The 119935-nt window shown below is 43.6% G+C and overlaps 3 protein-coding genes across 6 annotated transcripts; 2 read left to right on the forward strand and 1 right to left on the reverse strand.

The window, feature by feature from the left end:
* Nucleotides 1-293: 293 nt before the first annotated feature.
* Nucleotides 294-50179, forward strand: LOC108704618 (arf-GAP with GTPase, ANK repeat and PH domain-containing protein 3). 3 transcript variants are annotated; one of them, XM_041566803.1, is made up of 18 exons: nucleotides 294-1033; nucleotides 16411-16469; nucleotides 17494-17581; nucleotides 17711-17796; nucleotides 18875-19016; nucleotides 23941-24075; nucleotides 24226-24353; nucleotides 25205-25360; nucleotides 34814-34906; nucleotides 36529-36633; nucleotides 36984-37113; nucleotides 37988-38137; nucleotides 42284-42445; nucleotides 44432-44586; nucleotides 44707-44797; nucleotides 46988-47210; nucleotides 48207-48462; nucleotides 48603-50179. In XM_041566803.1, exons 1-18 carry the CDS (start codon nucleotides 745-747, stop codon nucleotides 48753-48755), a joined length of 2601 nt encoding a protein of 866 aa, XP_041422737.1. In that variant the 5' UTR covers nucleotides 294-744; the 3' UTR covers nucleotides 48756-50179. The 3 variants fall into 3 exon arrangements, with proteins under 3 accessions (XP_041422737.1, XP_041422736.1, XP_041422734.1); XM_041566800.1 differs by lacking the exon at nucleotides 294-1033 and adding an exon at nucleotides 12950-15021; XM_041566802.1 differs by lacking the exons at nucleotides 294-1033; nucleotides 42284-42445 and adding an exon at nucleotides 12949-15021.
* A 5211-nt stretch (nucleotides 50180-55390) lies between these two features.
* LOC108704651 (homeobox protein GBX-1) lies at nucleotides 55391-59609 on the reverse strand. The gene is made up of 2 exons (XM_018241305.2): nucleotides 58917-59609; nucleotides 55391-56091 (listed from the first exon to the last, which is right to left on the reverse strand). The coding sequence occupies exons 1-2, from the start codon at nucleotides 59347-59349 to the stop codon at nucleotides 55583-55585; spliced, it is 942 nt and encodes a 313-aa protein (XP_018096794.1). The 5' UTR covers nucleotides 59350-59609; the 3' UTR covers nucleotides 55391-55582.
* A 15993-nt stretch (nucleotides 59610-75602) lies between these two features.
* On the forward strand, nucleotides 75603-86999 carry LOC121394788 (nuclear factor 7, ovary-like). 2 transcript variants are annotated; one of them, XM_041566819.1, is made up of 2 exons: nucleotides 75603-75678; nucleotides 85920-86999. In XM_041566819.1, the coding sequence occupies exon 2, from the start codon at nucleotides 86013-86015 to the stop codon at nucleotides 86829-86831; it is 819 nt and encodes a 272-aa protein (XP_041422753.1). In that variant the 5' UTR covers nucleotides 75603-75678; nucleotides 85920-86012; the 3' UTR covers nucleotides 86832-86999. The 2 variants fall into 2 exon arrangements, with proteins under 2 accessions (XP_041422753.1, XP_041422752.1); XM_041566818.1 differs by lacking the exon at nucleotides 75603-75678 and adding an exon at nucleotides 75685-75841.
* Nucleotides 87000-119935: the final 32936 nt, after the last annotated feature.

Here is a 119935-nt window from a genome sequence, read left to right on the forward strand (position 1 = left end):
TTGGGGGATATATTGTACAACTGGGGGACAGACTGAGGATTGGGGGATATACTGTACAACTGGGGGACAGACTGAGGATTGGGGGATATATTGTACAACTGGGGGACAGACTGAGGATTGGGGGGATATATTGTACAACTGGGGGACAGACTGAGGATTGGGGGATATATTGTACAACTGGGGGACAGACTGGAGGATTGGGGGATATGATATATGAGGTATTTACAGGCAGTCGCCATATTGGTGTCCCCCTTGTCGTGTGTGACGTCGGACCGGAAGTAGACGGGTGATGTCGGAAGTGGGGGAGTGAATGACGCAGGAGTGCGTGTGCGCGCACTGAGTGAATGAGTGGGAGTGCGCGCTGCCGAGTCCCTGCTCCGTTATTATTCTGTGGCTCAGACTGACAGGGACCGGCGGAACCAGACTCTGGGCCCTCAGTACCGAACCCCCCGGCTCCTCCTCTGCCTCAGCCTGACTCCTCCCCCTCACTGTGTTTTCCCGCGCTTCGTTCATTCGCCTCATTGTATCGGTGTCTCCTCATTCCCCTCCCCCCACATCCATCTGGTGTGACCCTCAGTGCCCCCATGTGATCCCCCTCCCCCCACTCACATTCTCTTGTTCTCCCTGCCCCCCATTACTTGTCCTGTGACTCCCCATTTAGTGTCTCCCCAAGATTTTCATGACACCCCATTTGTGCCCCTGCACCCCCAGACTTGTCATTTCTACTGCTGAGCCCCCCCCACCATGAACTACCCCCCTCCTGGTCTCACGGGGAGCCCCCAGTCCTCCCTCAGCTCCCAGGTGTCTGTCTGTCCCTCCTCAGTCTCCTCCCAGTTTGGTTCCCCCTCAGGTCCGGCCCCCCCTGCAGCCTCCCCCTCCCCCTATGTCCTGCCCAACTCTGTGGCCATTCGGGGGGAGATCCAGCGCTTTGAGTCAGTGCACCCCAATATCTACGCCATCTATGATCTGATAGAGAGAGTCGATGACCTGGGGCTTCAGAACCAGATCCGAGAGCACGTCATTTCCATTGAGGGTGAGTATTAGTTCTGCCCCCCTGTACCCCCCAATCACATGCACCCAGGCAATGGAGTGTGGGGCCTACATCTGGGGTACATGTGGGCTACATCTGGGGTACATCTGGGCTACATGAGGGCTACATGAGGGGTACATCTGGGGTACATCTGGGCTACATGAGGGCTACATGAGGGCTACATGAGGGGTACATCTGGAGTACATCTGGGCTACATGAGGGGTACACCTGGGGTAGATGTGGGGTACATGTGCGGTACTAGAGGGGTACATGTGTCGGTAGTGAGGAGTCTTCAATAAGTGTTTGTACAGTAAGGATTATGAGAGAGTATATTGGGAGGTAGAGATGCTCTAGTCATTCCTTGTAGGGGGTTTGGAGTACAGTAAGGATGCGAGTAGAATACACTAGGAGGGCAGTAGTAAGGGATTCCTATTAGGGGGTTGCCAGTGAGAAGAGGATTGAGGCAGGATACTTTACTGAAGAGGGGTTTGTGTTGGTTGAGTATAAGGAGTGTGAGCCCCCATGCTAGGTAAGTAGTGGTTATGGGATCAGATAGGGATTGTACAAACAATAAGACACTCCAGCGTTAGTGTAAATTGTTTATTGTTACACAAAGAGGCTACAAACATGTTGTGAAGCAATGAATACTTTGATTCCTTATAGTTGTATATATTTGTACTCAAGTGACACAAGACTATTGCCAAAACATTGTTTCCTTCACTCATTCAAGAGAAAACATCCCATTTTGCTATTTTTAGGTATTGTACATGTAATGCGAGTGTTTATTTGGGACCGGCACAAGAATTGTATGTCCCACAAATTCTGCTGCCCCCAATCTCATCATTCTGCTTATTTAGTTCTCTTATAGGTTTGGCCTGGTGAGTGAGGCCTATGTGAGATGGGATTATGGGACAGCAGGTAGAGATAGACTGGATGTGTAGGGGGCGCAAGTGATGAGCAAGGGGCTTTTCTCCATAGTCCCATAATCCTTATAGTATTTCAAACCCCTCTCCTGTGGCTTAACTCTTGGGATGTAGAAGTACACTTGATGTTCCTTAGAACTAACAGAAATTCCATCATTTGTATCCCCATAACTTAATTCTCTATAAATAATTTAAACATTTATTAAATACAATAGGATTATATTGCCGCCGATATGGATTCATGCAGCTTTGTTAGGACCAATACATGGTACAGTTGTATTATTATTATTATTTTAATAATAGATATAATAGAAATCAATTGTAAAAAATAGAATTTTCTAGACTCAGGTAACAAGATATCTGGTGAACACACAAGTGCTCCATCCCATTCATTCCCCAGAGGTTACTGAGACTGATAGATGAACTGTTCCCCACAAACCATGAGGGGACAATGATTTGGCCCTGTATTTATCTGCTGTGTGTTCTGGGGTATTATACATGGAATTGGCCCTGTATTTATCTGCTGTGTGTTCTGGGGTATTATACATGGAATTGGCACTGTATTTATCTGCTGTGTGTTCTGGGGTATTATACATGGAATTGGCACTGTATTTATCTGCTGTGTGTTCTGGGTATTATACATGGAATTGGCACTGTATTTATCTGCTGTATGTTCTGGGGTATTATACATGGAATTGGCCCTGTATTTATCTGCTGTGTGTTCTGGGGTATTATACATGGAATTGGCACTGTATTTATCTGCTGTGTGTTCTGGGGTATTATACATGGAATTGGCACTGTATTTATCCTGCTGTGTGTTCTGGGGTATTATACATGGAATTGGCCCTGTATTTATCTGCTGTGTGTTCTGGGGTATTATACATGGAATTGACACTGTATTTATCTGCTGTGTGTTCTGGGGTATTATACATGGAATTGACACTATTTATCTGCTGTGTGTTCTGGGGTATTATACATGGAATTGGCACTGTATTTATCCTGCTGTGTGTTCTGGGGTATTATACATGGAATTGGTCCTGTATTTATCTGCTGTGTGTTCTGGGGTATTATACATGGAATTGACACTGTATTTATCTGCCGTGTGTTCTGGGGTATTATACAAGGAATTGGTACTGTATTTATCTGCTGTGAGTTCTGGGGTATTATACATGGAATTGGCACTGTATTTATCTGCTGTGTGTTCTGGGGTATTATACATGGAATTGGCCCTGTATTTATCTGCTGTGTTTTCTGGGGTATTATACATGGAATTGGCACTGTATTTATCTGCTGTGTGTTCTGGGGTATTATACATGGAATTGGCACTGTATTTATCTGCTTTGTGTTCTGGGGTATTATACATGGAATTGGTCCTGTATTTATCTGCTGTGGGTTCTGGGGTATTATACATGGAATTAGCCCTGTATTTATCTGCTGTGTGTTCTGGGGTATTATACATGGAATTGGCACTGTATTTATCCTGCTGTGGGTTCTGGGGTATTATACATGGAATTGGCACTGTATTTATCTGCTGTGGGTTCTGGGGTATTATACATGGAATTGGCACTGTATTTATCTGCTGTGTGTTCTGGGGTATTGTACATGGAATTGGTCCTGTATTTATCTGCTGTGTGTTCTGGGGTATTATACATGGAATTGGCCCTGTATTTATCTGCTGTGTGTTCTGGGGTATTATACATGGAATTGGCCCTGTATTTATCCTGCTGTGGGTTCTGGGGTATTATACATGGAATTGGCACTGTATTTATCTGCTGTGTGTTCTGGGGTATTATACATGGAATTGGCCCTGTATTTATCCTGCTGTGGGTTCTGGGGTATTATACATGGAATTGGCACTGTATTTATCTGCTGTGTGTTCTGGGGTATTACACATGGAATTGACCCTGTATTTATCTGCTGTGTGTTCTGGGGTGTTATACATGGAATTGGCCCTGTATTTATCTGCTGTGTGTTCTGGGTATTATACATGGAATTGGCCCTGTATTTATCCTGCTGTGGGTTCTGGGGTATTATACATGGAATTGGCCCTGTATTTATCCTGCTGTGGGTTCTGGGGTATTATACATGGAATTAGCCCTGTATTTATCTGCTGTGTGTTCTGGGGTATTATACATGGAATTGGCCCTGTATTTATCCTGCTGTGGGTTCTGGGGTATTATACATGGAATTGGCACTGTATTTATCTGCTGTGGGTTCTGGGGTATTATACATGGAATTGGCACTGTATTTATCTGCTGTGGGTTCTGGGGTATTATACATGGAATTGGCACTGTATTTATCTGCTGTGTGTTCTGGGGTATTATACATGGAATTGGCACTGTATTTATCCTGCTGTGTGTTCTGGGGTATTATACATGGAATTGGTCCTGTATTTATCTGCTGTGTGTTCTGGGGTATTATACATGGAATTGGCACTGTATTTATCTGCTGTGTGTTCTGGGTATTATACATGGAATTGGCACTGTATTTATCTGCTGTGTGTTCTGGGGTATTATACATGGAATTGGCACTGTATTTATCTGCTGTGTGTTCTGGGGTATTATACATGGAATTGGCACTGTATTTATCTGCTGTGTGTTCTGGGGTATTATACATGGAATTGGCACTGTATTTATCTGCTGTGTGTTCTGGGGTATTATACATGGAATTGGCACTGTATTTATCCTACTGTGTGTTCTGGGGTATTATACATGGAATTGGCACTGTATTTATCCTACTGTGTGTTCTGGGATATTATACATGGAATTGGCCCTGTATTTATCTGCTGTGTGTTCTGGGGTATTATACATGGAATTGGCACTGTATTTATCTGCTGTGGGTTCTGGGGTATTATACATGGAATTGGCACTGTATTTATCTGCTGTGTGTTCTGGGGTATTATACATGGAATTGGCCCTGTATTTATCTGCTGTGTGTTCTGGGGTATTATACATGGAATTGGCCCTGTATTTATCTGCTGTGTGTTCTGGGGTATTATACATGGAATTGGCCCTGTATTTATCTGCTGTGTGTTCTGGGGTATTACACATGGAATTGGCACTGTATTTATCTGCTGTGTGTTCTGGGTATTATACATGGAATTGGCACTGTATTTATCCTGCCATGTGTTCTAGGGTATTATACATGAAATTTTCCCTATATTTATCCTGCTGTTCTGGGGTATTATACATGGAACTGACTCTACATTTATGTAAGCATATATTGTAAGCACTTTTACTACAGTTATGAACCTGAGGTGTAACTTTCTCGTAGGCTGGTGAGAATAAAGGGTTTTAGTGGGAGCCGGGTTCGTGAATCCGTTCATGTGAATAACGATACTGGCTCTGCAGGGAGTTGCTGGCTGTGCAGGGAGTTGCTTTCTCAGATAAATGTTGGGCCATCAGCACATGTGACAGAGCTGCAGTGGCCTCGTTTCTACAGATCTCTAATGAGAAGATCCGCAGTGTTCCCCGAGGCAATGTTTTCTGCGCAATCCTGTAACGTTTGTAGGAACCTGCCGTGAACTTCCAGAGACCCGTGCTTTCCATGGGGAAATGAAATGATGTTGCGCAGCAGGAAAGGAAGCTGTGTATCCTGTGGGGAGGGTTATGCACGTCTGAAGCAGACTTAGGGGCCTAATTATCATGCTGTAACCAATCGGCAATTCGTTTTCTGCAGACACCTTCAAGTTAGAAAACAAAAGCAAAGAACTGATTGGTTGCTATGGGCTACATCACCGGTAACGGTTTTCTCCAATGTTTTACACAGCATAAGAAATAGGAACCTTAGTTGGGACGCAGCCCTCTCTCCTCCCTCGCTATCCAACTGCTGTAATAGGGAGATACCAGTTCCTTAATAAGGAAATAACCCTATTAAAGGACAAATAACCTGTGTACAATTTACATTGAAAAAGATTAAACTGAGTCAAAAGATTAAGACCTGAGTGTCACTGTCCCTTTAATGGTTTCATTTGACATGTGCAGCATAAAAGGCACTCTGTCACACTTAGCACTGGAGCAATGAGTAAGGTAGTACTTAGTACTAGAATACTGAGTAAGGTAGTACTAAGTACTAGAATAATGAGTAAGGTAGTACTAAGTACTAGAATAATGAGTAATGTTGTACTTAGTACTAGAATAATGAGTAAGGTAGTACTTAGTACTAGAATAATGAGTAAGGTAGTACTTGGTACTAGAATAATGAGTAAGGTAGTACTTGGTACTAGAATAATGAGTAAGGTAGTACTTAGTACTAGAATAATGAGTAAGGTAGTACTTAGTACTAGAATAATGAGTAAGGTAGTACTTGGTACTAGAATAATGAGTAAGGTAGTACTTAGTACTAGAATAATGAGTAAGGTAGTACTTAGTACTAGAATAATGAGTAAGGTAGTACTTAGTACTAGAATAATGAGTAAGGTAGTACTTAGCGCTGGAGCAATGAGTAAAGTAGTACTTAGTACTAGAATAATGAGTAAGGTAGTACTAAGTACTAGAATAATGAGTAAGGTAGTACTTAGTACTAGAATAATGAGTAAGGTAGTACTAAGTACTAGAATAATGAGTAAGGTAGTACTAAGTACTAGAATAATGAGTAAGGTAGTACTTAGTACTAGAATAATGAGTAAGGTAGTAATTAGTACTAGAATAATGAGTAATGTTGTACTTAGTACTAGAATAATGAGTAAGGTAGTACTTAGTACTAGAATAATGAGTAAGGTAGTACTTAGTACTAGAATAATGAGTAAGGTAGTACTTAGTGCTAGAATAATGAGTAATGTTGTACTTAGTGCTAGAATAATGAGTAAGGTAGTACTTGTACTAGAATAATGAGTAAGGTAGTACTTGGTACTAGAATAATGAGTAAAAGGTAGTATATGTGACTTAGAATAATGAGTAAGGTAGTACTTGGTACTAGAATAATGAGTAAGGTAGTACTTAGTACTAGAATAATGAGTAATGTTGTACTTAGTGCTAGAATAATGAGTAAGGTAGTACTTAGTACTAGAATAATGAGTAAGGTAGTACTTGGTACTAGAATAATGAGTAAGGAAAAAGTAGTAGACTTAGTACTAGAATAATGAGTAAGGTAGTACTTGGTACTAGAATAATGAGTAAGGTAGTACTTGGTACTAGAATAATGAGTAAGGTAGTACTTGGTACTAGAATAATGAGTAAGGTAGTACTTGTACTGAATAATGAGTAAGGTAGTACTTAGTACTAGAATAATGAGTAAGGTAGTACTTATAGTAACTAGAATATAATGAAGAGTAAGGTAGTACTTAGGTACTAGAATAATGAGTAAGGTAGTACTTAGTACTAGAATAATGAGTATTAGTACTTGAATATACTAAGATATGATGATAAGGTATTACTTAGTACTAGAATAATGTGTAAGGTAGTACTTAGTACTAGAATAATGAGTAAGGTAGTACTTAGCACTGGAGCAATGAGTAAGGTAGTACTTAGTACTAGAATAATGAGTTAGGTAGTACTTAGTACTAGAATAATGAGTAAGGTAGTACTTCTTGAGTAATGAGCTACAGAGTACTTGGGAGTTTCTAGGTTTTGCTGTAGGGTGCTGTGAGTGTTCGTCCTGTGAGTTATGAACTATTTTTGGGTTTATACCAGTAGTACTGCCATAGTAACAGATACTAACCTATTATTGCGGGGTTCCTTATTCTGCTCTGAACTCCCCCCTATGTGTGATGCTAATAATGGGGGCCCTTCCTCTGAAGGCTTCTGTACAGTACTGGGGTCTCACACTTATTGATATCATTGTGTACAGTACTGGGGGGTCTCACACTTATTGATATCATTGGGTACAGTACTGGGGGGTCTCACACTTATTGATATCATTGGGTACAGTACTGGGGGTCTCACACTTATTGATATCATTGGGTACAGTACTGGGGTCTCACACTTATTGATATCATTGGGTACAGTACTGGGGGGTCTCACACTTATTGATATCATTGGGTACAGTACTGGGGTCTCACACTTATTGATATCATTGGGTACAGTACTGGGGGTCTCACACTTATTGATATCATTGGGTACAGTACTGGGGGTCTCACACTTATTGATATCATTGGGTACAGTACTGGGGTCTCACACTTATTGATATCATTGGGTACAGTACTGGGTCTCACACTTATTGATATCATTGGGTACAGTACTGGGGGTCTCACACTTATTGATATCATTGGGTACAGTACTGGGGGGTCTCACACTTATTGATATCATTGGGTACAGTACTGGGGGGTCTCACACTTATTGATATCATTGGGTACAGTACTGGGGGTCTCACACTTATTGATATCATTGGGTACAGTACTGGGGGTCTCACACTTATTGATATCATTGGGTACAGTACTGGGGTCTCACACTTATTGATATCATTGGGTACAGTACTGGGGGGTCTCACACTTATTGATATCATTGGGTACAGTACTGGGGGGGTCTCACACTTATTGATATCATTGGGTACAGTACTGGGGGGTCTCACACTTATAGATATCATTGGGTACAGTACTGGGGTCTCACACTTACTGATATCATTGGGTACAGTACTGGGGTCTCACACTTATTGATATCATTGGGTACAGTACTGGGGTCTCACACTTATTGATATCATTGGGTACAGTACTGGGGGTCTCACACTTATTGATATCATTAGGTACAGTACTGGGGGGGGTCTCACACTTATTGGTATCATTGGGTACAGTACTGGGGTCTCACACTTATTGATATCATTGGGTACAGTACTGGGGGTCTCACACTTATTGATATCATTGGGTACAGTACTGGGGGTCTCACACTTATTGATATCATTGGGTACAGTACTGGGGGTCTCACATTTATTGATATCATTGGGTACAGTACGGGGGGTCTCACACTTATTGATATCATTGGGACAGTACTGGGGTCTAACACTTATTGATATCATTGGGTACAGGTACTGGGTCTCACACTTATTGATATCATTGGGTACAGTACTGGGGGTCTCACACTATTGATATCATTGGGTACAGTACTGGGGGGTCTCACACTTATTGATATCATTGGGTACAGTACTGGGGGTCTCACACTTATTGATATCATTGGGTACAGTACTGGTGTCTCACACTTATTGATATCATTGGGACAGTACTGGGGGTCTCACACTTATTGATATCATTGGGTACAGTACTGGGGGGTCTCACACTTATTGATATCATTGGGTACATACTGGGGGTCTCACACTTATGATATCATTGGGTACAGTACTGGGTCTCACACTTATTGATATCATTGGGTACAGTACTGGGGGTCTCACACTTATTGATATCATTGGTACAGTACTGGGGTCTCACACTTATTGATATCATTGGGTACAGTACTGGGGTCTCACACTTATTGATATCATTGGGTACAGTACTGGGGTCTCACACTTATTGATATCATTGGGTACAGTACTGGGGGTCTCACACTTTGATATCATTGGGTACAGTACTGGGTCTCACACTTATTGATATCATTGGGTACAGTACTGGGGGGGTCTCAACTTATTGATAATCATTGGGTACAGTACTGGGGTCTCACACTTTATTGATATCATTGGGTACAGTACTGGGTCTCCACTTATTGATATCATTGGGTACAGTACTGGGGGGTCTCACAACTTATTGATATCATTGGTACAGTACTGGGGGTCTCACACTTATTGATATCATTGGTACATACTGGGGTCTCACACTTATTGATATCATTGGGGTACAGTACTGGGGGGGGTCTCACACTTATTGATATCATTGGGTACAGTACTGGGGTCTCACACTTATTGATATCATTGGGTACAGTACTGGGGTCTCACACTTATTGATATCATTGGGTACAGTACTGGGGGGTCTCACACTTATTGATATCATTGGGTACAGTAGTGGGGGTCTCACACTTATTGATATCATTGGGTACAGTACTGGGGGTCTCACACTTATTGATATCATTGGGTTGGGTGGGCAGAAGAAAATGGGGGGGGGCTCAGGAGATGGATCCATGGTTCTTTCCAGTGCTGTGACCTCACTGCTCTCATATTCAGGGGCCACAGACAGTCCAATTTGGTTGCATGTATTTCTTGCAGCACCTCACATTTATTATAGGACTGGTGGGGGGGGATACTTACAAATTAAAGAATCACCTGCTTGGGATCCAAATATTTCACTTTCAACAGGTGCCAGTGATGTTGCCCAGTTGGAGGCAGTGATGCAGCAGGAACGGGCGGGTACAGTAGTGGTACACAGGGGCACATATTCCTAATCGTGTCGCTCGTGTCTTTGCTTTCTGGCACCAAACGCCTTCATCTCAACAGTCTGTCATATTGTTCCTTTTTCAGTTTCCATGGTAACGGCTCCTTTGTGCTGCAGTGAGGCTTGTGCTCTTATGTTGTTGACACAGTTACGTGGGGTCTTGCTCAGCTTTTAATTTTGAGGCTGTTGGTCAGGGGAAGGGGTCACTGATCACTGTACTCATTACTTGCCTACATTACTGATTTAACTTCTCTGTCTGCTCTCAATCCTCATTGGGGTCACATACAGATCCAATTTGATCCCCATTGTAAGCAGCAGTCCTGTCCTGCTTTATGGCAGCTGAGATTCTAGCTATCTGTATAACAGAACATTCTGTCCCAGTGACTGCACAGATCCTATCTGATCCCCATTGTAAGCAGCAGTCCTGTCCTGCTTTATGGCAGCTGAGATTCTAGCTATCTGTATAACAGAGCATTCTGTCCCAGTGGCTGCACAGATCCTATCTGATCCCCAGTGTAAGCAGCAGTCCTGTCCTGCTTTATGGCAGCTGAGATTCTAGCTATCTGTATAACAGAACATTCTGTCCCAGTGGCTGCACAGATCCTATCTGATCCCCATTGTAAGCAGCAGTCCTGTCCTGCTTTATGCAGCTGAGATTCTAGCTATCTGTATAACAGAACATTCGTCCCAGTGGCTGCACAGATCCTATTCTGATCCCCATTGTAAGCAGCAGTCCTGTCCTGCTTTATGGCAGCTGAGATTCTAGCTATCTGTTATAACAGAACATTCTGTCCCAGTGGCTGCACAGATCCTATCTGATCCCCATTGTAAAGCAGCAGTTCCTGTCCTGCTTTATGGCAGGCTGAGATTCTAGCTATCTTGTATAACAGAACATTCTGTCCCAGTGGCTGCACAGATCCTATCTGATCCCATTGTAAGCAGCAGTCCTGTCCTGCTTTATGGCAGCTGAGATTCTAGCTATCTGTATAACAGAACATTCTGTCCCAGTGGCTGCACAGATCCTATCTGATCCCCATTGTAAGCAGCAGTCCTGTCCTGCTTTATGGCAGCTGAGATTCTAGCTATCTGTATAACAGAACATTCTGTCCCAGTGGCTGCACAAAAGTGTTAATGAGGTTGGGCACTGATGTTGGGGATCAGGCTCAGAGTCGAGGGGCAAGTCCACATGGGTCGGTTAAAGTCAGGTTCTTCTCAGATCACATGAGATGGTGCTATTCAGGAGCCTCTCATACTCCCTGTATAATATGTATAGATTGGGCAACTCTACACACTGCAAATGGGTACAGCCCCCAGATGACCGCTATCTGCCCCCCCCCCAAAAACCCCCAAAACTAAAATAAAATGTGTGCTCTCCTCCCACTGACTGCAGAGACTTCTAATTAGTGGCTGTGACTCTGCTAATTACACCTCTGTCATTATGAGCCATTCCCCACTGCTGTGTCACATTAACCCTCAGAGAGCCAATCATCATTAACCTGTTCTCTGCCAGAACAAAACTGAAAGCCAAACTCAATCCCTGCAGAGGATCAGTCCTGCTATTAAAGGAGAAACTAAAGTGCAAGTAAAGAAGTTGGGCAGATCTGCTGTACATTATGTATTGGGTTTTTATACCAGCTCAGGGCCCCCATAGTCATTTAGCAGGAAACCCCCAAACACCCCCCATATCCCCTTCATCTTCTTCACTGCTCTGTGCTGCTGTCACTTACTGAGCTTAGGGAGCCACTCACAATATACAGTACACATAGAATAGAAATGTCACAATATAAGGCTGATTAGTCATTAATACACATAATTACTACATGGCAGCACAGAAACCAGTGCAATTAGCATCAGAATTGAATAATCAGCAAACCTGTAGCATCAGCTTATATTACAGCCAGGGAAGCTCATTTTGTGCTGCTGGATAATTAGTGACGAGCCCTAAGCTTAGCTTCTCAACAGCCAATCAGAGCCCACTGAGCATGTGAGTGTCACAGACACTTTCCAAGATGGTGACCCCCTGTGACAAGTTTGAAGTCCTGGATCATTGCTGCTATTGACAAGCTCAAACTTTAGCCTCCTGCAATAAGTTCACTCTAGAGAATAGGACATTTTTTTTTTTTTTACATAACTCCCTTCCACTGATCTGATTGGCTCCCTCCTGTCTGCTGGGAGGAGCTACTGGTAAGCATCAGAGATGTTTGGTCCCCTTATATATTTATATATAGTGATCACTGTATTATTTACCCCACTACCTGATGGCTCTACCCCCCACACACTTTACTCGCACTCATCACACAAAGATCAGGGGGTTCTAGCTACAGCTGGGGAGAAGCTGAACTCAGGGTTTGGGGAGATTATCAAGTGGAACGTGAGGGAACATCTATCATAGAAATTGACCCTAAAGAGCTGATTATAATCCAGTTCTGATGGAACTTTCTATGCTGCCATCTAATTAATTACTATTCAGTCTTGTATAATGGCATTTATACTGTAAATATACTGTATATTGTGCTCATATACAGCATCAGAAGGAAAGAAGATGGGGGGTACTGGCTGCAGAAGAGCTGACGATCGGTCAGTCGTCAGGGAGGGAAGGGACAGACAGTAGCACATTATATATATAGGAAGTTGCTCACAATTATATTTTCTTTTAATAGTGTCTCCTATGTGAAGTATTTCATAATCCAGGACACCACTTGCCTTTCTCTGTCCCAAGACCCTCAGCTGCCATCTTCCTAAACCTCTCATGTAGCACAGGCTCATAGCCGGCTGTCTATTGTCATAGCCCTTCAGCTGCACTTCACAGTGCCTCACTCTCACCATACTGATAACCCTTCAGCTTCATCTGATATTCCCTCACCCTCACTATCCCGCTAGCACTCATCTCCTCCAGGAGCTGTCCTACCATCCACTCAGCTCCCCCAATACTGTTATACCCTCCAAAGCCTGATAGATCCTCATCTCCATCTGATATTCCCTCACCCTCACTATCCCGATAGCACTCATCTCCTCCAGGAACTGTCCCACCCTCCACTGAGCTCCACCTCATACTGTCCATTCGTGATAGACCTCATCTTCATCTGATATGCTCCCACACTCACCATCCTGATAGCGCCCCATCCCATCCCTCGCTGTCTTAAATGGCATTTGTGATTAAATGAGGCCGAGGATCTTTGCAATAAGTGTCATAACCTGGGGATGACACCTGGGCAGTTTTTTTACTTGTGTAAATAGTGACTGAGCACCTCAACCTCCCTCCTCGCTCAACCTGTTAGTGCTGCACATGTTCCGACACGCAGACAAGCAGGGCAGTCAGGGAGAGGCTGCGAGTTTGTGCAAGAGCCAGAGGTGTTCCCAGAGCTGGCTGTCTGCTTTGTCCTGGCTGCCCAGCAACTCTCTTACCTCCGGAATTCTGCCCCGCACTCTCTTACCTCCGGAAATTCTGCCCCGCACTCTCTTACCTCCGGAATTCTGACCCACACTCTCTTACATCTGGGATTCTGCTCCGTGCTCTCTTACCTCCAGGATTCGGCTCTATCTCTGGAATTCTGCACTGCACTTTTTTAATTCCACTAGACTCCTTCTCCTCTGATTTCTTATGTTAAAACAATCCTCTCTCTCTGCTCCCATTTTGAGTCTACCCTTCTCTCTCTCTCTCCCTCCCCCTGTGCTCTTTCTGGTACCTTTGTGATTGAGCCCTGTTGTCTCCCCTTCTCTCTCTCTCTCTCTGCTCCCGTTGTGAGTCTCCCCTTCTCTCTCTCCCTCCCTCCCCCTGTGCTCTTTCTGGTACCTTTGTGATTGAGCCCTGTTGTCTCTCTCTGGTTCTCTGGGCAGCCATATTTGCACTTCAGAGATGAGGTGAGTGTAGGCATGGCCCCTGGATGTAGTTATAGACGGTGCTACTGGGTGTATTATGAGGACATATAAGAGCATGGAGCTCAGAAGCATGTGCCATTCAGAAGGCATGGACTGCAGGCAAAGTTCAGAAGCTTTTGCCCCTGGCCAAACACCAGCTGCTGACCCATCACCTAGCCAAGCCATCCAGGCTGCTATCCATGCAGCCAAACATCAGAAGCGGAGGCCCAAAAGCCTTTCTTCTCTTAGCAGTGCACACCCAGGCCATAGATCAGAACTCTACCCTGGGGCCCTTGGTGGGTTTTTGGATTTTCTGAAGCAGCAGTCAGGACGGAGGTGTGATTCCTCAGGGGGTGTCCATGTCCTAGAGCCTTCTCCTTGGCAGCGTCCAGATATGACACCACATCGTCCCCTGAGTATGAGTGTCTTGGAGATCCACCATGTTGATAGGGGGCAGTTGGGCAGATGTTGGGCAGAACATGATGGCAGTCTGGGAGGGATGAGCAGTAGCTCTGGTTTCCTGAGAGGAAGCTCCCTGTGGAGCAGCCAGCGATGGAATATGTTTGGGAGAAGATCTCAGGAGGCTTCTAGGAGGACCTTCTCTTCCCTGCGCAAGAGCTTCAGTTTCCGCATGCGCAGGACAGCAGATTCCTGCAAAGTGGAGGAGCAGATTGAGAAGAGGGTGCGGAGCCGCAGCGAGGGAGAAAGCTGCTCTTTGCACCCAAGCTCCTCCCGAAGGGATCTGCTGAAATCAGAGTGTCCTGTGGAGAGGAATAAAGAGGAGAGGACTAGTTTATGGAGGATGATCACTGCCCCTTTCAGAAAGAAGGAATATGGCACCATGAACCAAAGCAGGACTGGCACTACCTCTGAGCCTGTGCTGATTGGCATGATGCGAGCCGAAAGCAGAGCACGCAGGGACCGTAAGTCCTGTTCATTTATACCAACCTGAGTGGGGCCCAGTGCTACCCTGTGCTTATACCAGTCTAGGGCATTGTGGGGGAGACACCTTGAGGTTACACTGGGACTCCCTGTGAGGATTATCATGGGTGACAGGCACATTTATACCATTGGGTTACCGTAGGCACTGGACAACTCCCCCTGTAATGAGCTATTTATGAACCGGCTGTTCTGTGTCCTGACTCTTATTGGCTTATTTACACTTCTGAACCAGTTGCCTTGTAATTGCCTTAGAGCCACAGGCACAACAGAGGCCAGATGGACTGGCCACTGGGGGGTGGTACCATGGCATATAACATTCTATCTACAATATGCCCCCCTGTAACCCCAGCCAATAAAAACTCCCCACAATGTGAGCCATAAATGTTACCACTGACCAATAGAAAGTGAGCCTGCCCAACGGGGAGGGAGGAGCTTACTTGCAGGAAATCCTTTTCTGTGTTCTTTTCCCACTCGTCCTTTTCCAACATAGACTTTCCCTGTATAATTGTGACCAATTGAAAGTGTGGGTAGTGGCCATATATGGCAATACTGTGGGTTTGCCATGCTTCGGGGGACAGGGGCAGTGGTGGGGGCTCAGGTAGCTTCAGATTGGGGATGAACATTTGCTTCCAGACCCTGTACCAACCGATGTGCTCACATATTATATGGATTATAAATATATATTATATGGATTAAATGGATTATAAATATATATTATATGGATTATAAATATATAATACACAAAAGCCATGAATATCTTGTAAATTATATCCATATGTAATTTCTGTCACATGACTCACTGAAATGTGTGTATTACAATAATAAAGTACCCCCAATTGCAAAATATGAGGATATTAGAAGTTACCTCGGAGTTCCATGACCTGTATAGCTCGGCCTTCAGCCTCGTACTTTTATATGGTCATGAAACTCCTCGGTAACTTATAATATCCTTATATTTTACAAGAGGGGGTACTTTATTCACTAAATATTGTATTGATTATATGGATTATAAATATATATTATATGGATTCTATGGATTATAAATACATATTATATGGATTCTATGGATTATAAATATATATTATATGGATTCTATGGATTATAAATATATATTATATGGATCATAAATATATATTATATGGATGGTGGTGGGGACCGCCGGGCAGTATTTGGAACAATGGCTGGTACCCCAATGTTTTCTTACATCTGTGCCCTTATTATGAGCTAATGGGGGGTCAAAGGTTAGCCCAAAAAAGGTATCCACCGAATTCAGAGAGGTTCTGGCCTTGTTCCATATTCCGATCCATTGTACAAGCCTCTGTATTGGCCATGGGAATGTCACTGGGTTAAACTTGTATTTCTTTTTTTAGACTCATTTGTCAACAGCCAAGAATGGACTCTGAGCAGATCGGTACCAGAACTGAAAGTGGTAAGTACCTTGTCCCTCACTTGGATCAGACCACACTAAGGAATGGGCTCAGGGCCACTTACATTAAAGGGATACTGTCATGGGAAAAAAAAATTCAAAACATATCAGTTAATAGTACTGCTCCAGCAGAATTCTGCACTAAAATCCGTTTCTCAAAAGACCAAACAGGTTTTTTTATATTCAATTTTGAAATCTGACATGAGGCTAGACATATTGTCAGTTTCCCAGCTGCCCCAGTCATGTGACTCGTGCTCTGATAAACTTCAGTCTCTCTTTACTGCTGTACTGCAAGTTGGACTGATATCACCACCTCCCCCCCCCAGCAGCCTCACAACAGAACAATGGGAAGGTAACCAGATAGCAGCTCCCTAACACAAGATAACAACTGCCTGGTAGATCTAAGAACCGCACTCAATAGTAAAATCCAGGTCCCACTGAGACACATTCAGTTACATTGAGTAGGAGAAACAACAGCCTGCCAGAAAGCAGTTCCATCCTAAAGTGCTGGCTCTTTCTGAAAGCACATGACCAGGCAAAATGAGCTGAGATGCACCTACACACCAATATTACAACTAAATACACTTGTTGGGTCAGAAATGACATTTTATATTGTACAGTGAATTATTTGCAGTGTAAACAGTGTCATTTAGAAATAAAAACGACATCATAAAAATCACGACAGAATCCCTTTTAAGAATACAGTCCCCCCACTGGTTAAGTGCCCCCTAGTGCTGACGTCTAACTCTCTACAAAGCAGAATAGACCAATGGGTGAGCTCCAAGCACAGCCAATCTGCTCATGCCTGGGATCCTGGGCTGTTCTCTCTCCCATGGTCAGGCCAGAGGGTGTGGCTTGGTTTTGTCATAAACGTGAGTTGGCCCATAGAGTCCCAAGTCTGGTGGGTAGGAGATGGTGCAGGGTTTCTGGGTAAGTCTTAGGGGTGACACTTATTGCTTTACTGCTACATTCAGGGCTAAGAGGGGCCCAATATGTGACAGGCTTAATATTGCTCCTCCCCCTGCAGGGCATTGTGGGTAATCTGTCGAGTGGAAAGTCGGCGCTGGTGCACCGGTACCTGACGGGTACATATGTACAGGAGGAGTCTCCAGAAGGTGATATATCTCATTTCTTGTATGTGTGTAAATGCACACGCGTGTGACTCCAGACCTGTGTGCTATTATGGGATGTCTGTATGGAGGTTCTCTGCCTCCCTCTTCTCACGGCCGTCTCTCTCTGCACAGGGGGCAGGTTTAAGAAAGAGATTGTGGTTGATGGACAGAGCTTTCTGCTGCTGATCAGAGATGAAGGAGGGCCCCCTGAGATGCAGGTAAGTAGTCACTTGGTTGGGGTTGTCCCTGGTGCATCACAGTGTGCTGCCCAAATATGCGGTTATAATTATCAACACATCATAATTCCACACACCTCCATGTACCTTATGTACAGACATACAAGGGGCATGTGTAATTGACCCCCCCGTGTATTAATATAATGATACAAAGGCTCTCTCTGTGTGTCTACTTACCCCCGTCCCCCTCTCTGTGTGTCTACTTACATCTGTCCCCCTCTCTTTGTGTCTACTTACCCCTGTCCCCTCTCTGTGTGTATCTACTTACATCTGTCCCCCTCTCTGTGTGTCTACTTACATCTGTCCCCCTCTCTGTGTGTCTACTTACATCTGTCCCCCTCTCTTTGTGTCTACTTACCCCTGTCCCCTCTCTGTGTGTCTACTTACCCCTGTCCCCCTCTCTGTGTGTGTCTACTTACATCTGTCCCCCTCTCTCTGTGTGTCTACTTACCCCTGTCCCCTCTCTCCATGTGTCTACTTACATCTGTCTCCCTCTCTCTGTGTGTCTACTTACATCTGTCTCCCTTTCTCCGTGTGTCTACTTACCTCTGTCACCCTCTCTTTGTGTCTACTTACCCCTGTCCCCTCTCTCCGTGTGTCTACTTACCTGTCTCCTCTCCGAGTGTCTACTTACCCCTGTCCCCCTCTCTGTGTGTCTACTTACATCTGTCCCCTCTCTCTGTGTGTTTACTTACATCTGTCTCCCTCTGTGTGTGTCTATTTACATCTGTCTCCCCCTCTCTGTGTGTGTCTACTTACCCCTGTCCCCCTCTCTCTGTGTATCTACTAACCTCTGTCCCCCCCTCTGTGTGTCTACTAACCTCTGTCCCCCTCTCTCTGTGTGTCTACTTACCCCTGTCCCCCTCTCTCTGTGTATCTACTAACCTCTGTCCCCCTCTCTATGTGTGTCTATTTACCCCTGTCCCCCTCTCTCTGTGTGTCTACTTACCCCTGTCCCCCTCTCTCTGTGTATCTACTAACCTCTGTCCCCCTCTCTCTGTGTGTCTACTTACCCCTGTACCACTCTCCGTGGGTCTACTTACCCTTTTCTTTGCTCTAGTTTGCAGCTTGGGTTGATGCCGTTGTTTTTGTCTTCAGTCTGGAGGATGAGATCAGTTTTCAGACAGTGTTTAATTATTATGCACGTCTGTCCAGTTACCGCAATACGGCCGATGTACCCATGGTCCTGGTAGGAACCCAAGGTGAATCCATGTTTTATTGTACCCCTTATTATACTCCTCTGCCCCACCACTCCTCACCTCTCTCTTCCCTTATATTCTCCCAACTCCCATCATGCTCTGTTCTACTGTCTCTTCCCTTATATTCTCCCAACTCCCATCATGCCCTGTTCTACTGTCTCTCTATCCCTTATATTCTCCCAACTCCCATCATGCCCTGTTCTACTGCCTCTCTATTCCCTTATATTCTCCCAACTCCCATCATGCCCTGTTCTACTGTCTTTTCCCTTATATTCTCCCAACTCCCATCATGCCCTGTTCTACTGTCTCTTCCCTTATATTCTTACAACTCCCATCATGCCCTGTTCTACTGTCTCTTCCCTTATATTCTCCCAACTCCCATCATGCCCTGTTCTACTGTCTCTTCCCTTATATTCTCCCAACTCCCATCATGCCCTGTTCTACTGTCTCTTCCCTTATATTCTCCCAACTCCCATCATTCCCTGTTCTACTGTCTCTTCCCTTATATTCTCCCAACTCTCATCATGCCCTGTTCTACTGTCTCTCTATTCCTTTATATTCTCCCAACTCCCATCATGCCCTCTTCTACTGTCTCTTCCCTTATATTCTCCCAACTCACATCATTCCCTGTTCTACTGTCTCTCTATTCCCTTATATTCTCCCAACTCCCATCATGCCCTGTTCTACTGTCTCTTCCCTTATATTCTCCCAACTCCCATCATGCCCTGTTCTACTGTCTCTTCCCTTATATTCTCCCAACTCCCATCATGCCCTGTTCTACTGTCTCTTCTCTTATATTCTCCCAACTCCCATCATGCCCTGTTCTACTGTCTCTTCCCTTATATTCTCCCAACTCCCATCATGCCCTGTTCTACTGTCTCTTCTCTTATATTCTCCCAACTCCCATCATGCCCTGTTCTACTGTCTCTTCCCTTACATTCTCCCAACTCCCATCATTCCCTTTTCTACTGTCTCTTCTCTTATATTCTCCCAACTCCCATCATTCCCTGTTCTACTGTCTCTCTTTTCCCTTATATTCTCCCAACTCCCATCATGCCCTCTTCTACTGTCTCTTCCCTTATATTCTCCCAACTCCCATCATTCCCTGTTCTACTGTCTCTCTATTCCCTTATATTCTCCCAACTCCCATCATTCCCTTTTCTACTGTCTCTTCTCTTATATTCTCCCAACTCCCACCATGCCCTGTTCTACTGTCTCTCTATTTCCTTATATTCTCCCAACTCCCATCATTCCCTGTTCTACTGTCTCTTCTCTTATATTCTCCCAACTCCCATCATGCCCTGTTCTACTGTCAATTCCCTTATATTCTTACAACTCCCATCATGCCCTGTTCTACTGCCTCTCTATTCCCTTATATTCTCCCAACTCCCATCATGCCCTGTTCTACTGTCTCTTCCCTTATATTCTCCCAACTCCCATCATGCCCTGTTCTACTGCCTCTCTATTCCCTTATATTCTCCCAACTCCCATCATTCCCTGTTCTACTGTCTCTCTATTCCCTTATATTCTCCCAACTCCCATCATTCCCTGTTCTACTGTCTCTCTATTCCCTTATATTCTCCCAACTCCCATCATGCCCTGTTCTACTGCCTCTTCCCTTATATTCTCCCAACTCCCATCATGCCCTGTTCTACTGCCTCTATTCCCTTATATTCTCCCAACTCACATCATTCCCTGTTCTACTGCCTCTCTATTCCCTTATATTCTCCCAACTCCCATCATTCCCTGTTCTACTGTCTCTTCTCTTATATTCTCCCAACTTCCATCATTCCCTGTTCTACTGTCTCTTCCCTTATATTCTCCCAACTCACATCATTCCCTGTTCTACTGCCTCTCTATTCCCTTATATTCTCCCAACTCACATCATTCCCTGTTCTACTGCCTCTCTATTCCCTTATATTCTCCCAACTCCCATCATTCCCTGTTCTACTGTCTCTTCTCTTATATTCTCCCAACTCCCATCATGCCCTGTTCTACTGTCTCTCTATTCCCTTATATTCTCCCAACTCCCATCATTCCCTGTTCTACTGTCTCTTCTCTTATATTCTCCCAACTCCCATCATGCCCTGTTCTACTGTCTCTCTATTCCCTTATATTCTCCCAACTCCCATCATTCCCTGTTCTACTGTCTCTTCTCTTATACTCTCCCAACTCCCATCATGCCCTGTTCTACTGTCAATTCCCTTACATTCTCCCAACTCCCATCATGCCCTGTTCTACTGTCTCTTCCCTTATATTCTCCCAACTCCCATCATGCCCTGTTCTACTGTCTCTCTATTCCCTTATATTCTCCCAACTCCCATCATGCCCTCTTCTACTGTCTCTTCCCTTATATTCTCCCAACTCACATCATTCCCTGTTCTACTGCCTCTCTATTCCCTTATATTCTCCCAACTCCCATCATGCCCTTTTCTACTGTCTCTTCTCTTATATTCTCCCAACTCCCATCATGCCCTGTTCTACTGTCTCTCTATTCCCTTATATTCTCCCAACTCCCATCATGCCCTCTTCTACTGTCTCTTCCCTTATATTCTCCCAACTCACATCATGCCCTGTTCTACTGTCTCTTCCCTTATATTCTCCCAACTCCCATCATGCCCTGTTCTACTGCCTCTCTATTCCCTTATATTCTCCCAACTCTCATCATTCCCTGTTCTACTGTCTCTCTATTCCCTTATATTCTCCCAACTCCCATCATTCCCTGTTCTACTGTCTCTCTATTCCCTTATATTCTCCTAACTCCCATCATGCCCTGTTCTACTGCCTCTTCCCTTATATTCTCCCAACTCCCATCATGCCCTGTTCTACTGCCTCTCTATTCCCTTATATTCTCCCAACTCACATCATTCCCTGTTCTACTGCCTCTCTATTCCCTTATATTCTCCCAACTCCCATCATTCCCTGTTCTACTGTCTCTTCTCTTATATTCTCCCAACTTCCATCATTCCCTGTTCTACTGTCTCTTCCCTTATATTCTCCCAACTCACATCATTCCCTGTTCTACTGCCTCTCTATTCCCTTATATTCTCCCAACTCCCATCATTCCCTGTTCTACTGTCTCTTCTCTTATACTCTCCCAACTCCCATCATGCCCTGTTCTACTGTCAATTCCCTTACATTCTCCCAACTCCCATCATGCCCTCTTCTACTGTCTATCTATTCCCTTATATTCTCCCAACTCTCATCATGCCCTGTTCTACTGTCTCTTCCCTTATATTCTCCCAACTCCCATCATTCCCTTTTCTACTGTCTCTTCTCTTATATTCTCCCAACTCCCATCATTCCCTGTTCTACTGTCTCTTCCCTTATATTCTCCCAACTCCCATCATGCCCTTTTCTACTGTCTCTTCTCTTATATTCTCCCAACTCCCATCATGCCCTGTTCTACTGTCTCTCTATTCCCTTATATTCTCCCAACTCCCATCATTCCCTGTTCTACTGTCTCTTCTCTTATATTCTCCCAACTCCCATCATGCCCTGTTCTACTGTCTCTCTATTCCCTTATATTCTCCCAACTCCCATCATTCCCAGTTCTACTGTCTCTTCTCTTATATTCTCCCAACTCCCATCATGCCCTGTTCTACTGTCTCTCTATTCCCTTATATTCTCCCAACTCCCATCATGCCCTCTTCTACTGTCTCTTCCCTTATATTCTCCCAACTCCCATCATTCCCTGTTCTACTGTCTCTCTATTCCCTTATATTCTCCCAACTCCCATCATTCCCTGTTCTACTGTCTCTTCTCTTATACTCTCCCAACTCCCATCATGCCCTGTTCTACTGTCAATTCCCTTACATTCTCCCAACTCCCATCATGCCCTCTTCTACTGTCTATCTATTCCCTTATATTCTCCCAACTCTCATCATGCCCTGTTCTACTGTCTCTTCCCTTATATTCTCCCAACTCCCATCATTCCCTTTTCTACTGTCTCTTCTCTTATATTCTCCCAACTCCCATCATGCCCTGTTCTACTGTCTCTCTATTCCCTTATATTCTCCCAACTCCCATCATGCCCTCTTCTACTGTCTCTTCCCTTATATTCTCCCAACTCACATCATTCCCTGTTCTACTGCCTCTCTATTCCCTTATATTCTCCCAACTCCCATCATTCCCTGTTCTACTGTCTCTTCTCTTATATTCTCCCAACTCCCATCATGCCCTCTTCTACTTTCTCTCTATTCCCTTATATTCTCCCAACTCTCATCATGCCCTGTTCTACTGTCTCTTCCCTTATATTCTCCCAACTCCCATCATTCCCTGTTCTACTGTCTCTCTATTCCCTTATATTCTCCCAACTCCCATCATTCCCTGTTCTACTGTCTCTCTATTCCCTTATATTCTCCCAACTCCCATCATTCCCTGTTCTACTGTCTCTTCCCTTATATTCTCCCAACTTACATCATTCCCTGTTCTACTGTCTCTCTATTCCCTTATATTCTCCCAACTCCCATCATGCCCTGTTCTACTGTCTCTTCCCTTATATTCTCCCAACTCCCATCATGCCCTGTTCTACTGTCTCTTCTCTTATATTCTCCCAACTCCCATCATGCCCTGTTCTACTGTCTCTTCCCTTACATTCTCCCAACTCCCATCATGCTCTGTTCTACTGTCTGTTAATTTCCTTGTGTTCTACCATTTCCCATCATATCTAATATAAATAATTCTAAAACAACTGATCTAGATATTTCATGACCTGGATGATTGAAAATCTTCCTAGTCATATTTCACATAATGTTTCTTGTTCTTCTTTACAGACACTCCTACTAAATATCTCCTGTTGTTATTGCCTTTTTCCCTAAGCCCCTCCCCTCTCTGTCCCCAATTTAGCCCACAGCTAGTGCCCTAGTATTGTGGCTATCGTTACTACAGGTACATGTAACTTTTTGTTTCCTTTTTCCTGTGCCAGATGCCATCAGTGCGACAAATCCTCGGGTGATAGACGACTCGCGGGCACGCAAGCTCTCCAATGACCTGAAGCGTTGCACTTACTACGAGACGTGTGCCACCTATGGGCTCAATGTGGAACGTGTCTTTCAGGATGGTAAGAAGGGTGGCGAGGGGATGTTGGTAGAAGGGCATCTCATGTCAGTAGGGGGCGCTGTGTTATTCCTGTGCCACTGTCCATTTGCCATGTTTCTAGTGTATTGTACTACTGGCTCCCTCACCTCTACCTCTATTCTCTGTCCCACAGTGGCACAGAAGGTGGTCGCTATCCGGAAAAAGCAGCAGCTTTCTATTGGTCCGTGCAAATCTCTTCCCAACTCTCCCAGCCACTCATCTGTGTCTGCTGCCTCCATACCGTCCATGCACATGAACCAGGTACGTGCACATGTATGAGCAGAGAGCATGATGGGAGAGAGTGTAATGGGCAGTGTATGAGCAGAGAGCATGATGGGAGAGAGTGTAATGGGTAGTGTTGTGTCAAGAGCACTGATAATGCTGGAAGCTGCAGGCCTGAAGGGGTGGGGCTGGAATGTCACATGGGCAGGAAGCTGTTGGCTCAGAGAGGTCAGGAGGAAGTGGAAGTGCATGCTGGGGAGGAAGTCGCAGGAAAGACTTGCTGCAGTGTGGGCTGGTAGCTGCACAACAGAGTGGGATAAGCTGCGGCGTCCCCTCCATTTGGACTGTGATTCGTCAGAGCTGCACCCCATGTTATGTTACTGGACTGTTAATCTATAAGCCTGTTATACACAAGTGCAGCTGGAATACTCACACTTACTTTCCCTCTTGCTGGACTGTCTGAGACTGGAGGTGAATCTTACTGTATATGAGAATCTGAGACTGAAGGCACTAGGCCACAAATATACACTGACTTGTGCTCCTGTTGAGCAGTTCTTCCCTACCAGATACATAAAGGGATTGTTTGTTATTAAAGTTTCCTAGTACTGTTACCTGCCTGTGTGTTTCTTATGTGCCCACAAACCAGTCCCCCGCTCTGGGACGTCACAAGTGTATAAGCAGAGAGCATGATGGGAGAGAGTGTAATGGGCAGTGTATGAGCAGAGAGCATGATGGGAGAGTGTGTAATGGGCAGTGTATAAGCAGAGAGCATGATGGGAGGTGCCAGCTTAATGTGCCCAGTCATTATACCTGAGACAATGGGTGAGGCTGTGATTACCCAGAATGCATTGTGTCTATGTACAGTAACTATAATCTTCTATATTCCCAAGGCCACCAATGGCGGGGGGACGTTTAGTGATTACTCCTCGTCTGTCCCATCCACCCCCAGTATCAGCCAACGGGAGCTGCGCATTGAAACCATTGCAGCCGCCAGCACCCCGACTCCCATCCGCAAGCAAAGCAAGCGCCGCTCCAACATCTTCACTGTGAGTACTCCTGGGGTACAGGGGACACAATGATGTCCTGGGGTGTCGCAGATACTGAAAGTAATCATTGGATTAGCATGAAAAGGGATCTGGGGGAGCAAGGGGGCGGGGCAGTTGGATGGGAGGTACTTGATATGGGGGGGACTTCACCAATAACATATAATGAGCATAACACACACACACTGTGAGATTGAACCCAATGGAGTTACAGCAGCCAATCACCAGGAAGAGGTTAATGATTAGGGTTTAGTAATTACTTGAGATAAAAGGGGCGGATCTTGGTAATATTACAGTAGAAGAAGCAGTGGCATTAATGTGATTGGAAAAGGAAAGGTACTAGCTTATGATACCAGTAATGCTGATAAGAGGAGGAGAATGGCGGGTTTGGGTGGGAATATCGGTAACTCCTGATTAGCTACAATGAGCTGATGTTATAATGCTAGCCAATCAGATGCAGCAGTGCCCAGCTGATGGGATACCTGCAGCCAATAATGACAATCCATTACATCTAGAGGGGAAAAAAAGCCTGTGCTCACTCCTTCCACCTACAGTACATGCAGCTTAACCCCACCCAAATACTACCTACCCCTCTCCTGCCTACTGTAAATATGTGCCTCAAAGATATATCACCCAATAACTCCCAGCAATGCTCCCTCCCCTGCTGACTCCTAGCAATGCTCCCTCCCCTGCTGACATTTATCAATGCTCCCTCCCCTGCTGACTCCTAGAAATGTTCCCTCCCCTGCTGACTCCTAGCAATGTTCCCTCCCCTGCTGACATTTATCAATGCTCCCTCCCCTGCTGACTCCTAGCAATGCTCCCTCCCCTGCTGACTCCTAGCAATGCTCCCTCCCCTGCTGACTCCTAGCAATGCTCCATCCCCTGCTGACATTTAGCAATGCTCCCTCCCCTGCTGACTCCTAGCAATGCTCCCTCCCCTGCTGACTCCTAGAAATGCTCCCTCCCCTGCTGACTCCTAGCAATGCTCACTCCCCTGCTGACTCCTAGCAATGCTCCCTCCCCTGCTGACATTTATCAATACTCCCTATCCTGTTGACTCCTAGCAATGCTCCCTCCCCTGCTGACATTTATCAATACTCCCTCCCCTGTTGACTCCTAGCAATGCTCCCTCCCCTGCTGACTCCTAGCAATGCTCCCTCCCCTGCTGATTCCTAGCAATGCTCCCTCCCCTGCTAACTCCTTGCAATGCTCCCTCCCCTGCTGACTCCTAGCAATGCTCCCTCCCCTCCTGACTCCTAGCAATGTTCCCTCCCCTGCTAACTCCTAGCAATTTTCCCTCCCCTGCTGACTCCTAGCAATCTTTCCTCCCCTGCTGACATTTATCAATGCTCCCTCCCCTGCTGACTCCTAGCAATGTTCCCTCCCCTGCTGACCTTTATCAATGCTCCCTCCCCTGCTGACTCCTAGCAGTGTTCCCTCCCCTGCTGACTCCTAGCAATGATCCCTCCCCTGCTGACTCCTAGCAATGATCCCTCCCCTGCTGACTCCTAGCAATGTTCCCTCCCCTGCTGACTCCTAGCAATGTTCCCTCCCCTGCTGACTCCTAGCAATGTTCCCTCCCCTGCTGACTCCTAGCAATGTTCCCTCCCCTGCTGACTCCTAGCAATGTTCCCTCCCCTGCTGACTCCTAGCAATGTTCCGTCCCCTGCCGACTCCTAGCAATGTTCCCTCCCCTCCTGACTCCTAGCAATGTTCCCTCCTGACTCCTAGCAATGTTCCCTCCCCTGCTAACTCCTAGCAATGTTCCCTCCCCTGCTGACTCCTAGCAATGTTCCCTCCCCTGCTGACTCCTAGCAATGTTCCCTCCCCTGCTGACCTTTATCAATGTTCCCTCACCTGCTGACTCCTAGCAATGTTCCCTCCCCTGCTGACCTTTATCAATGCTCCCTCCCCTGCTGACTCCTAGCAGTGTTCCCTCCCCTGCTGACTCCTAGCAATGATCCCTCCCCTGCTGACTCCTAGCAATGTTCCCTCCCCTGCTGACTCCTAGCAATGTTCCCTCCCCTGCTGACTCCTAGCAATGTTCCCTCCCCTGCTGACTCCTAGCAATGTTCCCTCCCCTGCTGAATCCTAGCAATTTTCCCTCCCCTGCTGACCTTTATCAATGCTCCCTCACCTGCTGACTCCTAGCAATGCTCCCTTAAAGACAAGAGCTCCTCTGCACTCACCCATTATCTTTATTTATAGGACATCAAGATATTTTGTGCATTAAGATATTTAAAAATATCTTCCCCTTTAATGAAAACAGGGATTGTTTGTCTATATATTGCAATATATTCAAGCTGGTCAACTACGTCATAGCTTGAATATATTGTTACCATTCATACTCTGATGAACCCTTTCTCAGCATCCCTTAGGCTCACAGTATCATGCAGCCCTTCCTTTTAGCTTTTTCTGTTCGAAAGTCACACAGACACAGTATTGGGGTTCCTATCAATCTGAGGAATGAACTGTGTGTGTGTGTAACAATAATGCATTTATATTTATATCTGTCCCCCCTTTTCTACATATCCCCCAACTGACTGAGCTCATGTCACACAGGGGAGGAGGGATATTTCCCCTTTAAACTGTACCTGTGACTTTACAAACTCAGTGACAGCAGTAGACAGAGGAGTGCAGTGATACATAAGTACCAGCAGATGGCAGGATAGGAGCACATTAGCCACTCTCTGCACAAACATGTTGGTTCAATTTGTTAGGACCCCACACTAATAACTGTACTGAACTCCTCCCACTCACGCCGGGGGCATGACATCTAGCGGGGAGCACAGTGAGCCTTTCATTGGCACAGTAACAAGGTGTGGTGATCACGTGATGAGCCCTTGTCTGTGGCCCCGAGTCCAGTGATCATGTGCCATTTACTACACTGCTGGGGGCAGAACTTGTATATTTCCTATATATTTATATAGCCATATATGCAGTGCTGTGTGCTGAGAGGGTTAATAACGTCACTGTCAGTTCTGGACAAGCCGTCAGATTATTGGGCGCTTTGGGGACCCCCTAATGAGCTGTTAATGGATGAACAAGTGATGCCCCAATCTCCCGCTGGTGTAAAATGATCAGTCCAACTGGTGCCGGCCTTTCTCACACATTCACAATGGCATCCAATGGGAACTTGTCCTGACAGTCAGCTCCTGGGCCAAGCATGTATTCCTGCCTCTGACATTATTCAGACTTCCAGTCTAACCGCTCAGTGACTGTCATGCCTCAGCCAACTCTACTTATCATTTACAGGGGTCACACTGTGCCATTGTCCCTAGGGTTGTTTGGATGTAACGATTGGGGCAGATGAATTGTGTTAGGTGAAACCAGAGCAAGTGATATTTAATACGCTTGTGTCTGTCTCCTCTCATTCAGATACAGTGGCTGACGGAGCTGTATGGCAGCACCCATTGTTTGTGCCACAAGGTATAGGAGACTTGTTACTTATATTGTACTGCATCTAGCAGCAGGTGAATGAGGGATCAGACTGCTGAACTGTGACAATACAGTGAAACCTCAATTTTACATCCCCTTGTTTTTTTGTTATGCTCCCACCTATATATGAAAAAGGTAAAATGGGGGTTCTATTGTCGATGTTGTGAATTCTCTCTACGACTTGGCCTGTTCTCAGGCTGAAATGAGAGAAGGCAGCAGAGGCACATGCCTGGGGTGCAACAGCGGGGTGCTAGGACCCTGCACACAACCTGTGGGGGTGACTATGTGTGATGGCTGGGGGCACCAGGAGCTTTTGGTTCTGCATGTTCAGCTTTACACATTGCTGTGTGTGTGCCCATTACACTTACTTGCTCCTCTTTGTACATTTAGTCACTCAGCAGTCTCCATAGCACAGGTTCTCTACCTTCAGCCTTACTATACACTGAGTTGGATCTCATGGGGCACTGGCTCTTTCAGCCTTACTATACACTGAGTAGGATCTCATGGGGCACTGGCACTTTCAGCCTTACTATACACTGAGTAGGATCTCATGGGGCACTGGCACTTTCAGCCTTACTATACACTGAGTAGGATCTCATGGGGCACTGGCACTTTCAGCCTTACTATACACTGAGTTGGATCTCATGGGGCACTGGCACTTTCAGCCTTACTATACACTGAGTTGGATCTCATGGGGCACTGGCACTTTCAGCCTTACTATACACTGAGTAGGATCTCATGGGGCACTGGCGCTTTCAGCCTTACTATACACTGAGTTGGATCTCATGGGGCACTGGCACTTTCAGCCTTACTATACACTGAGTTGGATCTCATTGGGCACTGGCACCTTCAGTCTTACTATACACTGAGTTGGATCTCATGGGGCACTGGCACCTTCAGTCTTACTATACACTGAGTAGGATCTCATGGGGCACTGGCACCTTCAGTCTTACTATACACTGAGTTGGATCGTATGGGGCTCTGGCACCTTCATCCTTAATATACACTGAATAAGATCTCATCGGAAACTGAGTGAGCCTTACTATACACTTACTAATCTCATAGGGCAAAGGCACCTTCAGCGTTACTATGCACTGAGTTGGATCTCATGGGGCTCTGGCACTTTCAGCCTTAATATACACTGAGTAGGATCTCATGGGGCACTGGCACAGTGAACCTTACTATACTCTAAGTAGAATCTCATGGGGCACTGGCACCTTCAGCCTTAATATACACTGAGTAGGATCTCATGGGAAACTGACACCATGAGCCTTACTATACTCTGAGTAGGATCTCATGGGGCAATGGCACCTTCAGCCTTACTATACACTGAGTAGGATCTCATTGGGCACTGGCACCTTCAGCCTTAGTATACACTGAGTTGGATCTCATGGGGCTCTGGCACCTTCAGCCTTAGTATATACTGAGTAGGATCTCATGGGGCACTGGCACCTTCAGGCTTACTATACACTGAGTAGGATCTCATGGGGCACTAGCACCTTCAGCCTTACTATACACTGAGTAGGATCTCACCCTTGTGATACATTGGAGAGTATCTCATGGGGTACAAGTAAAATCTCCTATATGATAGGAATACAAACCGCTGGGAGCCTGTCTCCTGCTTTAGCTGTGGCCTGTGTGCATGGAATTAGGGACCCCACAGGGTTGACAAGTAGAAAGTGGGCTGTACGCACTTTGTATGCCCAGAGTGGTATCAAAGCAATGGGGCTCATTCATATGAATTAATATTTCACAAACAATGAAAATATCTGAGCACAGAAAACCCATAGTGGCAAAATGAGTAGCAACGTGTGGATTTTTTCTCTTACCCAAATTAATGCTAAACAATTCCTTTTCTTACAAATCCATAAAATCGTCACTTCCCCCCCTCTATAACTATACACAGTCCAGGGTCTCCATCTGTATCTATATATATCTATATATCTAGGGTTGCCCCTCTATAACAGGGGTGCCCAGACTTTGTTACGCCGGGATCTACTCTCAACACCTGGCCCCCATCAGGAGATCTACCTTAATAACGTGCAGCGAAAATTTTCGACCATGCCCATTTTTTTGACCTCACCCCCTACAAAATTTGGCAGGTTAAGAAAGTTTGAACACACTCCCTTCCCAATGCTTGCTGCTCTAAGCTCTCCCTGCTGTCAACCCTCCCTTCCCCTCCCTACCATGTCCTTCCCCTCCATTCCTGCAGCTCTCCCTCCTTTGTCCTTTCCTTCTGTGCCTGCAGCCCTCCCTTCATGCTATTCTTGTCTCCCTCTCTTCCCTTTGTGCCGCTCGTCTCCCCTCCCTTCCCTTTGTGCCGCTCATCTTCCCTTCCCTTTGTGCCGCTCATCTTCCCTTCCCTTTGTGCCGCTCATCTTCCCTTCCCTTTGTGCTGCTCATCTTCCCTTCGTGCCGCTCATCTTCCCTTCGTGCCACTCTTCTCTCTTCTCTTTGTGCCGCTCGTCCCCCCTCTCTTCCCTTTGTGCTGCTCTTCTCCCTTCCCTTTGTGCTGCTCGTCCCCCCTCTCTTCCCTTTGTGCTGCTCTTCTCCCTTCCCTTTGTGCTGCTCATCTTCCCTTCTCTTTGTGCCGCTCGTCCCCCCTCTCTTCTCTTTTGCCACTCGTCTCCCCTCTCTTCCCTTCGTGCTGCTCTTCACCCTTCCCTTCTCTTTGTGCCGCTTTTCTTCCCTTTGTGCCGCTCTTCTCCCTTCCCTTTGTGCCGCTCGTCTTCCCTTCTCCCTTCCCTTTGTGCCGCTCATCTCCCCTCTCTTCCCTTTGTGCCGCTCGTCTCCCCTCTCTTCCCTTCGTGCTGCTCTTCACCCTTCCCTTCTCTTTGTGCCGCTTTTCTTCCCTTTGTGCCGCTCATCTCCCTTCTCTTTGTGCCGCTCGTCTCCCCTCTCTTCCCTTTGTGCCGCTCGCCTCCCCTCTCTTCCCTTTGTGCCGCTCTTCTCCCTTCCCTTTGTGCTGCTCATCTCCCCTTTTTTCCCTTCGTGCCACTCTTCTCCCTTCCACTCTCTTTGTGCCGCTCGTCTCCCCTCTCTTCCCTTTGTGCTGCTTGTCTCCCTTCTCTTCTTGCTGCTCGTCTCTCCTCTCTTCTCTTTGTGCCGCTCATCTCCCCTCTCTTCCCTTCGTGCCACTCTTCCCCCTCCCCTTCTCCTTGTGCCGCTCTTCCCCCTCCGCTTCTCCTTGTGCCGCTCTTCCCCCTCCCCTTCTCCTTGTGCCGCTCTTCCCCCTCCCCTTCTCCTTGTGCCGCTCTTCTCCCTTCCCTTTGTGCTGCTCATCTCCCCTCTCTTCCCTTCGTGCTGCTCTTCACCCTTCCCTTCTCCTTGTGCTGCTCGTCTCCCGCTCTCTTCCATTTGTGCCGCTCATCTCCCCTCTCTTCTATTTGTGCCGCTCATCTCCCCTCTCTTCCATTTGTGCCGCTCATCTCCCCTCTCTTCCATTTGTGCCGCTCATCTCCCCTCTCTTCCATTTGTGCCGCTCATCTCCCCTCTCTTCCTATTGTGCCACTTGTCTCTCCTCATTTCCCATTTTGCCGCTCGTCTCCCCTCTCTTCCCTTTGTGCCGCTCGTCTCCTTTTCCTTCTCTTTGTGCCACTCTTCTCCCTTCCATTCTCTTTGTGCCGCTGGTCTCCCCTCTCTTCCCTTCGTGTCTCTCTTTTCCCTTCTCTTTGTGCCGCTTGTCTCCCCTCTCTTCCCTTTGTGCCGCTCTTCACCCTTCCCTTCTCTTTGTGCCGTCTCCCCCTCTCTTCTTGATCTATACACAGCCCAGGGTCTCCATCTTTATTTATACACATTTAGGGTTGTCCCTCTATAACTATACACAATCCAGGGTCTCCATCTGCATCTATACACATCTAGGGTTATCCCTGGATAACTATAGCAGATAGCAGAAACCCTGGATGTTTATTGATACAGATGGAGACTCTGGAATGTTTATTGATACAGATGGAGACTGGGATGTTTATTGATAAAGATGGAGACTGGGATGTTTATTGATATAGATGGAGACTCTGGGATATTTATTGATACAGATGGAGACTCTAGGATATTTATTGATATAGATGGAGACTCTGGGATATTTATTGATACAGATGGAGACTCTGGGATATTTATTGATATAGATGGAGACTCTGGGATATTTATTGATACAGATGGAGACTCTGGGATATTTATTGATACAGATGGAGACTCTGGGATATTTATTGATACAGATGGAGACTCTGGGATATTTATTGATATAGATGGAGACTCTGGGATATTTATTGATACAGATGGAGACTCTAGGATATTTATTGATATAAATGGAGACTCTGGGATATTTATTGATACAGATGGAGACTCTGGGATATTTATTGATATAGATGGAGACTCTGGGATATTTATTGATACAGATGGAGACTCTGGGATATTTATTGATACAGATGGAGACTCTGTTAAATGAGTGATATGTTTCACTATTAATTGGTTGTAAGTGACACTGGGCTTAGTGATTTAAAGGATTTATTCTGATGGGAGGGGTCAGGATTGGGCTACAGACGACATTGGCTCCTGGGGGTGCTGCTCACTGTGGCATATGGCAGGTGAGGTAGAGGTGGGACTATGTGAGTGACACTCAGTATGTATAACAAAGGAAGAGTAATCTCCACTCACCTGAGTGCTCACTTGTAGCATTCCTGGGAAGGCCCAGACCCTGGATGAGTGATTTCCATTTTTTCCCAGGAATTAATTTGTGCCTAAAAGATGGGTGTCTCCCCCTCCCCATGTTCTTTCCCTCCTTGTCCTGTGAGATTTGGGGGGTCCCTTTGTGATTTTGCCTCTTTCTGTACTGGAAACTTTCACCTTTTCCAGACTGGGACATTTCAGAGACTGCCGCTGGCTCCTCTGCCTCCTCCTCAGAGCCGTGTGTCTGTCCTGCGCAAGTACCTGACCCACTCCACCAACTGCCCCTGAGAGGCCCTTTTGCTCCATCTGCCCCTACTGCCAGGAGAACAAGAGACTGAACGGAATTATACGGGACCCCCCCCCCCAAGTGACTATGGCTCCGAGTACTGCAGTTGGACAGACGCTCTACTCCCTGCAGCCTGCACGGACCCTCCACCCCTGGCCCTGGATGACTCCAGCTCACATGTAGGGGCCCCCATCTGTCTTATAGACATGCTGCTGTCTCTTCCTGTTTGAATGTAATCCTTGTGCTCTGTATATGGTTACTGAGTATCTCCATTCACAGCGTCTCAGAAGCACTTTCTGGATCAAGCCTTTGCGGATTGTAAATTGAATATTGTATTTTCCTGCGTCCCCTCTCTATAAATATGCCTGTATATACAGAGAGAATACACTGGCCGACTCACCGGCCTCTGATTCCTTGTCTATGAAGCTGTTTTGTACCAGAAGTCTCCTCCCCTCTCCTAGATGCTCCTCCCCTCTCCCAAGATGCCCCTCCCCCAGCCCTGCAACTCTGTAACTCTAGTAAATAAAGTATTGGAATGGATTCTGATTGGCTGTCTTTTTTAGCTGTTGGCAGTGTCACTATGTCACCCATTTCATGCCTCTCTCCATGTCTATTGGATTCCTGCTGCCGCCCCCACGCAGGGCACCATAATGGGGAGGGACTGGGCCTTTCAGCTGATGCTTAGAGTGTGGGTGTAGTTTATACTGGGGGACATCTGTACGCTAATAGTGTGTGTGAGTGTGTGTGCCCCCTACCCCTCTCTAATGGTTCCACCCCCCATTCTCCAGTACTGTGTGTGTGTGCCCCTTACCCCCGTCTCTTTTGCCCCCCATTCTCCAGTACTGTGTGTGTGTGTTCCCCCTACCCCTCTCTAATGGTTCCACCCCCCATTCTCCAGTACTGTGTGTGTGTGCCCCCTACCCCCGTCTCTTTTGCCCCCCATTCTCCAGTACTGTGTGTGTGTGCCCCTTACCCCCGTCTCTTTTGCCCCCCATTCTCCAGTACTGTGTGTGTGTGGCCCTCCTGTACCCATGTAATGTGCGCCTGTATCTTGTCTCTTCCAGTCTCGGAGGGGCGCAGAGATGGACAGAGAGAAGAGGGTCCCGGAGTGTAAAACTGAGAATGTTGGCAGTGGAAGAGCCATTCCTATCAAACAGGTGGGGTTCCGCCCCTTCCCCTCCAGTGATGTGTGTGTGCATGAGTGTGAGTGTGAGTGTGAGCAGGGCTAGAGAAGCAGCAGAGCAATTATTCCCATCAGGCAACTGTGCAGCGCCAGCCGGAATCCCTGTGTTTGTGTCACCATAACTGCGCACACTCACTGTCTATATATATGTGTGTGTATTGTGTATGTTATGTACATATCTGTCACTAGTGATGTGTCAGTGTGCAAGGCCTGGAGCCTCCTGTCTGTCCTTCTGTCTGTCTTTCATTCTCCAACTTATAACTGTCTCGTTCATATAGGAACATGCAAATATCTCTGAATAACATTGTGCGAGTGTGTAACAATGTGTGTCTTACTGTGTAACATTGTATGATTGTAGAACAGTGTCTGTCTGAGTGAGTGTGTTAACTGTGTGTGTCCGACTGTGTGTGGTAGTTCTCTGTTTTGTGAGCAGCAACATTGTGTGTGTGTGTGTGTGTGTGTACAGCCTGGTGTGCAAATGTACTTCTGCCAAAGCTTAGTCTTGCAACTCCCTCATTCCCATGCTGTGGCCTCCAAACTGTGGAAAGGGGTTCCATCATAAAGGTAAGTGACACCCCAATGTTTCTATATATCTGTAACCTTGTTATGAGCTAAGGGGGCCCAGTCTGAAGGTCAGTTAGGGGGAGATTTGGGGTGAGTGATTATTTGTGCCCTGTGTACCCCTGGAACTATAGCAGGGTGACACCCCAATGTTTCTATATATCTGTAACCTTGTTATGAGCTAAGGGGGCCCAGTCTGAAGGTCAGTTAGGGGGAGATTTGGGGTGAGTGTTTATTTGTACCCTGGTACCCTGGAACTATAGCAGGGTGACACCCCAATGTTTCTATATATCTGTAACCTTGTTATGAGCTAAGGGGGCCCAGTCTGAAGGTCAGTTAGGGGGAGATTTGGGGTGAGTGTTTATTTGTACCCTGGGTACCCCTGGAACTATAGCAGGGTGACTGTTACCCCCAATGTTTCTATATATCTGTAACCTTGTTATGAGCTAAGGGGCCCAGTCTGAAGGTCAGTTAGGGGGGATTTGGGGTGATGTTATATTAAATATAGTATAAATCACATGTGTAGTAAAGAACTTGGGACGTATTCTCAGTCCAGTGATGATTTGAACCCCCAGTCTCAGGCTGCAGTTCTCATGGGAGGGACGCCCCTGTCTCCTCCTTTAGTGTCTCCCATGAGAATGATTGGATATGGATTTGGCCCCTCCCACTAAAGGGTAATTGACAGGACGGGCAAGGATTGGCTGTGCCATGTCATCATCACTTTCCCTGGTATTCCTGTAGGTGGCAGCACTCAAGATACCTATTAACTCTTTACTACTAAGGCAGAATTAAGAGAAGATGGTCCCTAATAAATCCCTCAAGGATCAAAAGGCTAGGAATATCAGCATTACTTTAGCTGACACACCTGATAGGGTTAACTGATCCCTGGGTGTAGCCTGTGGTGCTGTATAAATGCTCAATTTGTCTGTTTTGTTTACTGTTTGTGTGTTGGAGCTGCCATGTTGCTTCTTGTCTGTCCTGTCTGTTTCGCTGTCACTCGCTTGTTACATACACTGACATGTCTCTTATCCACAGGGAGTTCTGTTGAAGAGAAGTGGGAAATCTCTGAACAAGGAATGGAAGAAGAAGTATGTTACTCTCTGCGACAATGGGATGTTAAATTATCACCCCAGTCTGCATGTAGGTACCCCTCATACTCCCCTCCCACTACTATCAATAACTCCCTTGCCTATAACTCCTCCCATTACTATTTTCAGTATTTATTGCTCACCCCAAGTTATTAGGTATTTATTACAGAGCTCAAGTTATTAGGTATATATATATATATATATATATATATATATATACATATATATATACATTTTTTAAAGTTATATTTAACCAAGTCTTCATGGAGGATTTATTACTTTATCACATGACCTTAATCTACAATTTCTGAAATATTCTGTTTATTCTACTAACCTGCACTAGCAGCACTAGATTTGCTTCAGAAGTAAAATGCCCTATTCTGACCTGTCTCTCATGTGCAGGATTATATGCAGAACATTCATGGCAAACACATCGATCTTCTCCGCACCACCGTTAAAATTCCAGGAAAGAGACCCCCAAGGGCCACAAGTGGGACCCCTGTAATTGGAAGCCATTCATCTGCACAAACAGGTACTGGCCCCTCTTGTATCTGCTTACTGTCTTTCACCTTTTCTTAGGGCAATAAGGCTCAGATGTGGGGTGCTTATTTGTATCCTGGGTACCCCTGGAACTATAGCAGGGTGATACCCCAATGTTTCTATATATCTGTAACCTTGTTATGAGCTAAGGGGGCCCAGTCTGAAGGTCAGTTAGGGGGAGATTTGGGGTGAGTGCTTATTTGTGCCCTGGGTACTACCCCTGGAACTATAGCAGGGTGACACCCCAATGTTTCTATATATCTGTAACCTTGTTATGAGCTAAGGGGGCCCAGTCTGAATGTCAGGGGGAGTTTTGGGTGAGTGCTTATTTGTACCCTGGGTACCCCTGGATCTGAAGCATTGGGTAAGTGTTTTCTATGAAAGATACTATATTCTCCCTTCATTTTGTGCCCCCCTGCTCTGTTGCTGATGTGATCCTGACTGCAGGATGTCGCAGCTCGTTATGGATGTTTCAGTAATTACATTAGCCGCTGCTTTATGCAGAATTATTCTCTGAGGACTAATTGATGGCACATGTTTAATTCATTAATCATTAGCATCAAATTGGACAATTACACAGGCGCTGATTGTACAATCTCAGGGATAATGAGGCCTATTACCTGCCATCTTCCCCCACAGCCAATGTCTCGTGTCGATCTACTTGTACTCACCCCTTCCCCGTGCCTGGCACTCTCTCTGTATAACTGCACTCTCTGTACCACCATATAACCTTCCCTACTCTCTGTACCCCATAATGTTTAGAGGGCCCAACAAACGAAGGAGCTGCCCAGTGACAGTGATGCACCTCATACTGCTCTTTGTACCCTGTGTCACTGTGTATAAGGTGTGTGTCTCATTATGTGCAGGTTCTGCTCATTCCAGTGTGTCTCTTCCCTCGGAGCGCTCTCTCAGTGGACTCAGCCTGTCGGCATTCAGTGGCAAAGGAGATGGGGGAGCCATGGCCCATCGCTCGTTCTCTGTGTGCAGTGGGGAGCAGTGGGGGGACAGCACCACAAGTAAGTGCATGTACTCCCAATCTGATTGGTCAATTACTGGCCTCTCTGCTGAGATTAATGTTACCCAAAGAGAGAGAGAGATCAGACGAGTCAGATAGATGTCTCCTCTTCTATCCCAACAATGTTTGGAGACCACCCTGACCCCTTAGAATGTGTGAAGGGGATTTCACCTCTTTACTTACTTTAAAGAAATATTTCTCTTAGGTGTTCTGTATTATATGTTCTATATTAGAGTGTCCCCATAAAAGAGTGCACCTCTTACACATGATATCAATTATACCGGGAAACTGCAGGATTAAATCCTTTCTGAGGTCAAAAAAAAATGTGATTATATTAAAAAAACTAGATCCACATAGTGGTGTTTTGTAATGAAAGGAAGCAGATTATATTAGGGAGGCAGGGTATATAATAAGGGTGAGTGGATTATATCAGGGAGTTGGGTTGTATAATAATGACGAGCGGATTATATAAGGGAGGTGGGTTGTATAATAAGGGCGAGTGGATTATATTAGGGAGGCGCGATGTATAATAAGGAGGAGTGGATTATATTAGGGAGGCGGGGTGTATAATAAAGAGGAGTGGATTATATTGGGGAGGCGGGGTGTATAATAAGGAGGAGTGGATTATATTGGGGAGGCGGGGTGTATAATAAAGAGGAGTGGATTATATTAGGGAGGCGGGTGTATAATAAGGAGGAGTGGATTATATTAGGGAGGCGGGGTGTATAATAAGGAGGAGTGGATTATATTAGGGAGGCGGGGTGTATAATAAAGAGGAGTGGATTATATTGGGGAGGCAGGGTGTATAATAAGGAGGAGTGGATTATATTGGGGAGGCGGGGTGTATAATAAGGAGGAGTGGATTATATTAGGGAGGCGGGGTGTATAATAAAGAGGAGTGGATTATATTGGGGAGGCGGGGTGTATAATAAGGAAGAGTGGATTATATTAGGGAGGCGGGTGTATAATAAGGAGGAGTGGATTATATTAGGGAGACGGTGTATAATAAGGACGAGTGGATTATATTAGGGAGGCGGGGTGTATAATAAGGAAGAGTGGATTATATTAGGGAGACGGTGTATAATAAAGAGGAGTGGATTATATTAGGGAGGCGGGTGTATAATAAAGAGGAGTGGATTATATTAGGGAGGCGGGTGTATAATAAGGAGGAGTGGATTATATTAGGGAGACGGTGTATAATAAGGAGGACTGGATTATATTAGGGAGACAGGGTGTATAATAAGGACGAGTGGATTATATTAGGGAGGCGGGGTGTATAATAAGGAGGAGTGGATTATATTAGGGAGACGGTGTATAATAAGGAGGAGTGGATTATATTAGGGAGGCAGGGTGTATAATAAGGAGGAGTGGATTATATTAGGGAGGCGGGATGTATAATAAGGAGGAGTGGATTATATTAGGGAGGCAGGGTGTATAATAAGGAGGAGTGGATTATATTAGGGAGGCGGGGTGTATAATAAAGAGGAGTGGATTATATTAGGGAGGCAGGGTGCATAATAAGGAGGAGTGGATTATATTAGGGAGGTGGGTGTATAATAAGGAGGAGTGGATTATATTAGGGAGACAGGGTGTATAATAAGGACGAGTGGATTATATTAGGGAGACGGTGTATAATAAGGAGGAGTGGATTATATTAGGGAGACGGTATATAATAAGGAGGAGTGGATTATATTAGGGAGGCAGGGTGTATAATAAAGAGGAGTGGATTATATTGGGGAGGCGGGGTGTATAATAAGGAAGAGTGGATTATATTAGGGAGGCGGGTGTATAATAAGGAGGAGTGGATTATATTAGGGAGACGGTGTATAATAAGGACGAGTGGATTATATTAGGGAGGCGGGGTGTATAATAAGGAAGAGTGGATTATATTAGGGAGACGGTGTATAATAAAGAGGAGTGGATTATATTAGGGAGGCGGGTGTATAATAAAGAGGAGTGGATTATATTAGGGAGGCGGGTGTATAATAAGGAGGACTGGATTATATTAGGGAGACAGGGTGTATAATAAGGACGAGTGGATTATATTAGGGAGGCGGGGTGTATAATAAGGAGGAGTGGATTATATTAGGGAGACGGTGTATAATAAGGAGGAGTGGATTATATTAGGGAGGCAGGGTGTATAATAAGGAGGAGTGGATTATATTAGGGAGGCGGGATGTATAATAAGGAGGAGTGGATTATATTAGGGAGGCAGGGTGTATAATAAGGAGGAGTGGATTATATTAGGGAGGCGGGGTGTATAATAAAGAGGAGTGGATTATATTAGGGAGGCAGGGTGCATAATAAGGAGGAGTGGATTATATTAGGGAGGCGGGTGTATAATAAGGAGGAGTGGATTATATTAGGGAGACAGGGTGTATAATAAGGACGAGTGGATTATATTAGGGAGACGGTGTATAATAAGGAGGAGTGGATTATATTAGGGAGACGGTATATAATAAGGAGGAGTGGATTATATTAGGGAGGCAGGGTGTATAATAAAGAGGAGTGGATTATATTAGGGAGGCGGGTGTATAATAAGGACGAGTGGATTATATTAGGGAGACAGGGTGTATAATAAGGACGAGTGGATTATATTAGGGAGGCGGGGTGTATAATAAGGAGGAATGGATTATATTAGGGAGACGGTGTATAATAAGGAGGAGTGCATTATATTAGGGAGACAGGGTGTATAATAAGGAGGAGTGGATTATATTAGGGAGACAGGGTGTATAATAAGGAGGAGTGGATTATATTAGGGAGGCAGGGTGTATAATAAGGAGGAGTGGATTATATTAGGGAGGCAGGGTGTATAATAAGGAGGAGTGGATTATATTAGGGAGGCGGGGTGTATAATAAAGAGGAGTGGATTATATTAGGGAGGCGGGGTGTATAATAAGGAGGAGTGGATTATATTAGGGAGGCGGGGTGTAAAATAAGGAGCAGTGGATTATATTAGGGAGACAGGGTGTATAATAAGGACGAGTGGATTATATTAGGGAGGCAGGGTATATAATAATGAGGAGTGGATTATATTAGGGAGACGGTGTATAATAAGGAGGAGTGGATTATATTAGGGAGACGGCATATAATAAGGAGGAGTGGATTATATTAGGGAGGCAGGGTGTATAATAAAGAGGAGTGGATTATATTAGGGAGGCGGGTGTATAATAAGGAGGAGTGGATTATATTAGGGAGACAGGGTGTATAATAAGGACGAGTGGATTATATTAGGGAGGCGGGGTGTATAATAAGGAGGAGTGGATTATATTAGGGAGACGGTGTATAATAAGGAGGAGTGGATTATATTAGGGAGACAGGGTGTATAATAAGGAGGAGTGGATTATATTAGGGAGGCGGGGTGTATAATAAAGAGGAGTGGATTATATTAGGGAGGCGGGGTGTATAATAAGGAGGAGTGGATTATATTAGGGAGGCGGGGTGTATAATAAAGAGCAGTGGATTATATTAGGGAGACAGGGTGTATAATAAGGACGAGTGGATTATATTAGGGAGACAGGGTGTATAATAAGGAGGAGTGGATTATATCAGGGAGGCAGGGTGTATAATAATGAGGAGTGGATTATATTAGGGAGACGGTGTATAATAAGGAGGAGTGGATTATATCAGGGAGGCAGGGTGTATAATAATGAGGAGTGGATTATATCAGGGAGGCGGGTGTATAATAAGGAGGAGTGGATTATATCAGGGAGGCAGGGTGTATAATAATGAGGAGTGGATTATATTAGGGAGGCGGGTGTATAATAAGGAGGAGTGGATTATATCTGGGAGGCGGGTGTATAATAATGAGGAGTGGATTATATTAGGGAGACGGTGTATAATAAGGAGGAGTGGATTATATTAGGGAGACAGGGTGTATAATATGGAGGAGTGGATTATATCAGGGAGGCAGGGTATATAATAAGTAGGGGTTCAGTGAAAGCTGTGAAGATCGGCGCTCGGCCTAATGATCACGTTTATGTAAATGCATCGATCCTCTCACAAAGATGTACCAGTCATCCAGAGATATTCACTTTTTTAATGAAGGCGGGTGTATAATGGGGAAACACAACATGTTTGTGCTGAAGGCTCTATAATAGGGGCACCTGCTGTGATATTTGCCCATCTTGTCTCACCTTCCATTTAGGTGTTTCTCCCAATGACTCTCTCAATGCCGCCTCTAACTTGGGGGGGACCACCAGCCCGAGATTGGAACCACCCCCTTCCCCTCATGCAAACCGAAAGAAGCACCGCAGGAAAAAGAGCAGCGCCCCCCTTCGGTCAGAAGGCAATCCCGGCCCAGGAGAAGGTGAGATATGGCTAGGAAACCGTAGCTTCTCATCATTGGCCAATCCAAAATCTGCTGATAACTGTACTCTAGGGAATGGGGGGATCTGCTGATATCTGTACTCTAGGGAATGGGGGGATCTGCTGATATCTGTACTCTAGGGAATGGGGGGATCTGCTGATATCTGTACTCTAGGGAATGGGGGGATCTGCTGATATCTGTACTCTAGGGAAATGGGGGGATCTGCTGATATCTGTACTCTAGGGAATGGGGGGATCTGCTGATATCTGTACTCTAGGGAATGGGGGGATCTGCTGATATCTGTACTCTAGGGAATGGGGGGATCTGCTGATATCTGTACTCTAGGGAATGTCGGGGATCTGCTGATATCTGTACTCTAGGGAATGGGGGGATCTACTGATATCTGTACTCTAGGGAATGGGGGGATCTGCTGATATCTGTACTCTAGGGAATGGGGAATCTGCTGATATCTACTCTCAGGAATGTCGGGGATCTGCTGATATCTGTACTCTAGGGAATGGGGGGGATCTGCTGATATCTGTACTCTAGGGAATGGGGGGGATCTGCTGATATCTGTACTCTAGGGAATGGGGGGATCTGCCTGATATCTGTACTCTAGGGAATGGGGGATCTGCTGATATCTGTACTCTAGGGAATGGGGGGGATCTGCTGATATCTGTACTCTAGGGAATGGGGGGATCTGCTGATATCTGTACTCTAGGGAATGGGGGGGATCTGCTGATATCTGTACTCTAGGGAATGGGGGGATCTGCTGATATCTGTACTCTAGGGAATGGGGGGATCTGCTGATATCTGTACTCTAGGGAATGGGGGGGATCTGCTGATATCTGTACTCTAGGGAATGGGGGGATCTGCTGATATCTGTACTCTAGGGAATGGGGGATCTGCTGATATCTGTACTCTAGGGAATGGGGGGATCTGCTGATATCTGTACTCTAGGGAATGGGGGGATCTGCTGATATCTGTACTCTAGGGAATGGGGGGGATCTGCTGATATCTGTACTCTAGGGAATGGGGGGATCTGCTGATATCTGTACTCTAGGGAATGGGGGGATCTGCTGATATCTGTACTCTAGGGAATGGGGGGATCTGCTGATATCTGTACTCTAGGGAATGTCGGGGATCTGCTGATATCTGTACTCTAGGGAATGTCGGGGATCTGCTGATATCTGTACTCTAGGGAATGGGGGGATCTGCTGATATCTGTACTCTAGGGAATGGGGAATCTGCTGATATCTACTCTCAGGAATGTCGGGGATCTGCTGATATCTGTACTCTAGGGAATGGGGGGGATCTGCTGATATCTGTACTCTAGGGAATGGGGGGATCTGCTGATATCTGTACTCTAGGGAATGGGGGATCTGCTGATATCTGTACTCTAGGGAATGGGGGGATCTGCTGATATCTGTACTCTAGGGAATGGGGGGATCTGCTGATATCTGTACTCTCGGGAATGGGGGGATCTGCTGATATCTGTACTCTAGGGAATGGGGGGATCTGCTGATATCTGTACTCTAGGGAATGGGGGGATCTGCTGATATCTGTACTCTAGGGAATGGGGGATCTGCTGATATCTGTACTCTAGGGAATGGGGGGATCTGCTGATATCTGTACTCTAGGGAATGGAGGGGATCTGCTGATATCTGTACTTTCGGGAATGGAGGGGATCTGCTGATATCTGTACTTTCGGGGCTACAATAGTTGGAATTTCTGCCATGACTCATTATGGCTTCTTACAGCTCCCATAAAAAACTGTTGCTAGTGACTTTCCATAGTGCCTCGAAGTTTGGGGTATTGTTCCCCCAAAATAGCATAATTTGTTGTTCCATGTGTAGGAAATGGCTTATGTAATGTGACTGTGTTAGATTTCTAGATGATTCATGGGGGGTCCACTTAGTCACCGTCACAGCCCCTACCTGCCCCCTAACTTGCCAGGAACTCTCGTGATATGTCGTTTGCTTTCAGAGCCGGAGGAGTCCTATGGCTTCGTTATTGTCTCTCTGACTGGCAAGAGCTGGCACTTTGAGGCGTCTCTGTATGAGGACCGGGAGCTCTGGGTTCAAGCCATTGAGAGTCAGATTCTGGCCAGTCTGCAGGGATGTGAAAGCACCAAGAACAAGGTAAAAGCCTTATCCAGGGAAGGGGAGAATGTACAGGAACCTCCATCGAGGAGGCATAGTGGGGTCGTGGGCAGTTGCTGGTTCTTATGATGCCACCTGACTGGTTGTCTCTTTGTGTAGGCACGTCTCGGCAGTCAGAGTGACGCTGTTGCCATTCAGTCCATTCGGAGCATCCGAGGGAACAGCCTGTGTGTGGACTGTGATACTCCCAGTGTGTGCAAGATACCCTCCTATTGCCCCCATATTCACCCTGCATGCATGCTATCTTTAGCTCCTCCAATACCATTTGCTGCACTTCCCAATGGTTCCATCTAGATTCATCTTGGCTTCTCCCTCTACTCTCCCCCTTCCCTTTTCTCTACATCTTTCTCCTGGGCTTCTCCCTCTACTCACCCCCTTCCCTTATCTCTACATCTTTCGTTTCACCCTCTACTCTCCTCCTTTCCTCCTCTCATATTTCTCCTGGGCTTCTCCCTATATTCTCCTCCTTCCCTTCTCTCTACATCTTTCTCCTGTGCTTCACCCTCTACTCTCCTCCTTCTCTTCTCTCATATTTCCCCTGGGCTTCTCCCTATATTCTCCTTCTTCCCTTCTCACTACATCTTTCTTCTGGGCTTCTCCCTCTACTCTCCTCCTTCCCTCTACATCTTTCTCCTGGGCTTCTCCCTCTACTCTTCTTTTTCACTTCTCTCATCTTTCTCCTGGCCTTCTCCCTCCACGTTCCTCCTTCCCGTCTCTCTACATTTTTCTCCTTGGCTTCTCCCTCTACTCTCCCCTTCCCTTCTTTCTACATATTTTTCTGGGTTTCTCCCTATATTCTCCTCCTTCCCTTCTCTCTACATTTTTCTCCTGGGCTTCTTCCTCTACTCTGCTCCTTCCCTTCTTTCTACATCTTTCTCCTGGGCTTCTCCCTATATTCTCCTTCCCTTCTCTCTACATCTTTGTCCTGGGCTTCTCCCTATATTCTCCTTCCCTTCTCTCTACATCTTTGTCCTGGGCTTCCCCCTTTACTCTCCTCCTTCCCTTCTCTCTATATATTTCTCCTAGGCTTCTTCCTCTACTCTCTTCTTCCCCTTCTCTCTACATGTGTCTCTTTGGCTTCTTCTTTTTCCCTGCACTCTAAATCTGCCTCTTCAGCTTCTCCTCCTTCCCTTTTCTCTACAATCTTTCTCCTGGACTTCTGCCTTTACTCTCTTCCTTCCCTTCTCTTGTGCTCCTCCCTGTATTTTACTCTTGTGCTCCTCCCTATAGTCTACTCTAGTGCTCCTCCCAATATTCTACTCTTGTGCTCCTCCCTGTATTCTACTCTTGTGCTCCTCCCAATATTCTACTCTTGTGCTCCTCCCTATAGTCTACTCTAGTGCTCCTCCCAATATTCTACTCTTGTGCTCCTCCCTGTATTCTACTCTTGTGCTCCTCCCAATATTCTACTCTTGTGCTCCTCCCTATAGTCTACTCTTGTGCTCCTCCCTATAGTCTACTCTTGTGCTCCTCCCTGTATTCTACTCTAGTGCTCCTCCCAATATTCTACTCTTGTGCTCCTCCCTATAGTCTACTCTAGTGCTCCTCCCTGTATTCTACTCTTGTGCTCCTCCCTATAGTCTACTTTTGTGCCCCTCCCTGTATTCTACTCTTGTGCTCCTCCCTATAGTCTACTCTTGTGCTCCTCCCTATAGTCTACTCTTGTGCTCCTCCCTGTATTCTACTCTAGTGCTCCTCCCAATATTCTACTCTTGTGCTCCTCCCTATAGTCTACTCTAGTGCTCCTCCCTGTATTCTACTCTTGTGCTCCTCCCTATAGTCTACTTTTGTGCCCCTCCCTGTATTCTACTCTTGTGCTCCTCCCTATAGTCTACTCTTGTGCTCCTCCCTATAGTCTACTTTTGTGCCCCTCCCTGTATTCTACTCTTGTGCTCCTCCCTATAGTCTACTCTTGTGCTCCTCCCTATAGTCTACTCTTGTGCTCCTCCCTATAGTCTACTCTAGTGCTCCTCCCTATAGTCTACTCTAGTGCTCCTCCCTGTATTCTACTCTTGTGCTCCTCCCTATAGTCTACTCTTGTGCTCCTCCCTATAGTCTACTCTTGTGCTCCTCCCTATAGTCTACTCTAGTGCTCCTCCCTATAGTCTACTCTTGTGCTCCTCCCTATAGTCTACTCTAGTGCTCCTCCCTATAGTCTACTCTTGTGCTCCTCCCTGTGCTTGTCTCTAAACTGTCCAATTGTGCACTTACCTTTATGTTCTCCCTGTGCTACTCTTTACTTGCCTTACTCCATGTATCTTCCCTGGTCACTTATAAGCCGGGCTCATTGCTCTGTCGCGCCCTGTGTTGCTGCTGTTATTCACCCCTTATATATGAACTCACTGTATTTTACTAATCACTTGTTCCCTCCGACTGACAGATCCGGACTGGGCGAGCCTGAACCTGGGTGCTGTTATGTGTATAGAGTGTTCTGGCATTCACCGAAACCTTGGCACTCACCTTTCCCGCGTACGTTCCCTTGATCTTGATGATTGGCCCGTGGAACTGACTATGGTTATGATGGCCATTGGGAACAGCCTTGCCAATAATGTGTGGGAGCACTCAACTGAGGGGTACAGCAAGCCTGGCCCCGAGAGCTCCAGGTAAGAACCCAGTGATCAGCGCAGAACAATATGGCAGCCCCTATTCCTAATAGAGGTACAAAGAGAATGGAAGCTCCTACAGTATATTCAATGGTGCCATTGAGAGAGTGATTGTGTGGGGCATCTGTGTATCTGACGGTCTTTAGATTGTAAGCTCTCTGGGGCAGGGACTGATGGGAATTGGATAGGGACCTTAAAGTGTAAGCTCACTGGGGCAAGAACTGATGGGGGAAATGTATAAATGTGGGACCCCCTCCCAGAGCCCTGTTTGTGTCCTCAGACTGACTGCAAGTTCTTCTTGGGGACTGACAGACCATACAGGGGGGCTGCTGTCAATCACTCACTATCTCACAAGCCCTCCTGCCTAAGGTCCCGTTTAAAGGGGCAGTAACATGACCAACACAATGCACATTCAGCTGGCGGAACAGATAACTGATAAAGTGATTGGGGGCCATTGTTCCTCTGCAGTGGGTGGGGGGCTGCCTGGAACACTACATGCACAGTAGGATTGTGGGATACAATGGGAGATACCAGAGACGATTTTCTATAGAAGAAGACAGTGACTGTGCCCCCCCCCTCACGTTTGGGTGAATGGCCTCATGGGAACTCCTGTCAGTCATTGTCCAATCTCATTGTGTGTGTGTCAGATCAGATCTAGCAGATATCCATTACCCACAATGCACGGTGTAACCTGTAACCCTGCACATAGTAGTATCTTTCTCATGTATCCACTCTCTGTGACAGTTCTGTGCTACTCGTTACTCATTATTTTCAGTGCTGCTTCTGTATCAGCAATGGCTCCATAGAAATGGAATGGGGGTCCATCCTACTCTGTGCACTTTTCTTATCAGCAATGGTTTTCCATAACAATGGAGGCAACTTCCCCTATAATTCCCATGTCTTTCCTGATTAATGTCATGCCTACGGTTTCCCATGATGCTCAGTGCATGGCCTGACTGCTACCCATAATCCCCCTGATGTTCCTTTGTCCTGCAGGGAGGAGAAAGAGCGATGGATTCGGGCTAAATATGAGCAGAAGCTGTTTGTGTGCCCCTTGCCAGTCTCGGATGTGCCCCTCGGGCAGCAGCTACTTCGGGCGGTGGTGGAGGACGACTTGCGATTGGTCGTGACTCTTCTGGCGCATGGATGTAAGGAGGAGGTGAACGAGACGTACGGAGATGGTGACGGACGCTCAGCGCTTCATCTTGCTGCCGCCATGGCCAATGTGGTGTGCACACAGCTCCTGATCTGGGTGAGGAATAGGGAGGAGCATGGGGAGTGGGAGGGGCATGGGGCCTCTGGGTAATATTGTGCCAGCTGTTGGTATCCTAGCAACTAGACTGGCAGTTGTGTCCCTCCTTCTCACCCGGTGCCATTGTTTTGTCCCTACAGTATGGAGTGGATGTGAAGTCTTGCGATGCCCACGGCCTCATGCCACTTGCCTACGCCCGCCGGGCAGGAAGCTGCGAATGCTGCGATATCCTCCTGCAGTATGGCTGCCCAGAAGATGCTTGTAGCCCGACCCCTGCCCTCAGTGCCCTGTGACCTCATCTCTTGTGTGACCCCTCATACGGCGGCACCTCCGTGCCCTGTGAGTACTCATTGTGCTCTTGTGTGTGCCCCTTATTGCCCTGTGTACAAGTTTGGGGGATTTCTCAGGATTTCATGAAACTTTGATGCGCCCCTCGCTGACTCTTCAGCCACAATACGGCACCAGTATCAGACCGGATCTCTTGCAGCATCAGGTGCAGTTTATTTGTGTTTGGAAGGGTCACTTACCCTTTATTTGTCTCAATGTCGGCCACTAAAGGAGAACTACATGACAAGCAATGGTACAAATCACGTGTGTAACACTAATGTGCAACGTAGAGACAGGGGAGTTGCACCACTACTCTCCCGTGTAACAACAATGTACTTCCCTGGATAAATGCTGCTCATTCTGGCCTTTGACTTGGGCTTCTGGTACGTATATATGTATGGCTGTGCATATACACACGAGCAGTATTGTACTTGCTACCACTATACAAACATTTGTACATATGGATATATATATAATCTCATACACACAGCAGGGAACTATTCATATTATACAGTGGCTGTAAGTCTGGATCTTTCCTCCTGTCTGGATTTCTACTGGTCCTGAGCACAACCAACTTGTCTAAATATTTCTGTACTCATCTTGCTCTCTCCTGTGGGACACCTTCAGTTTTGGGGAGCGGGGAAGAACAAGATTACTGTCTGACTTTGAGGGGAGACAGGGCTGGATTACACTTTCAGTTTTGGGGAGCATGAAAGAACTAGATTACTGCCTGACTTTGAGGGGAGACAGGGCTGTTACACCTTGAGTTTTGGGGAGCTAGGAAGAACAAGATTCCTGTCTGAGTTTGAGGGGAGACAGGGCTGGATTAGACCTTGAGTTTTGGGGAGTGGGAAAGAACAAGATAACTGGCTGAGTTTGAGGGGAGACAGGGCTTTTACACCTTGAGTTTTGGGGAGCTGGGAAGAACAAGATTCCTGCCTGAGTTTGAGGGGAGACAGGGCAGTTACACCTTGAGTTTTGGGGAGTGGGAAAGAACAAGATTCCTGCCTGAGTTTGAGGGGAGACAGGGCTGTTACACCTTGAGTTTTGGGGAGCATGAAATAACAAGATTACTGCCTGAGTTTGAGGGGAGATCAGGCTGTATTACACTTTAGTTTTGGGGAGCTGGGAAGAATAAGATTAGTGCCCGCGTTTGGGCAGAGATAGAGCTGAGAAGAAGAAGATCTGGGGGTGCATGAGGAGGAGGGGAAGGCGAGTATTACACTAGAGGTGAAGGGCCTCAGAGTGACTCACATTAGGCTCCCCAAGGGGCAAGTTGATGTGTGGGTGCGGTACAAGTGTATAATATGTACAGTGTGACTATTTATATTGCTGTGTATATTCTGAGCCTTGTGTTGTGTATGTGCTGTGTAATAAACTGCTCACAGCCCCCCGTGTCTTTACTCCATGTCTCTATTCTGCACCCCTGGTGCCCCCTGTACCTTCTGCAGAACCACCCGACTCCAGAGAAAAGGTACGATTTTATTTCTGGGGGGCTTGAGGTGTCACAAAGGAATTCTGGGTAGTAGGTACCTGCTGGGTGCACTTACCTGCCCTTTATCTGTCTTTTCCCTGACGCCATAAAGTCTGATGTGAAGTGATGGCTCCTCCCACAACTTGTCTGTTACTCACATTGATAGGAACCCCAATACTGTGTCTGTGTGATATTAAAGGGGAAATATCCCTCCTCCTCCCCTGTGTGACATGAGCTCAGTCAGTTGTGGGTATGTAGAAAGGGGGGGGGCAGAAACATTATCTGGGAACCAAGATACTCTGATGGACCATTTCCCAACATCCCTTAGGCTCACAGTGTCACGACACCCTTCCCTATCCTTGTTCAGTTGGAAAGTCATGGATTTTTCCTTTAATATCAGGAAATGTAAAGTTTGGTGACCAAACGGAATAACAACAGAAAGCTTTCAGGGTATTTAGCCTGTGTGCTGTGAGAGCAATTGTTACTTATTCAGCCAATAACAGGGTCACCAAACTTTACTTTGTACAACATCTTAACCCTTTAACCTTTTAAATGCTATAGTAGAATCTACGTTCTGCAGCATATCTGGGCGGGGGAGGAGTTGCTTTTAAAGGCGCTTGTTCCTTCCCCAGTCGCTCAGAAGCCCCATGACAACGATGTGGGTGAGAAAGTGACCCCAGGGGCCCCAATAGACGAGCCGGCACGTGAGCTGCAACTTTACTCACTTCCTCCAGCAACGACCCCGACCCCGAATCAGCGACCAGGTGACTTCCTCTGACACAGACCTGCAGCCTACACACCCCAGGTTAGTGTTAACACACACTTTGTACACTATTACACACATTTACACTGACACACTCTCACGTACAGGGGGGTCTCACATTCACAACACACATAATTTAATTATTGTACACACAGTTTTATTGCTTTTATTATTTTTCTTGTGTTGTTTTGCCTGAAAAAAATGTTTTATTGCCAATTCGAATAGTGTATTCGCTAATCGCACTGCGCAATACCTTTTGTATGTTATTTTGGGATTATATTGCAATTTTGGCGCATTTTCAGGTTTGCGTAGGTGGTGGTCGCTTATTTCTGTCTGTAAAACCTATTTGGCCATCCGAAAATATTCAAACTGTCATTGTGATTGCTGATTATACAAGAAAAAAGCATTGATTTTAGTGATTTTATTGCATTTCACTCTGTTCTTTGTTTTACCCATGCAAATCTCGTCTGCTATGTTTTATATCAATGAACCCAACTAAATCAATAGAAAAATGAATAGAAACCAATCCCACAATTATTAACAATAATTAAAAAAGGTCCCCTACTAGGGTTTTATCCTCAATAAGTTAATGAGCAGCAACATTTCTCCCAATTGGTTAATAAAAATCAATTAATTTAATTAAAACACAGAGGAAGACTTTAAACAATTATTAAAATGAAACGATTAATTCATGAAACTTTAAGGGATTGAAAGTGCAGTGCCAATAAATAGTAATCGATTATCTTATCAAGTTGATTATAAGGTATAATTAATTAAGAGTGACCATTAATTTGGTGAATGTAATTGAGTATTAATTTAGACCACAGTCCGGTTACTCTGCCTTCTACATCTTTGTTGTGTCCCAGGGATAGAAAATAACCAGTAGTAGATATTGGGACAACTCCACCTTCTATGATTTCATTTTCATCAATTCCAGCAGTTTGATTTAAGTTTTATAATTAATTATACCTTATAATCAACTTGATAAGATAATCAATTACTATTTATTGGTACTGCACTTTCAATCCCTTAAAGTTTCATGAATTAATCGTTTCATTTTAATAATTGTTTAAAGTCCTCCTCTGTGTTTTAATTAAATTAATTGATTTTTATTAACTGATTGGGAGAAACGTTGCTGCTCATTAACTTAATGAGGATAAAACCCTAGTAGGGGACCTTTTTAATTATTGTTAATAATTGTGGGATTGGTTTCTATTCATTTTTCTATTGATTTAGTTGGATTCATTGATTTTAATCCACTGCACTTTAAAACATAATAAATTGAATAAGTGATTGTTCTAAGTAGATTGACAACCTCTGGTGTTTCTATTGGGTTACTTACATATATTTACTTAAATCTGAAAATATTTGGGTGTTGAATAAGGTGTAAGAATAGACCAATTTCATGACTGAGTTAAACTGATTAAACGGGGAACTTTGTCTCTTTGGACTTTATTAATTGTATTGTACTGACCACAGACCTCTGCTTTAATCTTAAGGATAAAACAACTACTAAGGTATCTTTGGTGCAGTTTTTAAAAATAATACACGTGTATTTATACAGTCAGGTCCATAAATGTTTGGACAGAGACAACTTTTGTCTAATTTTGGTTCTGTACATGACCACAATGAATTTGAAATGAAACAACTCAGATGCAGTTGAACTGCAGACTTTCAGCTTTAATTCAGTGGGTTGAACAAAAAGATTATATAAAAATGTGACAAACTAAAGCCTTTTTATTAACACAATCATTTCATTTCAGGGGCTCACAAGTAATTGGACCATTGAGTCAGGGGCTATTTCATGGGCAGGTGGGGCAATTCCTTGGTTATGTCATTATCAATGAAGCAGATAAAAGCCCTGGAGTTGATTTGAGGGGGGGGGGGGTGTATGTGGAACAGACAACATGAGGACAAAGGAGCTCTCCATGCAGGTGAAACAAGTCCTCCTTAAGCTGCAACAATAGAAAAAACCCATCTGAGAAATGGCTCCAATATTAGGAGAGGCAAAATCTCCAGTTTGGTACATGGTGAGAAAGAAAGAAATCACTGGTGAACTCAGCAACACAAAAAGACCTGGACGTCCACGGAAGACAACAGTGGTGGATGATCTCAGAATCATTTCCATGGGGAAGAGAAAGCCCTTGACAAGAGCCAAACAAGTGAAGAACAGTCTCCAGGAGGTAGAGTCTCCATATCCAAGTCTACCATAAAGAGAAGACTGTATGAAAGTAAATACAGAGGGGGCACTGCAAGGTACAAGCCACTCATAAGCACCAACAATACAAAGGCTACATTGGACTTTGCTAAAAAACATCTAAAAAAGCCGCACAGTTGTGGAAAACCATTGTTTGGACAGATGAAACCAAGATGAAGCTCTAGCAGAATGATGGCAAGAGTAAAAAAGTCTGGAGAAGACTTGGGAAGAGCTGATGATCCAAAGCATAGCACAGTTGTGTATAAAACATTTGGGGGGCAGTGTGATGGCTTGGGGTGCATGGCTGCCAGTGGGACACTAGTGTTTATCCATCATGTGACACAGAAGCACAAGAATGAATTGTGAGCTCTTCAGAGACACTGTCTGCTCAAATCCAGCTAAATGCACTCACATTGATTGGGAGGCGTCTCAAGCCAAAACATAGAGCCAAAGCAACCCAGGAGTTTATTAAAGCAAAGAAGTGGAATATTGAGCTGATGTGAAGCCAATTGAGCTGCATTTCACTTGTTGAAGACTAAACGTGGGACAGAAAGGCCACAAACAAAGAGCAAGTGAAAGAAGCGGCTGCAGTAAAGACCTGGCAGAGCATTAAACAGGAGCAAACCCACAATCTGCTGATGTCCATGAGTTCAACACTTCAGCCTGTCATTGCAGCAAAGGATTTTCCACCAACTATTAGACATGAACATTTCATTTGTACAACTACTTGTGAGCCCCTGAAATGAAGGGATTGAGTTAAAAAAAGGCTTTAGTTTGTCACATTTTTATACAATCTTTTTGTTCAACCCACTGAATTAAAGCTGAAAGTCTGCAGTTCAACTGCATCTGAGTTGTTTCATTTAAACTTCATTGTGCTCATGTACAGAACCAAAATTAGACACAAGTTGTCTCTGTCCAAACATTTATGGGTCTGACTGTCTCTGGCACATCACTGTCCCCCCTTTTTCTACATACCCCCCAACTGACTGAGCTCATATCACACAGGGGAGGAGGAGGAGGGATATTTCCCCTTTAATATCACACAGACACAAGGGGAATATTCTGACTGTGAGGTTTATAGATTAACCCTATAGGGGAATGATGAATCAGAGAGCCCTCCCCACACACATTATCTGTGAGAATCAAACCCCCCCCCTAAACACAAGCCCTTGGGAGCCCCAGTAATCACTCGCTGGCAGTTTACACTGATTACAAGTAGTGAGAGATTCATTAGCAGTTCAGCAATAACAAGTGTCATCTACATTCCCATCTCCCTCATTCCCCAGCCACAAACTCACTGTCACCCCTGCAAAACACAGTATTAACTAGAACTCCCTGCACCTGCAAAGTACAGTACTGAGTATAACTCCCTGCAAAGCACAGTACTGAGTATAACTCCCTGCGCCTGCAAAGTACAGTACTGAGTATAACTCCCTGCGCCTGCAAAGTACAGTACTGAGTATAACTCCCTGCGCCTGCAAAGCACAGTACTGAGTATAACTCCCTGCGCCTGCAAAGCACAGTACTGAGTATAACTCCCTGCGCCTGCAAAGCACAGTACTGAGTATAACTCCCTGCGCCTGCAAAGCACAGTACTGAGTATAACTCCCTGCGCCTGCAAAGCACAGTACTGAGTTTTATTTCTATTTTACCTCCAATTGGAGCCCAAGGTTTCCCTCTATTTTCACCCTCAGTCATCCACCTTCTTCCTCCCTACCTGCATCTCACCACTTGGCTCCTCCCTTTTTACCTTTCCTGGGTAATGGGTGCCAGTATAGAGTTTGTACTAGAGAATGAAGTATGTGTTGTACTTTTATTTACATTATTATTTACTTACTATTAGTTACACTTATTCACTCTCTTATTAATTCCCACCTTGTCTCCTGCAACTTGCTCCTTACAGGTGATCCGACACATCTTCTTCCCCAACTCCAATCTGTTCTAAACACGAGTGTGAGACTCCTTTATCCACATGAGATGCCCCCACCTGCTTAGAGATCCACATCACTGAGATTCTTTAGATTGTAAGCTCTTGTGAGCTGGACCCTCATCCCATTCTCTGTAAACTTTTATAAGTGAAATTATTGAGAGATCCCTGTTCATTATAAATTAATATAAAATACCACATCATTCGCTGATGCTGTATAAATAAATGATGATTATCAGCTCAGTGCATTTAGTGGTTTGTAAAATTCCTGGGATTCACGTATTGATTTTGTCTGTAATGTTCTGTTTTGTGATTGTCAGCTCCCTGGCCCATATAATCCATTTATATACAAAGTATGTACAGCTGGGCCAACCCCAATTGGCTAAAGTCTCCCAAACCATCAACTGTGGCTCCCTTTTCCCTTCTGTAGTTCTAGGGGTGCCCGCCATCCATTTGTTGTGTCCTGACAGCAAAGCGGTTGACATGCACTGGGATGGGCACCACAATTTTGGGGTTTCGAATAGGCTCCCCGGCCCGACTGCTGACGTTTCCAGCTTTAATACGTTTCCACTTAGCCCTACGGTTCTGAAACCAGATCTTGACTTGCACCTCACTGAGCTTCAGAGTGTGGGCGATCTGAGACCTCTCAGTGAGGGACAGGTATTTCTTGCAGTGAAACTCTTTCTCCAGTTCCAGGAGCTGCTCACTGGTGAATGCCGTCCTCCTCCTCCGACTCTTCCCTGGGGTTCCAACTCCTTCCACCATTGAGGCTTGACTGGTGCCCTTCCCCTTGTTTCTAATCCTTGGAGAACTTCCTACTCCATCAGGAATGCTCTCATCACAACTCTCCCCCGAGCTCTCCTCCTCATGGTCACTGCAACCTGCTTCTGAGGCTTGGCCATCCACCTTGTCCTCATCGGAGCTGTCCAGCTTCTCATCTCCTGACAGCAGAAAAATGATTGGTGAGATGGGACAAAAGAAGCAAAGCCATGTGCTCAGTGCTATTTCTATAATAAAGTACAAGAAGGACCTGCAAGATCTACTAGAGGAATAACAGAAGAGGGCTGCTCATATTTGTGTTGCACCAAACCTATACCAGGCATAAACACAACAGGATCGTCTCACATAAATATGCTTGTCCCCAAAATAACGATAACTGCAAGCCTATATAATGCTCTTCCTACCCTCCATGCGTCTGAAATAATGATTCAACAGATTCTCTTGGTTTCAGATATAGGCGAAGTCTAGCTTGGTGACACCACCATTACGTTTCCTTGGAAAATGACCTTCTCAATGTTGCTTTAATAATAGGTTTTGCAAAGTATGTGGGTTTTGGGCTTTGCCTAGTTCATGGTGGTACCTGCCTTATGGTGGAGGAACCTTAATGAGATCATGTGATGGAAAGTAGCAACTCAAACTAGACCTTGTGTTTCTGCCCCTGTATTTCTGTGCTGAAGAACCATTAACAGCAAAAAACATCTTATGAATGAATGACCTCATGATACTCTTCAGAACCCCCCGACTGTAAAGCCTGGAATTTGCCCCAACTGGACTTGTGAAGTCACTTGGATGTGCAGCAGTTCAGTCCATTGAAGCTCAGTATAAGATCAGTTGGAACTTCCACTGGGGCAGCAAACTGATGTGCGATAGGACTGATACTTATCAAGGGCCTCTTTAAGTCTTAATGTGGAAATCTGGATTTCAGAGAAATAGGGCCCCTAATTATTGCTGAATTGGGGTTCTCCATTTTGTGCTTTCTTTGTGGAGACTTTCCCCATACCCAAGTTATTCTACTCAATGTTGTCTTCTCCTTATGGCTCTGAGGAATGTCCCCCCTGTGAAAAGCCCAACACTCTTCCCTACTCAGAGAAACTGGGTTCCTGTGTGTTAAGGGGGTGCCATCACCCCGTCTTTATCCTGTTTTGTTTTAGGGTGGCTCTAATGAGTGCTTTGCAATTTTTGTTATTGGAAGAGGTTTGGCTGATAGGGGGCCCATACTTATGTCAGCAGGGAGATTAGTAGAGATTAGTAAATAGTAGTTTAGGCTGAGTAAAGACAATTGAGAACATGTCATTATATATCCAATGCCCCATTGTGACCATTAGGTTTAAGACTAGTAGGGGATTATGGGGAATGGGGTGCATATGCTTTCATGTTCTTGTCCAGGCTCTTTATTGAAGTTCTATGAACTGCCTCATGATCTCCTAATGGAAAGAATCCAAAATCAGGATCCACCCCGGGCAGGAGGGCAGAATGCAGGAGGGTAGAATGCAGGAGGGCAGGGCAGAGCTGAGCAGAATATCAGGAACAGGAACAATGAATGTGTTGGCTTTGGGCTTCTGGGGTGTATACTCTGCCCGGATATTAGGGTTCCTTTCCTATAGGCCAGTATTGATGTACAACCCCAGAGACTGTAGCGTTCAAAGTGCCCCAAAAGTGTGAGAAGAGGAGGAGCAAGAACATTAAGGAAGAAACGGATCAGAGTTCGTGGACCCAATAAACATGAAAATGAAATTTGTGGGCTGCAAAGGGTGGGGCTTGGCATAATAGGCCTTGAGTGGGTTGATTGGGGTACTGTTGGTAATTGGGCTCTTTTTTATTGGGGCGATTAGGTGACCTATATTTTAATAATTGGGGTCCCTGTGTGATCTCTGGTATGTTCCAACATCATAACAGCAGGACAAAGAGACTGTGTTGGAAACAAGTTGGTAGTCCAGTGTTATCTGCCATCTGTGGGCTATTAGCCATCTCCTACATTCTTCCTACTAGTCATCTCTGTATTGGCCAAGTCAGATACTCTCCCACTCACTATCTCTCTATATGACTAGCCATTCTCATACTGTGGCTAATCATCTCTCTGTATGACTGGCCATTCCGATGTTCGATGTACTAGCCATTTCACTCTATAAGTAGCCAAATGTATATGATCCCTACTAGCCTTATCTCTGTATGACTAGCCATGTGTCTGTGTGATTAGGCTACAAGCCATTCCTTCATGTTGTACATCAGGGATCCCCAACCTTTTGAACCCGTGAGCAACATTCAGAAGTTAAAAGAGTTGGGGAGCAACACTAGCATGAAAAGTGTTCCTGGGGTGCCAAATAAGTTCTGTGATTGGTCATTTAGTAGCCCCTATGTGGATTGTGAACCTACATTGAGACTCTGTTTGGCAGTACAACTGGTTTTTATACAACTGAAACTTGTCTCCAAGTCTGGAATTCAAAAATAATCACCTGCTTTGAGGCCACTGGGAGCAACATCCAAGGGGTTGGAGAGCAACATGTTACTCATGAGCTACTGGTTGGGGATCACTGTTGTACACAATTCCCACATTCTGCTAATTAGCCACCGTTGTTTATGATTAGCCACTCACACACATTCCCTGCTAGCCACCTGGCTGTATAGCTGACGCTGGGCTCACTTCTCTGCAACATAAGCCATCTCTCTGCTTAAGAACAAATAGTACAAATAACTATTACCACAGTCTCAATACTAGCCATTCTAATGTAACAATAGCCATTATAATTCTCTGCCTAAAAGCCATTTGCATGTTCTGTCTGCTAGCCACCTTTCTATATCACTTGCCACTTAAAGAGACCGCACTGCGTGTCACAGACATGGGGTCATTCCCCTGTTCTACAGATCCAGTTGGATTTCTCCAGGTCCCACTCATTGGAGTCTCATTGCTCCTGTTTAATTCTCCTCCTTCCATGTTCTACAGTGTGGCTACCTGACTCTTCATCTGGCTCTCTCCCTCCCCCCTTACCTGGCAGGCAGGTGTAAGGCTCCGTGTAATTGGCAACCTCTGAGCTGGGGTCCTGGGTTCCTTGTGCTGCAGCTTCTCTGCCTCTTTCTTCCAAGTTTGGGGAACCCCCTCCTGGGGCCGCCAGCTCCTGGGACTGTGAATAGAAACTCTCTGCAGTGTCTGGAAAGTTGGGGAGGGAAGTAGTCAGGGCCACCATGGAAGGGAGTCCTTGCCCAAGGCTGGCACAGAAAGTGTTGCTCAAGCGCCCAGTGAAGGAGGCCAAGGGTCCAAGAGAGGGTAGTGGGGTGGGGGGTAATGTCTGTGGAAGAACGAGGGGCCGATATGGCATGAACATGGGGTACCCAGTATAGAGCACATGTCCCTGTCGGGCAGGAGGGCTGCCAATCAGAGAGTCTATGGTGAATGTGCTGAGCACCCCACTGGGTCTTTGCATTCTCCACTGAGTAGTAGCAGGGCAAATGCAAGGGTGAAAATGGAGGGGTGTAAATTTAGGGGTGCAAATGCAGAGGTTCAAATGGAGGGGTGCAAATGCAGGGGTGCAAGTGCAGGGTGCTGGCTGGGCTAGGGGAAGGCTGCGCAGGGATCGGTGTGTTGGGCACAGGAGGTCTCAGACTGAGAGGGAACGTGAGAGCTTCTCTCTGTCACAGTAATGGGAGGGGGCTGAGGAAGGGGGAGACACTGCTCATCCATCTTCACTCCTTCCCCTTCATTTCTTTATTCAGACTCTTCATTATCTCTCCCTGCAGTTTGGCCAAGAGACTGGGAATTGACAGCGACAAGAAGAAATACTGGGGCCACCTCTCATTTATTGCTAAAGATCATCAGCAACTGGGACACGAGGAACTTCACTGGCTCCGACCCTTCAAATTCATCCCTGAACTTCTTCTCCTAGAACTGATCCCAATGTTCCCTAAAATAATACACAGACTTCTCCCCGAGACGCCCAAACGTTCCCTTTCTTCCCCAACAGCAAAGAGTGAGACGGGGTTTCTTCTTAATCAATTTAGTGGCACCCCAAGTCTCTATGACAATATATTAAATACATTAGAGAGGGGCACGGTTGTCTTGTTTAGGAGAGAAGATACAGATAGTGTATAATACTGAGGCTTGGGTGGGAGAGAAGATACAGATAGTGTATAATACTGAGGCTTGGGTGAGAGAGAAGATACAGATAGTGTATAATACTGAGGCTTGGGTGAGAGAGAAGATACAGATAGTGTATAATACTGAGGCTTGGGTGGGAGAGAAGATACAGATAGTGTATAATACTGAGGCTTGGGTGAGAGAGAAGATACAGATAGTGTATAATACTGAGGCTTGGGTGGGAGAGAAGATACAGATAGTGTATAATACTGAGGCTTGGGTGAGAGAGAAGATACAGATAGTGTATAATACTGAGGCTTGGGTGGGAGAGAAGATACAGATAGTGTATAATACTGAGGCTTGGGTGGGAGAGAAGATACAGATAGTGTATAATACTGAGGCTTGGGTGGGAGAGAAGATACAGATAGTGTATAATACTGAGGCTTGGGTGGGAGAGAAGATACAGAGAGTGTATAATACTGAGGCTTGGGTGGGAGAGAAGATACAGAGAGTGTATAATACTGAGGCTTGGGTGGGAGAGAAGATACAGAGAGTGTATAATACTGAGGCTTGGGTGGGAGAGAAGATACAGATAGTGTATAATACTGAGGCTTGGGTGGGAGAGAAGATAGTGTATAATACTGAGGCTTGGGTGGGAGAGAAGATACAGATAGTGTATAATACTGAGGCTTGGGTGGGAGAGAAGATAGTGTATAATACTGAGGCTTGGGTGGGAGAGAAGATACAGAGAGTGTATAATACTGAGGCTTGGGTGAGAGAAGATACAGAGAGTGTATAATACTGAGGCTTGGGTGAGAGAGAAGATCCAGATAGTGTATAATACTGAGGCTTGGGTGAGAGAGAAGATCCAGATAGTGTATAATACTGAGGCTTGGGTGAGAGAGAAGATACAGATAGTGTATAATACTGAGGCTTGGGTGGGAGAGAAGATACAGATAGTGTATAATACTGAGGCTTGGGTGGGAGAGAAGATACAGAGAGTGTATAATACTGAGGCTTGGGTGGGAGAGAAGATACAGATAGTGTATAATACTGAGGCTTGGGTGGGAGAGAAGATACAGAGAGTGTATAATACTGAGGCTTGGGTGAGAGAGAAGATACAGATAGTGTATAATACTGAGGCTTGGGTGGGAGAGAAGATACAGATAGTGTATAATACTGAGGCTTGGGTGGGAGAGAAGATACAGATAGTGTATAATACTGAGGCTTGGGTGGGAGAGAAGATACAGATAGTGTATAATACTGAGGCTTGGGTGGGAGAGAAGATACAGATAGTGTATAATACTGAGGCTTGGGTGGGAGAGAAGATACAGAGAGTGTATAATACTGAGGCTTGGGTGGGAGAGAAGATACAGATAGTGTATAATACTGAGGCTTGGGTGGGAGAGAAGACAGTGTATAATACTGAGGCTTGGGTGAGAGAGAAGATAAAGATAGTGTATAATACTGAGGCTTGGGTGGGAGAGAAGATACAGATAGTGTATAATACTGAGGCTTGGGTGAGAGAGAAGATAAAGATAGTGTATAATACTGAGGCTTGGGTGGGAGAGAAGATACAGATAGTGTATAATACTGAGGCTTGGGTGAGAGAGAAGATACAGATAGTGTATAATACTGAGGCTTGGGTGGGAGAGAAGATACAGATAGTGTATAATACTGAGGCTTGGGTGGGAGAGAAGATACAGATAGTGTATAATACTGAGGCTTGGGTGGGAGAGAAGATACAGATAGTGTATAATACTGAGGCTTGGGAGGGAGAGAAGATAGTGTATAATAATATTATATATGGGAAGAGCTTCTCTTGTATGTACGGGCTCCTCCCTGTATTAATGTAGAAGTGGAGTCAGTGTAACACGGGGAGAGAGACACCAGAGACATTGATAAGAAGTCAAACTCCTGGTACAAAACGTATTGTATCTCCCACATGGGTTTGATGTGAGGAAGAGGCACAACTTTGTCTTTAAAGGGGATATAAACTGAATTGTAAGACCGTCTCACAGCGTCTCATTGTTTTCTATAAAAAATGCAAGAAAATCCACCAATGACAATTGTACTGATCAATCTCTTCATTATAAATGCAAAAGAAGTGACCAATGAGAATGCAGATTCCCAGCACATGTCAGACATCTTGCTCTTATCTTACATACACAGATAATTATATATTTCTTTCATTATATGACACTGGAATGAGACATGGGGATAAAGGACAGACTTGTTCAGTGAAACTGGGCTTAATGTTTCCAACTCCAGTTGCAGAACAAACAACATGGAGCCAGAGTTACTCACATCAGCTGAGATTCTCATTGGAGGATTCGTTTGTATTTTAAATCAGTCGCTGGTTGTGGAGATTTGGGGAAAATTTGTATTGAGCAATATTGCTTTAAAGGGGAACTATTGCAAAAATGAAAATGTAATATAAGCTCCTCATACTGAAATATAAATACAATCAATTAAATATTCTGCATTGTTTCTGAAATAATCAAGTTTATCGTCACTATTCCTCTCTCAGCATCTGTTTCTCTTCATTCTCTCTTCATGCAGCAGTTGGGTGTCATATTCACTGACAGTTACATCCAATATATCTTATAGGGGGGCTCCTTTTGCCTAGAAGATGTATTAGAGGTCACTCTATTAAACTCACCAGACATCATGTCTCTCTACATGCAGGATTTGTGCAAAAGGCAGTTATTTTGTTACATTTTGTTTGTACTGGAATCAGTTATTTGATTGAGCTCTAATACATCTGCTAGGAAAGGAGCCCCCCTATAAGATATATTGGATGTAACTGTCAGTGAATATCTGACACCCAACTGCTGCATGAAGAGAGAATGAGGAGAAACAGATGCTGAGAGAGGAATAGTGAAGATAAACTTGTTTTAGAAACGGTACAGAATATTTAACTGATTGTATTTAGTATTTAGAAAGTTTCTTATTTCAGTATGATGAAGCTTATATTAAATTTTCATTGTCCTCCTTCCCATTGGTCACGGGGGAGTCTGTTACCCCCAAGGGTAAATAATGTGGGGGAGGGGCATCTGAGCAGAGCAGGGGGCAGGAAGGCCACAGGACTGATCCTCTCCCCGGGACCCTCACAATTATAAACATGTAAATAGAAGCGCAGGGGGAGGAGTTATACCGAGGGAAGCACAAGTGCATGCTGGGACATATAGGGCACATTGTTTATAGAATAATCAGTTACTGCTACAAGTTGGCAGTTTCATTGGTTGCTATGGGAACTGCACTGGTGCAATGGAGCAGCTCTGTCAGTGCCCCCCGTGTATCTGCTGCACCTCCCTGGGCAAAGCTTTGGTAATGGAGAACTCCCACAATTCCACTGTCACTGAGTGAGTTGTCGGGGGGGGGGGATATTTGGGCACAGTCTGTGTAACAGAACTTTCACTACATCTGGGGCCCCAGGACACAATCAAGGGGTCACTTATATACAAGGAGCCCCCAAAGGTGGGAAACAACTTCCTGACACCCCCACCCTGCTGAGGAGACTCCTCATGTGCAACTACAACCCCCACACAAGCACTAGAAACCTCAAGGAATCTCTCCATCTCCCCAGTCTCACTTTTACCCCTCCCCCGTGCAGCACTGGGACACCCCCTGATTCTACCTGAATGTTACACACGGATCAGCCACTAGTGGGAGACATATGATCTCTGCTCAAAGGCCAAGTAAACCCTGCTGCTCTGCTCAACTTTACTCACTTGTTGTTGGACTACAAATCCCACAATAATGGCTCATATAATGAAGGCTGAGGCAACAGAGCCCAGGGCAACATTAAAATACAAACGAATCCTCCAATGAGAATCGCAGCTGATGTGAGTAACTCTGGCTCCATGTTGTTTGTTCTGCAACTGGAGTTGGAAACATTAAGCCCAGTTTCACTGAACAAGTCTGTCCTTTATCCCCATGTCTCATTCCAGTGTCATATAATGAAAGAAATATATAATTATCTGTGTATGTAAGATAAGGGCAAGATGTCTGACATGTGCTGGGAATCTGCATTTTCATTGGTTAATTCTCATACATCTATAATTAAAGAAAAACTATACTCTGCAAAAATGCCAGTACCCAGGGGGGTAACTACAGAGGAAGCAGATCATGTGGCTGCAGGGGGGGGGGTCCAGGAGGTACAGGGGCCCCATGAGATCCTAATTTACATAAAAATTCAATAAATATTGGTAAAACAGTTCAACCTCTAGACATTTTGGGGTCTGAAATTTTTTTTTGCTGTGGGGCACAGTAATATGTGGTTACACCACTGCAGGTATGTATAAAAATATATTGTATAAAATGTAAAACATAGATTCATCTAAATCAACCATTTTCCATGGGATCGTATGATTCAGGGTGCACACAAAGAAAGCAGGGGCACACTTAGATGTTATGTGAGACAATTACTGGACAAAGTTTTCCTTTTTACTCTCACACTTCTTCCTATAACAGTTAAAGCTGCAGTTATTCCTATCAGCTGATCTCACACACTGTCACTACATGTCACTCAATAAATATCAATATAGGGATTCATAGGGTTAAGTTCACCTATGGTGTTGAAATCCCACATGGTTGCAAATCCCCTGGTGTGGGCAGATAAGTGTTGGGCAGATAAGTGTTGGGCAGATAAGTGTTGGGCAGATACGTGTTGGGCAGATACGTGTTGGGCAGATACGTGTTGGGCAGATACGTGTTGGGCATAAATTGGATAAGGGAGGGGGAGTGAGTATTTTATCCCTGTGCAGTGGGACCTGTAGATTCCACATTTGGTCAGAAGGTGTCACTGTTAAAAGGGGTGGTTCACCTTTAAATTAACTTTTAGAATGTTATAGAGTGGCCACTTCCAAGCAACTTTTCAGTTGGTTTCCAATTTTGATCTATTATATATTTTTTTTAATTATTTGCATTTTTCTTCTGACGCTTTCCATCCTTTAAATGGGGGTCACTGACCCCATCTAAAAACAAATGCTCTGTAAGGCTATAAATGTATTGTTATTGTTACTTTTTATTCCTCATCTTTCTATTCAGGCCTCTCCTATTCATATTCCAGTCTCTTATTTAAATTGGTGCATGGTTGCTAGGGGAATTTGGATTCTAGCAACCAGATGGCTGGAATTGCAAACTGGAGAGCTGCTGAATAAAAACACAAATAATAAAAAATCATCATTTCAATATTCTATATTGAACAGCAACAACCAGTCTATCCCTTAGATCATTACTTGTACCATGTAACACTAATGTGCTCTATATTCTGACTAGCCCCAAGTAAGGTATTTATATAAATATTACAGTTTTTTTGCATTTCTCATAGACCTGTTAGTGTTAGATTTCTCTCATGTCCCACAGAATGAGCACATCAGAGTCTGGACTTGCTCCATGTTGTTTCATTCTTTCTTACACTTCTGTGGGGAAGACCCAAATAAAAGCTCACAATAAACTAGGGATGCCTAATAATTGATTCCAGAGGATAGCGCTGTGGTTAAACATCGGTTATACATTGAAAGATAAACACCAAGACAAATAAAACTTTAAAATCACAAAGCCTTTATTAAGAAATAACTTACTGAAACTCCACTTCCGATTCTGTTCAGAAAAGGCGACAGGGCGACCATCGATCCTGCGGCGCTGGATTTCTCCTCCCCTGGCTATTCAGATACATTCTGCTGCCATAACTGGTTCTCCGCTGCCACAAAGCCCGGCAAAATTCTCATATAGCTATGGGATCTGTTATTTGGAAACCCATTATCCAGAAAGCTCCAATTACTTTTTAATAAAATACTTAAAATTTTTCTAAATGTGTGTAATAATAAAACAGTCACTTGTACTTGATCCCAACTAAGATATAATTAATCTTAATTGGAGGTAAAACAATTATACTGGGGTTATTTAATGTTTAATTTCTTTTTTGAATAAACTTATGGTATGAAGATCCTCACAATAAATGGGATTCCCACTGATAAAATTTGTTCTATGTGTTTAATGTTAAGTGTAGCCAGTCCCCATTCCAGGGTAAGTGACCCCTCAGTGAGGCAAATAAAGGCAGAGGGACCCTCTGTGATACACATAGTTCTTCCCACATCCCCCATCTGTACTGTCTGGGACCTCTACTTCAGCTATACTGAGCATGCTCACCTAATGGCACCCCATTGGTCCAGCAGTATTAGCTGTGATAGGCCCTGGATTGGTCCCTATTATAGCCCACCTGGGATGCCATGTGATTGGTCCATTCTGGAAGCCGCCTTTGTGATTGGCAGAAAGAAACCTTGTTCTGCATTTATAACAGGGGCTGTTCCCTTTCTGGCTTATAAAGTTGGCTACCAAGATTTCCAAATTGTTAGTCTTTTTATACAAATGGAAGATCCCAGAAACTGCCGGCTGTAACCATCACAGCTGTACCCACATGTCTCAGTGCCCGACCCTGGTATCATGAGCAGGTAAGTGCCGGCTGGCTACCATCTAGACTCAGAGGAAAACCAGTAATGTTGCCACAATACAATAAAGGAATCCCTAAAGGAGTTGTGTGTGTGAGTCCGACCCTATGCCCACGTCCTAACATGGAAACCCCCTTTAGCCAAAAGTCCCCACTGGCCCCCCTTACACAGTGTTAGACCAGGGAGGGGACTTTTGGCTAAAGGGGGGGTTTAGTTCTCCTTTAAGAACAATGTCACTAAAATTGGTACCAAGCAGTTCACCTACTAAACAATACCCCAAATCACTTACGGATGTGACTTTATGGAGCAATCGATTCCAGTATTGACTGAATGTTTTCTGAGATTTATCAATCTTATTGTTGAAAGAAAATTGAGTATTTATGACCAAATTAGGAATGAAATTCACATATACAAAGAAATTCACAATTTATAAAGATGAACTGAACAGGCAGAAAAAGATAATAAAGTTCATTTATGAATCCAAGCGCAGCATTTAGGGGGTTATTTATCAAATGTTGAGTTGTGTTTATCGAGGGTAGTTTCACTAAAAAAAACTTTTTTTTCCTGGGGAAAAAAAACCTCACGTTTCTGGGAAAAAAACCTCAAATTTTTCTGGGGAAAAAACCATTACATTTTTTGAGATTTATTATGCACTGAATGTAGAAAAAGCCAGAACCTGAGAATACTCCGGCTCAATTCTGTCGGGGTCACATGGAAGTCATGAAGAATTTGTAGTTTATAGAATAGATATAAATATAAGATCCAAAGTTAAACATGATAGACCTCTAGTGACCAAACAGAGGTAACACATTATGAACCCAAATGATTTTCTGTAGATTCACGCTGTTATACGTAAGTATATTTAGTGTATCATATTAAATACAATTACCCCACATGGAGCCGGGGTCACATAGAAGTCAATGGCAGAGGCCCCTTTAAAGGAAACATTGACATAAAGCTCATCTTTAGTTTCCAGCATTTACCCTTCATCCAAATATATAATGATGCAGAAAAAAAAACAGTTTTGAATGGATTTTACCTCTTAAAAATGTGATTATGTCAGAAGTGCAGAGAGATGTTTGCAGGTCAGAGACTAGACTGAAATGAGAGGTGGGAGTGTCTGCTCATTGTCCCACAGGAAGTGGTCACAGGCTGAACTCTACAGGGAAACTCCTCCCACCTTCCTGTCTGTGTCTCTTCCTGTCCCAGGCCGTATATATAGCTGTCTTATTCTTCTGCCTGATTGTGTGACATTGCTGGGCAAAATGATCACGTGATTGCCCCACACTAACATATCACATGTCACATGGGCTTTATAAGTTAGACAATGAGATTTAAGCCTGGCCTGTAGCTCGTGAGGCTCACTACCATTGTGCAGAGACCCGCTATAGGGAAGGAGGTTTTAGTTTTATGAAGACCGGCTCATTTATTATAAAGTAGAAAAGCCTTCATCATATTTATGTTATTTTATCAAAGTAGATTGTAGCTAAAAAGACATCAAGATGTTTTTAAAGGAGAAGGAAAGGCTAAAATAAAGCTTTGTGAGAAAGGTCTATATAAATACACCAGTAAACCCTCAAAGTAATGCTGCTCTGAGTCCTCTGTCAAACATCACATTTCTTTCCTTCTATTGTGTACTCATGGGCTTCTGTATCAGACTGTTTTCAGCTTAAACATCCAGGGCTTGGGCTTGAGCATGCTCAGTTTGCTCCTCTCTAGCTCCCTGCTGTAATCTGAGCCCAGAGCTATGAGTGAACTGTTATTCAGACAGACTGGCCCGGCAGGAGACCAGGAAAAAACCCAATGGGCCCCGACCCTCATGGGTCCCCCTGCTGGGCCAGACCCCCCTCTCCTGAAGACCCCTCTAGACAAAAAAAGTTATTTTTTCGGGCGCAGCACAGTGTCTTCATCACATGTGTGCTGAGCGGCGCCGTCAGTGTATAGTGACATTTGCCCACAAGCACCACCAGTGTTGGACTGGCCCATAGGGATACCAGGAAAAGTCCCGGGGGCCCAGGTGTCAGTGGCCCCTCAAGCTGCTAAACATTGGGCCTATTTCATGGCCATGCGCGCGCCTAGAGGTGCACCAGAGTAGTCCCCCAGTCCGACCCTGACCTGGACAAATGAAAATCTTTATAGTCATATTTTCCTTCTATTTTCCAAGACTTTACATACTTCACTGAATTGTAGTGTATATGTCCCCTTTAACCATATGAAGATGTTTTTTTGCCTTCATGATTTCAGGTTTTTTACCCTGGTTTGTGTTTGAAAACTTGATAAACTTGATGTTTTTTAACCCATAAACTTGATAAATTCACAGTATTTCTGTCCAGGTACAACTCCCCAGTTGGCTCTTTGTTTTGTGCAAGTGTGAGCCTGCTTGTGTGCACACGTGTGTGGCAAGGGTTAAGGGGCAGCAGGTTAAGCATGTGATCACCAGCAATGGGGTGTAGTACTCACACCTCCCAACTGTCCCTCTTTTGACAGCTCAACCCACAGTCCCTCATTTGTACTGGAAAGTCCCTCTTTTCTCTGCACTGAACAGCCAGAAAAAGAAACAAAGTTTCTCACTTAATTGGCTTTTGGCAGAAAGCCCAGAACAGCGACAGCTGCAGATATGATACTTTTGTAACAATTTTGAGATAAGTAATTGTAACAATATAAGATAACAGGTCCCTTGGGAGAATATATTTTTTGCAAAATGAACATGGTAATTAGGGGGTGTGGCCACAAAAATGGGTGTTTTTTTGTCTATCTTTTTATTTCCAAAATGTTAGGAGGTACTGTATTGCTATGATTGGTAGCTTAACCTACCCCACCCACACCTCACTGTATTAAAACAGGAAATCAATTGTCATGCAACACTTTTTATTACTTACACTTATCAGTGAAAAGAGTTAATATATACAGGGTTAATGAATTAATACGTTACCTAGATATTATATCATCACTCCAACCGGGGGACGCGGCATTTTGGAGGCAGCAAAACACAACAACATCACACAGCTCGTCAGCAGTGGCAAAGTTCCTCGCTATTATGGGAAAATCTCAAGCCTTATACTTCATTCGTGGGGTTGATCCCACAAGGCAATTACTGATTGGGCCTGATGTTGCACAACAACACCAGGCGAGTCTGACTTTTAGTAACCTACAGGAGCCTTAATCATTATCTCTATTGCCTATGCTTCATTGTATTGACCCCAGTCCTTTCTATTCTGGCTAATCAATTAGTCAGTCATAGACACACACATCACATTTGTATCACATTCGGCCCCTAATGATTAATGCGACCGTAGGTTACCAAAAGGCAAAAGAACAATTCATATAAACATGTTGTTGCAAGCGTGAGTCATAGTCATGAGACTGATATTTGCTGCCAAATTCAATAGGTAACGTATTAATTCATTAACCCTGTATATATATTAACTCTTTTCACTGATAAGTGTAAGTAATAAAAAGTGTTGCATGACAATTGATTTCCTGTTTTAATACAGTGAGGTGTGGGTGGGGTAGGTTAAGCTACCAATCATAGCAATACAGGTACACATGTACTTTGCTCCTGCCCTGTACTTTGCTCCTGCCCTGTACTTTGCTGTCGTTCACATGTGAGGCCCAGCCTGAGGTATGAGCTTTATTGAGCAGGGTTAACAATACAACGCTGATGTTGCAGGACTACAGCTCCCAGCATGTCTTAACTTAACCTATGATAATAGATTTCATTATTCTGGGATTTGCAGTCCAGCAACAGTCAAATAGCCAACAACCCCATAAAGTAAATATTCAGTTAGACTTGGCACCCATGGCCATTTTTACATAGTGGTTGCCCCTAGGCCGCCTGTCGTTCATCACCCCCCCCTTTTATTTATGCACATATGCAAATTGTAATCAGATCCGGAGCACTGGGAATTGTCACAGAGGAAATTGTAAAAACAAATATTGTATTTTCTGCGCATCCCAAGTGTTTCTGAACCAATGTGGTTGGACGGCATTCGGCCCCTAAAATCCTGCCGCCCAAGGCCCGGGCCTTCATGGCCTTTCCACAAATCTGGGCCTGTTGTCACCTGTTTCACTTGCAATTTATTTATATGTGAAGATTTTTATTTCCTTTAAATTCCTGTTTCTGTTCTCAAATGTTATCTTTGCATAATAATTAAGCTTGTGTTTGTGCTGCCATGTTATTTATTGAGGACAGGAGCATTTGCTAATATTTTTATACTTTCTGTCCCCTTTTATAACATGTCCCCTTTAGTGTCCATTGTAGTGGGGTGACCATACCAAGGACCCTCATGCAGTGCAGCTTCTATTTGTAATGGACAAAGTAACTTGGGTTCGAGTCCTGCAGCGGGTCCGGTTCTGCGGGTTTACGAGTCGCGGGTCGGGCCTCAGGTCTTCTCAATAGTGATTTTTAGTCCTTTTTTCTGATCACGCCTACTTCTGACGATGTCACTTCCGGTTTACAATGACAGCACTTCCTGATGGTCAGTGGGTCGCGGGTCTGGGTTGTGGATAAGGTACTTGCAGGTCGGGTATCGGGTCCAAGCTGGTAAGAATGCGGGTTGCCCACTCCCCGGTATTACTTCAGATTGAAACATCCCCGCTTCCTAATGATAGACTATGGAAACTCAATAGGTACTGGCTCCAGCAGGAGGGCGTCTCCGAGGCAGTAGATGGGGAGATCGGAGCTTTTCTTGAGCTCAACAGCAATTCTGTTAATCCCCAAATTCTGTGGGACTCGCTGAAGGCCTACGTTCGAGGGCAGTATATCCTGCAAATCAAGTCCCATAACAGAAAAACTCAGCGTGAAATTGATACGCTAGAGGCTCAGGCACTAACTGCAGAAAAGGTTTTTACTCAGGGCCCCAACCCGCAAACGAAACATGATTGGGTTACGGCCCAAACAGCTTTATATACTAAACAGCTGATGCAGGTCAGAAAATCACAACTTTACTTAAAGTCCAACGTATTTGCCACAGGTGACAAAAATGGTAAATTACTGGCCTTACTGTCCAGGGAATTAACCCCCTTGACAAGCATCCCTGCTATTTGTGACAGCAACGACTCTTTAGTAACTGATCCGATTGCGATTAACAGGGTGTTTAAGGAATATTACTCTGACTTGTACTCCTCCCGCATAACGTATTCCGCCCCACAGATCCACTCTTATCTATGTAACATTCCCTTACCCAGTTTGTCACAGGGCGATTCAGATATACTTGAGGCACCAATCACTGACTTAGAGCTGAGTGCAGCCATTGCCTCCCTGGCATCGGGAAAATCTCCCGGCCTAGACGGCCTCCCCCCCGAGGTATATCATAAACATGAAAAGAGGATGGTACCGATGCTGACCCCACTATTCAATGGTGTATTGCGGGGGGGTGTCCTGCCTGACACCATGAGTGAGGCTCTAATCACCCTTATCTTGAAACCGGGAAAAGACCCGCATAAGTGTGCTTCCTATAGGCCCATTTCTTTGATCAATGCAGACGCAAAACTCCTAGCTAAAATTCTTGCCATTAGATTGAACCAGGTTATCACCAAAATAATATCACCTGATCAAACAGGATTCATTACTGGTAGAACGACAGACATTAATGTCCGTAGGCTATTTACCAACATTGTTGCACCTCACGCTAACGCCGGTCACAGGGTCATTGTTGCGTTGGACAATGAGAAGGCCTTCGACTCCGTCGAATGGCAATATCTCTGGGCCACGATGGAACTCATGGGATTTGGGCCGAACTTTAGAAACTGGGTGCGAGCCATTTACAGAAACCCTAGAGCTAGGATTAAAACCAACCAAAATGTCTCCTCTCCATTCTCGCTTCTGCGGGGTACCAGGCAGGGCTGCCCCCTCTCACCCTTGCTGTTTGCTATCGCAATGGAACCCCTAGCATCCCTCATGAAGCACTCAGTGGAGGTTAGGGGTCTACAGGTGGGGCCACATACTGAGAAGGTGGCAATGTATGCAGACGATACTATTCTGTTTTTGGAAAACCCCTATGACACACTAGACACGGCGCTTGCATTACTAGACACTCATACTACGTACTCTGGTTTGCGGATCAACTGGACCAAATCCATTATATTCCCCGTTGATGACTTCCTGCTTGACAAAACTAGGTACAAGGCCCCCCTCCAATGGTCCTCTTCTTTTAAATACCTGGGCGTTTGGATCCACAAGGACCTGGGAAAATATATTGAACTTAATTTACAGCCACTGTTGTTAACATTTGAAAATAAAATTAAAGCATGGTGTAGCCTTCCCTTGACACTCCTAGGCCGGATTAACCTGTTCAAAATGATACTATTGCCTAAATTTACGTATATATTCCGTCAGGCCCCGGTGGCCGTACCCACAAGCTTTTTTCAGAAACTCAGGTTGCTGCTGATCACTTTCTGTTGGGCTGCCTCCTCCCCTAGAACAGCCCTGACAACGCTACAACATCCAGCTGACATGGGGGGGCTGGCTGCCCCCAATTTGTTCCTCTATTACCTTGCTTCTAAGTTAGTCAATGTCTGGTGGTGGTGTGCCCCAAACTCACACAATGCTGCTACTATATTGGAAGCTCAACTGGTGGGTTCTTATGAGGCCCTAAAAAATTTACTGTATCGAGGTAAGAGAGGAATTAGCGCCACCCCACTTATGCTTAGTACGATACAAGTGTGGAAGATAGCCCTACAGTACTTCCCCAGGAAGGTGAATGAATACTCTGGCTGCCTACCCCTATGGTTTAATCCTCATCTCCCCCAGCTGAGAACTATTCCAGATGTCCAACTCTGGGCTAATTGTCATATTAAGTATTTGGGCCAAATCACTGACTTGGGCGAGCTGCTTCCCTTTGACGATCTGAAAGTGAAGTTTCAGTTACCAAATACCATGTTTTTTCACTATCTTCAACTTAGACACGCCTATAGGGCGCAATTTGGGGCCATGAAAATTGATACAACGCCCAGACGGCTGGAGGTTTTGGCTTTTGATTTGTCCCTTAGTAAACCAGTTTCACGGTTTTACTCCCTACTGAACACACCTCAGAAACCAGTGTTACCGAAATTATTCTCTAGATGGTCTCTTGATGCTCCTCACCTTACCCCTGATATGTGGGAAGATGTTCTAGACAGTCACATGGCTGTGCTGATAAGTGCTAAAGACAAAATGATTCAATTTAGGTATCTGCATAGAACCTACTTAACGCCTCATAGATTGCATCTGATGAACCCCTCCATCCCGGATGTGTGCCCCAGGTGCAGCTCTTCCCCAGCAGACTTTATCCATATGGTGTGGAGTTGCCCCTGTGTCGCCATGTTCTGGAGGAGGGTGACAGAAGAAGTTAGCGGGCTCTTGGCTCTTATCATTCCTATGGACCCACTGGTCTTACTCCTAAATCAAGTTGAAGAAACAGCCCCCACAGTAGCTGAGAGGGCTTTGTTAAATTTCCTGTTTATTCAAGCGAAACGCTTGATTGCTCTCAAATGGAAGTCCGAGCACCCACCTACAAAAAAGCAGTGGATCGAACTGGTGAATGACTCACTGCCCTTATATCAAATCACCTATATGCGTAGAGGTTGCCCCAAGAAGTTTGGTAAGGTCTGGTCCCCGTGGCTATCCGATCATATGCCATCATTGCTGCCCCGCACAGAGGAAGTGTTGGATCTAGGGAACCCCCCGCCAACCCCATGAGAACACCCCCTAGTTTCTCCTTTCCCCCCCCTGATTCAGAAACGACAACATCCAGAACAAGTTGGGTAAATGTTTTGTGTTTAATGTTCCACTGATTTAATAGCAGGAGTGTTATTTGTTATTTTATTGCAATGCAGCCTCTGTACCTTGAATGTCTGGCTAGTGGATGATATCGCATTGGATTTTGACCTTGATTTATTATTTCTCTCCTGCCCTTGTCTTTTTTGCTTTATTGTATGTGCTGTATGTCTGTTTACAAAACTTTTCAATAAAAACAACTTTTCAAAAAAAAAAAGAATGGGGGTTGCGGGTCCAGGTTTGCAGATTGCAGGTTGTGAGTACGGGTCGTGTTCGGGTTCCAAAAACTGGACCCGCGCAAGAGTCTAACTTGGGTATATGTGAACATTGCAACATACAGGGGAGTGCAGGCAGGGAAGAAGCACATAAGACTAGTCACATTGTTACCCTATTAGATTTATTATGTTCATTAGATCTAAGTGACTTTAAAGCTGCCCATAGATTTTGAGATTTTTAAAAGATCAGATCCTGATCGTGAGACCACGATTTTCTCGGAACAATCTTACGAATTGACCATCAACTAAAAAGACCAATTTGGCAGGAAAACAAAGGGGAGCTGCCTGGCCCTGCAGACATAGATACATTGCACTGGGACCCACAAAGATTTTATAGCCTGGCCGATCAATCTCCTGACAGATGTCGCACGAAAAATCGTAAGATGTACGATCGTTCGAATCCCACTAACCACACGATAATTTCGAAGGATTGGTCGGACTTCCCTAAAATCAGTCGTTCTTCAAGAAGAATCGCCGCGTCTATGGGGAGCTCAAGGGTGAGGATATTCCTACTGAAGGTTCACACACAATCTGTTACAGGATAATTAAACCTTGAAAATACGTGAATGTAAAACTGATGAGGGGGATATTCTAAGCACTTTTGTCATTTACACTCATTATTTATTTTGATTCCAAGATATTAAGGGATACATGTACTGTTAATATGAATGAATTGTGTTACAACAGCGCCACCTGCTGGTTAGTTTCCCACCAGTCTGACCAGCAAGTAGTCAAGGAAGTTGTCAGGAGAAAGAAAGAGGCTGATGTTCTTCTGCTTAGGAAAGATGTGAGAAAGGTTTCTAATTGTATGTGTTCTCTATAGGAGTTGACTAACTATACATGAAACCAATTCACCAATGAGAATTCTACTGACCAAAAACTTAAAGGGGAAGTAAACCCTGTTGCACTGCTCTGCTCAACTCAACTTTACTCATTTGTTGCTGGACTACAAATCCCAGAATAATGTCTATAGAGAACTAGGGGGTGTAGTGTCCCTTTAAGCCAATTTATTGTAACACAGAGAGCAGAGTTGGCAGATGCTGGGGCCCAATATGGGGGGGGGGGAGCTGTTTATGGAAAGTGATTCCCAGATATGGTAATGTTCTTGGGATATAGGAATGTATTGCAGCACTGCTGACAGTAGGGGAGCACTTTATGGCAGGAGGGGGAGGAGCAGACATTCAGATGAAGCAGTAAGTTCAGCAGAGCTGAGGGGAGTCTGTGTTGTTAATAACCTGCAGTCACATCTGTGTGTGTCTGTCTGTCTGTCAGTAGTGTGTGTGTGTTTGTGTGTAGGAGAGTTGGAAGATCCCATCTGGAGCTCAGGATCATTTCCCCGGCTGCTTCTTACTAACGGTGAGTCAATTATTCCCCCAGCTCTGTCTGATGCCCCCACTACTTGCCCCTCTCATGCTCAGACTAATTCTGCTGGGGGGCTGGGATAGACATGGGGAACATGTGATGGAATATATATATATATATAGTGTATATGGTATGATTCTTTATCTGCAGGAGAAACTTTCTATCTATAGCACGACACTCCCACATGTACTGAAGGGAAAGTAGGGACTTTATAGGCAGTTCAAGTTCACAATATACAGATACAACCGCTTCTATATTTGTAATTATTTACATTTATCATTATTAGTAATCCTTTCTGTATCACTAGCATATTCCACAGCAGCACATGTAGCACATTCATTAGTAACCCCCATGACTCCCGAATTATTCAACCCACCGTTATCACTGTGATCTCAGGGCAGAGTTAACCCTTCATTTGTAATATTGGGCCACAATCCACCCCATTTTATAGTGAGAGGCACAAACCCCTGTAACTCCTCACAAGTGACCCACACAGACACCAGCACCCCAACTTCCCTCACATTCACTTCAGGAGCCAATGGACCTGCCTGTATGTATTTGAAGTATGGGAGGAAACTGGGGTACCCACAGAGAACCCCCACACACATATATATATATGAGAACATACACACTCAAATTGTATCTGTGTGAGAGTTGTATTAGGGTTAGTGTTTGGCTTGGAGAGCCTTCTCTACTGCTTCTGTGAGTAGTTACACATAGCAGTGCTTTACCCACAAGAGTAACTGCAAAGCAGTAACTCCCCATCTATAGTCATTATTATTATTACTATCATTATTATTATTATCATTATTATTGTTATTATCATTATTATTATCATTATTATTATCATTATCATTATTATTATCATTATTGTTATTATTATTATTATTGTGTGTTGTGCAGCACTAGTAGTTCTACAAAAAAATGAACTTGTATTATGTGAACTGTACCTTTAAGTCTTTCTCTATTGCTGTTAATTATCTCTGGAATCCCTGCGTTAATGCAGAGCAGGGAAGAGACAGAGACAGAGTGAATCCTCCCCCAGTCCCTCACAGTCTCCCTCTTGGACTACTGCCATAATATCTGACCCAGATTTAGCTCTAATAAAACAGAGGCCCAAACATCCCAATAAATAAGTCAGTGGCATCTTTCTGCCTCAATACACACACTACATACCTCCCAACATTTTTGAAATAGAAACAGGGACAAAAGGGGCAATTTTTTGACCACTCCCATATGTGTGGCCACACCCCCTAATTACCAAGTACATTTTGCAGGTTATGGAAGTTTGATCACATTTCTGTGTTTTTTATGTGTTAATACAGTTTTGCTAATGAAGGTGAAGGTGCATTTCAAAATTACAAATCTGTAGGGACAGAAGCTGCATTTAATGAATATAAACACTGTAATAAATGTTGTAAATCAGCAATCCGGAAGGCTAAGAAAATAAATGAAGAGTTAATTGCGGTGGAGGTGAAAACTAACCCTAAAAAGTTTTTTAAATCTATTAATAGTAAAAAGATGCAGGTTGAGAGTGTTGCTCCATTAAATAATGGTACCAGTATGGTTGTAACAGATACAGATAAGGCAAATGTGTTAAATCAGTTCTTTTCTTCAGTGTATACAATAGAGGAGTGTGAGTTCCCAGGCTCACTTTATAACTGCACTAATGGCTCAGCTCAATCTAGTCAGTGGCTGACTCAGGATATGATTCATAAAGCTTTAATACAAATTAATGTAAACAAGGCTCCAGGGCCTGATGGCATACACCCCCGGGTTCTAAGAGAGCTTAGTTCAGTTTTAGACCAGCCCTTATTTCTGATTTTCTCAGATTCACTGTCATCTGGTATGGTGCCTATGGATTGGAGAAAAGCTGATGTTATTCCAATATTTAAAAAGGGATTACGATCTCAGCCTGGCAATTATAGGCCAGTAAGTCTGACATCTGTGGTGGGCAAATTATTTGAAGGCTTGTTAAGGGATCACATTCAAAATTTTGTCCTAATGAATGGCATTATGAGCAACAATCAGCATGGCTTTATGAAGGATAGGTCATGTCAGACAAATTTGATTGCATTTTATGATGTGGTAAGTAAGATTCTGGACAGTGGGGGGGGGCAGTAGATGTGATCTATTTGAATTTTGCCAAAGTGTTTGATACTGTGCCCCACAAACGACTGCTTTCTAAACTAAGGTCTGTTGGGCTTAATGAAGTCGTTTGCACATGGATAGGAAACTGGCTACAGGATCAGGTACAGAGGGTGGTTGTTAATGGGACATTCTCTACTTGGAGTAAGGTTCTTAGTGGGGTCCCCCAGGGCTCAGTATTGGGTCCACTTTTATTTAACTTGTTCATTAATGACTTAGGGGAGGGGATTGTAAGTAATGTATCAGTGTTTGCAGATGAGACAAAACTATCAGCCCAATTAATTCCATCCAGGATGTGGCACTTGCAACAGGATCTTGACTAACTGGCAATCTGGGCAGCTAAGTGGCAAATGAGATTCAATGTTGATAAATGTAAAGTCCTGCACCTGGGATGTAACAATATCCACTTATACCCTTAATGGGACTGCACTAGGCAAATCCATAATGGAGACGGAGCTTGGAGTCCTTGTAGATAATAAACTTGTCTGTAGCAAGCAATGCCAGTCAGCAGCATCAAGGGCAAATAAGGTCTTGACTTGTATTAAATGGGGCAGAGAGTCACGGGAGGAGGGGGTCCCACTGTATAGAGCACTGGTAAGGCCCCATCTAGAATATGCCCTACAGTTTTGGTCTCCATCACTCAAACAGGACATTATTGTATTAGAGAGGGGACAGAGAAGGGCAACTAAGCTGGTAAAGGGAAAATCTTAGCTATGAGGAAAGACTGGCCAAATTGGGGATGTTCACTCTGGAGAAGAGGCGCTTAAGGGGTGATATGATAACTATGTATAAATATATAAGGGGATCATATAATAATCTCTCTAATGATTTATTTACCAGTAGGTCTTTCCAGCTGACACAAGGTCACCCATTCCGATTAGAAGAAAAAAGGTTCCAGCTAAATATTGGGAAGGGGTTTGTTACAGTGAGAGCTGTGAAGATGTGGAATTGTCTCCCTGAATCAGTTGTACAGGCTGATACATTAGATAGGTACAAGGAAGGGTCGGATGCTTTATTCACCAGTAGCTCCTCCCAGCAGACAGGAGGGAGCCAATGAGATTAGAGGAGGGAAAGGGGTGTTACAGGGAGAGCTGGGAAGTGAATCAGGGGTACAGGCTGATACATTAGATAGGTACAAGGAAGGGTCGGATGCTTTATTCACCAGTAGCTCCTCCCAGCAGACAGGAGGGAGCCAATGAGATTAGAGGAGGGAAAGGGGTGTTACAGGGAGAGCTGGGAAGTGAATCAGTGGTACAGGCTGATACATTAGATAGGTACAAGGAAGGGTCGGATGCTTTATTCACCAGTAGCTCCTCCCAGCAGACAGGAGGGAGCCAATGAGATTAGAGGAGGGAAAGGGGAGTTACAGGGAGAGCTGGGAAGTGAATCAGTTGTACAGGCTGATACATTAGATAGCTTTAAGAAGGGGTTGGATGGTGTTTAGCAAGTAAGGGAATACAGGGTTATGGAAGATAGCTCATAGTACAAGTTGATCCAGGGACTGGTCCGATTGCCATTTTGGAGTCAGGAAGGAATTTTTCCCCCTCTAAGGCAAATTAGAGAGGCTTCAGATGGGTTTTTTGCCTTCCTCTGGATCAACTGGCAGAAAGGTAGTTAATAAAAAAAAAAAAAAAGGTTGAACTCAATGGACATGTGTCTTTTTTCAACCTTACTTACTATGTTACTATGTTACTATGTTGTCCTTTAAGCTGCAAGTCACAGTTTCCCCAAGAGACCTGCTTATCTCAAATTGTTACAATTGTTTCTTTACTTATCTTAAATTGTTACAAAAGTATCAAAGTGCACCTGGTGACTATTCTGGGCTCTCTGCCATCTAAGTTATAAACTTTGTATCTCGTTCAGGCTGTTCAGTGCAGGAGATCAAAGAAAAAATTGGGACATTTCAGTAACAAGTTGGGACTCCTGGATGAGCTGTCAAAATTGGGACTGTTCTGAACAGTTGGGTATGAGACTGTCATTTCAGGCCTGACTTGCAAGAAATCAGAGAGTCCTGTGAGGTAACCAGGAAGTACTTACAGCTAATGAGAGAGTGAGGAGGAGTGTCCTGTGAGTTAACCAGGAAGTACTTACAGCTAATGAGAGAGTGAGGAGGAGTGTCCTGTGAGGTAACCAGGAAGTACTTACAGCTAATGAGAGAGTGAGGGCGAGTGTCCTGTGAGGTAACCAGGAAGTACTTACAGCTAATGAGAGAGTGAGGAGGAGTGTCCTGTGAGTTAACCAGGAAGTACTTACAGCTAATGAGAGAGTGAGGAGGAGTGTCCTGTGAGGTAACCAGGAAGTACTTACAGCTAATGAGAGAGTGAAGGCGAGTGTCCTGTGAGGTAATCAGGAAGTACTTATAGCTAATGAGAGAGTGAGGGGGAGTGTCCTGTGAGGTAACCAGGAAGTACTTACAGATAATGAGAGAGTGAGGGGAGTGTCCTGTGAGGTAACAAGGAAGTACTTACAGCTAATGAGAGAGTGAGGAGGAGTGTCCTGTGAGGTAACAAGGAAGTACTTACAGCTAATGAGAGAGTGAGGGGGAGTGTCCTGTGAGGTAACAAGGAAGTACTTACAGCTAATGAGAGAGTGAGGGCGAGTGTCCTGTGAGGTAACCAGGAAGTACTTACAGCTAATGAGAGAGTGAGGAGGAGTGTCCTGTGAGTTAACCAGGAAGTACTTACAGCTAATGAGAGAGTGAGGAGGAGTGTCCTGTGAGGTAACCAGGAAGTACTTACAGCTAATGAGAGAGTGAGGGCGAGTGTCCTGTGAGGTAACCAGGAAGTACTTACAGCTAATGAGAGAGTGAGGAGGAGTGTCCTGTGAGTTAACCAGGAAGTACTTACAGCTAATGAGAGAGTGAGGAGGAGTGTCCTGTGAGGTAACCAGGAAGTACTTACAGCTAATGAGAGAGTGAAGGCGAGTGTCCTGTGAGGTAATCAGGAAGTACTTATAGCTAATGAGAGAGTGAGGGGGAGTGTCCTGTGAGGTAACCAGGAAGTACTTACAGATAATGAGAGAGTGAGGGGAGTGTCCTGTGAGGTAACAAGGAAGTACTTACAGCTAATGAGAGAGTGAGGAGGAGTGTCCTGTGAGGTAACAAGGAAGTACTTACAGCTAATGAGAGAGTGAGGGGGAGTGTCCTGTGAGGTAACAAGGAAGTACTTACAGCTAATGAGAGAGTGAGGGCGAGTGTCCTGTGAGGTAACCAGGAAGTACTTACAGCTAATGAGAGAGTGAGGGGGAGTGTCCTGTGAGGTAACCAGGAAGTACTTACAGCTAATGAGAGAGTGAGGGGGAGTGTCCTGTGAGGTAACCAGGAAGTACTTACAGCTAATGAGAGAGTGAGGAGGAGTGTCCTGTGAGGTAACCAGGAAATACTTACAGCTAATGAGAGAGTGAGGAGGAGTGTCCTGTGAGGTAACCAGGAAGTACTTACAGCTAATGACAGAGTGAGGGGGAGTGTCCTGTGAGGTAACCAGGAAGTACTTACAGCTAATGAGAGAGTGAGGAGGAGTGTCCTGTGAGGTAACCGGGAAGTACTTACAGCTAATGAGAGAGTGAGGGGGAGTGTCCTGTGAGGTAACCAGGAAGTACTTACAGCTAATGAGAGAGTGAGGGCGAGTGTCCTGTGAGATAACCAGGAAGTACTTACAGATAATGAGAGAGTGAGGAGGAGTGTCCTGTGAGGTAACCGGGAAGTACTTACAGCTAATGAGAGAGTGAGGGGGAGTGTCCTGTGAGGTAACCAGGAAGTACTTACAGATAATGAGAGAGTGAGGATGGGAGTGTCCTGTGAGGTAACCAGGAAGTACTTATAGCTAATGAGAGAGTGAGGGGGAGTGTCCTGTGAGGTAACCAGGAAGTACTTACAGCTAATGAGAGAGTGAGGATGGGAGTGTCCTGTGAGGTAACTGGGAAGTACTTACAGCTAATGAGAGAGTGAGGAGGAGTGTCCTGTGAGGTAACCAGGAAGTACTTACAGCTAATGAGAGAGTGAGGAGGAGTGTCCTGTGAGGTAACCAGGAAGTACTTACAGCTAATGAGAGAGTGAGGGCGAGTGTCTTGTGAGGTAACCAGGAAGTACTTACAGCTAATGAGAGAGTGAGGGGGAGTGTCCTGTGAGGTAACCAGGAAGTACTTACAGCTAATGAGAGAGTGAGGGGGAGTGTCCTGTGAGGTAACCAGGAAGTACTTACAGCTAATGAGAGAGTGAGGGCGAGTGTCTTGTGAGGTAACCAGGAAGTACTTACAGCTAATGAGAGAGTGAGGAGGAGTGTCCTGTGAGGTAACCAGGAAGTACTTACAGCTAATGAGAGAGTGAGGGGGAGTGTCCTGTGAGGTAACCAGGAAGTACTTACAGCTAATGAGAGAGTGAGGGCGAGTGTCCTGTGAGGTAACCAGGAAGTACTTACAGCTAATGAGAGAGTGAGGAGGAGTGTCCTGTGAGGTAACCAGGAAGTACTTACAGCTAATGAGAGAGTGAGGAGGAGTGTCCTGTGAGGTAACCGGGAAGTACTTACAGCTAATGAGAGAGTGAGGAGGAGTGTCCTGTGAGGTAACCAGGAAGTACTTACAGATAATGAGAGAGTGAGGGGGAGTGTCCTGTGAGGTAACCAGGAAGTACTTACAGCTAATGAGAGAGTGAGGGGGAGTGTCCTGTGAGGTAACAAGGAAGTACTTACAGCTAATGAGAGAGTGAGGGGGAGTGTCCTGTGAGGTAACAGGACACAAAGACACACACACACAGACACACTCAGACACACACACACACATAGATAAAACACATGCACCTCATATACTGTTAGCTTTATACTTGTACTTATGCATTCATTATACAGATTATTTGCTTTAGGCTGTAAGGATATGTTTGACTTGCACATGGATATGACTATGAAGATTTTTATTCCTCCAGGTCATGGTATATCTAGTATAGGTAAATCTCAAGACAACTGGACTTGCTGAGTAATCAATGAAGACGTTTCACATCCGAGCAGCTTCTTCAGTACAACTGACTGGTGTGGGAAGTTCTCGGCATATAAACTCTTCCCTTGTCTTTTAGGACAGCGAGTGTTGCCCTGTAGAGTTCTCCCTCCTGTGCTGAGCCATTCGCTTGGAGAGCAGTTGTTTTGTCTCCCCGATGTAAAGATCTGTGCTCTCCTCACTACACTGGACTCCGTATACCACATTGCTTTGTTTTTCTTTTGGTGTTGGATCCTTTGGGTGTACCAGTTTTTGTCTCAGTTTGTTGCTGGGTTTGAAAAACACAGGGATATGGTGTTTGTTAAAATCCTCAGACACTCCAGCTACATATGGGATGACTATGTTTCACCTACTTTGTGTCTCCGGGCGGTTATTTCTATTGGTGTTCCTGTTGGGCTTAGTTGCTGCTGTTTTGACAAAGGCCCAGTCTGGGAGCCACACACTTTCAAAGCTCCTCTGAGATGTTTCTGCTCTTTGTCTTTGGACTCTGTATCAGTTGCCACACATTCCGCCCTGTGGTGCAGAGTTCTAATGACACCCAGTTTGTGTTCCAGCGGATGGTGGGAATCAAACAACAGATATTGATCCGTATGAGTGGGTTTCCTGTATACTTCCGTTTTCAAGTTACCCCCCTCTTGGATACACATCAAATAGTCCTAAAAAAGGCAAGTTTGTTCTCGTGGACATCTTCCCTTGTGAACTTGATGTTATTGTCCACTGAGTTCATGTGTTCTGTGAAGGCCGCCACTTCATTGGATCTGATTTTAACCCAAGTGTCATCCACATACCTGAACCAGTGAGTCGGTGTAGTTCCCTGGAAAGTAAGTAAGGCCTTCCTCCATGTACAGGTTTGTTACAATGGGAGAGACTGGAGAACCCATTGCACAGCCATTCTGGATATGATGCACTGTATTGCCTACCAACGGGGCTAAGATGTTAGCCAAGAATTTTGCAATGTTGTATGTCACTGAATTTATGCTGCTGACAATGGGCTTAGTGGGGCTCCTTCTTTGTGTATCTTGGGGAGTCCATATAAACATGGTGTGGCTTCCCTGGGGTACAGGTGGTGGTATAAAACTCGATCAATGGCTTTCTCCTTTTCAATTTGCTGTAGGCAACCGATCACCTTTTTCTTGTAACCACTGGTTGGGTCTTTCCCTAAGGGTTCATATGTATTGCTATGACTGAGCAGAGTGGTTATCTTGCAGTCGTAGTCAGTTGTGTCGAGCACAACTGTGCATCTCCCTTTATCTGCTGGCAGGATAGTGATGTTCGGGTCCTTACTCAGAGAACTGAGCGCTCTCCTCAGTAGTAAGGTTAGAGGGAGGTGTTCTGGCACTTAACAAGGCAGCTGACACTTTTAGCCGGAGTTGTTCCGCTTCTTCCTTTTTCAAGTGATTATTTTTGATAGCAGATTCTGTGGCTGTGATGAGTTCAACTACTGGGATGTGTTGTGGTGTCAATGCATAGTTTAACCCCTTGGCTAGCACGTCCTTTTCCAACTGAGTTAGTACCCTATCTGATAGGTTCCTAACCCACGTGTCTTTGGTGTTGTTTGTTGTCTCATCTTTCTGCCTCCAGGTTAGTTCTTCAGTCCTTTTCCAACTGCTGCTTCGTGACAGTAACGTGGTGAATTTGCTTATTTGTCGCTTATTTGTGTTGGGCAATCTGTGCATGTTCAACAAACACAACCACCCTTTCCAGAGTTCCATCAGGCAGTTCTTTTGCCAGACTCGGTTTTGATGTTCAACTTTCTGCTTAAGGGCATCAATGGTAAAGTTGATCTGTTTGACCCGTTCATTTAGTAGATGTTTTTGTGCTTTTTGTAAAATCTTGTTGGCTCTTTGACTTTTTGCAGTGGAACTCAGGCGTAGGCTACAAGGGGTGAGTCCCTGATGTCTGCATCTGAGATTAAAGCATCTTTGTACACCTAAAAGACAAGGGACACTCCTTTGAAGATAGCAAGGTTCAAATCTTGGATAAAGAAGACGCTGGTTTGAACGAGGCGTGAAAGAGGAGATTCATCTCAAGGTGCAGAAACCATCCCTGAACAGAGGCGGGGGCCTTTGACACCACCTGTCTGGTACATACAATGTTGTTCCAACATCTGTACCCCGGCAGTTTCAGAACACGTCACACATCCATTCAACAGCTGTATCTAGGAGTCACATGACACATTGGATAATCCTATCACAGTAACTACACACAATCTACACCTCGGTGAATTTCTTCAGATGTCACCTCTTTGAAGAGTTACAATGTGCCATTGTGATTGGATTAGTGGAAGAGTTTATATGCCGAGAATTTCCCACACCAGTCAGTTGTACTGAAGAAGCTGCTCGGATGAGTAGTGAAATGTCTTCATTGATTGCTCAGCAAGTCCAGTTGTTTTTAGATTTACCTATACTAGATGTAACACATGGATAGGGAACTGGCTACTGGATTGCGTAGAGAGTGTGGTTGTTAATGGTACATTCTCTACTTGGAGTAAGGTTCTTAGTGGGGTCCCTCAAGGCTCGGTATTGGGTCCACTATTATTTAATTTGGCAGATGAGATTCAGTGATGATAAATATACTTGTACAAAGTTCCTTAATGGGATTAGGTTGGTCAGATCCATGATCGGGAAGGTCCTAGTGCTACTCAAGCATAGTAAAAGTAAATCTGTAGCAAGCAATGGCCACAAGTGCAAACAAGTTCTTTATTAAAAGGGGTATTGCTTCATGAGGAGAGGATCATCCTTTCCCTTTACGAAGCACTGCTAAGGCCCCATCTTGAATACTTACTTGTACTAGTTTTGGTCTTCAGTGCTCAGATGCAATTTTTATGAAATAGAGAAAATACAGAGAAGAGTGACTAAGCTGATAAAGGGATTGGAAGGGATCAGTTATGGGGAAAATTAAAATGAATAATTTCCTTAATTTGTTTAACTTTCCCTTGTAGGCAAATGTGGTGTTGAATGAGGAGCCTGAGAAGAAGGAAGAGATAAATGTTGTGAAGAAACTGTGGAAATGAAACAGAGAGACAGTGACAGAAATGGAGACAGAGACCCAGATGCAGAAGGAGCTCAGAGGAGAAGAGAAGAAAGATGATGATATTATCCATGTGATAGCGACAGAGAAGGAAGAGTTGGTCGGGCAGATCCCTGACATGGAGGAGATGTGTAACATGTGTGATAGATTGTGTTCCTTACTGGCACAGGAATCACATGGAGCTGCACTGTGTGGGGCTGAGGGGGCACATAATGAGGGGGGCACAGATGGGATAATGGCCCCTGGATTGGCTCATATTGTGCTGGGTATAAAGAGACAGATCTATGGGCAGGAGGCTACAGACCTGTTACTGGATATAAACACAGCTGGGAATCATTTATCTGTATCAGGGAACAGGAAATCTGCTTCCTACTCACCAACAGAACTACATTACCCACAATCCCCAGAGAGATTTCAGGAATATGCTCAGACTTTAAGCAGCAGGAGTTTCCTCTCAGGACGACATTACTGGGAAGTGGAGGGCAGTAAATCAGGGGAGTGGAGGGTAGGGGTGGCCTATCCCAGTATAGAGAGGGGAGGACGACAGTCTGCAATTGGGAATAATAACAAGTCCTGGTGTTTGTACATGGAAGATAATAACAGATATTCAGTGGTACATGACAGTAGATGGACAGAGTTACCCCACGTCCCTTCCTGCAGGAGAATCAGGATCTGGTTGGACTATGAGGCCGGACGTCTGTCGTTTTATGAGCTGAGTGAGCCAATCAGACACTTACACACCTTCACTGCCACATTCACTGAGCCCCTTCATGCTGCTTGTTTGGTAGGGTGGGCAGGTACCTGGTTGAAAATCATTATTTAGCAAAATGACCAATAAAGAGAGGTAGACGCTGGTCACATGACTGTAGGAGAGGGAGTAACTATATCTGCCATTCCCACATCTGTCCCTGATCCCACTGCACCAATAACAAGTGTCAATTAACATTATACTGATTCTTTTCTCTTTTTTTTATTACATTTTTCATCGGCATCTGGTTTGGCGCTTCATTTAAACCTTTTAGTGCCACTTGATTCATGTTAGATAATTTTAAAAATGTTGTGCTCTTTTAATTTGTGGGCATTTCATTGGTGTCCATAAGTCGTCCAAAAAAGTTCTGTACAGTCTAGCTCTAAAATGTGCCTGGATCTGTGTGATTCTACTTGTGTAACAAAATAATTGCCAATTCCCTCCCATCATCTCTAAGTAGCATTTGTAATAGGGGGAATAAACCAAATTGCCCATTAAATATATAAATATTCTGTGTTGCTACTTCCTACCAGAATCCCCCAAAAGAAGCTCCATCTGCAGGTCTATTAATTACCCCCTGCTCGGGCGATTCTGATTTACCCCACCAGTTGCCCCTAAGGTCTGTAGGCACAATCTATTATTCCTGTCCCTGATGTGTCTCTGGATCAGAAGAGGTTTTGATAGTCACATAGTTACATAGGGTTGAAAAAAGACCACAGTCCATCAAGTGCAACCCCTCCAAATGGGTCCTACACACACTGACCCATCCATATATTCACAGAAACTATATATTCTCATATCTATATTAATTGTACATTTTAGTATCACAATAGCCTTGGATATTCTACTTGTCCAAGAAATCTTCCAAGCCCCTTATTAACAGAATCAGCATCACATCCCCACGCAGTGCATTCCCCAACCTCACCGTCCTCACCTTGAGTTAAAGGGGATCCGTCACCCTAAGAAATAATTCCAAATCCTATTTTATTATGTTAGTCAAGCAAAATAAACTTCACTTACAATATATAAATTATTTAATATTTGTTTCTGTAACCCTTGGAATTCACAATCACATCAAGCAGGCAGGTGCCATTTTGTGGAGACTGTTATTAAAGGAGGTTTTGTTTCATTCCAAAATCTTGTTTATGTGCCAGAAATGGGCACCTGAAGCCCAAAACCATGCACTGGCTACACAATTAGATGGTAAGGAGGGAGGGGAATGTGAGGAGGGCAGTAAAATCCAGTAAGTGCTCAATGGAAAATGAAAGTAATTGCCTAAGCCTCATAGAGGAGGGGCCAGAAACGTGTGATTTACAGCTGAGATTTTTAAAATAAGTTTATAACAGGCATGGATGTTTTAATGAAAAAAAGAATGCGGGTTTTCATATTTCATTTCAAAAGGGCTTTTTATTATACAGCTTTGAAAATAGCCTATTACTATCTAAGTGCAATAGAACAAAACAATGAAATAATTTTATATTGATTTTTAATCTAGTTTTTACATATTGAGTGACTTCTCTCCAAAAAAGACTAACCTTTGGGCAAGAGCATAGATAGTGAAAGAAATAAACATTAGTCACATCACACGTATTGACGTCTAGTAGAATTGTCTTTTATAAAGAGTTTCTCGTAGCCGAGATGGACTAGTTTTAACTGTTGGATACTCCAACTCTCTGCTAGAATCAGGTTATTATAATCATGTACAGTCAGAGGGGGACACACTATGCTGTAAAAATTTGGACCATTTGGAGGAGACTTTCAATAACGGATGTGAGCCTGACCCAGAAACATTCCAGAGTTTTTTTGAAAGAGAGTATAACAAATAAAAAAAACCAAACAAATACAAAGAGTATTGTAGAAGTGATACCTATATTGGCTAATAATAAAAATATATTGGAAGCTTTTGGAGCACCAAGGCCCCTTAGTCAGGCGAAATACTTTGCCTGATGAAGGGGCCTTGTTGCTCCGAAAGCTTGCAATATATTTTTATTATTAGCCAATATAGGTATCACTTCTACAATACTTTTCGTATTTGTTTGTTTTTTTTATTTGTTAATTTTGCTACTGTCTGACACGGTAGCACAGTATTTGTTTTAAAAGAGAGTCAATTATTATTTTAGTGGGGAATTCCATGAACTCTCCCAAAGCTTCAGCCAACCAATGGTCAGGGAGAATAAGGTTGTTCATATTTTGGATCAAAGAAAGACCACATTGACTTACTAGATGAAAATATCTATCTGACTCTGACAATTTGAATTTTTCTTTAAATTCTAATCAAGAAATGAAGGTCTTATCCAGTGAATCCATCAGATCTTGCACTAATACAACTTTTTTGAAACTTTAGGATGGAGACTTCAAAAAGTCTGAGGGTTTAAGTAAAAGTTTAGCTGGCATAAAAGGCATTTGTGTATAACTAAAGGAATGATTAGAAAATGATCATTCCTTGGCCCATTTAGTACACATTGAACATATCTTTTGACACAATGGTGTAATTTTTAACGAATATAAGTTATTTAGTTCCAATTTAATAGTTAAACCTAAGTATTTTATCTTAATTTTTTGGATATTTAAGTTGAAACTTTTTAGCAGAGAGTTAGATAACGTTTTATAGAAGTTTGTTATTTATGATTTGTCAACATTGATTTTATATCTAGAAAATGACTAAAAGTCTTGTCATTAGCATTAGCAACAAATCATTAGCATAGGCTAATACCTTGAGTTGCATATTGTTAATGGTAGTTCCTTAAAAGTGTCCAGAAATTGAATTAATGGTTCTAGCGCCATATTGAATAATAGAGCCAATAAGGGGCAGCCTTGTCTGGTCCCTTTGAATATTTCAAACTGTGGTGACATTGCCCCCCCCAAAGACTATTTGAGATTTGGGACTGTTATAGAGATATTTGATATATTGGTAAAATGGCCCCGTAATTCCATATTTTTGAAGGCAGACAATGTGTTCCCAAGTAATATTATCAAATGCCTTTTCCGCATCAATATTAATGATGGAACTAGGAATATTGTTTTTTTTTGTAAAAAATATTATGTGGATTAGAGCTCTAATATTCTTTACCCCTGGTCTATTTTTAATAAAACCATTTTGGCCCATCAAAATCATGGATATGAGAATCAGCAAGAAATTTATATAATATCTTAATATCTTGGTTTAGTAAAGAAATGAGCCTATACGAGGACAGAAGGGATACGTCTTTATCTTTTTTTGGGATAACTCTGAGATTTGAGAGTTCACTAGAGGGTAAGCTGTTCCCAAAACATAAAATATTGTTGAATAGATTTGTAAGGGGCAAATTTTGTCCTTCAAAATGTTGTAAAAAATGAGGGAAAAGCTTTCAGGGCCCCTCTGCTTTTGAAGCTTTCAAATTACTAATAGTATTGGAGACTTCCTCAGTAGTAATTAGTCTATTAAAGGACCAGTAAAATTAAAACATTTTTTGAATAAATTCGTTAGTATACATTAAAAAAAAAACACCAAGACAAATTAAACTTTAAAATGGCAAAGCCTTTATTAAGAAATAGCTTACTGAAACTCCACTTGCGTTCCTATTCAGAAAGTGATCTGGTGATCCATCATGTGGTGATCGATTTCTCCTCCCTGCCTTCCTTATAGGAGACAGATAGACAGCCAGGGAGGAAAATATTGGTCGCACAATGGATGTAGCCTTTTCTGATGAGGAGCACAAGCCGAGTTTCAATAAATTAATTCTTAACAAAGGCTTTGCCATTTTAAAGTTTAATTTTTTTTTTTTTCAATGTATACTAACAATTTTTTTGATGTTATTTGTCCATTAAGGCCAGTGGCGTAACTATATATTACTGGGCCCCACAGCAAACTATTTTTCAGGCCCCCAAAATGTTTAGCGTTTGGCTTGTTTTAACAATATTTATTGAAACTGTATATGAATTAGGCCCTCATGGGGCCCCTATACCTCCTGGGCCCCCCGTGAACCCGTGAGCAACATTCAGAAGTAAAAGGCGTCGGAGAGCAACACAAGCATGAAAAATGTTCCTGGGGTGCCAAATAAGTGCTGTGATTGGCCATTTAGTAGCCCCTATGTGGATTGTCAACCTACATTGAGACTCTGTTTGTCAGTACACCTGGTTTTTATACAACCAAAACTTGCCTCCAAGCCTGGAATTCAAAAATAATCTCCTGTTTTGAGGCCACTGGGAGCAACATCCAAGGGGTTGGAGAGCAACATGTTACTCACGAGCTACTGGTTGGGGATCACTGCTCTATAGTTACGCCCCTGATTAAGGCTCTCAAATTGTTCTATTGATATCCGAGGGACAGTGGTGTAACTAGACATTACTGGGCCTCTCAGCAAATTTTTTTTCAGTCCTCCAAAATGCTTAGAGGTTTTCAAGAAAAGTTTTAATTTTCTCCAAATCAACTAGGGGCTTAGAGTATAGTTTTTTATATTAGTTCATAAAGATGTCAACAATCTTATTGGGATCATTGGTCAACAGATTGCGATTGTCTAATCTTTATAAGTTTAGCCTCTCTGCTCTCTACTTTAGGTTTTGCTACTGAAATGACTGAACTTAGCATGTGAATAAGAGGCAAGGAATGTTTGCCTAATTTTGATCCAAGCTTTAAGATCATCTATAGCTTTCTTATATCTTTGGACATTATCCATTAAAGGGAATTGCTTCAATCTGAGATAAAGTATATTCTGTTTTTTACTATAACTCAAGGAAAGTCTCATGAACCTTCTGGTAGAAATGGGACCTAAATGAGGATATGTCTCACTACTGCCTTCCACGTCTCCCAAATTAAGGCTGGTTTATTCAGGTTTTCTTTATTATCCACAAAAAAATAAATCCCATCTCTAATGCTGAGGATTTTCCTTAAGCAATTGGGAGATGACCAGGAAATATAGTTTTTGGGGGCTGAAGACTTAGAAAGCAGATGTGAGACTGGTGCATGGTCAGAAATATCTATATTACCAATATCTCTTTCTATAATTCTATGAATTAGGTTGTTCTGCAGTTAATATATAATCTATTCTGGTGCCGACATTATGGGTAGATGACAAAAAGTAAAATCTTTCTCAGTTGGACGGAGGAGTCTCCATACATTGTTGAGGTTAGTGTCTCTAGAGAATTCCTGAAGAAGTTTCGATTTCCTGAAATGACCATTGACTTATCGAGGGAGCTGATATAAGACTCATTCAGCTCTCCTGCTGCAAAATGAATGTTATTAGAGGGAATTGAAGAAATCTGTTGTTGAAGCCAGTTAAAAGAATCATTTTAGGGTTATTTGGAGCATAAGCTGAGTATAAATGCCAAGTGACATCATTGATAATTACTTCAATATGCTCCAGTATAAGCCGAGTATAAGCCGAGTGTAAGCCGAGTATAAGCCGAGTATAAGCCGAGTTTTTCAGCCCCCAAAATATGCTGAAAAACTCTAACTCGGCTTATACTCGGATCAAGCGCAAAAAGGGTCTAAGAATAGTCGCCGGCGTCCAAAAACAAGAAACCCTAAATTTTTTGATTGAAACTTACCAGAAGCTGCTGCATTTCTCTCCCTAGGCTTATACTCGAGTCAATAAGCTTTCCCAGTTTTTGGAGGTAAAATGAGGTACCTCGGCTTATACTCGGGACGGCTTATACTCGAGTATATACGGTATATATATAAATCTGCCAAGCTCATCTTTGACTAATTTGGTTATTGTAACATTTAATTGATGATGGAACAGAATAGTAACTCTGCATTGTGGAAGTAAGGGCAAGTTCCCCCACCCAGTCTTTCTTCAACCAGATATTCTCTGATTCATTAAGATGCGTCTCTTGAAAAAAGGCAATGTCACACTTTAGATTTTTTAGTTTTTTTAAGTGACTCCGTCTCTTGAAGTTGTGATTTAACCCATTAATGTTCCAGGAAACAATGGTGAAAGGATCAGATCTCTGTAAGACCATTGACAGGTAAGATGAACTTGTGATGGAGGACTTTGTAGTCTCTCAATGAGTAAAACAGAGATCACAGCAGCTGCTATGGGGTCACATATGAAGGGAATAAGTCCAGGTTCATATCAAGTATCAATATCAGAAATCATGTCTTCTTCACTGGAGTCTGGAGGGTTGTTTTCTCTCGGAGGGAGCGGAGATCTAGATCTTGATTTGGCTCCTCTCTATAACAACAACTCCTCTCAATAACAACAACCCCTCTCTATAACAACAACTCCTCTCTATAACAACAACCCCTCTCTATAACAACAACTGCTCTCTATAACAACAACTCCTCTCTATAACAACAACTCCTCTCTATAACAACAACTCCTCTCTATAACAACAACTCCTCTGTATAACAGCAACCCCTCTCTATAACAACAACAACTCCTCTCTATAACAACAACCCCTCTCTATAACAACTCCTCTGTATAACAACAATTCCTCTCTATAACAACAACCCCTCTATAACAACAACCCCTCTCTATAACAACAACAACTCCTCTCTATAACAACAACTCCTCTCTATAACAACAACTCCTCTCTATAACAACTCCTCCTCTGTATAACAACAACCCCTCTATAACAACAACTCCTCTCTATAACAACTCCTCTCTATAACAACAACCCCTCTCTATAACAACTCCTCTGTATAACAACAACTCCTCTCTATAACAACAACCCCTCTATAACAACAACTCCTCTCTATAACAACAACTCCTCTCTATAACAACAACTCCTCTCTATAACAACAACCCCTCTCTATAACAACTACTCTGTATAACAACAACTCCTCTCTATAACAACAACCCCTCTATAACAACAACCCCTCTCTATAACAACAACAACTCCTCTCTATAACAACAACTCCTCTCTATAACAACAACTCCTCTCTATAACAACTCCTCCTCTCTATAACAACAACCCCTCTATAACAACAACTCCTCTCTATAACAACAACTCCTCTCTATAACAACAACTCCTCTCTATAACAACAACCCCTCTCTATAACAACAACTCCTCTCTATAATAACAAGAACCCCTGTCTATAACAACAACTTCTCTGTATAACAGCAACTCCTCTGTATAACAGCAACTCCTCTCTATAACAACAACTCCTCTCTATAAAAAACAACCCCTCTGTATAACAACAACTCCTCTGTATAACAACAACTCCTCTGTATAACAACAACTCCTCTGTATAACAGCAACTCCTCTGTATAACAACAACTCCTCTGAATAACAACAACTCCTCTGTATAACAACAAGTCCTCTGTATAACAACAAGTCCTCTGTATAACAACAAGTCCTCTGTATAACAACAACTCCTCTCTATAACAACAACCCTTCTCTATAACAACAACCCCTCTCTATAACAACAACTCCTCTCTATAACAGCAACTCCTCTCTATAACAACAACTCCTCTCTATAACAACAACCCCTCTGTATAACAACAACCCCTCTGTATAACAACAACTCCTCTGTATAACAGCAACTCCTCTCTATAACAACAACTCCTCTCTATAACAACAACCCCTCTGTATAACAACAACCCCTCTGTATAACAACAACTCCTCTGTAAAACAGCAACTCCTCTCTATAACAACTCCTCTCTATAACAACAACCCCTCTGTATAACAACAACTCCTCTCTATAACAACAACTCCTCTCTATAACAACAACCCCTCTATAACAACTCCTCTGTATAACAGCAACTCCTCTGTATAACAACAAGTCCTCTGTATAACAACAACTCCTCTGTATAACAACAAGTGTTGATATTGGCCAATAACCAGTAGTAAAACACTGGAGAGTCCGTATTGATTGGTCAATATTTAAGTCCATTGATGATAAACCCAATTCACATGGAGCTGCCGATATTGAGAGAATTCTGATCTGAATTTATGAATTGGATTTTGTTATCCTCAAAGGGTTAAATGGGCAAATACAACCGAATTGTTTCTTAATGTGAAGCCAAAAAATTCTTAACTTGCAAATCAATTTAAAATGTTTCATTTGAGGAAAATTCACTGATTATGTTTGTGCAGCGGATTTGACTCTGTTTGTCCCAATTGTTTTATTGTTTCTAATGTGAAGACAAAGTCTCTTTCTTTTATGAATTGAGTGACTTTTACACTAATGTAGAGCGACACTGACACCTGCTGGTGGGGAGAAACATTACACTCTCATCTAAATGGAGAAAGACTAACCCATGAGCCATATATGGACTGATGATGTCATTTTGGCACTCTTTAACCCATGAGCCATATATGGACTGATGATGTCATTTTGGCACTCTTTAACCCATGAGCCATATATGGACTGATGATGTCATTTTGGCAGCACAATGACAAGTGGGGGAGGGTATTTAAGTTGTAACACTTGTATCCTTGAGAAAAGGTCCCATGTGGGACTGAAAGATCGGATTGGATGTGATCTCATGTCAATTAAACAGACCCTTCATCATTAATAACAGACTGTACTGAGTCTCCTCCTGTTTCTATTAATTACTGCTCATTGGGCCCCTCTGCTTTCATCAAGTTTCAGTGCAGGACATTATATAGTGAATAAAGTACCCCCTCTTGTAAAATATAAGGATATTATTAGTTACAGAGGAGTCACATGACCATATAAAAGTACGAGGCTGAAGGCCGAGTGTTTTTATACAGGTCATGGAACTCCGAGGTTACTTCTAATATCCTCATATTTTACAACTGGGGGGACTTTATTTATTATAATAGGAAGGGGCGTGGCTACAGAGTGAGATGGCTGCCTGATCCTTCTGCTCTGTGTGAGACACTGATCACAGCGGCCCACAGCGACTTCCACAGCACCCATCCAGCACCCAAATGGAAGGGGATTGCTTCAGGAACACCATGGACTGGAACAAAGTGAAAAGTAAGAGAAAAAACAGAAGCCCCAGACCTAGAAAGCTTTTGAATTCCTTCTCCCCAGAAATCCAAGATGGCCACCGATATGAGGACAGGGGACAGACATCTGCAGCATCACGGATTCCTGTGAGCCTGAATAGATTTTCTTCACTAAACCCTGGCGTTTTGACCCCTGAGGGAGAGAACTACAAGCATGATGAAGCTGGAACTGTTTCTCCAGACACTCCGACGTCCAGGAGCCCCGCAAAATCCAGGCTGAGGACTGAGGCTCCGGAGATTCAGGTAGGCCCTGATGTGACCAAATCATCCCCAGACGTTAGTCATCCAGACCCCTTACAAGACATCCCAGCAACTGACCAGCCGCTAACCCTGGCCCTGATGAAGGACCTTATGTTGTCCCTGAAAAGCGCTTGGCAAGCAGACCTCAAAGCCCTGGCAGATACTTTTGCCACAGTCACCATGGCTACTGATAAGAGAGTCACCGCCATAGAGAACAAGCTGAGAGATGTGACTACAGCACACAATGAGGTAGTGGACTCCTATGATGAGATAGCAGACGACATGAAATGGCTGAAAGAAAAACAGGTAGATTCTGAGGACAGAAACAGGAGAAACAATATCAAGATAAGGGGGGTCCCAGAAAGCGTAACAACAAATGAGCTGAGAAACTATGTTGGGGACATGATCAAGACCACTCTACCTGCGACCTCTGACATTGAGAGGATCGTGGACAGGGTCCACAGGCTACCTAAACCTGCTTATCTTAAACCGCATGTACCCCGGGACATCATAATGAGAGTGCACTTTTATCATGTCAAAGAGGCCTTCCTTGATACCACCAGGAGAGGACAGAAACTTCCTAAGCCATATGATGATTTGATTCTCTACTCTGACCTCTCTCAGACCACACTCAAGGCCAGAAGGGAATTCTCCACTGTGACTGCAACTTTAAGAGCCTATAAGATGGAGTACTCATGGGGGTTCCCAACCAAGCTTAAGATGACAAGACAGGGTATTAAATACGTGTTCAACAGCCCACAGGAAGGTATGGAACAGATTGCAAAGTGGAAAATGAAGGTGACTGTCCCTAGAGATAGAAGATCCAACCTGCCCATGGATACCACACCTGAACTTGAGGAAAGCCAAAAATCCTCTGCTGCAACTGGAGGAACTTGAACTGAGGGACTCTCAGTGTTGTACCACAAACTTTCCCCTCCCGTAGAACTTTTCTCCTTCCTTTTCTTCCTTGTAACACCTTTAGGAAGAGGAGAACTGTTCGGATACATAGTCCACGGCCGTGGACTGTGATCTGGTTTTGTGTTGACCTCTGACCTATAGAGGTCATCAGTTTTTCTTGTTTTTGTTATTTTTGTTGGATTCCTAATTTTGAGGTCTCTTAGACTTCTTTAAGGTTTCTTTGTTTTTTGAAGTTTCCTTGCCGCTTTTAGGCCCTTTGATGCATATGGGTTTTATGGCATCCTTAGTGGTGTCAGAGAAGTCAAAACTTTCTTGACGCTATTGTTGCTTTGGTTTCTTAAAAAGTTTCTTGTTTTAACCTTCATTTTTTCCCTTAGGAATGTGAGAAATGGACAATCTGAACTTTCACAGGTTTTGAACAATCCAACTTGCTGTTGTTGTTTTCATCCAGATACGGTAATGTGTCAATGCAAAGAGTTTGCGTATTATCATTATACATATGTCTAGAAAACTTAAAATTTTGTCATTGAATGTAAGAGGAGTGAACTCTCATAGAAAAAGGTACCTGTTACACAAACTTGTTAAAGAAAAAGGAGTTGATGTGGTTTGTTTACAGGAGACTCATCTGAATGATGATGGGGCCTCCAAATTCAAATTACACAAATTTTCAAAAATTTTTCACTCTAACCTAACAAAAAAGAAAAGGAGTGGAGTTTGTGTGGCGGTCGGGGATTCTTCAGGTATTGAAATAACAAAAACGTATAGCAGCAACGATGGGAGAATGATAATTCTAATTGGCAAAATTGATAATCAAGAATATACTATAGCAAATTTGTATACACCAAATAGAAACCAAGTTAGCTTTCTAAATAAAAAATTAAGACAAATTGAAAAGGTAACTAAAGGTCATCTGATAATTGCTGGTGATTTTAATTCAGTAGCAGATCCCATTGTTGACTGTTCCTCGATTAGAAAGAGACCTCCGACCTCCCTGCAACCCACTCTATTGAAATACGAGCTCTACGACACTTGGAGATGTATGCACCCAGGAGAGAGAGATTTTACCTTCTACTCGTCGGTGCATAGATCCTACACTAGAATTGACTATTGTTTAATGGACAGGTTTACACTCCCCTTATTATTCAATATTGAAATTGGTACCAGGTCATGGTCAGACCACTCACCCTTGATAATATAAATCCAAATTCCGGGTTCCTCACCACCAACCTATATGTGGAAAATGAACAAAATGACACTTCACTCTGAGCACTCAGCCCCAATAATAAAAAAGAAAATAGAGGAATACTTTAGCCTAAATGATACTAATGCAACATCCAAAACCACACTTTAGAATGCCCATAAGGCATTCGTTAGAGGAGTCTTTATACAGCAAAGCTCTATCCTTAAAAAAAAGAAAAAACAGATGGAATTCTAGAGGAGATTAAGACATAAGAAAAGGAAGTGTACACTAACAAAAAAACATCTATGATCCCACAACTAGAAGAGAAGAGAAAAGAACTTAGTGAATTAATGTTCCAACAATATGATAAGTGGCAATCCATACTAAAAGAAAACTGGTATGTTGATAGAGACAAAGCAGGCAAAATTATGGCACGTAAGATAAAGGGCCACAGGATAGCTTACAGAATCTATAAACTTAAACACCCTAGATCTGGTCAAGTGGTACACCACCCAACAGAGATAGTGAATGCACTGGCAAATTATTATGAGTCCTTATACAACTTGAAACAACAGCCAGATACCCATCAACCCACCCAAAAAGAGATAGATAGTTATCTAGAAAATATAACACTACCATTCCTAGATGACTTTGAACAAAAGCAAATCAATATCCCCTTTCAGAAAAATGAGGTAGAAGTAGCAATTAAGACTTTGAAGAGAGACAAGGCCCCAGGTATAGATGGATTTTTGAATGATTACTACATCAAACATAGAAGCATATTAATCAAACCGTTAACAGAGATGTTCAACGAAGTTGTTAAAGTAGGTAAATTTCCCCAAGAATCTCTGTCAGCAATTATCTCAGTAATCCCCAAAGAAGACAAAGACTTAAGTGATCCAAGCAGTTACCGGCCCATCTCCCTATTGAACACAGATCTTAAAATATACGCCAAAATCATAGCCAACAGACTAGCCCCATTAATTCCCCAATTAGTAAATATTGATCAAGTAGGATTCGTTAAAGGTAGGATGACTAGTGATGCTACTAGAAAGGTGCTAGCACTTTTGCATGAATTAGGCCTCAGTCGAGGGCCTTCTCTGTTTGTCTCTTTGGACGCAGAGAAGGCATTTGACAGGGTCAATTGGACATATTTGTCTACTGTCTTACGAAAATTTGGGTGTTCTGGTTACCTGCTGTAATGGAATCTACTCCAAGTCTTCAAGATGGCGTCCAAGATGGCGACCGCCTGCCTCACCACATGGCTCCTGCCGGGCACAGGTCTATGACCTCATCTCCTTCCCAGTCCAGGATTGGTCGTCGGCGACGGAATGGACGCCGGCGTCAAAATCGGGCGCCGGCGTCAAAACGTCAGCGTTGGGACGCTGGCGTCTGCGTCTGACGCAAGCGCGTCAAAATTTGGCGCCAACCCAGGGACTACTTAAACTCACTTCCCCTTCCAGTCCTTGCCCAACTATAGGTTCCTGCTACTGTGTTCCTGGGTGTTATTATCTATTTTGATTCCTGTGTACCGATTCCTGCCTGTTCTTCGATTTTGCTTGTCTTCTGCCTGGTCTGACCTTTTGCCTGTATTTTGACGATTCTTTGGATAAACCCTTTTGTACCTCGAACCTGGTCTGGTCTCCTCTTTGGTCTACACTATTACTGTGCCTTCAGGCCCGTTACAGTATAGTTGGGCCATGGACCCTTTGGAGGAGACTCCAGCTCCACCTGATGTCGGTGGTGCTATCCGCGGTTTGGCTTCACGCATGCAGTCATACGAAGCCCAGCAGACACACTTCGGTCAGGCTCTTGAAGCTATCCTGGACAAGTTGTCGGCGTTGTCACCTGTGGCCCCGGTCCCTGTGGCCATTCCTGCAAGCCCACTTCAGCCTTCGGAACCTCGTATTCCTGCGCCTCCCCTCTACAGCGGCGATCCTGTTGCATGCAGAGGTTTCATCAACCAGTGCGAGATCCAGTTCGCCCTGCTGCCAGGTCAGTTTGTATCTGAACAAGCTAAAGTTGGGTACATGATTACTCGCCTACAGGGGAAGGCTTTGGAGTGGGCATCACCTTTGTGGGAGAAGAGGGATCCTTTGATTGACGATGCCAGTGCCTTCATCCGTGAACTTCGGGTTGTCTTTGATGCCCCTGGCCGAGCTACGGCATCCTCTGCTCGCCTGTTCCAGATCCAGCAAGGCACTCGCTCTGTTCCGGAGTACGCTATTGAGTTCCGCACCCTAGTGGCGGAGACCACCTGGAACAATGATGGGTACCATGCCGCCTTTTACAACGGCTTAGCCATGCGGATCAAAAACGATTTGGTCTCCCGGGAAATTCCTTCTCGGTGGGAGGATCTGGTGGCGTTGGCCATAAAGGTTGACACCCGACAGAGGGAATTTCAACTCGAGCTCGACAGAGAGCGTTCAAAGAAGTATCCCCGGTTCCAATCCACCCTGGCTCCTCGCTTTCAGAGACCCCTACTCTTCAATCCGGCTTCTGCTTTCCCCTCTCCTACTCCTGCGGCTTCTGCTTCCTCTGCTCCATCTACTGAGGAACCCATGCAGATCGGACGGGCTCGTCTTTCCGAACAGGAGAAGCTACGGAGAAGGGCTGCCGGCCTATGCCTGTATTGTGGGGGCAAATCACACTTCGCCCATGAGTGTCCTGTGAAGCCGGGAAACGCCAGCACCTAGGTAGGTTTGGGGAGACCTATCTGGGTGGTGTTTGTCATTCTCCCCAACCCTCTATTCAACGCTTCCTTCTTCCGGCACAGATCCAATTCGGTTCCCAGAAGATCCCAGTGCAAGCTTTCCTGGACTCTGGTGCTGCTGGAAATTTCTTGGACAGAGTTTTTGCTGCTCGCTATGCGGTTCCTCTACAACCCTTGGCTTCTCCTCTGCGAGTCTTGGCTATTGATGACCGCCCTCTGTCTTCGGCCATTATTTCTCAAACCACCGTCGAACTTTCTCTTAGAGTGGGCACCATGCATCTGGAGAGATTGGCCTTTCTAATCATCGACTGCCCTTCAACTCCACTTGTTTTGGGGCTCCCCTGGTTGTGTACCCATAATCCAGTCATTGACTGGACCTCCGCTCAAGTCTCCCGCTGGAGCCCCTATTGCCAACAGAACTGTTTGCCTGCTGTGCCCCTTATCAAGGTTTCTTCTATTTCTCCCAAGTTGACCCTTCCTTCCATCTATCAAGATTTTGCTGATGTCTTCAATAAGGGCTCTGCAGAGATTCTTCCTCCTCATCGACCCTATGACTGTCCAGTCGAACTTCTTCCTGGTTCCATGCCTCCCCGGGGTCGCACCTATCCTCTTTCCCCCTCTGAGACGGCTGCCATGAAGACCTACATTCAGGAAAATCTCCAAAGAGGCTTCATTCGCCCTTCTTCCTCCCCTGCTGGTGCTGGATTTTTCTTTGTCGAAAAGAAGGACGGAGGTCTGCGACCATGCATCGACTATAGGGGGTTAAACAAAATCACCATTAAAAACCGTTACCCTCTCCCCCTAATCTCCGAACTCTTCGATCAGTTAAGAGGGGCCAAGATCTTCACCAAGCTGGATCTTCGGGGTGCCTATAACCTCATTAGAGTTCGTGAAGGGGACGAATGGAAGACCGCCTTCAATACCCGAGATGGGCATTATGAATATCTAGTCATGCCATTTGGACTATGTAACGCCCCCGCGGTCTTCCAAGAGTTCGTGAATGATATATTCAGAGACCTGTTGGGGCAAAGTGTTGTTGTCTATCTGGATGACATTCTTGTCTTTTCCAAAAATATCCACGAGCATCGCTCCCAAGTGAAGGAAGTTCTTCTTCGTCTAAGAAAGAATAATCTCTTCGCTAAATTGGAAAAGTGTTTGTTTGAAGTGTCCTCCATCCCTTTTCTTGGGTACATCATCTCCCAGCAGGGTTTCAAGATGGATCCAGCCAAGGTTTCAGCAATTCTTGATTGGCCCCTCCCCACAAGTGTCAAGGCTATCCAGAGATTTATTGGCTTTGCCAACTATTACAGACAATTTATTAAAGGTTTCTCTTCCAAGATCTCTCCTATCCTGGCCCTCATCCGCAAAGGGGGTAAGCCACAGCACTGGCCTCCTCCAGCCCTGGAAGCCTTTGAATCCCTGAAAACTGCCTTTTCTTCTGCACCTATTCTCAGACACCCTGATCTTCTTCTTCCCTTCTTCCTCGAAGTCGACGCCTCAGATGTGGGAGCTGGAGCTGTCTTGTCACAGAGATCATCCTTGGACGGGAAATTGCATCCCTGTGCATTCTTCTCTAAGAAGTTTTCCTCCTCCGAGCAGAACTACGATGTGGGGAATCGTGAGTTATTGGCAGTGAAACTTGCCCTGGAGGAGTGGAGACATTTACTGGAAGGATCCTCCATTCCCGTGACCATCTTTACAGACCATAAGAACCTCGAATTTATCCAGTCCCTCAAACGTTTGAATCCTCGACAAGCCAGATGGTCACTATTCTTCTCCCGTTTTAACTTCGTCATCACCTTTCGTCCTGGCTCTAGAAATAGAAAGGCTAATGCTTTGTCTAGAAGTTTTATCCCTGAAGTTCCCTGTTCCGAAGATCCTGAACCCATTGTGCCTTCCTCCAAGATCGTAGCTGCCCTATTTCCCTCCTTGGCCTCGCAAATCCTTTCCGCTCAGGCTTCTGCTCCGGACAATATTCCTCTAGGGGTTGCCTTTGTTCCTCCTGATTGTTGCCAGTCTATTCTATCCCAGGCGCACAGTTCTAAACAGGCTGGTCATCCCGGAGTAGAGAAGACTACCGAACTCCTTTCTCGCCTGGTGTGGTGGCCATCCATGAAGAAAGACGTCAAAGACTTTGTTTCTTCTTGTACCATCTGTGCCATTTCCAAGTCTGGACATTCTCCCCCTAAAGGACTCCTTCTTCCATTACCTATTCCATCTCGTCCTTGGACTCATCTTGCCATGGATTTTATTGTGGAACTGCCTGTCTCCTCCGGTCACACTGTCATCTGGGTTGTCGTTGACAGGTTTAGCAAGATGGCTCATTTCATTCCCCTCCACAAACTTCCCTCTGCTCCTGAACTTTCCAAGCTTTTCATCCATCATATTTTTCGTCTCCATGGGTTTCCTGCCGAGATCGTCTCTGACCGTGGCTCACAATTCGTCTCTAGGTTTTGGAGATCCTTATGCAAAGCTCTCAACATTTCTTTACAATTTTCTTCTGCCTATCACCCACAATCCAATGGAGCTGCTGAGAGAGTGAACCAGGCGTTGGAACAATTTCTTCGCTGCCATGTTTCCCTGTGCCAAGACGATTGGTCGGATCTCCTTCCCTGGGCTGAGTTCGTCCATAACAACGCCTTGCATTCTTCTTCACATCAGTCCCCTTTCTTCTGTGTCTACGGTCAGAATCCATTGGCGTTTCCCCAAGATCTTCTCCTCACCAATGTTCCTGCCGCCAACGACCAGGCTGCCCACATGATGGCGATTTGGGCTGCTGTTGCCTCTAATCTACAGAAGAGCTCTCTGATCCAAAAGAGGTTTGCCGACAAGAAGAGGATTCCTGCTCCACCCTATGCTCCTGGTGATAAGGTCTGGCTTTCCACCCGTAACATCCGCCTGAAGATTCCTACCCCAAAGCTTGGTCCCAGATTCATCGGTCCCTATCCTGTCATTGAAATCATCAATCCGGTGGCGGTTCGTCTTCAACTCCCCCCAGAGATGCGGATCCCGAATGTCTTCCATGTCTCTCTCCTTAAGCCTGCTGTGTCTCTTTCTTCTTCTTCTTCTCCCCCAGCTCCAGTCCTGGTTGACAATCACCAGGAATTCGAAGTGAAGAGGATTTTGGACTCTCGTTTTTCCAGGGGCACTCTTCAATATCTCATCGAGTGGAAGGGGTTCGGTCCCGAAGAGTGCTCCTGGGTCAGGAGCTCAGATGTCCATGCGCCCATCTTGGTTCGTAGATTCCATAAATTATTCCCTCTCTCCCCTAGACTCGGTGGTCCTTAGGCCCCCCCTAAGGAGGGGGGTACTGTAATGGAATCTACTCCAAGTCTTCAAGATGGCGTCCAAGATGGCGACCGCCTGCCTCACCACATGGCTCCTGCCGGGCACAGGTCTATGACCTCATCTCCTTCCCAGTCCAGGATTGGTCGTCGGCGACGGAATGGACGCCGGCGTCAAAATCGGGCGCCGGCGTCAAAACGTCAGCGTGGGGACGCTGGCGTCTGCGTCTGACGCAAGCGCGTCAAAATTTGGCGCCAACCCAGGGACTACTTAAACTCACTTCCCCTTCCAGTCCTTGCCCAACTATAGGTTCCTGCTACTGTGTTCCTGGGTGTTATTATCTATTTTGATTCCTGTGTACCGATTCCTGCCTGTTCTTCGATTTTGCTTGTCTTCTGCCTGGTCTGACCTTTTGCCTGTATTTTGACGATTCTTTGGATAAACCCTTTTGTACCTCGAACCTGGTCTGGTCTCCTCTTTGGTCTACACTATTACTGTGCCTTCAGGCCCGTTACACCTGCATAAGGCCATAATGGCACTATATACTGAACCATCAGCTAGGGTACTATCTTCAGGTTCTTTATCCAGTCCCTTTACAATTACGAATGGCACACGCCAAGGTTGCCCCTTGTCCCCTCTGATTTTTATATTGACATTGGAACCTTTAGCACAGAGAATCAGGGATAACAACCTGATACATGGAGTTAAGCTTGGTGATCTAGAAGTTAAATTAGGCTTATACGCCGATGATATTCTATTATATTTACAAAATCCCACAATATCACTCCCAAATTTAGAATTAGAACTTAATAATTTCTCCAAAATATCTTACTATAAATTAAACAAAAATAAAACAATGGTTTTACCTTGTAATCTAGACTCAAAAACAATTACCTCCCTTAAAAATATATGTTCTTATTCCTGGTCAGAAAAATCAATTAAATATTTAGGCATATACATTACCCCCTCCATATCACAAATATACAAGGAAAATTTTGAACCGTGGATCTCTAGGTTGAAAACACAGTTGGAAGCACTTACAAAGATGGAATTTTCGTGGTTGGGAAGAGTGGCAGCGTTCAAAATGATGATCCTCCCCAAATTATTATATCTATTTAGGAATCTCCCCATCAAAGTACCCCCAAGATTTTTTCCCCCATTACAAAATTTACTTAACAAATTTGTTCTTTTTAACAAGGCCCCTAGGTTTTCTTACAAAGTTCTGACACTACATGCCTCTAATCTGGGTTTTGGAGTACCAAACCTAGAACTATATTACAAAGCTACAGTCCTGGAACAGTCCAGAGGGGTTTGGACAGGTGAGTTGAGCAAACAGTGGATTGAGTTGGAGCAGAGACACAACCCTAGTGTTCCTTATAAGAATCTACTAGAAACAAAACTAACATGGAAGACTAATACTAAAGTTTCAAATTCAGTAATAGCTAATACTATAAATACATGGCAAGAATTAGTTAAGAAGTGCTCAGATGAACCACTGGCATCTGAAGTCTCGGTTCCTTTAAATAACTTAATGTATGTAATGAAAAAAGTCTCTTTAGATAACTGGACTGAACTGGGACTTAGCTCAGTTGATAAATTATTCCAGGACTCGGAGCTTAGGCCTTTTGATGAACTTGTTCGGCAATATGGTCTACCTAGTTCAGATGTACATAAATACAACAAAATCCAAAAATACTTTAAAACGCACAATCCTATATCAATTAAACTTCCCCCTCAGATAAAAAAGTTATTATCACCTGAGAATTCACACCTGAAAGGTACTGCTCTCTTTTACCGAACATTACTAAATAATCAAAAAGGAATACCCCATAAGCAATTAGATAGATGGCAGGAATATCTTAAAGAAGATATAACACAAGAGGATTGGGAACTTGCTATGAGGACATTAAAAAGGTCGTCCCGCTGTGTCTCTCACCATGAGAATTTGCTTAAAATGTTATGGAGGTGGTATATGACCCCAGGCAAGATCACCAGGTTTGACCCCAGTGCTTCCCCACTATGCTGGAGAGACTGTGGTATGGAAGGAACACTGGAACATGTGTTTTGGGAGTGTCCTAAGATTCAGGACATGTGGAAGGAAGTGGAGAACATACTAAAAAGACTTCCAGTTAACCTATCTCATATTCCTCCTCACATGGCTTTGTTACACCTGAAAGTCATTGACTTACCACCAAGAGAAAGATTTATTCATAACCATGTTTATGTCTCCACTAGAATCCTATTAGCAGAAAATTGGAAACTGAATTATATCCCAAAAATTGAGGAGATAATAAAAAGGGTAGAATTTAATCTTTCTGCAGAAAAGGCGTGGGCAACAAAAATTGGATCTCTAGATTCATTTATGGCTAAAATTAGAATGTGGTCATTGGTTTATCCTGAAACAAAATTATTTATAGATTTAATTGGTTAGTTGTTCTATCTACTATCCTCTTACATATGTATGCATGTATATTCGCCGACTCTGGATGATACTACTAGAAAGAAGAAGATACTTTCTCACAATGGTTGTGTTGTAAGTTACTAATGCAACAAATATGGTTTACAGCAAATTAAGTGTAGTTTATGTTTAAGTTTAGTTTTGTGTATGTCACTTTGGGTAATTCACAAAATAAGTATAAGAAAAAGCTCTGGTTCACTTAAAACTTAAATTTATTTCTCTGGAACACTTTATATAAGGATTGATACAAAGAAGGTGATAACGGAAATAGAGTAAAATGTATTCTGAGATGATACTTTAGCTTAAAGACTATTACAATGTTTTATTTTTGATTATTATATTCTACTTGGACTTCTTAGTTTTTATGGTTCGAAAAGGCCTGCAAGGAGACAATTTGCTTTATATAAACCTAGGCCTAGTTTCTATCTCTATACAAGAAATACTGTATCTTTAACTATGTTATGTTAAAATGCCGTATATGTTATTAAGCATTTAAGTAAACAAGGCTATGTACATTATATATATATATTGACTTTTATGCAAAGTCTGTGTTGTAAAATTTAAAAATTGCCCAATAAAAAACATTGAAATTATTTATTATAATACACAAATTTTAGTGAGTCATGTGACAGAAATTACATCACTACTCACCGTTTATAACTGATGACATCGCTACTCACCGTTTATAAGGATATAATTTACAGGATATTCATGGCTTTTGTGTATTGTATATATATAAATATACAAGAATTTCAAGCCATGTGGTGTCCCATGTGGTCGGGATGACACTACCTTTGTGCCTTGGGGTTATCCTAGATTCTGCCCTGTCATTCAATCCTCATATCCAGTCACTTATTAAATCATGTCACTTCCACCTAAGGAACATATCCAAAATACCATCATTTATCACCCAAGATGCTGCCAAAATTCTTATTCACTCTCTCATCATATCGCGTCTAGACTACTGTAACTCTCTTTTAATTGGCCTCCCCCTCCAGAGACTGTCAGCTCTCCAGTCCATAATGAACACTGCTGCGAGGCTCATACACCTCAGCAACCGCTCCTCCTCTGCCTCGCCATTCTGTCAATCCCTGCACTGGCTTCCGTTACCTTTCAGAATCAAATTCAAATTAATGACACTGACATTCAAAGCACTTCATAACTCTGCCCCACCCTACATCTCTGAACTCATCTCTATATACTCACCCACTCGCTTACTACTCTCCTCTACTGACCTGCTCCTCAACTCTTCTCTCATTACCTCCTCACATGCTCACATTCAAGACTTTGCAAGGGCTGCACCCCTCCTCTGGAACGCTCTCCCACGGTCTGTCCGACTTTCTCCCAACCTTTCTACTTTCAAGAAATCTCTGAAAACACACTTCTTTCGAGAAGCCTCCCCTCACTCTGCTTAACTACCAAACGCAACACCACATACAATACCATATTTCTCACCCACTCAATTCCATCTTGCCCACTCCCACACCTTGTGTATTACTCCCTTCCCTTTAGAGTGTAAGCTCTTTTGCATAGGTCCTTCCTCACGTTTTTTACCTGTATTGATTGTGATGTATGTAACTCCATATGTTCTATGTATAGAATTCATGTGATGTAGTTGTATAATCACATTTACTTTACAGTGCTACGTAATATGTTGGCGCTAAATAAATACATGTTAATAATAATAATAATAATAAATAATAATAATCTCTGAACGGATCAGACGTCGGGATGTAACATTTGTCCATTGAGGGAAGAATCGTCTCCAGACTTAATGTGACATTTGCTGATGGTCCAGTGGGGGCAGCGCCGAGGAAATTCACAATATTTCTCCCCAATTACTTTTATTGAACCCTATTTTCTGCCATCAACGTGGATCTCTTTGTCTCCTTCCAGTAAATCCCGTGTCTGTTCATTTACATTTATCATTTATTGATCTCAGTGTCGGTTACAATTATCAGTCGCTCCTCTTCCCGCCGCTTTTCACTTTTATTTGCAATATTATTAATATTTATCATCAGCATTTGGCTGCAATTTGGGAAAATGATGGCAAAAAAATTGCAAATCCTTTCCTGATCTTGAAATTGTTCTGCAATGTATTAAAAACCTCCCGATGAAAAGGAGACCAACTGAAAGCTGCTGAGATGAGACACGAGTGGGAAGCGGATGTTTATTCCAGTGACTCTTTCTCTCTCTTTTCTTTCTTTTCAGATTCTTTTTATTGAGGTTTTCATGAAACAAACAGACATAGAAATAAATATACAGTTCCACACAGTTAATTTTAACAGGTTATTTAGTAAAATCCAAATCTGATATTTTATTAAAAAAAAACAGACCAAACTGCAATGCCCAATTTTAACTTAATTATTAATAAAAAAAACAAAAACTTAATCAGATTGTGGAAAAACTTGAAAAACGTATTAAAAGAGAGCAAAAAAATTGACGCCAGCATCAAAACGTGAAGCGTTGACGCACAACTTTAGCGCGTGACGCATGTTTTGGTGTAAAAAAACCGTATGAAAGGACGCCGGAGCAGTCACTGCCCAATTCTTATTATTGTTCCTGGGTCTGTTCTTCTTCTATATTCTCATTCCTCATGTTGACTTTGTATCTTCACTGAGAACCTTCACTGCCTCAACTGATCTTCTTCTTAACCCCTTGTTAGAATTCTACGTGAGTGTATATTATGTATTCGATCGTACATCAGGGATACCAGTGATTACATTGAGAAAACAAAAGTGATAAAAGATTTACCAGCAGATGCCATGTTAGTGACCTTGGATGTTGAGAGCCATGATGAAGGTTTTCGTACATCATTTGGATAAAGATATTACTCTTGTCGGAGCCCAGAAAATGTTTCGGATTCAACTAAAACAAATTGTTCTGTGTAAAAATGACTTTCTCTTCCAGGAGGAATATTTGCTGCAAATTAAGGGAACGGCCATGGGATCGAATGTCGCCGCGTCCTACGCAAATCTTTTCATGGACATATTTGAAAATAAATTTGTTTGTACTGATTATGGTTTCTAACAACATTGTATGTGCTGATATCGCTGCATAGATAATATCTGTGAGATTTGGACGGGCGACATTCAGATTGTAAGAAATTGGCATCTTGATTTTGTTATTTAATATGAAAGCTGTTGTTCAGGGAACTTACATGAAGCCCTGATTATCATAACAAAGGTTTTCCTGTGACTACTAAGGCCTATGTCTGCTGTGGGGACCATAAAACGGATTTTGTATGCAAGAAAACTTGCTCAACAGGATGTAGGCAAGTTGGGGGTTTATCACAACATCTTGGCAGTTGGGAGGGTTTCTGTGGGGGCAGATGAGAACCCAGGATAAAAGAACGCTGGACAAATGTGAGGGAGCTGGGCAGCTGAGAGGAGGCAGCTAGAGAGCTGGAGAAGCCAGAGGAGCCTAGGACAAGCCAACATGTGAGGAATGAAGACCAGAGGGGAAGGCAGAGATGAAGCTGAACTCTATTCCCCTACCTTTTTGGTAACAACAATGTAGACTTGTGTAATGTTGAACTGTAAATATTGTCATTTTTGTTTAGTCTATAAGTGTAATCATTTATGTAGAACAATCAATTGATTTATTTTACAATACATCACTTTACTATACGCTCATTGGTGTGGATTCATTGTCTGCTTGCTCAAAAGAACCAGAAACCCTAGTAAGTGGGTTGAGGTATATTATTAATAATGATATAATATATACTATAGAAACTTATAAGATCTCAGGAACTTTGAGGATAAATTAAATGGATACACTACAGGGCACATTTACTAAGCTTGAGTGAAGGAATAGAATAAAAAAAATCTAGAATTTTGAAGGTTTTTTTGGCTACTTCGACCATCGAATTGGCTTCTTCGACCTTCGACTATGACTCCAACTTCGATTGTCTCTTTAAAAAAAACTTCAAGCCCATGCAACAGACGCAACACCGCTGTGGGTACAAATTGAAAACGACCTGATCTACCCCAAACTACTACACCAAGTCCTATGGCTCCCGAATATTGGTACCAAAGACCTGCTCAACGCCTCACCCTTAACGCTGGAATCACTCAAACTCTGGACGAGGTTACGAACGAAACACAATCTAATCTCCTCTCCATCTCCACTATGCTCCATACTGAATAACCCCAATTTCCAACCGGGTCTCTATCACCGTCCCTTTACGTGGTGGACTGCCAATGGAATAACTACTCTAAAAGCCTTAACTAGCTTTGGAAAGCTGATGACACTTTCACTACTTCGGGATAAATACCAATTACCCACTGAAGAAATATATAGAGCAAACCAAATTCTACACTTTGCCAACCTCAAATTGAAAAACCAAAGAACACAAAACGATCACTGCCTCCAGCTTTGAAACTTTTTGAATGCAATCACCGTTAGCACCTGGACTGATTTCCCTTCTTTACAAATTACTGATTCACCCCGACAAGCATAACCTAAAACTCCCCTATATGCTCAAATGGGAAGCAGACCTGGGAACATCACTTATGACAAAGCAATGGGCAATATGCAGTCTAACAGCTAACAAAGGCAGTACCTGTGTCTCGATTCGAGAGACTTCTATCAAATTGCTTCATAGAACGTACCTAGTACCAGCACGTCTCCATTAAATTTACCCTTCCTGCGATCAGAACTGCTTCAGGGGATGCTCTGCCAAGGGAACAATGGAACACACTTGGTGGTCCTGCCCCACGGTTTCGAAATTTTGGGACTCAGTGGTTCACCTCATTTCTAGGGTATTACATACCAAATTCCCCAAGGACCCATCTACTTTGCTACTAGGGAAGAAACCAAACAAATTGAACAATGCTGCACATAAACTGAGCCAACACATCTTAATGGCAGCCAGACTCATCATTGCTAGCCAATGGAAAAAGCCTACACTCTCTTTAGCAACCTTGCGAGCTAAAATAATGTACATCGCAGCAAACGAAAAACTTACACATCTACTTAAAGAAGACATGGAAGCCTTCGATGCAATTTGGCTACCCTGGCTGGCCCATGAACATGATCCACAATTATTATTGGCTCTACACCTCTAACTTGCAACTTCTAAGTCACCCTCACCATGGATATGTATGATGGACACTTTCACTTATGGACTCTCTTTTTTGAATGCAGGACCTGCAGCCAAACTGCTTGTGTTTTTCTCCTACTGTATATCTACAGACTTTTTACTTTACTCCCCTTCCCATTCCTCCTTCTTTTTCTTTTCCCCCCTTCCCATTCCTCCTATTTTCATACTCTATATACCCACATATGTGATGTTGCATATATGAAACTGCTTAATAAAACTTTCAGTTTAAAAAAAAAAAAAAGAAAAACTTCAATCCACCTACTTCACCACCTAAAACCTACTGAAGTCAATGTTAGTCTATGGGGAAGGTCCCAATTCCTTTTTTGATTGAAGAAATTATGTTTCAATTGATGGATTAAAAGCCTTCAAATCGTTTGATTCTAAGGATTTAATTGTTTTATTGAACAATAATTCCTTCAATCGTTCGATCAAACGAATAGCGGTAAATCCTTTGACTTCGATAGTCGAATATCGAGGGTTAATTAACCCTTGCTATTCAACCCTTAGTAAATGTGCCCCTAAATGTATTAAATTGACTGTACACTGTGATAAGGTAAGTGTCCCATTCCTGGATGTAATGGTGAAAAACACAACAGCGGGTGGTCTGGTAACACTAGGGGGCATGAAACCTCAGGGATACTGTCTTGGGAAATTTTCTTTTTTTCAAAAAGAATCAGTTAATAGTGCTGCTCCAGCAGAATTATGCACTGAAATCCATTTCTCAAAAGAGCAAACAGATTTTTTATATTCAATTTTGAAAACTGACATGGGGCTAGACATTTTGTCAATTTCCCAGCTGCCTCCAGTCATGTGACTTGTGCCTGCACTTTAGGAGAGAAATGCTTTCTGGCAGGCTGCTGTTTTTCCTTCTCAATGTAACTGAATGTGTCTCAGTGGGACCTGGATTTTACTATTGAGTGTTGTTCTTAGATCTACCAGGCAGCTGTTATCTTGTGTTAGGGAGCTGCTATCTGGTTACCTTCCAAATGTTCTGTTGTTTGGCTGCTGGGGGGGAAAGGGAGGGGGTGACATCACTCCAACTTGCAGTACAGCAGTAAAGAGTGATTGAAGTTTATCAGAGCACAAGTCACATGACTTGGGGCAACTGGGAAATTGACAATATGTCTAGCCCCATGTCAGATTTCAAAATTGAATATAAAAAAATCTGTTTGCTCTTTTGAGAAATGGATTTCAGTGCAGAATTCTGCTGGAGCAGCACTATTAACTGATTCATTTTGAAAATAACATGTTTTTTCCTATGACAGTGTCCCTTTAAGGTCATGTGCTTGTGTGTTTTTTCTGCTTGATAAAGACTGGAGTGTCACTCAAAACGTTGCATCGTGTTGCTGTTCTGCTGTGAAAATAACGGCAAATTATTAAAGGCGATTTTAAAGAAATTGTCTGTCAATGGATATTGATTTGCATATTATGGGGGAGCTGCTGTGATCAGGCTCCAAGACTTGCACCCAAAGGAGAAGGGGATCAATGAAGTAAGTGCGGATCTAACAGGAATAATCCCTTGTTACAACATTCTGGGATTTGGGCTTTTTGCAGCACCAGTGTATAATAAATAATCTCTAAAAATGTAAATTTTCTAGTAAAAACATTTTTTTTCCTGTTGTAAAGAACGTGCTCCTAATGCATTTTCTTATTTTTATCAATGTTTTTTTGTTTTCCAAGTTAAAGTAACAGGATTTTAAGAAAAGCTCAAAACTGAACAAGAGAATTTTGTGCTACAAAAGAAACGAGTGACTTTCACCTTCTGCAGGATCTTCACATGTCAATGAGATTCTACAACTTCTTCTGTGACAAACGTAAATATCACAGAGTTTATATAACGTGAGACTTTTATCTTTATTTGTCTTTAGAATTAATTTACATTTAATAACTTCCACTGCACCAGTTAGAGAGTCCAATATAGTCGTATAAGGTTCCATAAGGTTCCTATAACCAACGTATTTATTATATATATTATTTCTACTTATTATTTACAGACCATTTCATTCAGCCTTCTCTCACCATATCAAATTGAAATGAAAGTCTTACTGACATGTAACTAGTGATGGGGGAATTTGGCGCATTTCGCTTCGCCAAAAGATTTGTGAATTTCCTGTGAAATAGGGATTTACCACCAATTGGGGCACAAGACCCATAAGAATTTTCCGTGACCCATCAGACCAATTTAATTCTGCCGGTGACTAATTTACAAATATAAGGGCTAAACTGCAACTGACTATATCAACCAATCAGAAATGAGCTGTGAAGTGAAAGTAAATAGTCCATTGGTTGCTACTGGCAACTGCCCATTTGGAAGTTACGACTGACGTTTGTAAATGAAATTCGTGAAACTGCTAAAAATGAGCAAAACAGCGAAATTCGCTGGCAAAAATGCGCCGGCGTCCAAAAAAACGGACACTGGCATCCATTTTTTTTGACGCTGGCAAACTTTTGCGGCAGTTTCGTGAATTAATTATAAATTCGCCCATCACTACATGCAACTAAAGAAAGCTTCATTTATTCCCATATTTTAATCCCCTAATCCAGAAGTGAGCCCAAAACCAAAATTCAAATCGCTGATATTTTTGGATTCAATGACCGAATGACTTGAATTTATCACCAGAAAAAAAAAAATGTTTTGAATTTTTGTACAAAACCCAGCGCAGACCACGATATTTTCAAACTGTAAAAGGCTCATCTGCCATTGAGTTCTACAGATTTTACATGGAGAATTTTTGGATTCCGATTTTCGGCAACTTCGGCTAATTCCAACTCTGACTTTTACCTTTTTATACTGAATTTGACTTCACAGCAAGTGAAGAATAGATTTCTAATGTTGGTGTTGAGCCGATTTATTTGTGGATTATTTACATCAATTTAAATCGTGACTTTTACTGATGGGAAGTTTATATTTTTTATCTGATCAGAATGAATCTATAAATGGAACCTGGGCCTATTAACTCCCAATACATCTTCATTTACCACCAATTGGGGCACAAGACCCATAAGAATTTTCCGTGACCCATCAGACCAATTTAATTCTGCCGGTGACTAATTTACAAATATAAGGGCTAAACTGTAACTGACTATATCAACCAATCAGGAATGAGCTGTGAAGTGAAAGCAAATAGTCCATTGGTTGCTACTGGCAACTGCCCATTTGGAAGTTACGACTGACGTTAGTAAATGAGCTCGGAATTCTGCCACAACGACTACATTTTTGGAATAAATCCATGAAATTATTGGCAGTTCTGTAAAGAATTTAATGGGGTATAAAAATGTCCATCAATATGAGACGAGTGAGGCCAAAAGAATATGTGACAAGCCTGTCGATTCTATTAAATGATGAGGAATAAAGACACATATTCCTATTCCTCTATATATAAATGAGATTTATTACACTTGAGCAGATCCCAGGTCCATTTATTAGACATTTTAGCCCATTAATTCGTCATTAACACTTTAGCTACGATTCCTTTTTTTCCAATTTCACACACAAAACATTTCTTCTCTCCAGAGTCAGGACACTAATGGGGTTATTTATTAACGGTCAAATTGGGAAATCTTGAAAAATGTGAGTTTTTTTTAAGTAGAAAAACTGAATTTTTTGACATTTCTGATACCCTGAGGCTGCTAAAAGTCCAAATCCAAAAATGCTCCATGTCCAACCTGTGAAGGTCCAGTATAAGTCAATGGCAGACGTCCCAGTTCCAATTTGAATGTATCAAGGTCTCTGCTGAGTTTCATACGAAATATAAATCGGAAAAATTCCATTTTATCGGCCAATATCATAAAACAGTTGAGTGTTTCAAGCATCAAACTTGATACATTTGGGTTTCTCATGCGGCAATCCGAAAAAGTTGTGCAATTCAAATTGATGCACAAATTTGTTATGTTTTTACTCTATATGATTTTTTTGAGTTAAAATATTGGCAAATAAGATCAATTTGTGGATGGGAATTTGGTCGTTTGTTTTTATTAAAACATGAGCAAAATCCAGATTTTAATAAATAACCCCTTAAATGTAGTGTTGAATGTGACATATACAAATAATAATATTAGGAGAGAGAACATAATGTAATGGGGCAGTGATTGCCATTTAAATGCTTGTCTAAATGTGGGTATCCCAATATAAAATAGTTCTGAGATGTAACAGAGTACAGGCAGAGAAACAATACTAATAGGACCAATTTGATGTGTATGTTGCTTTAAGAAAAGAAACGTGAGGTGGCAACACGTGATTGGTTTTAATGTTCGGGGAGGGATTTCCTGGGGTATAAATTTTGTGACCGAATGTAACAACAGTAATGCCTATGAATAAGTGCCTGTGGGTGCGAAACGCGTAAGGCGGAGCATCAATTGGTCTGTATTGCTACTTTTTAATATTTATGCTAAATAAAGAGTGACTTTTTAACTTTGAGAGTATTGACTTGGAATATATTTTTGAATTTTTGATTTGGGTGCCCTTTGGAGTTGGGGGCTATAGTCCAGCACTTTTGGCCCCTTTTTTGACAGGCCTGTGTAGTCTGCAGCAGCTGAGTAATAAGTGGTTTTTTTTGGACCCTCTGACACTAGTCATTGTCATAGGAAATAGACCGTTCCACATATAAAAGATAGAAACAGAGCAGATTACTACAATAAGGGGCACATTTACTAAACTCGAGTGAAGGATTAGCAGGAAAAAAACTTAGAATTTCAAAGTATTTTTTTGGCTACTTCGACCATCAAATTGGCTACTTCGACCTTCGACTACGACTTCGAATTGAACGATTCAAAGTAAAAATTGTTTGACAATTGAACCGTTTGATAGTCGAAGTTCTGTCTCTTTAAAAAAAACTTTAACCCCCTACTTTACCACCTAAAACCTACCGAACTCAATGTTATTCTATAGGGAAGGTCCCCATAGGCTTTCCTAGCAATTTCTGATCAAAGGAAAATCGTTCGATCAATGAATTAAAATCCTTCGAATCGTTCAATTCAAAGGATTTAATTGTTTGATTTTTCCTTCGATCGTTCGATCTAAGGAATTGCAGTAAATCCTTCAACTAATTAACCCTCGATATCCGACCCATAGTAATTGTGCCCCTGGGAATATCACCTGTAATGATTATATTTATGTCTGACACACTTTTCTCTCTGTAGAATCATCATCAAGTTCCGAATTCTATTTCTGATCCATTTGGAAGATGTTCCAGGTAAGAAGCTTTAGTGTTTAACCTGTTAGTGTTTGTTCTGTGTTTTGTTGACACAATGAATCCTGTGCTATAAACACTTGTTTTCTGTCACAAGATCTATTTTGTCACTATCTTGTCATGAACTAGTTACACTGTTATATATTCTCTACTCAAGGTTTTATTACACAATTCATTCTGTGACTTTATACATAAGTCTGTTTGTTACTTATATATTTGTGACACACATTGATGGTTAAATTGTACAGAATGGAATTCCTATATATATATATATAATGACATTCTTTTGTGCACAAAACAGATTTTATTCTCATTATTAGTGATGGGTAAATTTGGGGCGTTTCCCTCGAAATTTGCAAAATGGTGAAAAATTCGCGAAACGGCACCTGTGTCTCGTTTTTGACGTCACCGCGTGTTTTATAGACGCCGGGACACATTCGTATTCCATTATTTTTTGACGTCGGTGAATTTTCACTGGAGAATTTTCCCAGCAGTTTCACAAATTTATTTTCCGGCAGCGAATCGCGGGAATTCCCCACAAATTGGCCCATCACTATCTGTATATATAGTCACAAATACTTATGTACCCTGAGTAACATTTATTATGTACTAGGGATAGTTTTGTGTACAGAATGTATTTGGGTAAATAAATGTATTTGGGATAAACTAGACCTTATAATAAAGAAGCCCACGGGTTTGAATAATTTCGAGAGATGTCTCATTGTGAAGGGTCTCATTCATTCAGCTCACGGCGTCTCTAGAGGAATAAGTCAAATCAACTGAATTTCTTCTCTTTTCTTTTTACTTGAAAATGTTTTCCTCGTCATCCGACTCACTTTCTCAATTGAGAAATCTGAATTCACTGTCACCATTTTTTATGAGTTATAAAGTTTTCATAATTCTCCTTGTGTTTCTGATCTGAGGCCAAATTTGGAGACGTGTTCTCTGTAATAAAATGAAGTGTTAGTAAAACCCACCTACAACTCATTGATTCTGATCCAGAACTATCACAGGCCTTTCCTTACAACTATACAATGTAGTTATGGCAAAAATACTCTGTATAACGATGTAACGCTTTAACCAGTACCCATAATCCCCTGCAACTGTAGTATCTGATGCTAAACTACAATTCCCAGCATGCCTGTCATTAGCAATTTAGCGATTAGCAAAGGCAGGTGTCACTATCTCGTGAAACACATACACTATAAAATACACATACAACACACACACACAATACACATACGATACGCATTTAACACACATATAATACACATACAAAACAATATCAGTGGTACAGGCTGATACATTAGATAAGTACAAGGAAGGGTCGGATGCTTTATTCACCAGTAGCTCCTCCCAGCAGACAGGAGGGAGCCAATGAGATTAGAGGAGGGAAAGGGGTGTTACAGGGAGAGCTGGGAAGTGAATCAGGGGTACAGGCTGATACATTAGATAGGTACAAGGAAGGGTCGGATGCTTTATTCACCAGTAGCTCCTCCCAGCAGACAGGAGGGAGCCAATGAGATTAGAGGAGGGAAAGGGGTGTTACAGGGAGAGCTGGGAAGTGAATCAGTTGTACAGGCTGATACATTAGATAGGTACAAGGAAGGGTCGGATGCTTTATTCACCAGTAGCTCCTCCCAGCAGACAGGAGGGAGCCAATGAGATTAGAGGAGGGAAAGGGGTGTTACAGGGAGAGCTGGGAAGTGAATCAGGGGTACAGGCTGATACATTAGATAGGTATAAGGAAGGGTCGGATGCTTTATTCACCAGTAGCTCCTCCCAGCAGACAGGAAGGAGCCAATGAGATTAGAGGAGGGAAAGGGGTGTTACAGGGAGAGCTGGGAAGTGAATCAGGGGTACAGGCTGATACATTAGATAGGTATAAGGAAGGGTCGGATGCTTTATTCACCAGTAGCTCCTCCCAGCAGACAGGAGGGAGCCAATGAGATTAGAGGAGGGAAAGGGGTGTTACAGGGAGAGCTGGGAAGTGAATCAGGGGTACAGGCTGATACATTAGATAGGTATAAGGAAGGGTCGGATGCTTTATTCACCAGTAGCTCCTCCCAGCAGACAGGAGGGAGCCAATGAGATTAGAGGAGGGAAAGGGGTGTTACAGGGAGAGCTGGGAAGTGAATCAGTGGTACAGGCTGATACATTAGATAGGTACAAGGAAGGGTCAGATGCTTTATTCACCAGTAGCTCCTTCCAGCAGACAGGAGGGAGCCAATGAGATTAGAGGAGGGAAAGGGGTGTTACAGGGAGAGCTGGGAAGTGAATCAGGGGTACAGGCTGATACATTAGATAGGTACAAGGAAGGGTCGGATGCTTTATTCACCAGTAGCTCCTCCCAGCAGACAGGAGGGAGCCAATGAGATTAGAGGAGGGAAAGGGGTGTTACAGGGAGAGCTGGGAAGTGAATCAGGGGTACAGGCTGATACATTAGATAGGTATAAGAAGGGGTTGGATGGTGTTTAGCAAGTGAGGGAATACAGGGATATGGGAGAGAGCTCATAGTACAAGTTGATCCAGGGACTGGTCCCATTGCCATTTTGGAGTCAGGAAGGAATTTTTCCCCTCTGAGGCAAATTGGAGAGGCTTCAGATGGTTTTTTTTGCCTTCCTCTGGATCAACTGACAGTTAGGCAGATATAAAAAACAAAAACAAAAAAAAACTAAAAAGTTGAACTGGATGTGTGTCTTTTTTCAACCTTACTTACTATGTATTTAATACACACACAATACACACACAATACACACACAATATATATACAAGACACACACAATACACACACAATAGGTAAAACACAGTCACACACACAACACAAAGGCATAGACACAAAGTAGAGAATAAAATCACACAAGACACTAGGGTTCCTATCCTTTCCCATATGTTGGGGACCAACCTCATGTCAGAACTGTGGTCCCTGGGGAACCCTCTACCCGGCCTGACAAGAGCCCTCCATGTGTCCCCCATGTATTAGGGAGCTTGTGCCGTAACCTCACACTCCCGTTATTCACAATTGATTCCCATCCCTGACACTTGCACTTACAAGAGGGAGACCTGGATTTTATCTTAGAGCAGCACAGGGATTGGAGGGTGTCTCTGGCCAATCCCAGCACAGCTCTTGCAGATCATGTGACTGCAGGGGGGGGGGCAGGGGTATAGAGGCCCCATAAGGCCCTAATTAA

This window comes from Xenopus laevis, chromosome 6L (assembly GCF_017654675.1).
Source record: "Xenopus laevis strain J_2021 chromosome 6L, Xenopus_laevis_v10.1, whole genome shotgun sequence".
NCBI classification, from domain to species: Eukaryota; Metazoa; Chordata; class Amphibia; order Anura; family Pipidae; genus Xenopus; species Xenopus laevis.

Bases quoted from the DNA above. Each gene is read 5' to 3' on its own strand.
- LOC121394788 (XM_041566819.1), top strand. From the start codon at position 86,013: ATGGAGACAGAGACCCAGATGCAGAAGGAGCTCAGAGGAGAAGAGAAG.
- LOC108704651 (XM_018241305.2), bottom strand. From the start codon at position 59,349: ATGCAAAGACCCAGTGGGGTGCTCAGCACATTCACCATAGACTCTCTG. The intron at 56,092-58,916 runs GTAAGGGGGGAG...TTCTGCTGTCAG, and splicing joins GCCTTACACCTGCCTGCCAG to GAGATGAGAAGCTGGACAGC.
- LOC108704618 (XM_041566800.1), top strand. From the start codon at position 14,157: ATGAGGACATATAAGAGCATGGAGCTCAGAAGCATGTGCCATTCAGAA. The intron at 15,022-16,410 runs GTAAGTCCTGTT...TTCTTTTTTTAG, and splicing joins AAGCAGAGCACGCAGGGACC to ACTCATTTGTCAACAGCCAA. The intron at 44,798-46,987 runs GTGTGTGCAAGA...TCCGACTGACAG, and splicing joins TGTGGACTGTGATACTCCCA to ATCCGGACTGGGCGAGCCTG.